Source organism: Rhinolophus sinicus, chromosome 16, assembly GCF_057876585.1.
Source record: "Rhinolophus sinicus isolate RSI-liver-muscle chromosome 16, RSI-T2T, whole genome shotgun sequence".
NCBI lineage: Eukaryota > Metazoa > Chordata > Mammalia > Chiroptera > Rhinolophidae > Rhinolophus > Rhinolophus sinicus.
Genome location: NC_142516.1, coordinates 65,596,745 through 65,732,917, shown reverse-complemented (window position 1 = coordinate 65,732,917; position 136,173 = coordinate 65,596,745). Strand labels below are relative to the sequence as shown.

Below are 136,173 nucleotides of genomic sequence, written 5' to 3'. Positions count from 1 at the left end.
CATTCCTTCACAGAATGCATAGTCTTAATTAGTGGAAAATACCTGTAATTTAACATTAGTTTCAATTGCTGGGTTCAAGCTTCAGTTGCCAGGCTATTCTGTGAATTTACTGAATTACTGCCAAGCATTCATGGACAGGAAAAGAGATGAATCAACTTCTCTTTTTCCTCTAACAGGAATTCATTTTTGAAATCATAGGGCATAGTTCACTGTATATACTGGTAATTCTTTCCCCTGATTTATGACTTCTACCTCTGATGATGGTACCTGCTGTTGTTTTGATGAGTGTTCTTTTGTAAGTAATCTTTTATCATTAGCTGCTGTTAAGAATTTTACTTTCTCTGGAATTCTGCGGTTTCATTACCATTTGTTTAGTGATTAATTTAATTTCTCCAGCCTGGAACTTATTCTGTTTCCTGAATCTCTAAGTATTTAAGGGTCTCTATAATTTTGGTAAACATTTTAGCCTTAATAATTTCCTCAAACATTACCTATCAACTCTCCATTCCCTCATTCTCTCTGTTCTTTTCATCTGGCACTTCTATTAGATTTTATGTTTGTTCTCCTATACTCCATTTCATTTAACATTTCTTGCATATTCACTCTCTTTCTTTCTCTGCCCACCCTCCTCTCTTATTCTGGGTATTTCTTCAGGTCTACTATCTGGTTGACCAACCTTCTCTTGTTGTGTTTACCTATTATTTAACTCTTCCAATGATTTTTATTTTTAATGGCTATAGTTTTCATTCTATAATTCTATGTTGTTTTCTAAAGTACATTTAAAACCACACATATATTTACTTTTTTTTTATCATGTTTTCATTTCCTTTGTCATCTTATACTTATTTGACAATTGGAGCTGATGTCTCTATTATCTCAAGTTCTTGGGAATTTAACCTGGCTATCTCTTCACCTGCTGATATTTGTTCATGCATTTTGAGTTTTGTATTTTGGAAAATGAGTTCATTTTAAGTGGGGCTTTACCTATAAAAAATCCTGTGTAGCCTGGGGGTTAGGCGAATCCCTCCAGAGTATTTTGCTTCTGTTTGTTTCTTTCAGGCCTCACAAGAATATTACCAGCCTATAATTAGTTGTTTCTTGGCTTGGAGGTACAGAGACCATAGAACTAAAACGAATACCAAACCAACTTGAAGGCAAATTTCTCACAAGATGATTCTCCTACCCAAAGCTATTTATGGCAGCAAGTGGCACAATCATATGCATTGCCATCTCCCTTTGCAATATTTTCTAGGACCTCCTCTGTCAGTTTATAGTTCTTCAAGAGATCTGATTCTGTGTGAGAACTTCAATTCTGATTTCTTGCTTTCTTAGTCTCAAGGTCTTCTCCATCAGTGAGTGGATATGACCCAAATATTGATCCCTAATATCCAAAACTCCCCCTCCCATCCTCTTACTGTTTTGTTTTTAGGTTCTATCTTGTTTTGGAGCCCTTGGAAATTCTTTCACTTTATTGAAATCACATATACACTTAACAGAATGTTTGCTACATTTTTTCCAGTACTTCTGATTTTCTGTGGTGAAAGATTTTCACATTTTTTTAGTCCTCCCTATTCTTGGAAAAGTCAGTGATTTTGTGGTGTGTATGTGTGTGTGTGTGTGTGTGTGTGTGTGTGTGTGTGTGTGTGTGTATGTAATTACAAATATTAATGGAAAATTTTGGGAAAAACATCACCAACCTAAACCAATATATTTTTGAAGGTATGTTGGCTATAATTTGTTGGCTTCTTTTCACTAAGGAATAATAATAATAAAAAAAAGCTCATGATATTAGCTCTAAGCAATTTTACATTTTCCTCCCAAAAAATGACAGATTCTGAACAACGTTGACCCTAATGATGTTCTAAGGAGGTTGAGACAATTATATGCTGAAAATATGGTGTTAAAAATCAGTCCTTCTTTCCAGACAAGATGGCAAAGGGCGAGACTGGAGTAACTCCGGGGCAGCTGCATCGGATCTCATCACCTTGGATGTTACCAAGTTGATGCCACTTTCACACGAAGTTATCAGCAGATGAGCCATAATTAATATAGGTACAATTGGTCATGTAGCTCATGGGAAATTCACAGTTGTAAAAACTATTTCTAAAGTTCACACTGTCAGGTTCAAAACTGAACTAGAAAGAAATATTGCCATCAAGCGTGGATATGCTAATGCTAAGCCTTATAAATTTGATGACTCAAGTTGTTCTCCTCCAGAATGCTATAGATCTTGTGGAAGTAGAACACACAATCAGTTTCCTACAGATATTCCAGGGACCAAAGGGAATCTCAAATTAGTCAGAGATGTCTCCTTTGCTCACTGCCCTGGCCTTGATGCACCTCTCCTTTTGATGGCTGGTAATGAGTCTTGTCCTCAGCCTCAGGCTTTGGAACACTTCACAGCTGCAGAAATCATGAAACTGAAGCATATTTTGATTCTATAACATAAAATTGATTTGGTAAAAGAAAGCCAGGCTAAAGAACAGTATAAACAGATTCTTGCATGTGTGCAAGGTATGGTAGCAAGAGCTCTTATTATTCCAATTTATACTCAGCTGAGATACAATATTGAAGTTGTCTGTGAGTACATAGTGAAGAAAATTCCAGTACCCCCAAGAGATTTTATTTCAGAACCCAGACTTATTCTTATTAGGTCCTTTGATGTCAACAAACCTGGCTGTGAAGTTGATGACCTTAAGCGGGGAATAGTTTGTGGCTGTATTCTAAGAGTAGTGTGAGAGGTGGGCCAGACTATAGAAGTCAGCCTGGTATTATTTCCAAAGATAGTGAAGGAAAACTCATGTGTAAATCAATCTTTTCCAAAATTGTGTCACTGTTTACAGAACAAAAAATCTTCAGTGTGCTGCTCCAGGTGGTCTTATTGAAGTAGGAACAAAAATTGACCCCACTTTGTGCCAGGCTGACAGACTTGGTACAGTTGGAGCTTTATCTGAGATCTTCACAGAGTTGGAAATCTCTCATTTCCTGCTTAGACAGCTGCTAGGTGGCAGGTGGACGCACTGAAGGTGATAAGAAAGCAGGAAATGTACAAAAGTTGTCTAAGGAGGAAGTGCTCATGGTGAATATAGGACCCCTGTGGAAAGGAGGAGGGGTTTGTGCAGTCGAGGCTGATTTGGGCCAAATCATTTTGACTAATCCTGTGTGCACAGTAGTAGAAAAGAATGCCCTTAGCCAAACAGTTGAGAAACACTGGTGTTTAATTGGTTGAGGTCAAATAAGAGGAATGACAATAAAACCAACAGTAGATGATGACTGAAGAATTTCAGTTCAATAATACATTTCGATAATGTCTGATTTTTTCTTAACAACCTAGGAGTTATATTTTCAAAGCAATCCTGGGGAATGAATTTCACAGCTCACTACATTAGTAATAGTTGTTATTCTCATTTTTTGGTGATGAAAATTTAACCTCTAGCACTAAAATAGGGTCTACAATAAATGCAAAAATTGGCGTAATGTTGTAGTGAATTACATTCTCCCAGAAATTAATCATTCCTAAATAACACCTAATTTATATATCAACGCAGGTTTGAAATGAAACTTTGCTACAACTAGCCTTTGCTATAGGACACATTCCACTGAACCTGTTTGAAATAAAGTTTTTCTTCTTATATTAATGATTCATCTTTGACTAGCTCCAGGCCTGAAAGGATTGCTACACCAGTAAAAACTTGAAGACACAAATTCTTGAAAACTAGTTTCCCTTTGCTTCTTTTTTTTTTAAATTTTTTTTTGGGGGTGGGGGAATATTGGGGAACAATGTGTTTTTCCATGAGCTCCAAGGCCAGTCGCAGTTTTCAGTCTAGTTGCAGGGGGCACAGCCCACCATCCCTTGCGGGAATCCAGCAGGCAACCTTGTTGTTAAGAGCCCGTGCTCTAACCAAGTGAGCTAACCAGCCACTCCCCTTTGCTTCATATTTTATGTTGCTTTATCTTTGCAATTTTGAGTGAAAAGAAATTAATACGTTCAAATGAAATTATCCTTTACAGCAAAAATTAAATCAATCCTTATTAATCAGCAGCAACAAACACCAAAACAATTTCTTGCATCATCAGATAACTCTTTCTGCCCTGAATTTTTTTCCCTTTCTCTGCTTCATCCTAGCTCTGATGTCTAATGTGTATTTTTTTATTTTTAGTGAGTCTGGATTGTTTGTTCATGCTGTTTAATAATTACCAAGGCCTGTCTGCATTTACTGGCAAACAAGTGACTCACACAGTGCCTGGGTTAATGAAGCAAGAGCAGTAGACAAGCGGTTTTGATGGAAATATGGAGAGAAGCCGAGAGTGCCCCGGGACAGAGGGCAGCTCTGGGAGCAGCTGAAAGGGACCTTCTTCTTTGGCCAGTGACTTTGCTCTGTATTTTCCCTCTCTTCTCCTTCTAGGAACATTTCTTTCTAATTCCACACATTATATTATTAGTAGAGGACATTTTAGACACTGGTTTAGGGTTGGCCTTGGTGATTCTTTTTGCAGTCTTAGGTTGTGTGTTTCAAGCTAACTTGTCCATAGAAGCCAAGGATCATCCTTTTGCAGCGAGCCTAAGCATGCCTCACCCATGCTTACTGGCAGCCATCCTCTAAATATATACTGTACTTGCACCTGCCTTCTGAAATAGCCTGCAACCGAAGTCATGTAACACAGCAGGCTCCACGCAATGCCACAGAAAGAAACCGGCAGTTACGGAATCCTCCTTCCTTACTCGCACTCAGGGAATACTCAGAAGACAACAGAGCCAATTTTGAGATGGTTATGCATGTAGTTGAATTAATCTTCCCAATAAATTCTAATAATTATTACAAGTTTCACTTCTTCATATATACCTGTCACGTTTGAGATTTATATTTTGGTGGAAATTTCAGTTTATATTCATATAGTGACAATTTCTTTGTAAAGCAAACAAACATCATGCGTTAATATTTATGTTCTTGACATAATCATTTGCTTTTTTAATTGATGAACTCAGTTTATTAAGAGCCCTAGGGATAATAGAAAGGATTAGCTATTCTATCCACTCCTCCAGGAATTCTGGATTCTACTCCTCCATCAAGTTAAATTGATCCAAGAATGCTTGATGTATTAAGAGCTTCTACTAAAAACAGTATATAAATGCAGGGTTATAATACATCATTGGATTGAGAATAGTTAGGTAAGTAAGTCAATATGGGCACAAGTAACTTCTTGTAACTCAATGTAATTTATTTTTTTTAAAATGAGAGAGGACATGCAATAGTATATTAGTTTCAGGTGTACAATATAGTGATTTGACATTTGTATTCCTTACAATGTAATCACCACAATGTTGAGTAACCACCTGTCACCATACAAAGTTATTATGATAATACTATTTTCCCTGTGCTGTAGATTATTATTTCTTTTATAACTGGAGGTTTGTACCACTTATTCCCCTTCACGCTTTTCACCCATCCCCCCAGTCACCTTCCCTCTGGCAACCATCAGTTTGTTCTCTGATGATTCTATTTCTATTTTGTTTTATTAGGTTCCACATATAAGTGAAATCATACAGTATTGGTCTTTCCCTGTCTGATTTATTTCACTTAGCATAATAACCCTCTAGGTCAATCCATGTTACAAATGGCAAAATTTCATTCTTTTTTATGGCTGAATAATACTGCATTGCATACCACCTCTTTATTTATCCAGTGATGGACACTTAGGTTGCTTCCATATCTTGGCTATTGTTAATAATGCTGCGATGAACATAGGAGTGCATATATCTTTTCTAATTAGTGTTTTTGTTTTCATGGGGAAATACCCAGAAGTGGAATTTCTGAGCCATATGGTAGTTACAAGTAACAATTTGCAACCTTAGTTTAAGCCCTTCCCAGGATTGACTTCATTGATCACACACAAACTCAGAGGTGGGTGATCTATATTGTCAGGACATTTATTATCTATTTTGGCTGCCCCACAGCAAAACCACTTTATGTCTGCAGAATTCCTAATCTTATAAATATAAACATCTGGTTTGTATAACAGGAACTAAAAATGCCAGACACTTAATTTCTCTTCCTGTTTTGCAGCTAAGGCACAGACATATGACCGAGGCTCTACCAATCAGAAGCTGCCGTAATAGGATTTGACACTGGCTACACTAGATCTGCACATGGAAGTGACAGTATCTTCAGCTCTGGAGGGAACAGTTCTTTCTCCAGACCAATTCTGAAACATCTTTCAGTGCGTTTTTCCCTAGCGGGTTAGCCTTGAGCCTGTACCTCTGTCCATCATTGTGGATTCCGTGAGCTATCCCAATATCTATGTAGTGAATTACTATTTTTGCTTACTCAGCTGCAGATGGCATCTGTTTCTTGCATGTAAGAATCCACACTGACAGCTATTTCTTGTATAATTTTTACTTAGGAATTTATTGTGGACTTAATATGTTGCCTCATTTCTACTAATGAGCACGGTATAACATTTGTCATACTTCCTCCTTTTTATTTTTCTTGGCAGCTAAAAATCTCAGAATCAAATTTGGAACTTGATCATAGTACAGAGTAACTCTTGCCACTAGTATAATTAGCTTATTTACCTTTGCTTTTTCCTCCCCCTCTGTTTTTTTTTTTTTAATTAATTTTACTTGTATTGTGATGCTATTGTTTGCAAGCATCCTATCAGAAAACTTCACAGGTCTTTCCAGGCCCACGTGGGTTCCCCAAATTCCCATTCCATCTGTGTGGCTGGCTCCTGGGTCTTGGTCTTCTTTCCTTGTTTTTGCAGCTGTGATTACCCTTTTATTTTCCTCCACACACCTAGCAAAGGGGGGCGGGGATGATGTAGTCTCCACGGCCACCCGATTTCATCTCTTTGACTCTTAAGAAAGGCTCCTTTAAGGATTTTATAGTTAATAACAATAGGAAAAGCTACAGCAAAATATAAGCAGCCAAAATTCTACCAATTTTTTGTGCCTGATGTGTGATTCTTTCTGAGATAGTCAAAGTGCTATTAGAACTCTGCCTTCCTTTTAATTTTCAAGCTTCACTAAACTTCCTCATACTCTGTTAAACTTAACATTGATTTTGTCGTGAAATAATACAAAATGTTTTAATAGCTCAACTGTCTAAAAAATTTTTTTTTATCAAATTTGCATTGGATGGTTTACCTTGAGGAAAACTAACGATTTTGTAACATTGAGTCTTTCTATCCATGAAGACCACTCCATTTATTTCAGCTTTATTTAGAGTCTTTCAATAAACTTTTGTATTTTCTCCACAAACCTATTATACATTTTTTCTTAGCTGTTTTCCTAGAGACCTTATTTTTGTTGTATTATAAATAGGATCTTTTAAAAGTATATCTCTAAATGTTCATTGATTTCCTATAAGGATACAATGGATTTTTATAGATTTTTACAATGGATTATATCCAGTAAACCTGCTGAACTCACATAGTAGTTATAATAATTTGTCCATAAATCTAATCTTGGATTTCCTATTTATACATTTCCCCTGTTAATAACAGTTTTTATTCTTTTTTTCAAATCCTTGTACCACTGACTGATTGCACTTGCAATTTTTTTTGTTTTCCTTCTTTCAAGCAGAAGCATTTAAAAGTTATAAATTTTCTTCTAGGTGTTAAGATTTAGCTGCATTTCATAGTTTGATATGTAATCAAGTTTTCCAATTATACTTTATTCGTTTACATATGAATTATTTAGAAATGTATTTTTAAACTTACAAATAATATTTATGATTTTTATTTTATTTTTATTAAATTTATTGCGGTTACCTTGGTTAGTAAAATTATAAGGTTTCAAGTGTACGATTCTATAATACATCATCTATATATTGCACTGTGTTCACCACCCAATGTCAATTCTCCTTCCATCACCATATATTTGACCCCCTTTACCTATCTCCTTTTCTCCTGTACCCTCTGGTAACCACTAAACTGTTATCTGTGTCTGTAAGTTTTTGCTTGTTTGTCTTGTTCATTTGCTATTTTCAGTTTTATATCCCACATATGAGTGAAGTCATATGGTTCTCGACTTTTTCTGTCTTTTTTTGCTTAGCTTGATAATCTCAAGATCCATCCATGTTGTTGCAAATGGCAGTATTTCATCTTTTCTTGTGGCTGAGTAGTAGAATGGAAACAACTGAAGTGTCCTTTGATAGATGATTGGATAAAGAAGATGTGGTACATATATACAATGGAATATTACTCAGCCATGATTTTTTTATTTTTATTGAACTTCACTTTTGTGGTTGGAGGGTAAAACCTCTGATAGTTATTTTAAAATTTCTTGAGACATGATTTGTGTACTAAAATGTCATCATTTCTTGTAAATATAACGTGTTTTTGAAAAGAATGTAACTTTTCTAATTGCCACATATAGGATATGTTTATTTAATCAAGTTTGATAATTATGTTGTTCAAATCTTCTATATCTAAATTAAAGTATCTCTTTTTTTGTCTGTTTGATGTATCAATTACTAGGAAAGAAAAAATAAAAATCTCTCACTTTGATTGCGGTTTTGTAAACTCCATGTAATTCTGTGTTGAATCTGTAGAGCAATTTGGGGAGTATTGCCATCTTAATAATATTAAGTCTTCTGATCTATAAGTATAGGATATTTTTTCATTTATTTAGATCATTAATTCCTTTCAAGCTACAATGTTTTGCAATTTTTAGAGTATGTATTTTTTCTTAATTGTGGTAAAACATATTCCATAAAATTGACCATCAACCATTTTTAAGTGTACAGTTTAGTAGTGTTAAGTATAGTCACATAATTGGGCTACAAATGGCTAGGACTTTTTCATTTTGCAAAGTTAAAACTCTATACCCATTAAACAACTCTCCATTTCCCCTCCCCCATTGCCCCTGGCAATCCCCATTCTATTTTCTGTTTCTATAATCTTGACTACTTTAGATACATCATATAAGTGGAATTATACAATATTTGCCTTTCTGCGATGGCTTATTTTACTTAGCATAATGTCCTCAAGTTTCTCCCATGTTGTAGCATGTGACAGTATTTCCTTCCTTTTTAAGGCTGAATAATAATAGTCCATTGTTTGTATGTCATAGTTTGTTTATCCATTCTTCTATTGATGGATATTTGTGTTCCATCCACCTCTTGGCTCTTGTGAATAAAGCTGCTATGAACATGGGTGTGTGAAAATCTCTTCAGGATCCTGCTTTCAATTCTTTCGCATATGTACTCAGAAGTGGGATTGCTGGATTACATGGAAATATTTGCTATTTTCTGTTTTTTGATAGTAGCCATCCTAATGGGTATGAGGTGATATCTCAGTATGATTTTGATTTGCATTTTTATAATGATTAATGATGTTGAGCATCTTTTCATTTGTCTGTTGACCATTTATATATTATGTTTGGAGAAAAGTCTATTCAAGTTCTTGCCCATATTTTAATCAGGTTATTTGTTTATTTGTTTTTGAGTTGTAGGAATTCTTTATATATTCTGGGTATTAACCCCTTATCAGATATGTGGTCTGTAAATATTTTCTCTCATTCCATCACTTACCCTTTCAGTCTATTGATTGTGTCCTTTGATGCACAGAACCATAAAAGTTTGATGTTGTCTATTTTTACTTTTGTTGCCTTTGCTTTGGTGTCATATGGAAGAAATCATTGCCAAATCCAATGTCTGAAGCTTCCCCCTATATTTTATTTTAGTTTTAGTGATTTAGGTCTTATGTTTAAATCTTTAATGCATTTGAGTAATTTTTGTATATGGTGTAAGGTAAGGATCCAACTTTATTCTTTTGCATGTGGATATACAGTTTTCCCAATACCATTTATCATTTTTCTTTTCCAATTATTTTTATTTCTGGCACCCTTGTTGAAGATCAGTTGACTGTATATGTGTTGATTTACTTTGGAGTTCCCTTTTCTGTTCTAGTGGTTTATACATCTGTCTTTATGCCAGTACCACACTGTTTTATTTACTATAGCTTTGTAATATATTTTGAAATTAGGAAGTATGATGTGTCTAGCTTTGTTCTATTTTCTCAAGATTATTTTGACTATTCTGTATCTTTTCTGGTTCTATATAAATTTTAGGATTTTTTTCCATTTCTGAATAAAATGCCACTGGGATTTTGATTGAGATTGCTTTAAATCTATAGATCAATTTAGGTAGTATGGAGATTTTCACAATCTTAATTCTTCCAATCCATGACCACAGGCTGTCTTTCCAATAATCTGTGTCTTTTTTAACGTCATTCATCTATGTTTTGAAGTTTTCATTACACAAGTCTTTCACCTGATTACTTAAGCTTATTCCTAAACATTTTATTCTTTTTGAAGCTACTACAAGTGGGATTGTTTTCTTTCCGTATTGTTTGTTATTAGTTATGGAAATGCAACTGATATTTGTATATTGATTTTGTATCCTACAGATTTACTGAATTCATTTATTATTTCTAACAGTTTTTTTTGAGTCCTTAGGGTTTTCTACAAATAAGATCATGTCATCTGCAAATAGAGACAGTTTTACTTCTTCCTTTCCAATTTAAATGCCTTTTATTTCTTGTCTAATTGCTGTGGCTAGGAATTCTAGTATTATGTCAAATAGAAATGGCAAGAATGGGCATCCTTGCCTTGTTTCTGATCTTAAAGGAAAAACTTTTAGTTTTTCACTATTTGGTATGATGTAGACTTTTCATATATGGCCTTTATAATGTTAAGATAATTTCTTTCTATACCTAGTTTGATGAAAGTTTTATCATGAAAGCACGTTGAATTTTGTCAAATGGTTTTTCTGCATTTATTGAAGTGATCATTGTGAGTTGTGTTTTGATTACTAATTTAATCTCCACTTTTTTGTTGCATTACAGATCCATTCAGATTGTCTATTTCTTCTTGAGTCAGTTTTGGAAGTTTGTGTATTTCTAGGACTTGCCATTTTATCTAGGTTATCTAATTTGATGGCATATAATTGTTCATAATATTCTTTTATCCTTTTTATTTTTATAAGATCAGTAGGAGTGTCCCCTCTTTCATGTATAATTCTAGTAATTTGTGTCCTATCTCTTTCATTTTGATTAATCAAGCTAAAAAGTTTTATCAATTTTGTTGATATTTTCAGAGAATCAGGTTTTTAAATTGATTTTTCTATTATTTTTTTATTCTCTATTTTATTATTTTGCACTTGAATCTACTATTTTTTTTCTTCTTTCTTTAGGTTTATTTTGCTTTTCTTTTTCTAGTATCTTAAAGTAGAAGGTACATTATTGATTTGAGATGTTTAAAAAAATAGAAAAATGTCTCTGTAAGGACTGCTTTTGCTGCATCTCCTGTTTTGGTACATGTCTTCATTTTTATCCATCTCAAAGGTTTTTTTTTAAGTTAGATTTGATTTCTTCTTTGATCCATTAGTTCTCTAGGAGTGTATTGTTTAATTTCCATATGTGAAGTTTAATTTCCATATGTGAAGTTTCCTATTTTCCTTGTTTTGATTTCTAGTGTTGGAAAACATACTTTGTATCATTTCTGTCCTTTTAATCTTATAATTATTTTTATCCTGCATACTTTATTAAAAACAATCTTTTAATTATTATCCTCTATACTTTAAATTCACTGGGGCTTCTTTTATGGCCTATGGTCTATGCCGAAAATGTCCCATGTACACTTGAGAATATTCTTCTTGTCTTGTTATGTGGAGTGTTCTATAAATGGTTGGGTTATAGTGTTGTCTAAGTCTTCTATTTCTTTGCTGGTCTTCTTGCTAGCGGTTCTATCCTATCCATTATTGGAAGTGGGGTATTGAAATCTCCAACTATTATTGTTGACTTGTCTATTTCTTCCTTCATTTGTCTTAGTTTTGCTTCATATATTTTCATGCTCTGTTATTAGGTGAATATATGTTTATAATTGTTATATTTTCCTCATGTGCTGACTCTTATCACTGTAAAATGTCCCTCTTTATCTCTAGCAATAATTTTTTCAGTGCCTAATTTTTTCTGATGTTAGTATAGCCACTCCAGCTTTCTTGTGGTTGCTCTTTGCATAATGTATCTTTTTCCATCCCTTTACTTTGAATCGATTTGTGTTTTTTTGTTGAGGTATAATTGACATGTAACATTATATTAGTTTTAGGTGTACAATATAATGATTTGATATTTGTATACATTTGAATATATTTGTAATTCGAATTTAAAATGTGTCTCCTGTAGACAGCATATAATTGGATCTTATTTTTTTAATCCAGTCTGATAATCTCTGTCATTTGATTGGATTGTTTAAGCCAATCACATTTAATGTTATTATTGATATAGTTGGATTTATTATCTGCCATTTTACTTTATGTTTTCTATGTGTCTCATGTCTTTTCTGTTCCTCTATTCCTCTTACTGCTCTTTTGCATCAAGTTAATGTTATCTAATGTGGATTTTCAATTCTTTAATAATTTTTGCACTATGTATTTTTTGAGTAACTTTCTAAGTGGTTGCTCTAGGGCTTACTTACTATGTATATTTTAATTTATCAGAATCAGCTTCAAACTTATATTAACTGAATTCCACTGAGATTTATAAACATTACACTTATATAACTTTCTGTTATTACTGTTATACATATTACATATATAAATATTTTAAACCCAACAATATATGGTTTTAATTATTACTTTATATATTGTTATGTCTTTCAGACTAGCTAAGAGAAGAAATAAGAACAAATATATGTTTATAGCTTTCGCTATATTAATCTTATTTATAATTTCTGGTTCTCTTAATTTATGTTTGCAGAGTCAAGTTACCATCTGGAGTTATTTCCTTAGCCCAATACAACTTTGCTCCCATGAACCTCCTTTGTGCTGTTATCAGGAAATATATTACATTTCTATATACTGTAAGTTCAAAAACATATTACATACATACTGTTTTATACAATTGCTTTTTAAATTGGGTATGAGGAGAAAAATATACATTTATGCCGTTTTATAATTACATAATTACCTTTACTAGTGTCTGGGTTTTTTTTCTCCCTAAGAATCGAATTACCATTTGGGGTCACTTACTCTCAGGCTAACTTCCTTTAGAATTTCTTGTAAGGAGGTCTGCTAGCAACAAATATTCTCTTTTTGTTTATCTGGGAGTACCTTTAACTTGTTTTTATTTTTTAAAGATATATTTGCAGAATATAGGATTATTGAGTAATACTTTCTTCGAGCAGTTTGAATGTTATCTCACTGGCTTCTAGTCTCCATTGTTTCTGCTAAAAAGTCAGATTTTAATATTATTGGGGTTCCCTTGTAAGTAATGTCATTTTTTTCATTTTTTTTTCTTGCTCATGTCAAGATTTTGTCCCTTGTAAGTAATGAGTCATTTCTTTCTTTTTTTCTTGCTCTCGTCAAGGTTTTTTTCCTTGTAAGTAATGAGTCATTTTTTCTTTTTCTTGCTCCTGTAGAGATTTTGTCTTTGGCTTTACACGGTTTTACTATCATGTTTCTATTCGTAGATCGCTATACTTATCCTACCTGTACCTGGAGTTTGTTGAGCTTCCTGGATGTATAATTACTGTTTTTCAATAAATCTGAGAAGTTTGTCAGCCATGATTTCTTCAAATATTGCTGCACTTAATAGTGTTCCACATTTCTCTGAAGCCCTATTCATTTTTCTTTATTTTTTTTCCTTCTTTGTTTTTCAGGCTGCATAATCACTACTGATCTTTCTTCAAATTTGCTAATTATTTCTTCTGCTAATTCAAATCTACTATTGAGCCCTTTCAATATATTTTCACTTCTTTTATTGTACTTTTCAACTCTAGGATTTTTATTTTTTATAATTTGTGTCTCTTTATTGATATTCTATTAGCTGCAACGTTTTCACCATACCTTTTCTAGTCTTTAATCATTGGTTCCCTTTTGTTCTTTGAACATATTTACAATGGCTACTCTGAAGACTTAAGTTTGACATCTAGTTGCTCTCACAGGCATTTTCTGTGGTTTGCTTTGTTCCCCCAGCCTATGTGTCATACTTTCCTGTTTCCTTGCATGACTAGTAACTTTTGGAAATTGGACAGTTGGAAACTGGACATTTTAGAAAATACAGTGTAGCAACTCTGGGTACTGGTGCCTCCCCTCTGGTGCTTGTTGTTATTTGCTAGTTTTTTTTTTTGCGGGGGAGGGTGTTGTTTAGTAACTGGCTGAATTATTTGAGTCGTCTGTTTCTCTTCTGCACTGGTAAGCTTCTGATATTACGTCTCAGGGAGTGTATCCTTGCGTTATGACCACAGTCACTGTCGTGCAGGACACCCTGCTTGATGCGCCATTTGTCGTGCAGGGTGACAGGCAGGGTCTCTGCTCCCGCTCCCCACAAGAGAACGCAGGATATGGTGAGGCCAAAAAGGAACACCCACGGAGCCACAAGTAGGGGAGTCATATCACTATATTCTTGCTGGCGGCATCCACCTCTCTGCAATCCGCTCTTGTTAGCTCAGCCGCCATCTTCTTGCTAGCCCCCATTTTTTGCTAGCGTAGCCACAGCAGTTATATTAGTGGCCAATGGCTCACTGGTTACAGCTGACCGCCAAGTAGCCACAGCTGATGGCCATCCAATCAGTTGATGGCCATTTACATCCTGAGCCAGCACCTGTCTGTGAGGCCGAGAGCCTGGAAACTACTTTCTGGGGCTCTGTCCCCACAGTCACCATGGGTTAACAGTGGTTTTCACAGGGTTCTCTAGCTATCTCTTTCCCTGATCACATCAAGCTGTTAAACTCGACTAATTGCTGGGTGCTTGCTTTATTGCTTTCAATAATCCCCTGGAGCATAAATTGTTCACCAATAAACCAGGGACGTTCAGACTCTTTTGAAAGGATAGTTCTGGAAGTCAGTTCTTGAGATTAGTTCTGATCCCAGATTAAGCTATGTTCTTCCCAGGTTCTCTCATGCAAACTAGCCAGTCTACAGTTTAGTTCCTATGTCCAATGATTCTACCAATATCATCCCAATTGCCTTTCACTACAGCCTCCACTGTGTTTGAGAGCACCCTGGGGCTCGAACTTCTCCACACTGTTACAAATGCAATCAGTTTGTGTTGGAAGAGAACAGGAGCTTTCTGGTTTATGGCCTCGGAGTCTCCACTCCAGGCAAAGTTTCTGAGTTACAGCTATGGAGGGGGGACAATGGCAAGCTTCTGAGTAACACTCCCAGTTTAGGACCTGAGTCCTCAGTGATGGTGGTGGTGGGGACTGCACCTTTAGCTCTTTTTTGCTTGACTCTCCCAGGATGGAATCACTGCCTAATCAGCCGGAAGAAAGGTCATTAGGGTCCCAATATCTTCAGCAGCACCACTCCTAAGGTAGACCTCCCTTGGTGGCTGGCAGAAAGAGTAACCCTACCTGTCGTCCACACTTACCCCAAACTTTGATTCAATAACAGATAAGTGGGGGCAGGATGAGAAATACTGACATCCTGCCTCTCCTGGGATGATAGCCCTCCAACTGGGAGCTGAAAGAGATGGGACCTTATGCTCTTGGCTGCACCACTTTGAGGTTTCCATCTTGCTGAATAGGAAGGGAAGGAAGAAGCATTCTCAGTTCAAATTCCAGTATCCCACTGTTTTTACCAAATTTTAGTTAAGTTTTCTTGAATGTTTCTTTAATTGCTGTATGTCCTTTGACCATAACAAGGTTTTAACTGTGTTTTTTTTTTTAAAACAATGTTCACTAGTTTTGCTGGTGAACGAGTCCAGAGTTCCTCATCTGTCATGCTGAAAGTCAGTTTCACCGCTCATTGTATTTTCCTTCTGGAATTATGTATTCTCTGATTTGTTAGAACTTCTGCTATTTTATGTTTTAAACTATCATAATTTCAATCTCTTTATTTCTTTCTACATCCTGGTCTTTTTCTTGAGTTCATAATCCAGCTCCCCAATTTTCTGTAATTTTAATGTTCTAAATAACTGTTTGTAATTTTATTGCCACTATTTTAAATTTTCATTTTCCGTTATTTTAAAACATTCTTCCTAGTATTTTAAGATAGTCTCATTAGTCTTATATTTTTTTCTTCCTGTGGTTTTGTTCCTAATCATTTCTCCAGTATGTATTTCATAGTATATATCTGATCCATTTTTAAACTCTAGGGAATATCGATTCCTTGTTTACTGTGTTAAAATGTATAAAATACACTGTGCATATTATTTTTAATTTTAATTCAAACAGGAATTTTGTCATCTTCATTTTCATGTGTTTAAATGGAGGTAACTGAATTGGAATGTAATTTTTTTTGCAACTCATACCAAATTAATGAATAGAGGCATTAAAAGCTGATAGCTGCTGATATCCAAGACATGAGACATTATGACGCTCCTAAAGGAAGACATACCATGCCTCCTCTGAAGTACTCTTGAAAAAAAAAATCTGTCTAGATTTGATTTATCACTTTAGAGGAAATACAGAGGATTATGTTGAACTGCACTATAGGGATCTGGATTACATGAAACTCTCCAGGACAAACTGTGTTTCCTCATCAAATAAACGAGAGAGGCCGGGGGGGGGGGGGGGGGACATGAAAGATAAGGAGAGGGCAGGAGAGTCAGCAGGAGAGTGAACATACAAAATACGTTATCAACCACTTGCAATGTGTGAACTTGCACTGGATCCTGATTCAAATAAAGTGTAAAAAATGGCATTTATGAGACATTTGAACTTTTGAATATTCACTGCATATTTGATGACATTAATCTTAAAAATACTTGTCCTATAGAAATATTGAAATATTTATGAAATTATGCACTATATTGAGAAATGCTTCAAAATAACATGGGAGGAGGGTAATGGGTGGGGGTTTAGAAGAAACAGATTGGCTGAGATAACTCTTGAAGCTGGGTGATGGATAAAGGTTCATTACTGCTCTTTGTACTTTTGCATATATTTGGAATTGGCTTTCATATTACTTAACAGCTTTAGCCTTGTAATCTTGATTCTTATGGGTGGATTTGTAAACTAAAGTGAGGGCAAAAAGAGCAGTTCACGAATGTGTCATCACATTCCCATGTGTAAACTTTTTATCCCTGAGTCAACCCTGAGGAGATAGTTTGAAAACACTGACAATTTCCTTTAAACCTTCCGTAAATGAAATCATCAAATACTTTTTTTTCTGAAAAAAGGTGCTCTGCAGCAAAATACCTATGAAATCGAACCCATTGTCTTTTCCAGTTGCCTAGTATACACTCTACGATGTACTGCGGCTAACCTGCAAAATATTTTTAGGTCTAAAATGCAATCCTACTATTCTAGCCTCTTCACTATTTTTTGGTTAATATTTTGCACATGAACTATTTTGGTTGTCTCATCCTCAAAAATCATGAAAAAACAATGCAAAACAAAAATACGCAGCTCATACTGCCCATAAAGACTTCTAAGATGCAAATGTACTAATCAGTAACTCAGCACTCTTCCAAGGGCCTAAATCACTAAGCTAGAATTTCCATTATTCCCATAATCCACTAGGGAAACTTCCAAAGGCTCAAAATGGTGTTCACTTAATTTCATAGTTAAAAAAAAAAAAAAAGTAGTTGTGTATCACAGAAGTGAAAAGTGCTCCAGGAAGAAACGGTCAGCAAAGTCCAAAAGAATGAGGTACAAGGAAAATGATACTGGTATATGGAATGAATGATGGGTAACAGAAAACTGGAGTATATTCCATTTGAGCAATCTGGAAATGAGGTTGCTAGAAAAGGCTACTGGATAAAGAAAAGTACACCTAAGTTGGGGAGAACTGGACTTCTGAAGACAGCAAGAAAAATGCCCACATGTTTTTGCCAAGACATTTTCAGACATCTAAGATAAGAATGAAAGAAAGAGAGGTATAGTATATATTACAGAGTAGTGAAAACAATCACAGGTTACAGAGCCAGAGAACCCTGGGTTCAGATCCACTGGTCCTTTGTGGATCTTTCATGTGCAACCAGAGTTGAAACCACTGCACCAGAGAATCCAAGGGTCATGATCACACGTAACCCAAATCGCTCAGTATTAATACTGGAGGGTAACTGGTTTATTTTATTATTTACAATTAGTAGATTATTATCTTGAAGGCAATCTCATAGACATAAACACACTGACTTTACAGACTCTTTCAATGAAAGATACATCATTAAAGAATCACAATGAAAAGATCACAGTGAAAGGAAAATAAAAAATTCTGAGGAAAAAAAAATTTTTGTTATACATTCCTATAAAATTAACAATAAAGCAAGCAAGCTGCCATTTTATTAAAAACAAAAACAAAAAACATCAACTTGTAAAATAATTCATCAACTCATAAAAAGTACAAACAAGTAAAATATTAATTTTAAAAATATCTGGCACAATATGTATGTATTCTCTTAATTTCAGACTCGCAGTTTCAAACACCCAGCTTTTCTGAAGAAGTTGCAAACCCAAGTATTGTTCTGACTATACAAGTCATTAATGATCCTCCTTTTTGTTTTTAAACAAAATAAAGATGGAACTCAAAACAGAACTCTTACTACTACAATCTTAAATTTTGTTTCATTATCAGGAAGTGTTTTCAAAAACCAGATCTTTCTAAGTCATTTTTTTCCAAAATAAATTTACTATTTGATTATATTCATTGTAGAAAAAAATGTAGACAGAAAAATATAAAGAAAATTAAAGTTATCCAGTATACCTCCAAGTAATATAACAAAAGGTTACATATTGCTTTCTAGTCTTTTTGTACATTTACATAGAATTTTAAAACAAAATTAGTACTGTAAAATGCGTACATATCCTTTTTTCATTTCATATTACCTATTCTTTAGGACATTAAATATGTCCTAAAGAGCAATCAATTCTTTAGGGCATTAAATATTCTGTAAAAACATCTTCAGTTGGCTGCTTCACAATCCAATGAGAGTGAAACCATAATTTATTTCAAAATTTTGGATATTCAGATTGTCTTGAATATTTGTTATAACTAACACTATATTAAACATCCTTCTTTGTACATAATTTTTAGTATGTATTTCTAATTTAAAAAAAAAGTTTATTAGGGTGACAATTGTTAGTAAACTTACATAGATTTCAGGTGTACAATTCTGTAATACATTGTATCTCACATTGTGTGTTCACCACCCAGAGACAGTTATCTTTCCATCACTATGTATTAGACCTCGTTTACTCTCTTCTAGAGACCTGTCCCCCTACACACTCTGGTAACCCCTAAACTATTGTCTGAGTTTTTGCTTCTTCATTTGTTTGTCGTGTTCTTTAGTTTTGTTTTATCTACCACATATCAGTGAAATCATATGGTTCTCTACTTTTTTCTGACCTATTTCGCTTAGCATTATAATCTCAAGATCCATCCATGTTGTCATAAATGGTCCTATTTCATCTTTTCTTACCGCCGAATACTATTCCATTGTGTATATATACCATAACTTCTTTATCCATTCATCAATTGAAGGACATTTTGGTTGTTTCCTTGTCTTGACCACTGTAAATAAAGCTGCAGTGAACATCTGAGCACATATCTCTATGGATAAATGTTTTCACATTTTTTGGATAGATACCAAGGAGAGGGACTGTTGGGTCATATGCCAATTCTATTCGTAATTTTTTGAGGAACTTCCACCCCACACTGTCTTCCATAGCGGCTGCACCAATCTACATTCCAACCAACAGCGTATAAGGGTTCCTTTTTCTCCACAGCCTCTCCAACACTTGTTACTATTTGTCTTGTTGATGATAGCCATTCTGATATATCTCATTGTGGTTTTTATTTGCATTTCTCTGATGATTAGTGATGTTGAGCATTTTTTCATGTCTATTTGCCATTTGTATGTCCTCTTTGGAGAAATGTATCTTCAGGTCCTATGCCCATATTTCAATTGGGTTGTTTTTTTGTTGTTGAGTTGGATGAGTTCCTTGTATATTTTGGATATTAGCCCCTTACCGGAGGCATGGTTTGCAAAAATCTTCTCCCAATCAGTTGGTTGCCTTGTTATTTTGTTGATGGTTTCTTTTGCTGTGCAGAAGCTTTTAAGTTTGATATAGTCCCATTTAGTATTTTTGGCTATTACTTCCCTTCCCTTTGGAGTCAAATTCATAAAATGCTCTTTGAACCCAAAATTCGTAAGATTAGTAAATATGTTTTTTTTCCATGCAGTTTATTGTTTCAGATCTTATGCTTAGGTCTTTGATCCATTTTGAATTAATTTTAGCACATGGTGACAGATAGGAGTCCAGTTTCACTGTTTTGCACATGGCTTTCCAATTCTCCCAGCACCATTTATTGAAGAGGCTGTCTTTTCTCCATTGTATGTTTTTTGCTTCTTTGTCAAAAATTATCTGTCATATTTATGTAGGTTTATTTCTGGGTTCTCATTCTATTCCATTGGTGTCTGTCTGCTCCCTGATTGGGGGGCATAAATATTGGTGACTGCTATGTCTTCTTGTTGTACAGTCCTCTTTACCGTTATGAAATGTCCATCTTTGTCTCGTTATCTTTTTTACCCTGAAATCTGTTTCATCTGATATCAGTATGGCTGCACCTGATTTTCTCCGGACACCATTAGCTTGGAGTATCAATTTCCACCCTTTCACTTTGAGTCTATGTCCTTGTAGGTGAGATGTGTCTCTTGGAGGCAGCCTATGGTTGGGTTTAGTTTTTTGACCAAACTGCTACTCTGCCTTTTTATTGGTGAGTTAAGTCCATTTACATTTAGGGTGATTACTGATATATGAAGATTGCCTACCATTCTAGCTTTGGTTTTCTGGTGAAGACTTTGTCTCCATTGTTTCTCTGCCTTTTTGTTTTTGTCTATTATTTCTGTGTGGTGGTATTCTATGATTTTTCCCTTTGTTTCTTCTTTTATTACATTATATATTTCAGTTCTGGATTTTTTTTTTTGAGTGGTTACCATTACGTTTGTTTTTGTAAAAGAAAGTTTCATATTTAGAGTATTCCAGCTTCTTCATGCTGCTTACTTTCTCCATTCCCATATTCCGGTTCAGGCCTTTACTCTCCCCCCTTTTATGTTTTGGTTATCACAAATCATCCCTATTTATGCTGGTCGAATAGCCTCCTTCAGTATTTCTTGTAGTGCCAGTCGTGTGTTAGAAAATTCCCTCAGCTTCTGTATGTCTGGAAAGGTCTTTATTCCTCCTTCATACCTAAAGGATATCTTTGCTGGATATATTATTCTTGGCACATAATTTCTCTCTTTCAATAGTTTGAATATTTGATTCCACTCCCTCCTGGCTTGTAGAGTTTCTGCTGAAAAATCATGATAATCTAATGGGCTTTCCTTTGTAGATTACCGTCTTCTTTTCCCTGGCTGTCTTGAGGAGTCTTTGTCATTAATTTTTGACAGCTTCAATACAATGTGCCTTGGAGAAGGCCTATTGGTATTGAGGTAATTAGGTGTTCTATTTGGATTCTTGGATTCAGGGATCCAGTTTTTTCCACAAGTTTGGGATGTTCTCGTTGACTATTTGTTCGAATATACTCTCCATTCCCTTTTCTCTTTCTTCTCCTTTTGGTATGCCCATTATTCTTATATTGCTCTTTCTGATGGAGTCAGAAAGTTCTTGTAGAGTTCTTTCATTTAAGTCTCAAGTCTCTTTTTCCATCTGTGTAATTTCCAGATTTCTATCTTCGATGTCACTGATTCTTTCCTCCATCTGGTCAACTCTACTACCTAAGCTGGCTATTTCATTCTTCATTTCTTTTACTGAATTCTTAATCTCCAGAAATTCCATTTGGTTCTTTTATAAAATTTCAATCTCTTTGGTAAAATGTTCATTTTGTTCTTTGTGTTTCTGAGTTCATTAAACTGCCTGTTTTCTTGCATCTCGTTGCGTTTTTTAAGAACTGCAATCTTGAATTCTGTCATTTAAGTCACTTATTTCTATGTCTTTAAGTTCATTTTCTGGAGACTTTTCATTTTCTTTCTGGGCTGTCTTGTTACCTTTGTTATTCATGGCAATTACTGATTTATTTCTCTTCCTAGACATCTACAGAAGTGGGTTCTGCAACAGGTTGATAGGAAGAGGTCCTTCTTTTGTTTTCTAGTATGTGTTGGTAGAATGTTTTATTTTCTCTCCAACTACAGCATTTTATTCTCTCTCACACGGTAGTGTTGTATTTTCTCTGCACTATTCTGGCTTCTCACACAATGGGGGGATTCCCTGGAAGGCGGGCTTCTTCTTTGTGAACAGTTTGCCTGGGTCATAGGGTACCGCCTCTGTGGGGGAATGTGGAGAGCTGGTGAAGTTCCAACGCTCTTCCTGCACCAGATTCAGAGCCCCAGCAGCTCTGTTTACCACTGCAGGGATCTGCCCAGATAGGTGGGGACGGGGCAGGGTGGGTTGTGAGAGGTGACCCAGAACAATGGCAGCAACCACCACCACTGCCAGTCCTGCTTCCATGGTTCCCTCCCCTTTGCCAGAACTAGTTTGGCTGCAAGTCTGTGTCTGCAGACCAGTTTTCAGAATTGCAAATACTCTGTTCTTTTGATGTGACACTGCTACTGTTCCGCTTCTAGCACTGGGAAGGAGGGGGCGGAGCGAGCTCTGGGAGGGTAGGGATGGGGCGGCTAGTCTCTGTGCCTAAGGCTTCCGTTCTCTGCTCTACAGTGAGGGCTTAAACCACTGTTTTCAGCCTTTTCCCTCAATCTTTTCTCTGAGGTCTCTGCCATGAGCGTTGGGTTCAGCCATGTTACATGCTGCCCCCTCAGCCCTGTGGGCCATAAGCGGAGCCCTAGCAGTCTGAGTTCTTCCCTCTCCTACAGCTGCGGTAGTTCCGGAATGCAGCAAGCTCGGACCACCGAGTTAGGTCTGTGTCCTGCGCCCCCGTTTCTGCAATTCTCCCTTCCCTCCTCCCCTGCTGGCGCAATTTGCCCACCTTTAGATGATTTCAGTAGTGTGCCCTTTAGTCTTGCCTGTCTGCTGTGCAGGGAGTACTTTGTGGAGTTATAGTTGTTTAAGTTATTGTAAATTCCAGGGGAGATTTCAAGAGGCTCATCTTACGCTGCCATTTTTATGATGTCCCTAATTTTTTAAAGATAAATTCCTAGGAGTAGAGTAACCTGAACAAAGGGTGTAAGTATTTTTAAGCCTTTTGATACATTTGCCCTCCAGAAAGATTGTACCAATTTACAGTGACACCAATAAATAGCCTAAGATTCCCATTTCGTCTTCATACTCCTTGGCAATATAGGAAGCTGGATGTTACCTCCCAACCTTTATTGTTAGGAATGTAATGAGGGAAGGGCAAATGGTATCTTGTCTTTTTTCTAAAGTGCAGGAATTTTTCCACATGCTTACTGCTCATTTGCCTTCCCTGTTTTCTGAAGCAGTCCATGTCTTTCAGAAGGTATCTTTCACCTTGGCAATGTCGTCTAACCACATGTTCTTCTTCTTTAGCAGGCAAGGAGGGCATGAAAGCTTTTCCATGTTTCTTCAAATTAAGTGAGAATTCCCCAAATGAGTACAATTGGAAAATTCTCTTGTCTTCTGAGAAGCCCTATGATTTTAATGTCTTGGTAATAAAACAGAAAACTGGGCCATATTCTGAAAAAAAAAAGGAAGTAGGCACAGATCACAATTAACTAAGATCTCACTGTAAGCAGTGACTTTCCTGCCTCATAATCATCTGCAATGCTGTTAAAAGCCGTTTTTGTTTTTTTTTGGTTTTATAGAGTGAGGACTTATGGTGCATCCACTTTTAATAAACTTAAAAGTAAATTCTCATGTGTACCAATGTAAAAATCACTAACTAGATATGGGATTTTCTGCATAACTCTTAACTCACTCTTCTTTCCTATAAAGTGAAGTTCATAATGCTTATCTCAGAGGACTGCTCTGATTCTCCCTTATCTCCACGCCCTTTTACATCCACTAGGACACTTTTTATACACCAACTCACTGCCCAAATTTTTGCTTATGCAACCTGCATTTTATACTTTATCCCGTTAAAAAAAATCATTGAACTTTTGATATGTTAGTATCTGCAAACAGAATAGGGTTTTCTTCATGGCAGCACGTCTTATGTATCTTTGCAAGTCTTATGTATCTCCGCTTGACATATAGTGGACACTCACTGTTTCTGAAATGAATTTTTGAGTGAATGAATGGTACACATTTCTGAGTGAATGAAGAATACACATTTCAGTGCTGAGATGACTGAAAAATACTACCCCAGAATAAGAATTATTGTAAGGTGTTCCTTAATGCTATGAAGGAAGGCCATGAGTCTCAATTTTGTCTAGAGCAGCAATTCTTCATTTTCTGTCTTTAGGTCATCTATCCCTTTGAGAATCTGATAAAAGCCACACATATTAACCCTTTTAAAAATGTATACATAGAAAACTACACAAATTTACACATACTTTCAGCAGCTTCAAAGAAGGAGAGGAGAACACTGATTTCTAACATCCAGCATTTTTACTTGAAAATGAAGCTGAAATAATAAATTTACTATTTGACAAACTATCTTCAAGAAACTATGATCAAAATGGGGTCAGCTGGGAAACCTAAAAAAACAACAACAAAAAGATCTAACCCATCATGTCTTGTCTTAAGGTAAAAGTAACCTTAGCAGCAGCAAAAGTATGAGTCACCAAGGGGGGCGATACAGCACAGAGGTTTGAGGGGCCACCATGGACTGTTTCGTGGTTTGTGCCCTGCACAGAACACCTCAAAAAGTATATAATGGGGGCTGAAACTCACTCCCTGCACTCTGGCTTGGGGCTGTGGGCTTTGCCCACTCAGAGGATACATCTTTTTCTAATTCTTGTTTATAAAGGCCCCTATGGCGGCCCCCACGCCTGGCAGTGTCACTGATGTGGGTTTAAATCCTGGGTCCTATGGGCCATGGGAACTGGCTATTTCCCTGAGCACCTGCTCCGACACACAGGTTCTAGGTCGCTGTGTGACCTCTGTAAGGCAAGGAAAATAAGCCTGCCCAACTAGACCTGGCTCAAAGTAGACACAGAATAAATGGTAGCTGTTAAAAAAAAAAAAGTATGAGTCACATTCCCCATCGAGTGTGTTTATTTAAAGAAGCTAAAGGTATGCCACTCTACTGCATTAATCTCATTACATTCAGCTGAATGTAGTCATTTCTAAAGTGACGTTCCCCCATTCTTAGCATTTATTTTCTGTTCCCCTTTTCTTCATAATGATAAGGACTTCCTGTATTTCAATTATGATGAAACGCTTCTTGAGAAAAGCGGGCTATTATTTATTCATTAAAGACCTATCTCATAGGTCTACAGGTTGAAACCAACAGATGTGTTTCTTGCTCCTTATGGACTTAAAAGTCTAGCAGGGAAGGTAGATTATGAATTCCCATATTTCCAACCCTCCCAGTTCTAAAGGCTGAGAGGCACCTTAGTTGGAGTGGCATGTGGGAGCCTGGTTTAAGCAGCCTGCAACAACCAACTATGTGTACCACATCCTAACTTACCAGTGGCTTTGTGTAGGCAGCTTGAAATCAGCCATGCTGGAGCATTTATACCATGTAAATTGGAAAACATAAATCCTGGCTCCTCTATGGGCAGGGGTTGTCAATCATTTACTATCAGATTTTGTCCTCATCAGACTAAAATTGTGGCCCTCATTCCAGGGCTCCTAGATGATAATTCGGGCAGGGAGGGCTTATATTAACCTTTCACACACTCTCAGCTACTGCCATAAGACCCAAGAGTATAGGCATGTCCTAGGTGAGACCTCAGAATATACTGGCTACCCTCATTGGACAGTGGGTGAATGTAGTATCTAATCAATTTGAGGCAACTCCATCCTAATACCAAGAGAGTTGCAAAATGCCCAAATAAAAATCATGCACCTCTGAGTGTGGCAGTCAGCTTAAGTTATATTCTTAAGTTATATTCTGGGAATTAATACTAGAGTTGAAAAGCTACCAATGTGCAACCCATCTGATGTTTGTCAATAATTACTGTCTTAGTTTGATGCGGCATTAACGGTAAGTAGATGTTCCCTGGCACCATTTTGGTGTTGCTGTGTCAGTTTTAGCTTTAAAGGCTGCCAACACTTTGCATGGATCTGCCAAAGAGAAAACAGCTTTGTCAGCAATATAGGCCACGTGCAGAACAAGCAAAAGCCATCTTCTGAAACAAGACTTAAGAGATACTCTGCAGAACAGAACAATGTCAAGAAGCTGGTAACTTAGATAATAAAACTCCCTACCTCAACTTCCACTGATCTTGCATTACCAGCCAGATAGGAGGACCCAATTTCACGTGATTACTATGGTAGTACATGGCACGAAATCTTGTAGGAAACATCTAGGCTAGTACAAAATGCATAAGGAGATGGACCAAAGGTGAAATCAAAGAGGAAAGGCAGCTGAGGATCTATGGAAGTGTCTGCCTGCAGATGGCTAAGCATACTTACCTTCAGGTTATGGAGGGTTTCTGACCATTCCATGGACCCTATCTGAGGTATGGTCGTGAGGAGTAAACTTTTGGCTTTATTGGCATTTTCTTTCAGGGTCTTTAAAACCCGGTCCACCGAAACCTAGAGAAACAACAGCACAGAATGTTACCAGCAATGAAAAACTCCACAGCTTTTCATGGAACATTTTCCTGAGCTCCTAGCTGATCTGTGGAGTCAGTTTACTCCAGCTTCAATCCCCTGGGCTCAAGTTCTACATTTATCAAGATGGTCTTGGCCCCAGGGGGTAGGTCTTGGAGAAACCCAATGACATCTCTGAGTAGCACCACTGACTTTCAACATGGTGTCTGAGAAACTATCTCAGATGTGTAATGTGTTCGAGTATGGTCTAGAAAGCTGTGGCTATTCTCCCCATGTCCATAGAATGGATTCCAGTCTGAAAACTACACTGGAAAACCAACCAGTCAGAAGACAAACACACTTCTCTTTAGAGAAATCTTCCAGCTAATAAATAAAGAAAAATGATGGAATCAAAGTTTCACCATTTTCTCTTTTCAGAGCTCCCAATGAATTAAGGGATGGGGCTGCTAACATCACAAAACAAAACACAACAACCCCAAACCAAATAAACAACCCACTTTCCTAATGGAAAAGCAAAACACTTCTTATGACACCTGAATCTGATCAAATCTCTAGATCCAGCTGCCAATTTACAGAAAATACAATACAAAGGACAGAGAACTACCCTGAGATGATTTCTGCAATGCAGACTGTGGGGAACTGTACAGTCAAATGACTTGGTTTCTTTTTAGAAAATGTGGAAGAAAAAAATCATTTGATATTGGAGATAATTAGAAAATGAAATTTGCTTGGGTATATTACGGAATTATTGTTGGAATGTGACAACGACAATGTGGTTATGTTAAAAATCGCCTAATGTTTCTGGATAAAGTTATGGATCAGAGAATAGATGAAATATAATGGCTGTACGTTGATATGATAATGGTTGAAGCTGGATGTTGGACTCACGGAAGTTCGTATTATTGTCTACTTTTGTATATAACTAAAATTGCTGTATAAAGAAAAGGTGGAAAAAGTTGTGAATATAAAACGGATGACCAGAGGTAGAGTACTTGTCATGCTTCACTATACTTAGAAGAAATCCAAGACTCCGGGACACAATGATTACACCTTTCATTCAATTTCCTGGACTATAAAGACCAGACCCCTCCCACAAACACCAAGATGTATTTAGAAAAAATTCTAAATACCGTAGCAGAGGGAGTCCCATTACTGTGGGAACACAAAACAGTGACCAGCCGGGTACATGCCAGATACAGGTACATTTTAAGCGAAGTCTTTGAATGTAGGGTCAAACATCCAAGAGATTTACCTTATATTTACTCTTTTCCTGTGCCTGATATTTCTATAGAGACTCTGACCTCTTGCTCTTCTCTTTGTTCCTGCTATTGGACTCTACCCAAATGCCTTTCTACTAACCTCACAATCAAATCTACCTCTGTTCAAGGTCCAGCTCAAACCTCAAAAGTTTCCTTCTTCACAAATTTTTTTTTTTTCATCTTTCCACCCAACTCTGTCATTTGTACCATTTGATGACCACCCTCCTACTAGGAGCTAGCACTACGTATGTCATTGGGCTTAATTCTCCCAGTCATCCAGCAATATCAGAAGTGTAACTGAACAACTCACACTGCTCACTCACCCGCAAGCCCTGGCTCCATCCTACAGAAGAGTAACTTGTTAAATAACATGCCCAGTAGCACAGGTAAACGGAGGAACAGAAACCTGAACGTGGGTTTGGCAACTCTAAAACGTTTTTATCACGCCAGGCTGCACATCTGGTGTGAAGCACAATGATACACACGGCTGGATGAGATGATTAATAATGACGTGGGAAGGGACATAGATATAACACAAAGCGGGCCATGGCGGATAACTGTGGAAAGCTAGGTAGTAAATAAATGGGGTTCATTATACTAGACTCTACTTATGCAGATGTCCGAAGTTTTCCACAATGAAAATATTTGTTTTGGAAGCCTGACCTCAGTACTCCAGTGTCCTCAAACACCAGCCATTCTCTGGCCTCTTTATTATACCTTTCTTGTGGCATCTACCATTGTCTTCATGCCTTACCACTTACACAGAACGTAGTTTCTTTACTTTTAACTGAAGTAGCTCCAACTGACTGATTTCAAAACCTCACATAGCCCACTAAAGGGAAGGACCGTTAGCTCTGCAGAGAAATGTAATGAAACTGAGCAGAAAGTCACAGGCAAGAAACAATCTGTTCTCACAAAGTGGCAGAGGCTGAGCTAGCTGTCCCTTAGGTGACCAAAGCTGCCAAGTCCGGGATTGTGTTATAACAGGATTTATAAATCTCTTACATGGAAAGCATCCTCATAGTTTATTACACTGAGGAGTCAAGGTAAGGCATTCATGCCAAACAAAGAACCTTGTTCATCTACGACCCAAACTCGTATACATGGATGCACTGACAGAAATGATATCCTACCCCTACACATTTTCCTTATTTCAAAATTCCTCCACTGTAGTTTCGTCCCTTTCTCTATTTTAAAATAGACAAATGATCTGGTTTCTTCAAGGAAAATATAAAGAATGAAGAGAGAGGGGGGGAATATGAGCTTAAAAGAGACTTAAGAAACACATTATTCAAATGCAATGGGTGAATTATAAGGGACCCTGATTTGAACAATTGAAAATGATGAGACAAAAGGGAAAATGTGAACAGTCTGAATATTTTGATTATGTAAAGGAATATCAATATTTTTTGATACAATAATGTTCTTGTGGTTTTTTTTATTATTTTATTTAAAAGAAAAAGAGGGCTTTTAGTAAAAATATTTACTTTAAAATAATGAGGGCCAGGGAGAGGGAAATGGGTAGGGGCATATATATGACACAAAGTTGGCCACGGCTGGTAACTGTGGAAGGCTGGATGATGGATGGGTAACTAGGGTTCATTATACTAGACCATATTTTTGCAGATATTCGAAGTTTTCCACAATGAAAGTACATGTTTTGGAAGCCTGACCTCAGTAGTCCAGCACCCTCAAATAGTAGTTGGACATTGCTGCCTAAAACTCCTCATTGACCTCCCATCTGTAATACTTACAGGGTCTCCAAGGCTCTGCCTCCTTCACTCCCTCCTCTGAAGCATGCCCATCTTTCCCATCACACTTAAGGCTTCCCAGACTATAAATATTCAGTTGGGTCAACTGGAAATGTACTCCTCACTACACTGTTTCTTTACAGTCCCGAGCTTTCTCACGTTGGTTTGCTTAATCTCAAACCCCCCCGCCCCCCCACCCCCGCCAAAGAACCCGGAATGTTGGCTCCTTACAAACTTGTCTGTCTGCTGTCATACTCCTACACCAAGCATGGTCTCCAGTCACAATGGGTTAAACAGACAGATGTGAATATAGAGTTCACTTACCAGGGAGAGGTAAGAAATATTAAGTTCTTCCCTTTGAAAAACACATAAACACTAACACAGCACAAGGAAATTATAACCAAAAGACACCTTTATCATTAAAATAAGGCCCAAGTCTCAACATGATTAGCAACACACCTATATGGCTACAATGTACTGTTCACTGATGATCCTTGGAAAAGTCTTTTCCTTTCCTGGGAAGATCTTGCTTCTATAGAAAATATCTGGTAATACCTAATGACAATGTAGTAAAAGCTGACTTTAAAACCTGGTAGAAAGGCACTTTCTGGAACGAATGCAATAGAAACAAATGGTTACGATCCTCTCTTAATGGTGCTCATGGCACCGGGAAACTCAGGCCATACAAGATCAGAAGAGAATTCCACCTACCGCTTCCTCGTGCTCCTTCCAGCAATCATAATCTGTTGCCATGGCGATACTTGCATAGCAAAGCCCAGCCTCTTTAGCAAGAACCACCTCTGGAATTGTGGTCATGTTGATAACATCTGCCCCCCAGGTGCGGAACATGATACTTTCTGACCGTGAACTAAAGCGAGGCCCTTCGATTGTGAGCATGGTTCCCTTTGAGTGGCACCGGAGTCCTAGCTTCTTAGCAGTCTCTATGAGGACCTAGAAAAGAAGGAACCATAAACTCAAAACATAGAAACCTAAGTACAGCTGACTATTTTATTTTTTTCCTGACGTTTAACAAGTTGATTAAAGATCTTTACTGTAAAAGCCTAGCAGTTGCAGGCTCGCGGAGAACCTGGGAGATCCCAGTTTCCCAGACCCAATTCCATACCGTTTCCCCACCCCCTGCACATACAGCTCACAGCTACAAGAGCAAACAGTGAGCTTTTGCCTAAGCACCAGGAATTGATTTACATGCTTTAAGCTCATTTACTTCTTAACAGCTTGAAGAGACTAAGTTGGGCTGGGAACACTGATCTGAGGCTTAACCTCCAAGGCTCAGCTGAGGTGCTGCTCCTCATTCACATCTCAGAGAGATGTGCTAAGAACTGTTTCCAAGCTCCTGAGAAATTCATTCTCGTTGCTCTTCTATACAAAATCTGAAGACTTTTATTCAAAGCTTTTTTTGGTTAGAAAGTGATTTCTTCATAATGTTTTCTACCTGTTGCCTCTCCAAGGACATACAGTAAAAACAGAATGGGGCCACACTGACTTTTTCTGTCCAGGGATAAACTTACCTTGGCATCCCTTTAGTGGCAAGGCCATGCGTGGGTTTTAGAAACCTTATTTAAAAGTTTGATCACTTTTTCCAGTATCTAATTAATAACGCACATTATTTATTAATTTCGTTTTTTCCTTAGCCTGTGCTTCAACATTTTTTTTTAATTAAAAAATTACTCTTTTAAACTTCACTGTTAACTTACTTAAGCATTGCTGAAAATTCACTTAACCTTTGTCTTAGTTTTCTCATCTGTAAAATGGGAATAATTGTATTACAGAATATTGAGAGGATTACATGAGCTAAGGATATACAGCATAAAACTGTGTCAGGCACATCATAAACACTATATAAGTGCTAAACTGGTCTTCTATCTATTATTCAATACAGCCGGTTCTCGAATAACAGTTCGTTATAAAATTGATGAGAAAACAATCAACTCCTGGTTAGGGTCACTGTCTGTGAGGAGTTTGCCTGTTCTCCACATGTCTGCATGGGTTTTCTCCGGGTACTCAGGTTTCTTCCCACATCTCAAAGATGGGACAATAGGTTGTATCTAAATTGTTGTATCTAAATTGTCCCAGTCTGAGTGACTGTGGGTGTGTATGAGTGTGCCCTGAGACGGAAGGGTGTCCTCCTGTCCAGCGTGACCAGAAATATGCCACAGGGTTCCAGCTTGGAGCCGTGAGCTGACCGGGTAAGCTCTGACCACCTATGACTCTGAACTGGAACAAGCAGGTTAGAAAATAATCATCTTCCTTGTTTTTATTCACCTTTCTTAAATGTATGTATAGCTCGCATTTATTTAAATGTTTAATAGAAGGGTTTTGGGTCTTTGTTTAGAAGTTTGGTGATGTTTTTGTGACCAGAAATATGCCACAGGAACTTTCTTCTTGTTTGTATCAGTCTATGATAAAATTTGTTTTGTTTTAGGTTGTTTCACATAAAATCAAAACTGCCAAGAATCTATCGATGAGGTCAAGTGAGGATTTATTTTACTGGCTGCTCCCTTGTAAGTAACTAGTCGTTTTTCTCTTGCTGCTTCTAGGAGTCTCTCTGTCTTCAACCTTTGCCATTTTAATTATGGTATGTCTTGGTGTGGGCCTCTTTGGGGTCATTTCCTTTGGAACTCTGCACTTCCTGGGCTTGTATGTCTATTTCCTTTGCCATGTTAGGAAATTTTCAGTTATTATTTCTTCAAATAGGTTCTCAACCCCTTGCTCTTTTCTTTTCTCCTTCTGGACTCCTATGATTCGATTGTTGTTATGCTTGACGTTGTCCCGCAGGTCCCTAAAACTATCTGTATTTTTTAATATTCCTTTTTCTTTCTGTTGTTCCAATTGGGAGTTTTCAACTACCTTCTGTTCTAAATCGCTAATTTGATCCTCTACTTCATCTAATTTGTTGATTCCTTCTGGTGTATTCTTCATTTCAGATATTGTATGTATTTTTGATTGGTTCTTTTTTTATGGTTTCTATGTCCTTCTTTATGCTTGCTATCCCCTTGTTGAAATTCTAAGTTCCTTAAGCATTCTTATAAACAGTGTTTTAAACTGTCCTTGGTAGGTTGGTTGCCACCATTTCATTTAGTTCAATTTCTGAGGTTTCTCCTGTTCTTTTGAGACATGTTTCTTTGTTTCCTCATTCTGGCTGCCTCTCTGTGTTGGCTTCTATGTATTAGGTAGATTTCCCGTGTCTCTCTGTCTTTGCTGGGTGGCCTTAGGCAGTGTGTGGCCTTAGGCATAGTCCAATGGCTCAGTCTCCCTAGTCTCCTGTGTGTTCCAGAAGTGTACCTTGAGTGTGCAGTGTGTGTTCTTCTGCTGTATGTGAGCCTTGATTGCTTTTAGCACATCAGTGGGTGGAGTTGGCACCCAGGCTGATTGGCTATGAGGATTGGCTATGCCCACAGTGTATGAGCTGTTGTGTGGGTATCACCCCTCAGAGGGGGATTTGTCCCTGTGGGCTCTTGTGCCTGTTTAGACCACCCTTTGGGTGTGCTGCTTGTGGGACTAACCGGGTTGTGCTCTAGTATGGTCTGAGGCTGGCCTCAGGGTGTGTTGTTCCTGGTGTCTCTTAGGAGAGTCTCCATACAGGCCAGTCTGCCTTGCCTGTGACCAGCCCATGGCTAGTGGCTAAAAGCCACAAAGCTGTATAATGGTTGGCTGCTGCCTGTGCTGGACCTGGAGGCATGTGGGGGTGGCCCTGCTGTGCACTGAGGCAGGATGCTACCAGTACTGGGCCTGAGGCAGCTTAGCAAAAGGCCCAGGGCGCCATAGGGCTACTGCCACTTCCTGGCTGCCTGTAAGGCTTAGCTGTTGAAATAGCCTCCTTAGGTGCAGGGGCTGGGCTACTTGACTTGGAATTCAGTGCCCTCAGTGATGCAGCCCTACATGGGAGGGGTGTGTCCCAGGGAGTCACGAGGCGTGGCTGATGGTTTTTACAAAGTTAATGCCGATTCAAGTCTTGCACCAGTGCCCAGCCTGTGACCACTTTGCAAAGCACTCCGAGAACACCACGGCCAGTCTTCCCTCTCCTTGAGGCACTGCCTGGCCTGTGACCACTCTGCCAATCGCCCTGAGAACACAGCAGCCAGCCACCACTCACCTCAGGCTCGCAAACTCTCAAGAGCTGCCCACGAGAGGCTGTAGTGCAGGTTCTGGGTCACTGCCCACCACCTGTTCCTGGGTTGTTGTGAGCTGTCTGCTGCTATAAAAGGCCTCCACAACTTGTGGGGGTGGTTCTGGCTGCTCAGCAGCTGAAGTGTCCCAAGTGATGTAACACCAGCTGTGCAGAATGAGGACCCAGGGCGTCACTAAGGTGGTGCATGTGCATGGATTTCACCAGACCAAGGTGGTCTCAGATTTGGTCCTTTGGAGGAGAGTTCAACGTAGAAAAGACAGCACCCTACTATAGGCTATACGTGAGTCAGGCTCCACACAGGGTTAATGGCTCCTATCCCTCTAGCTTTTGCCCCATAGCCACAGAACTCAGTCTTTTCCCTGTATGTCTCTCGCGCGCCCCGAGTTGCGGCTCCTCCACCAGAGACCAGGTGAGTGTTTGCAAGTGTGTCTGTGTGGGGCTCTTTAAGAGGGTGTTTGGGTTTCGCGCTGCCTTCCATCTCACTGGGACGGGCAGACAAAGACCTTACTGATTTTCACTGTGAGATGTTGTAGGAACTCCTCTTCCCAGCACAAGATCCCTGGGCTGGGGGGCCCCATGTGGTGGTGGGACCCCTCTCTCTGCTGGGGGGACCTCCACCACTGAGGTGTCCCTCCAGGTGTTGAACCACTATTTATGGGTTTGGGGTCAGCATGTTTCGCATCTCTATCCCTTCTACCCATCTTGATGTGGCCTCTTCCTTGTATCTTTAACGTACTTATAGGGGTTCTGTTCAGCTAGTGTTCAGATGATTCTTGAGGTTGATTGTTCTATAATTTACATGTAATTTTGGTGTAATCCTGGAATGTAGTAGGCACTGCTTTCCCCCATTATTATATTGCTCTTTCTGATGGAGTCAGATAGTTCTTTCATTTCTCTCAACTCTCAACTCTCTCTTTTCTCCCATCTGTGTCATTTCCAGATTCCACCTTCAATATCACTAACTCTTTCCTCCATCTGGTCAGCTCTATTTCCTAAGCTCACTATTTCATTCTTCATTTCTTTTATTTAGTTCTTCGGTGCCAAAATTTCTATTTGGTTATTTTTTAAAATTTCAGTTTCTGGTATTCATTTTGTTCACTGACTTTGTTTGAGTTCATTAAACTACCTACCTGAGTTTTTTTGTAACTCATTTTTTCAGAACTGCAATCTTGAATTCTGTCATTTAAGTCGCATATTTCCATGTCTTTAAGATTATTTTCTGGAGATTTTTCATTTTCTTTCTGAGCTGTTTTGTCACTTTAGTTATTCATGGTGATTGGTGAATTCCTTCTTTTCCTGGGCATCTACAGGAATGAATTCTGAAGCGGGTTGATATGATGAGGCCTTTCTTTTGCCTTCCAGTAGGTAGCACTAGAGCATTTTATTTTCTCTTTCCGTGTTCTGGCATCTTGCATGGTGGGAGATTTCCTGAGGAGGTGGGCTTCTCATCTGTGCCTAGGTCACCTGTCTCAGGGCACCATGCCCATGGCAGATGTGGTGGGTGATGGGGTTCTGAGCCCCTGAAATCCCAGTGCTGTCCCTGCAGCCAGATGCAGAGCTGTGTACCTTAGCAGCCCTGGTTGTCCCCAGTGGATCATCCGTGAAAGGTTGGGGGTGGCGTGGGCTAGGAGAGGCCACTGGTGTGTTTGTGGCTTTGTTCTCCTCCGAATAATGGCGACTGCCAGACCACAGCTGCCTTGCTCCTGTATCTCCTCCCGTGTTACTGGGATCAGCCACAGTGTTCATCTGCCCCTCAGGAACTGTCTCTTCGGTTCTCAGGGCTGTAGATATTCTGCTCTTTAATCTGAACTGCTACAGTTTTTTTCTGGGGCCTGCCACTAACACTGGGAGGGTGTGGGGGGAGGCAGCCAGGCTCCGTGCCTTTGTTTTCAGCCTGGCTGTGAGGGCTGTTAGACTGCAGTTGTAGCACTTCTACATTCGGGTCTTTGCCCAGGTGTCTGCCCCAATCAGCTGTATTATATGCTGTTCACTTATACGCTGAGCACTCACGCAGAACTGCTGGGGCCACAGAGTGCACCTGCACTCTCAGTCCTCCCCTCTACTGAGACAGCAGTGAGCTCTGGTCAGCGCCCTGTCTCTGTACTTCTCCCTCCCCTCCTCCCATTTACCCTGATTCACCCAGTCTCAGATGTTTCAATGCACAGATCTCTCAGGCGTGCTTGTGTGTTGCGTAGGGAATCTTTTGTTGAATTATAGCTGTTCGACTTGTTTTAACTTCAAGGGGAAAGATCAAGGCGGGACCCCTCACACTGCCATGTTTTGATGTCATTCCCCACTTTCTTAAAGTGCCTTCCCCAGAACTCTTAGGTTTTACTTGGGGATTCTTGGCTTGGCTAGACTAATAAGAGCTGGATTAATCTGGTCTTAAAGGAGGCCAAATTGTATTACTGGAAACTGTCACCTCATCACTACATATACATGTGCTCTGTATACATCACTAGTACTTCCTCCACCTCTGTCTACGCTTAATACTGTAAGTCACTACGTTTTGCCTGGGATAGGATCTTAAATTTCCTACCAACACGCATATGCTCTCCCTAGTCTGTTTCTTCCCAAGCTGCCCCCATTTTGAAATAGACAAGAATTTTACACACATCTAGTTTCCCCTGGAGAGCAAATTTATTACGTGGATATATCTGTGTTTCAGAGGAAAGATTAGCAATATTCTGATATAGTCTGCTGATAACTATATCCACAAGTAAAAAAGGCACTTTGACGGAAGTCAGAGGGGACGCACCTGCAGTGGTACATCTGAAAAGGCTTCCCGCAACCCCAGCTTTACATTGTAGATTTTTTTTGAGACCAGAATGAGGTTGAGGTGCCCTTGCTATGAACTGTAAGGAACTTAGTTTTACATGGTTATGCAGCGGTGAACATAAAAGCTAAGAATCTTCTGAATCCATATGCAGGTGTTAAAATTAGCTGAATCACCTAAAGATGACCTAACAATTAACATGTTTAGGTATTTGTAGCCTGTAAGTTAATTCATAAAGTAGATTTCACTAGGCAGTTCACCTCGAATGATGCCTCCAATCTTTGGGTTGCACCTGGAATTATATGAGAAGTACCATGTGTGGACCAAGAGATGGATTTTTTTGAGTTGTGGTAGCCATTTTTTATTCTCTGAGAGCTAAGGTTGTGATTCCTCACCCTATAGCACCATTGACCTTTGTGGGGCTGCGCTCTTAGTTCTGAGATTTTATGATAATCTTGGAGACGAAACTGGACAGTGATGACCAAACTCAGCTCAAAGGTTAATGATGCTAATCTGACAACTCAATAATAATTGATGTTCCAATAGAACATCAATAATAACAATTTAATTCACAAAAGCAGTTACCAGTTATTGGATGTTTCAATACTAACAGGCATTATTCAGAGGACTTTTAAGTATTAACTCTTGTAACCCTCACACAGTCCTACGAAGTATATGCAATCATTACCTTTGTTTTACAAATGAGAAAACTGAAACCCAGAGGTGTTAAGTTGTCCAATGACACACAACTATTAAGCTGAAAAGCAGAGATTTGATTTGATCCCATGTAATCTGATTCCAGACTATATAACTCTTGACTACTATGCTAGTCTGTAATAAATTATTTAAAAGGTATCCTGACAGCAACAATCAAAACTTATAAAAAAGGTAGGCTGCAACTATGAGTGATTCAGCTTATAAATGACAGAGTAGTGGAGGCAATATTAATTAGCAAAGGGAAACGCCTAATAAAACCTTCCATAAGAAGTAAACTTGAAACGAGAAGAGGGATTATATGCTTTGTATTAGCCCACTAATCTAAGTCTAGATGTCACCCCAAGCCTTTATGACTTATCTTCATGTACCTTCCAGAAAGATTACAAACCTCTCTCGTTTTGGGACAGAATGGCTCTGCCATTGGAATATGGCATACTCCTCTGGAACAGGAACGACTCCCATCATAGAATGTCTGAGGCCTTGTGGTGGTCCTACAAAATCAAGTGAAAAGGTTTTGTGTGTTTTGTTTTTTTTCAGCCATCTCTCCATTCTCTGGGGACTGGTGAAATCATGAAATCAATCGTATCTAGGTTTCCAACCTGGTCATCACTCCAGAATCAATAGCTCTATAAGCTGAAGGCAACTGTTATAAAAAGCAGTTTTGGGATGGTATTTGGCTTCTCTGGCTCTGAGTTGGTGGCAACATATTTTACAACGGAAAGTGTGTGTCTGTGGTCAGGTGGCTGTGATAGGATAACCACACTGGATGGCAGGTACAACTCAACTGTGTTCAGGAGGGCAGGAGAAACACTTAAAAAGTCAATACGAAATTTCCCAATCATTGTAGATACAGAAAACTACATAGTGATCCCCATTTATATCCATCACCTAGACTCAACAATTTCCAAAATTTTGTCAAATTTTCTTTATCTGTTAGCACTTCCATGACTGCAAATCCCAGACTGCCATTTCACCCCTGCTTCAGGTAGACCAAAATATGTGGACTATTTTCCACTGAAACATCGTTATCACATCTGATAAAAGTAACAATTCCTCAGTATCAGCCAATACACAGGCCATATGCAAATTTCCTTGATGTCCTCAAAAATGTCCTGTTTGGAAAAACAGGTGCTTTATCAGTTTCAGGTCTAAATAAGGTCTTCACCTTGCATTTGATTGACGTATTTTTAAATTTAGAGTAATTCCTCTCCTCCATCCCCAATCTTATTTTTCCATGCCTTTGACCCAAGAAGGCAGTGTTTTGTCCTGCTCCACATTTAGAAATCTCTCTCTCTGCTACCTTGTTGAGCTTGCTCCTCTACCTGCCATAATTAGTCCTGAAGTCTCTTAGTTCCACTTTTTGGTAAAACATTTTTGAATCTACAAAAAGCTAAAATTAACCCAGTGCCAAGTCACCCAGCAATTTCTCATCAGAAGTTTTAAGTTTTCAGAATAAACCACTTTCTGAGTCCGTTTTATTGTTCTACACTTGAACTCATGAGTAACACAGGAAAGAGAGTCCTCCTCTTTCCTTCAGAGAGAACAGGGGACAGACAGGGCAAGGGAAAGCCAACAGGGGGAGGCAGATCACTTAATGTCTACTTCCGGGAGCGGGAGGGTGGGGAACAGCATTAAGAAATAGTTTTCCCAGTACAGTTTCCATGGCTGGCATGCCTACCTACTTCCACCCTGTCACAGACTGAACAGTGACATTCAGTGGCACCAAAGCCACCTAGCTCAGAGATGAGGCCTCAGTGCTATGGAGAAATGAAAACCCTGCCCATGATCCTCTCAATCCATTGTCACGCGCATCTTCAAAGGAAAGGCTAACTTAACCCCGAAGCAATTCAAGACGGGGGTTGAAGAACAGGTCAAATGACTGTTCCAGCCCCAGAGGCTTTTCTTGTTTTGTAAAACTGACAAGCCGCGAACTCGCAGCTCTGGCTCTGGCGTGGTTTCAGCCTTCAGTGAGTCAAGTATTAGCAACATTACTATTTACCACCATGATTAAGTATGCAAACAGGGCACAAAAAACTTCAGCTGCTATACCCCAATAGCCATCCATGCGATAACACCCCCATCTTATCTATCTTTCTCCCTCTCTTCTATTTCCATCCGTTCTGTGCCTAATCACTCTTTTGTGCTGAACTTTTACCTTAATTATTATTTATGCTTTATGTTATGCTACAGATATGTGATACTTACTAACTACAGTTTTAGTTCTCTCAAGGGGCACATTTCACATTTTTCTCTTTAAACAAAGCTAAATACTAGCTATATGGCTTATAGCAAATTGCCACTGCTTTTTGAGTCTCCATTTTCCAAACATAATACATAGCATCCACCCACCCATTCATAAGGACGTTACGAGGATTAAGTCAATCACGAAGTTCAGATAGCCCACAGAAGCTCACAAACAAGGTCTGGCCTAGAGACAGAACTGGGAGCCAGTAGTAAAGGGAAGCTGTGGCTGAGGATGGGGGTCTCCGAATACCCAACTTTGTAAGGGCCAAGTGAAGCGGACAGCCTCAGGGAAGAAATGAGGGGGTTTAAAAAATCAATGCTTCTAAAGGATTCTAAACTATACTGTCAAGATCCTGGAAAGGAAGGTGAGGATGAGAAATACCTCTTCACATAATCTGCCCACTTATGTGTGGTGTTTTGTTTGCATAACTAACTTAAGTGTCAACAAATGCAATGAAATGTTTAACGATCTAAAGTTAAATCACTATAAATAGCAATACTCCTGTAAAGCATAAAATGATGAAGCACAATCGACGATAAATGAAAACTCAGATCAAGAGCAATGGTGTTTATAACCTCCAGTGAGTGAAGGAAACCACCCGAAGGAAATGCAAATGTCTGTACTTTAAGAGCTTCTAGCCTTTCTCTGAGGTTTTTAATTAGAAAAGTGAGAGCTTTTATAACGCAGCAAGACGCCAGGTATAATGCATCTGCCAGACAGTGGGGACAGTTATCTGACTGAGCCTGTACCGCCTGTTCACTGCCAATTTCCAGCCAAAACAGCTCTTTTATCACAATAGTAGTTCACCCTCATGCTGAATCGTCTCCGTGATATGGAGAAAATATAGGAAATGTAGTTTTGTATCTGGATTTTGTGACTGAAGTTTTGGGTGGTCTTGAACAAATTAGTTAACCTCCCTGAATACTTTCTTCATAACGCGAGTATTAGCAACATCTCCATTTATAGCCTTGTTTAAATATGAAAGCAGGGCCACAAAACTCTCCAATGATTACATCCCAATAGACTTTGAGGCAATAACATCCCTATTTTATAGAGATGTGCAAATGCATGCACTTGGGGATAAATAGTAACTGTTGCAAAGAGCTACTATTACTATTTCCTTGCGAAGACCCAACACATGGAACACACTCAAATCACATTCGAGATAGACGCAGGCGCCATAGAAGCATATGGAGAACAGGTCAATGGAAGAAGCCTGTAGATAATCTTTTTGTCATTCCTTTTTCTAAATTAAATTTATTGGGGGTGACAATGGTTAGTAAAATTATACAGGTTTCAAGTATACAACTCTATATAATATATCACCTATGTATTGCATTGTGTGTTCACCACCCAAAGTTAAATCTCCTTCTGTCACCATATAGTTGATGGAGATAGTTTCTTGAAGGAAGAAACTAGGTCTGCAACAGTGCCTGAGTGGGCACCTTTCCCTGATAAAGGGAACCTTAATGGAATCTGGTCTTCCTTCCATCAAGAGACAGAAATTGAAATCTATTCCCGGGCCCGTGAATAAAATTCGCCTCAGATGATGTCACTGGCTAGACCTGATGGGAAACTGTCCCAGCTTTGGCTGAGAAGAATGGGATGGCTCATACACCTCCTGGAAGCAACCTAGACCAAGGACAAGAAGGTTTTGGAGTGGCGGCTGTCCTACTGACTTGTGAAAGTGGCATGTAGTGGCAGGCAGAATGGCCCTCTCCCCCCAAACATAGCTACATCCTAATGCCCCGAACCTGTGAATATGTTTCTTTACGTGGCAAAGGGCAACTAAGGCTACTGATGGAATTAAGATTGCTAAGCAGCTCACAATAAAATGGAAAGATTATCTTGGATTAAATGGATGGGCTCACATGTGGGACAAGGGAGGCAGAAGGGTCAGTGTCAGAGTGATGAGATGTAAGGAGGACTCAGCCCACGATTGCTGGCTTTGAAGATGAAAAGGGCCAGGAGCCAAGGAATGCAGGTGGCAAAAAAGAGCAAGAAAACAGATCCTCCCCAGCCTCCAGAAAGGAATGCAGCCCCACTGACATCTTGATTTTAGCCAGCGAGACCCATGTTAGACTCCTACAGAATTACAGTAAGTTTGTATTGTTGAAGCCACTAAGTTTATGATAATTTGTTACAGCAGCAATAGGAAGCTAATACATACGTTTATGTGGTTTAAGATATAGTTAACCCAGTTATAGTTTCTGCAGTAATAAAAAAAGCTCCCGACTCTTGCTTTAATCAGTAAGCCCTCCCAGCTCGGCAAGACGACTGCTGATTTCACCTCCCCATCAGCTTGGGACATCCACTGAAGAAGAGACTGACGGATTTGACTTGCTTTACCACCCACTCACCAGCTCTGTGCCTCTGGAAAGTCACTCTCATCTCTCTATAAATACCTGTTTATATCAGCTTCTGCACATTTAAAATGGGGGATTAATACCAACCACCTTCTCCGGTCAACGTGAAGGCGGAATGAGAACACATGAAGGAAGAGCTCAGTACCAGCAACTACCAGTCACGGAAAATCTGCTCTGTATTTACTCCCTGGCAACCTCAGAGCACGATACATGTACGGGCTGAGTCAAGGGCACCCAAAACATTGCTCGAGGTTGTTCAACAGGAATGTGTGCTAAGAAAAATCAATGTACAAAGAAAAAATTGCCCACAGAAGAGTGAAGGAGACAAAATGAGGATGTGTACTGGCAAGAGGATGAGTTCAAGACAAAGGAGAGAACACGCACTTTCAGACAGAGGGGAAAGAATGCCCAGAGAAAGACAGACTGGTGGGTTGGTTCTGGATCAAGACTCTTGAATCGGCTCAGAGACAGCCATTTGTTAATATTTTTCATTTGAGGAAATTCTGAGTGGCAAATAAGTTGAGGGAAAAATGCTTGTCCCACAGCAGAAGCAAACAGGCACACACCTGGGAGGAGGTGCGGAACATGGCAAATGTCCACAGCAAGTCCCAGCAAGCAGGAGTGTGAGTCCATCACCTCACCAGCAAAGCAGGGCCAACGGCTGCTCATAAAGAGCGTGGTTTCGGGGAATCGATTCGACCATTGTCACTTTAAAGATATGCAAATAATAATGTGTATGGAAAGAGAAAAGTTCAGTTTTTGAAACCAAAATAAAATTTAAATAACCCTCCCAACTGCTCTTTTCACTAAAGCCTGAGCTCTCAGAGAAAGAGGAGGGGCTCTCAACAGCAAGTCTGCCATAACCACCTGGATGCGCAGTAGTTCTATTACTGGCAATTTAACTAACAGATATGGTCATACAAAGATAACAGGACACTAAAATGTGAACTGAAGTACGGTTAATATTAACAGGAAGCTGAAAACCACTAACTGGCCCACTTCTCCGGCGCTTAAATAAATTATACATCCAGCAATAGAACAGTGTGTAGCTGTTAGGAAGAACACGATGGGTGTCTCTTTTCTAGAACTCCTATAGAGTCACACAAACACATAGTTTTTCTTTGTGTTAAAAATATAAAAATAGCATACAATATGGATTGTTTCACAATGTGCTTGACTTAGTTAATGATGTAGCTTGGAGACTTTCCTATATCAGCACATATAAATCTACTTGATGTGTTTAAAGTGCTGCATGGAATGTGTCATGGATATGCCAGTATTTAGTGATTATACAGTAAATGGGTAATTAAAAATGTTACAGCCAGTACCTCTGCATGAGCTCCCTTGGGCATGCGTTTCTCAAGAAACCAAGAGAAGGAACTGTTTGAGTCAATGGCTACACACATCGTCAAGCTTGACAGATAGATCTCACCAAATTGCCCTTCAAAGGGCTGTAGCAAGGCGCATACCCACCAGAAACATAGGAGGGTTTTGCTTTTCACCATATGCCCTTCTATATTATTTACATTGTATTACAAACACACATTACTCGTAAATACTTTAAAACTCAGGTATGCATGTTGGATAACATTTTAGTTAGAACACCAAAGACAATTTTTATTTTTTAAGAAGTATATAAACGGGTCCAGCTGGCAACAAAATTTAAGGCCAAGTCACCAATTGGTTAGAACAAAAGGATATTTATCCTCTTGGCAATTTGCATAATTTCAATATTAACAGGATTAAGAATGAGCCTTCTGAATTTCTATGTGTATATTTATGTGCGTGTGCATACACGTATTTATGGACAGTGCCATCAAGAATATAAGGGTCAAATCCTAGAAGATTCAGGTCAGGGAGTCAGGGTACAAAAGGCATTTAGCCAGAGAATGAAAAAGAGTTTATAACTACAGTGGGAAAGTACAGGGAGTTTTGGTATGAATGGCAACAAATTTAGAAGTGGAATGAGTCTGTTCGATTAATCAGAAGAAATGGAAAGGTTATTAATTTAGACCAAATTTGGATCCTCCCACTCCCTGATTTAATGAATCCCCTAACTGCTTTGCATGTCACAGGGAAGGAGAAAAACCAAGAATGTTCATATTCCAATGAGGCAACACTGCTCAGTAGACAGGTAACCTAGTTTTCCCTTCATAATTTCTATTTTTCATCAAGTCTTGCTAAACAAAGCTCACAGAGCAACAGTACAAGACAAAAAATCCCGGCTCTCACCCAGGTGGTGAATAACAATCTCTTTGGGCCTCAGTCTTCTCACCTATAAAAGGTGATAATAAGGTATGTACAGGATGCCTCTTGCTGCTATGACAATTAGCAGCGCCAGGAACATAGCAAGGGCTATAAAAGACATTGAGACTAAGCAGCTCTGTTTTCACTGTAAAGTATGGACGCTGCTTCAGGTCACCACATTGGAGCTTTAACAAATCCTATTTACAGCTTCAAACCATCCCACAGGATGGTTGTTCAACCACTGCCTTAGGCTGCTCCCTCAGAAAACAGTATACAAGCAACCTGATACACTTGACTAGAAACATGAACGTTTGATACTTATCTCTTAGGATTGCAAAGTGCATATTTTAAACTTTTGCGAGTCAGGCTGCCTCCTAAAAGGGTTCTAACCATTACCAACAGCAAGAGTTGTGTGAATGTTAATTATCCAGGGCCTAACAGCATCTGACACGTGGGAAGAGCTCAATATTTTCTTACACTTCAGAATTATCCAGAAATAAAGACTTCATGTTCAGAAGACCCAGATAATAAACATTCATATTTCACTGGGTAGAGGGAAAAGAGCAGGGATACGACATATAAAAGCAATGCAAGAAACCACCACAAAGTTCACAAGATATTTTTAAGTACATAGCAAAGATCATCAGCATCAATGAGAAAAGGAACTAGGAAAAAGTTACGTTAGTAACCGGAAGAGCTGAGGTATTCTATATGGAGTCAGGGCACCCCCTACCCAAATGCATTGTCAATTCAGAAGTCTGGGTGTGTGCTGGGGCACAGCATTGCACAGTTACACCCGGAGAGTGAAATTCAGGGGAAAGCCCAGAGTGCTTGGTTTCCAGTCCTCGTCCGACTTTTTGTTTCTATTGTATTTTCAGGGAGTAACATGGAAACCGGCTTTGAGGGGAGCTGCGATGAAAAAGGAGTAAGACATGTCTCAAACAAGGGCAGTGGTGACAGAAAAGAGGGTGAGAATCAAGACATGTACAGGTGGGACTCAGAATGAATAAGTGGGGGCGCTGACACAAATCCACAGCAATGACTACTGTGTGGGTGGGAGTGCCAGGGCTACCAAATTAGCTATTTACCAAATGAAGAAGGGGGAGCTCAGGAGAGGAGGGAGTGTGCGGTTAGAAGGCAACCAATGGGGATAATTCAATCTTGAATACAAAGTGTGAGGTATCTTTGGGACTTTGTCCTGTAGCCAGTGTGGACCTTGATGGCAAGGGCAAAGCTGGAAGTCTGTGTGTGATGGGTGGCCGAGGTCAGACTTTGGAGATGAACCCGAATTCAAATCCCACAGGTCCCACTTAATAGCAAATGACCAGTATTTCTGAGCTGAAGTTTCTTCAATTGTAAACTAGGGAAGTTACCCTTCAATATGGTACACAGGATTAACTGATACGGGGCAATTAACTAGGAACTCAAACATTGGGCACTTACCACCATTTTTATTAAGTGAGGACGTAAGGCGAGCTGGTAACAAAACTAGGCTGCAGAGCAGAACACAAGAGTTAACCTCCTACAGGGAGTAGCCGTCCCTGCCCCCACTTCCGGGACAGCTATAGGCAGGAAGATGCCAGAGGACGACACAGGGATGAAAGTAACTGGTGAAGAAGGGAGTGTGAAGGAAGATGATGAGTTTATGCTTAATAGCTTCTGTTTTCTTGTAAAGAGGTGACTTTCTCAACCAAGAGTGCCGGAGATGGGCCGGATGCTGTGAGAACAGCAAGGGTTTAAAATAGCTGCTGACAGGAATGGGACAAATTCTGTGTAATTCTTAACCATAACCCGCCTCCGTCCCCCAGTTCTATTGATAAGAATCCATGCCCTGCCCAAGAGGCTGAAAGACTGATGATCTAACTGACACCAGGACACACCTGAACCTCCCAGGATGGTGCTTTACAGGGTGGGTAAGACGAGCTTCACACCATGACATCGTTGGGGAAGCCCAAGGCAGGGCTATGTCTTTGGGAGGGAGAAATAAACTGACATAATCCCTTTCCAGTGTGTTTACAGCGGGACTTTCCTGATGAGTAAGCATGCCTCACCAGCAAAAAGCTCACCCCAGCCCCCAACCCCACCCTATTCCAGAGAGACAATAATTCTCTCTAGAGGGGAGACATCTGAACTCTTTCGGATAAATCCAACACCCTCACTTAGTGGATGACAACACCAAGTGACAGAGGAATTGGAGGGAAGAGCCAGGATATTTGGGATGTTCTCACTTCCTAGGTGGGGCTTCTTCTACTGCATTCTTCAAGCAGAACCTAACCAGGGGCCTCAGGCACAACAGGTCAACATGTTGACAGCATTTTGCAGAAAACATTTGGCACTAAGACTCACACTCTTTTTTTCAATCTTAATTTTTTTCGTTGTATTTTTCTCTTCGTAAAAAAAACACACAAAAAAACCTTATGTGTAAAACATTCCTGATAACGGCCACTATTAAAAAGCAAAAATCTCATCCTATCCTGATTGATGTTTGCTAGCTTCACCTTGAGAGATTTTTGATGGTAACAGAAGCAATTTAAGAGGTCCTACTGCCTTGCATCTTTTTTTTTTTTTTAGACTTAATATAATGTGGGCACCTTTCCAAACAGTTTACAGATTTCTTTCCTTTTAATACATGCATAATAAATACGGTGAATTGGACTCCTTTCAATGATAATAATCATGATCGATGGCGAAGGGGAGAGAAACCATGTGTGGAAATTGCTGAAATCCTCTGCCCATGTGTGTCCTACCTGGCATGGACAGTTAGTAGTTTGGGGTGAAAAAAAAAAAAGGGCCATATAATGAATTTGGAGAAGTATCCAACAATCACTGGTTCAACAATTGGGGGAGGGGGTGTATCACAGAAAGAAAACAGGAAGAGACAACAAGATGTCTCATGCTTCGAAAAAAGCAGTTAGTGGGCAAAGTCTTCCCTTGCTCCAATGGCAAAAATCTCATTAGAATTTGCTTCTATGCTCTACTTTGTAATGCATCGTTAAAGTTAAGCTCTTAAAAGTGAGGGGGGTAGTGTTGATGCGAGACGGTCATGCTTTCCAGATGCAAGGCCTGACAAGCAAAAGCAAAACAAAAGCCACGTAAATGCATAGTCATGCTTTTAAATTTTAAGTCATGTCTTAGAATTTGATGAGGCCCTTGCCAGGTCACAGGCAGGCATGCTGCTTCAGAGCCCTTCGTAGAAAGAACAGTCACCACCAGGAGAGGTGCTAACAGCAGAACCAACCAGCAAGGCCTTGGCCCTCTCAGCTGCTCCCTGGACAGAGGCAAATAGTTAAGAAATGGAAGGTCAGAAGACACCAAGATGAAAGCAGGTGTAAAACCCAACAGAGAAATGATCTAAAAAGCCTTACTGGAACCCTAAGAGCAGCGGAGCTTTCAGAATGCTGTATTTCCCGTGGCAAAGCCAGGTTCTGGGGAGGGGAATTGATTTTGACTCCCTTATGAGGTCTTTTCCTTTCTCCAACTCAGTTCCCCACACGTGACACTGTGAGAGCCAGGTGAACCTTGCAGACAAGGGTTTGTACCACAGAAGAATCCCCAAATTATGCATCTTGGAGCTTCTCCCTTATGAGATACTTTTAAAGTAAAAATAGGACATCTTTCTCTTAGGATAGATGAAAGGTCAGGCATATTCTTTCCCCAGTTAAAATGGACTGCTTAATGACTGTCAAGAAATAGAACAAGTCCCACTCTTCACCATGTTTTATCCTAAATTGATTGTGGCTCTGACAATGGGGACCTCCGTCATGTAGGAGAAATGAATTAATCACACCCAGTAGGACGAGAGGCAGAAGGCACTGAGGAAACCTACTATGGACAAGCCTCCTACAAGTTCTTGGTATGAACTGCTATATTTCATTTTGGGTTCGTGAAGTACATATGGTCCATGGAGCCCAGGACCCAGGGCAATGAAGAGTGGAAAAAGAAGTGGAAAAATGATGAAAAACAACACATTCTTTTAGCATGTAAATTCTAGATCAAGATACATTTTGCTTTTTACGGCTGCCCTAAACACAAATGAAAGATTATTTTCACTTTAAAGATTAGCCCAGGCATTTCCTTTCATGTCAGAGAAACAGATATAAGACCTGACTGCACACACCCAGAAATACTTGGAACCGCTCCCCTCCCACCTGTTGTCCTGCTTTCACCAGGTCAGGCACACCCAGGATTCCCCTTTTCTCATGCTCAGACTTTCAACATTTCAAAGGCTGTTATGTAGCATGAGAGAGAGAAAAAAACGATTTTCAGAAGAGAATGACCTTATTTTCTTAAAAGAGCTTCTAGCCTGTCAGACTCCTTCAAGGGTATACTTCATTTTTAGAGTATAAATCTGAGTATAAATGTTTTTAAAAACCACCATAAAAATCATAGCCACCTGTCACTTTTAAATCTTAATGACCGCTAAGGTATGCACAACACGGCTGATACGCTGAGTTGGTTTCCCACCCCCTCCCACGCTGGGCACTGAGGCAGAGAAAGCGGCATGCTTTATGGTGCTATCATCTATGAAATAAAAATAGTCATACTTTCTGTTCTGATTCTTCCTTTATCACACATTTATGTTAGGGAGATTAAAACAATCTCTCCAGCCTCTGAAGACCACTTTAGGATGAGGGTATTTTTGCTAAGATGATGTGCTGGCAAAGTTATAGCAATAGGCCAACATGCGTGTTTCGAGATCAGTCCCTGGAGAAGAATTCATGGGCAGTGCAGGGAAAAGGAGCTAAGTGATGTTGGAGTTCAACCCTTGATTCTGAAGAGAGGACCAAGGGCCACACACAGGGACAGTGATTTGGCAGAGGCCCATCAGAGCCAAGGTGAAACCTCCTGACCCAGGGCTCCTGCCGCCCTGGCTGTAACCCACTGGGCAGCTGTGCAAAAGATTGCAATTCTGTCAAAAAAGTAGAAGCTGTGGGTATGGCTATGGGAACCTCAGGCTACAAACAGCACAGCGTCCATTCCGTGACAGACAACAGACAACAGCACCAAGTGGAGGTATCAGCCGCCTGCCTCAAGACACCAAGATTTACTTTGTTAAAAAGGTGTCCTATCACTACAACACCTGTAGGGCATTATTCACAAGGCAAAAAGCTCTGACTCTCCTCTCCTATGAGACATTCAAATATACGGTGAATCACATACATGCCCAAGCCTGCTGCACTGGAAACCACGTGGCTCAACCAGGGGCACTATCATTTACAAGATGCTGTCCAATAGTAACAAAAGTCACACAGGTAATGTCAAATTTTCTAGTGGTCACACTAAAAAAGTAAAATAGAAAATGGGTAAAATTAACTTTAATTATCTTACCTAAAAATATCCAAAATATTCTTACTACAACATACGAGGTGTGATAAAAAAAAATACGGTGAACGCTGCTACCGCAGACCATCCAACAAAAAGGCCGGGATCTTCAATTTGGAAAGTGGCACGTCAAAGTTTAGTAACTATGTGACAAGTTTCAACTTGTTTGGTGCAGTCAGTCGGGTTTGAGCTACAGTTGAAGGAAGGTGTGTTTTAAAGTGTGCCATAAATCACGGATCACGAATAGTGCATTAATGTGAAATTGTGTCATACATCGCTTCTGGTACAGCAATTTCTGTTAAATAAAAACATTACGGCGTGCCCTCATCCACCTTATTCACTGGATCTGGCACCATGCGACTTCTGGCTCTTCCCCAAAATCAAAATGACCATGAAAGGAAAATGTTTTGAATTGATTCAGGACCTCAAGGCAGCCACAACAGCACAACTAAAGACACTCACTAAAGAGGACTTCCAGAACTGCTTCAGAAAGTGGCAAGAACGATGGGATAAGTATTCAAAGTGAGCAGGGGTATTTTGAGGGGGATTAATGGCAATGTGTCTTTTACTGTAATAAATTTTTTTTCTTTTTTCCCCTTTCTTCTGCCTTCCTCCACCCGTCCCACTCCAGTTCAAGCCGTTGTTTCTCAGTCTAGTTGTGTAGGCCACAGCTTCCTGGCCCATGCTGGTGTTATGAGTTTTGCGCACCCCCCCCCCCCCCACCGCCCCGAGGTAGTCGGTCGCCAATCATCGGTCAGCCACTCACAGCAGCTCACAGCAGCTGTCGCCGGGAGCGGGCCGCTGGCCACTCACACTGGCTGCTGGTCACTCGCGCGGGCCATCTGCCACTTCTGGCAGCACACTGCACCTTATGCCAACCTCTGGCTGCCCAGCTCCAGGGAGAGCTGTTGTTCACAATCTTAGCGGTAGAGGGCGCAGCTCACTGGTCCATGTGGGAATCGAACCAGCGACCTCGGTGTTAGGAGAACGGCGCTGCAACCACCTGAGACACTGGGCCGGCCCAAATTTTTTTATTTAAACATTCACCGTATTTGTTGATCATACCTCATATAATCAATATAACATGTGAGATTTCATTCTAAATGATATTCCTTTAGTGATTCTTTTAACAGATCTTTTCTTCTGTCATTGCCAAATTATGTTAACCATGGACCCCGTGAGCCAACACGCTCAAACTCACAATAATGGCACCCAGGTATTGGCAGGTAAAATATGGTAGATCCCATACAAGGCACTTGTTAGAGACTTTAAACTTCCAACGTAAGACTAAGGAGATAGGTTATCCACATGGCACGTGAAAGGAAACAGACGTCAGAAGATTTTAACGTTACACAGCTAAGAAGTGCCAAAACAGAATGAAACCAGATCTGATGGCAATACCTGTTCTCTTTCTAGTCTCCATCTTTCTGCTTTAATTGCTTTCTTGAAAGAGCAAGTATGTGAAACATCTACATTATCTACGTGTGAGAAAAGACTTGGGAAACGTGACAGTATGCAGTTACACACTTCAGTAACAAATTAACCCAAGGCTTAGTACCCAAGTCACCCTTTTCTTTCTAGTGTTGTCTATGATACTTTACAAATCCAGACCATTGTGAATATTTTTGTACTCTGCTTTATAAACGACTATATTATAACCACTTTCTTAAGTTATTACCTCTAAACACATGGACTTTGACAGCCGTAGAGATTTTGACTAAGATGTCCCCTACACGTGACTTCCAGCCTCCCTCTCCCTTGGAATGATCACATTCATTCAGTCACTCAAAAAATACTGCCTGAGCAAGGCCGGGCCAGGCAGTGCTGTGGGCGTTAGGGATAGAGTGGCAAACAGGACAGATAGGATCTTTGCCTTCACATGGTTTACGTTCTAGATGGGAAGACACATAATACATATAGTGTCAGGTGCTAAAAAATGACGGGAAAAATGACAGGGGAGGGCAGGTCACGATTTTAGTCTATCTCTGTTATTTATTGGGTTGAACTACATGAAATTGCTGATCTTTGACCATTTCCAATTTACAAAACAGGCAACTTCATATGGTTCAATCTGATAGTTTCTTTTCATATGGAAAGAATAAAAAATGCTTCTGATGGACGAGACATTATAACAAATTCCTAAAAGGCCAAAGACACACAGAACTGTATTGAATAAACCTTCCTCTCATATCAGAAGAGGTAAGAGAGGTATTGGGTGTAGTAAGCTCAGAGATAACAGATGGGAAGGGCAAGATGACTGAGAGGTAGTCAGGGTGACTCGATGGGGAGACTCTGGCAGGAATCACCAAATGGCTTATATTCTGTGGCACTCTGGTTCAAGGTGCAGCGTGCACTCACCTGTCTCCATCCAGAGCACCCTGAGAGGTGGTTACTTCCACCAGGAATGGGGCGGGGGTGGGGAAGGCAGGATTTCCCCCCGCCACGCCCCCAACTTTCCCTTGTGATATCTTCTACTACTTCTAAAAGCATAAAGAGTCCAGGATCTTGGAAGCCTATTATTGTTTAATTTTTTGGATAAAGAAACATTATATATTACTTGTCTAATTAGATAACAAAAAATGCCTAGCTCCTACACCAACTATAGATCTTAGCATCATGAGAAGACAACCAGACATTCTGTGCCTCTTGATCTAATGCACAGGATTCTTGCCAAGAATTTGAACTTGGTTCTGATCAGGCCTCCAGAGCTAACCAGTGACTTATGGCAAAACACAGGAGACAGGGAACACACTAAGTGACACTTGAGGAAGCAATCAGTAAAATACAGCATGTGGGGAGACTACAGGACAAAAAATAGGGAAAAAAAGGGGATGGAAACTTCTGGACAAAAACTGATTAATGAGCTCATGTGTGTAATGAGTAGACCTCCTCTGGACCCTTATTTCAACAAACCAATTATTAATAAAAGGTTTGTAAGACAATAGGGAAAAGGACAGCATTGCCTAGAGACCTAATACTGAGGAATTATTAAGTAATTGGTGTTTTTTTTAAAGAACACTTCTCTTTTCAAGTTACAAACTGCAGTGAATTGCTAAATGCTGAAGCTGGGAATCAGGAACCTGAGAGTTCATGATTATTACTCTGTCTTGTATATGTGTAAGAACTCCCACAACGAAAGGCTTAAAACAAGTCTGTGGGCCTATTCCCCCATCTCTCCAGTCCCCACAAACTGTCCATTGAGCTGGGAAGGATCTTACAGGCGCCTAAAGCATCTTAGATGGCTGCTTACCTGTCGATGAACTGATCAATAATGACGATATCACCGGGCTGAATCTCTTCCCTCAAGGAACCACAAGCTGTGGTCACTATGACGTGTGTGCAACCCTCCTCTTTCAGAGCCCAAATGTTCGCCTGATAATTGACTTTTGATGGCATGATGGTATGCTGCCTCCCATGCCTATGGAAGAAGAGTAAACATGGTAGACGAGTGAGCAGCACATTTTAATACCATTAGAAAAGAGAACTAAGTTATAGCAGTGACTTCCAGTCCATCCCAAAGTGCTTTCATTGGCAGAGGAAGAATGAGGAGGCGGAGCAATCAGCTGCCAACTGTAAGGACAAACTATTTGATTTTAAAGTACAGGCAAGCTTTAAATTCTGTGTATTTATTTTCCTATCAAGAGCAAGTAATCAATTCCTTAGAATTCCCTCTCGAGGAAGATGTACTGTGTCTATTTTGTGGGTCCCCAAAACCCCAGAATCTGAGGCATCTGGTTTTATATGAACGATGACACGGAAAACAAGAGGTGCCAAATGAAGAAATGTTGCCACACAGCAGCCTACCCGTCTGTCTCCTCGTACCTGCCCCTAAAGAAAGGAGAGTCTGTGAGACGGATCCTTTCAGGAACTTTGCTTCACCTTTGTGCTTACACCTTATGTCTCCCTGTTTGGCCCCAGAAAGATGGCTGGCTAGTCAATGACCGGTAAGATTCCCCACGGGAGGGGAGGGCAACCCAAGCCAGACACAGCCGCGTGAGGACCATCTGGGGAACTCGTGGGGTCGATAGAGGTGGGCACCGCCCCCTCACTTTCCCCCGGCTAAGGAGAGCCTCTGCCTCTGTGGCTGCATTCCTTCCCACAACCTGCAGGGGAAGTGACTCAATGATGTGGTCTCCATTTATTTATATGCCTAAAGGTTTTGTCCCTTGGGGAAGTACATACATCCTGAGACTTACGGTTCCGCTGCCTGCAGGCAAGGGGACTGGCTTGAATCAGTCTCCTATTATAATGTATGAGAGTCACAGATCTTGAGATTGCCAAGCTTTACTGCCTTTACTTTCTCACCAAAGTAATAAAAGTTATGCGTAGGCCGATTCGGGGCTCAGTCCTTGAGGCTGGAGTCCCTTGGCCCCGCTTGCACTCTATTCTTGGCTACTGTCTTTCTTAACCCTGGCTGCCCTCCTCGCTCCCAACTCTCGTTGCACAGGACATGAGAAAGAAAAACACAAAATAGAAATAAATACCCAAGTTTACAGGTGAATTTCTCCATTCCTTTCTGCCTGGTCACTCAAGTACATTAATGAAATGTTTAAAATATTAGCATTCCCAGTTGTATATGGTGACATTAGCAAATTCTGTCTGAAAACTGATCCCCTCATGCATGATGACTGTTACGGGCTGAACTGTGTTGTGTCCCCTCCAAAATTCGTATGTTGAATTCCTAATCCCTAATACATCAGAATGTGACCATATTTGGAGATAGGGTATTTAATGAAGTAATTAAGTTAAAAGGAAGTCATTAAGGTGGGCCCTAATCCAGCATGAATGGTACCCTTGTAAGAAGAGAAGATCTGGATACAGACACACGGAGAGGGCAGAACATGAGGATACAGGGAGAAGATGGTCATCTACAAGCCAAAAGGAGAGGCCTAGAACAAAAGAAACCAATCCTGCTGACACCTTGCAGGTACGTGGATCTTAGAATTGCTTCCAACCAACAGCAAAGCACCGGGGCCACTCGCATGGTTAGGCTCCACCTGACACCACGCACTACAGAGACCCTCCCGCTAGCTTTAACGGAACAAGCCGCTACCATGGGAACTGCCCATGGCGAGGGCCACGTGGCAGGAAATGTAGATCGCCTCTGGGAGCTGGAGGCCTCAGTTCTATAACCACGAGGAACTGAATTCTGTCAGAGGAACTGAATTTTGTCAACAACAACATGAGCTTGGACGAGGACCTGGAACTCCAGGTGAAAATACGCCCGAGTCAACCTTGTGTGACCCCGACACAGGACCCAGCTAAGCTGTGCCCACAATGCTGACACCCAGAAACTGTGAGATCATGTGTGCTCTCTTAAGCTGCTAAATTTCTGGCCATTTGTTAGGCAGCAATAGAAAACTAACACATGTAGTTTAACTAATTTCTAATTATGTGATACAAATGATTTGCCCCCTCTGTAATATGGAACCACACTAGCCTTGTCAAGGACATAATGGTGTGGAAAACATAGGGAACCTACTTCAGGGACCATAAATCTAGAACCACAGTAATATTCCACAAGGGATCATGAATAAAGCAGATTTTGTTTATTTTGTTAATTCAAAGGGAAAAATAAAACACAGAAAAAACCATTTTGCAACTAGACTGAAGGAAACCAGAGTTTTAATTTTTGTCAAACTCATCTTATTTCTCATTGGCTTGTTCTAACCACTTTCTCAGCCTATGGGGGCGCAGGGTGGGGGAGGGGTGAGAGATCTAAGTCAGTATAACTTACCCCAAAACCCTAAATGGGAAATAAAGGTGACTAAGATGCTTTGGTTCCACCAACACATAAAACTCATACTTGCACCATTACTCTTTCCAGATTTTAAGTTAAATTTAAACTCTCCTTTAGCAGTAACATTCAAAAGGCTTAAAATACCTTACCTTGCAAGGAGGACGCAATCAACATTCTTTATCTTCCCCAAGATTAAGGCATCAGAAGGCTGCACATAATGAATAATGGTTATAACTCAGTGATTTGAAAATATAGATAAACAATTAAAAAGCTGCCATTTCAACTGTTCAACCACAAGAGGATTCATGGAAACTTGGGAGTCTGAAGATACACTTTAAAGAGTTAAAAGAGTCTAGATTTGATTGAGAATCAACAAATACGTACTGAGCCCTTCACAAGCACAGAGACTCACAGGACTCGGGAGGCTGCCTCAGATGTGTGGGTAGGCACATGTAGTGTGATCTATTTGTAGCAAGCGCATGAGGGGACTCTGATGGTAGACTGATCAAATACAGCTGTGCTGAGGTATTTCTGAGGTTCAAGAACAGGTGTGAGAGTGAAATGCAGAAAGGAAAGGAGGCCACTGTCATGGGAGTTAAGAACTCAGCACAGGAACTGGTTGTTGTGTTAACCAACTCTAAGAAGGCTATGGATGACCTGAGGTCATGGAGTGAAAGGTTCTGAGAAGCTCGGGGAATGAGAAAACATGAAGCTAAGAAGTACCAAGCTTATAGCAGGACTTGGAAGACATGAGGTCAATCTAAGGACTCGGCTGAAAACGTTTTTGGTTGGGATTGCCAGATGCAGAGGTCTTCACAGGAGAATCAAAGGAACTATAACATTTGCAAGTAGCACAGTGGAATTAGAAGGTAGACCCCTTACCCTAGCTGGGTGGTGACTCAGGGGCTGGGAGAACAAATAGCTGCTTTTTAATAGAAAAGCAGGAGTATCTTATTTCCAGTTCAGTTATACAATGGTCTTATGGATCCCCGAGAAATCCCCTTTGGGGACAGGGTTTACTTTGTATGACGTTTCCTCCCAGTGTGTCTCCTAAATTAGTATGGTATGACCTACCCACCCCAAATTAGAAGCTGATTTAAATGCAGAGACCTGAAGAGTCCAGTTTCTATGTCTGAAATAAGTATCTGGCTTCTAGGAATACAAATTGCAAAAACTATTTGCACATATTCAAAAGCCGTATTTTCAATACAGGGAAATCCTAGGCATCCATAGGGACACTGTCTCAGCTGGTGGGACCTAATGACAGGATTCCTGGCCCCTATCAGCCCTGGGCTGTCAAAACAAAAGCAATTTAAAAAAAAAAATTTTTTTAACATAAAAATGAAGCCAGCAAGGAGAAAGGAAAAGGCTAGTATGTCTCCATTAACTGAGTACTAACCTTGCCAAATGGAGTATCTACATATTTTTCAGTTCTTCCTTCTAAGATTTCTGGATCATCCAGGCCTGTTCCACCAATTATTCCAATCTAAGAGAGACAATAAAAAGATACCGTATGTGATCAGTTTTCATTAGAAACCAAGCCGCTATTTTAAGCAAATTTGCTTATTCTATATGCTCTTCTCCATTCCTGCTAAGCTCTAGTTATTTTTAAAAATCTGAAATTACTGAGAAACAATTATTCAACAGACATTTGAAAGTCTTCTATATTATAGGAACAACGAAAGCGTGAGTCACTTTCTTTGAACCATATCACATTTATTGCTGACAATTTTTGAATAGCAAAGTAGAACGGAAAGGTACTTCAATTAGCTCAAGCAGAAAACAAACCTAAAAATAGGCAAATGTGTTTGTACCGTGTTTCCCCGAAAATAAGACCTAGCCGGACCATCAGCTCTAATGCATCTTTTGGGGCAAAAATTAATATAAGACCTGGCCTTATCCAAAAGATGCATTAGAGCTGATGGTCCGGCTAGGTCTTATTTTGGGGGAAATGTGGTAGGAAGCACTTTCTAACCAATTTTACATTCTCTACTAAATGGGCTATAGAATAAAGAATATTCAAAAGACTGATGAGATAGAATATATTCTGTAGAGCCATTCTGTAATGATTTCTCATTACCCCATTTGATGAAGAAACAAGCAATTTTTCTTTCCTATGCCACTAAAATCACACAGCTATAAGGGATCACAAATAAAGGAGTCGGAAATAGCATGGATAGTTAGCCTCATGTATTCATATATCATGCAAATGTCATTCATATATACATACATATATATATAAACGTAAATAAATTAATTCAAAGGTAGTTCTAAATTACTTTAAGTTCCAGTGTTGTATTGCATTTTCCATGAAAACAAAACAAAACAGTTCTTGTCTTCCGGGACTAATCGGAGTTAAAGAAACTTGGTACTATCATCTAGACTTAATCTAATTTGATGACTAAGAAACACAAATGAGAACAATGACAAAGATAACGAAAACATTAACTAACCTGTTAACTAAAAATTAAATAACTGAAATTGTTAGAAAGGTTTCCCTGGGCTGATACTTGCTAAGGGAGAAATAGTATTTAAATGATCAGGGACAGGCAGCAGAGATGACACTTTACCAAGAAACCTAATGGAAAGTGACCTGAGCACTTTTTTTCAATGAAAAGCTTTCAATCTAGTGTCGCTTGAGTAAAATTTCCACTAAACGAAAGAAAGCAGTTCCTTGAGAAAAAATTCCAGAGTTAGGAATTAGCTGAACATCTGACTAAAATAATTTCCAGATCAGTTTAGCAAGTTGACTTATATTAGTATGTGGGAAAAGGGTTACTTCTCTGGCCCTAAGTTTTCTGGGGAAAAAAATCAAAACTGAAAATAAGGGCAAGTTAGTGAGCTTTAACTGAAGAACTGACCGTTAACATGATTTAGAACTTTAAAACGTGTCCCCACAACTTCCTCAAGTGGCTAAACCAGTTTTTGACGTTAGTGCCACCTTGTGGTATATTCTTGAAACAACAGCAGATTACATACTCTACCGCAACCCATTTCTCTCCTATCTTGTTACGACTTAACATCATAGGTAAAGATTAAGCAATATTAGTTTTCAAATCAACAGAAACGTTCACTTAAGTTAGAACATTTAAATCATGCCAGTTCAATAGAAATTTTTAAAAAGTCATACTGTCATATGCAATCCTAACTCTTCCTCTGCCTGACTTCTCCATTTTATCTTTCATTTCACATACTCTGAAGCACCACAGACCATAAGGGGCTAATAAACTGTGTGGCCCGGGTCATCACCCAAGACTACAGAACTGAAATGTTGATTCTGAAATTATTCTCAGCCTGTTCTAGAAATTCTGCCATTGATGAAAGATTCTTTTTCCCCCCTCTTATTACCATTTTTACTTGGCTGTTTCTAGGTGTTCCCTGGGCCATCGCATCTCACATGCTGGATTCAACACTGGATTGTCACACTCCTATACAGAACATGACTTCGTTTTGAAACCATGCTCTAGTTTAGCCCAGCATCACAGAAGTGGATAAGAAATGCTGACCAGGGATCCTGCTGAAGCTCTGTGCCCTTGAACCCACCTTCAGCAGCCCCAAGCTTCAGTCCACACCACCTGGCTGCATGATGACCCTGCATTCGGTAGCTGGTAACTCAGCCCTCAGCTACGAACATGTAATACAGGGCATGAAAGCAAGAGCTGCTACTGCTAGCCAGAAAAGCCAGGATGAGGTCTTGGCCCTGGAATTATCTGCAGTAGAGCCCATCCAGTCACCCAACTGGCTCTAGTTGTTTATGGAAACCTATATTTTGCAAGGGACACAAGACAAGTGTAGCAACTGAGCATTGTCACACCAGGGAGCTGAATTTCTTGCCATTTTCCTGTGGCGGCAGATGGAAGCCAGCAGTGCCAAGATAATGGCAATGTCGCCACCTGCTGGCTCCACAGCAAAGTATCACTAGGATGAAACTCCCAAGCAGTTCTTTTAGAGCCTTCGAATTCAACTCAAATCAGTACCTGCCTTGGTAATGCGATGGTAATAAAGTAACTGTGTCTGGGCACTTACATGTCACAGGCACTATGTTAGCTGCTTCAGCGGCCACACTTCATTTGACCTTCACAACTATCCTATATAGTATTACATAGGCCTTATATAGTATTACACCCATTTTACAAAATAGAAAAGAGAAAGCATAAAAATTATGAAATTTATCCAAGAGCAAATCATAATGAGAAAAGCTGGAATAGGAATCCAGGTCTTTCACACTCAACAACTATGATATATTACCAACCAATATCCCCTAGAGTTCTTTATAACATCCTATTAGAAAAGTCGTATTGTCTCCATGCTATGAGAAAACTGATGTGCAGAAAGGTCAAGTTCTGGACCAAGGTCACAGAGCAAGCATAGAAACAGTGACTCTTGGAGTCTAAGTGAACCACATCGGAGGAGCGGGCGGTGGGGAGTGGGGAGTGGGGAGGCTTTCTCTCCATCAGTTGACCTCATCTACACTCAGGAAGCAATGACAAAACCTTCCCAGGCTGCCTGGGCCAGAAGCATCAACCCTTAGTCCAGGCAATTCTACGCTGCTTAGAAAATATATTCGAACACTGAGATAGAATTTCTGAGTCAATTCTGCCCAGCCAGGACTTCTTTATTTTACAAGATAAAGTTCTGAATAGGGACCCCTGGTCAATCAAGGTCACTGCCAGATTTTAACAACTAGTAGTCCATCCCACGCTTTTCTTCTGACAGACCACCAACTCCATCTCTTTAAAAAGATGAGAGGGTTTGATCAGAAGGTCCAAGATGACGGATTAGGTAGACTCTGCCTACTGCATCCCAGGATCAAACCAAAATTATAAGTAAATTACAGAATAATCAACGTCAAGAATCATCTGAACACTAGCTGAACAGAACACCTATAACTAAGGACATAAAAGAGGCCACATCGAGACTGGTAGGAGGGGTGGAGACGTGAAACAGGCAGATCCCGAACCCACATAGTGGTCGAACACCAGGAGGGACACCTGGTGGTGATTTCCACGTGGCGGTGGACATCAGCAAGGACTGTGTCTGCCCATCCCAGTGGGGCACAGGGTGGCTGGAAACCCACACACCCTCTTACAGAGCCTGCACACAGACTCACTCGCTTGCAAACACTCACCTGGTCTCTGGTAAAGGGGCAGCAACTCGAGAGACCCCGAGATGTGTGGGGAAAGACTACGTTGTGTGGCTCTGAAGTGAGGGCTGGAGGGATAGGAGCCATTATTAAGCCTGGTGTAGATGGAGCTTGACACATGTGTAGCCTAAAGGAGGGCGCCATCTTTTCTGTGTGGAGCCCTTCCTCAAAGGGCCAAGTCTGGGATGGCATTGGTCTGACAGAATCTGCATATGCACACTGCCTAGGTGATGTCCCGGGGTCACCACCCCTGCAAAGCTGGTGCTGCATCACCTGGGATACTCTTGACTGCTGGGCTGCTGGCCCCGCCCCACAGGATGCAGAAATCTTTTTGCAGCGGCAGATGGCCTGGGATGGCCCAAGAAACATTTGGTGGTGGGCAGTGACCCAAGACCTGTGCCACAGCATCTCTTGGGGAAGTGCAGGCCTGAGACGAGAGGTGGATGGCCACAGTGTTCTCGGGGTGTTTTTGTGAGGTAATTACGGCCTGGTACTGGTGTGGGAGCCGAGACTGTGTAGCCTTATGCAGTATGTGTCCTGTATGGTCCAATGGCTCAGTCTCCCTAGTCTCCTGTGCGTGTGTTCTATGAAACACACCGCCCACAACCTTAGCTCCCTGGAACTTCACCCCTGCCCACCTAGAGCTGCATTGTCAGGGCACTCTTAGCACCTGGGTGGCCAGCCCCAACCACGAGTCACGGAAGCCTTTTATAGCAGCAGAAGGCCCATGACAGCCTGGGGAGCTCTCAATGGTGAACAGTGACCCAAAACTTACACCACAGCCACTCTTGGGCAGCTCTTAGGGATTTGAGAGCCTGAGGAAAGCAGTGGCTGAACTGCAATGTTCTAAGGGGATTTTGCAAAGTGGTCACAGGCCAGGCACGGCCCTGAGGCGAGCGGTGGCTGCCTGTAGTGTTACCAGGAGTCCATGCGAAGTGGTAACAGGCCAGGCACTGGCACAAGAATTGAATCTGCATTAACTTTGTGAAAAGCCAGCAGCCACAAGTCTTGAGCCCCGGGACTCCACCCCACCCAGCTAGTGCTGTGTCACCGAGGGTACTCAACATCAGGTCAACCAGCCCGGCCTGCAAACCTAGTGAGGCTCTTTCAAAGGCTGAGCCTTATGAGCAATCAGCGGATGGCAAATAGCCCTAGGGGGCGCAGGGCCTTTTGCTAAGCTGCCCCAGGCCCAATACTGGTGGCATCTGGCCTTGCTCACAGCAAGGCCACCCCCCACACCTCCAGGTCCAGCACAGGCACATATAGCTTTGTGGTTCTTAGCAGCTACCCATGGGCCAGGCACAGGCAAGGCTGAAACTGGACAGTATGGGAGGCTCTCCGAAGAGACTCCAGAAACAATGCACCCAGGGGCCAGCTTCACATCACACCAGAGCACTACATGGTTAGCCCCCCAAGCAGCACACCCAAAGGGGGGGGTCTCAACAGGCACAAGAGCCCACAGGGGCAAATCCTCCTCTGAGGCGTCAGCCCCCAGACAGCAGCTCATACATTATGGGTGTAGCCAATCCTCACGCCAGTCAGACTGGGAGGCAATCCTACCCACAGATGTGCCCAAAGTAATCAAGGCTCAACTACAACAGAAGAATACACACAACACACACAAGGGACACTCATAGAACACACGCACAGGAGACTAGGGAGACTGAGCCATTGGACCATACAGGACACATACTGCATAAGGCCACCCAGCAAAGACTGAGAGACACAGGAAATCTACCTAATACACAGAAGCCAACACAGAGAGGCAGCCAGAATGAGGAAACAAAGAAACATGTTCCAAATAAAAGAACAGGAGAAACCTCCAGAAATCAAACTAAATGAAATGGTGGCAACCAACCTACCAGAGACAGGCTTTAAAACACTGGTTATAAGAATGCTTTAGGAACTTAGTGAGAATTTCAACAAAGAGATAGTAAGTATAAAGAAAGACATAGAAACCATAAAAAAGAACAAGTCAGAAATAAAGAATACACTAGAAGGAATCAACAGCAGATTAGATGAAGCACAGAATCAAATCAGCAATTTAGAAAACAAGATAGCAGAAAACACCCAATCAGAACAACAAAAAGAAAGAATAAAAAAATACTACTAATAAAGATAGTTTAGGGGAAAAGAGTTTAACAACATTCACATCACAGGAGTATCAGAAGAAAAGAAAGAGCAAGGGATTGAGAACCTGTTTGAAAAAATAATGACTGAAAACTCTCCTAACCTGGGAAAGGAAATAGACATACAAGTCCAGGAAGCACAGAGAGTCCCAAACAAGATGAACCCAAACAGGCCCACACCAAGACACATCATAATTAAAAAGGCAAACGTTAAAGACAAACAGAGAATCCTAAAAGCAGAAAGAGAAAGACAACTAGTTACCTACAAGGGAACTCCTATAAGACTATCAGCTGATTTTTCAATGGAAATTTTGCAGGCAAGAATGTGGTGGCAGAAAATATTCAAAGTAATGAAAATAAGGGCCTACAACCAAGACTGCTCTACCCAGCAAGGCTATTATGTAAAATTGAAGGAGAGATAAAGAGCTTTCCAGACAAGGAAAAGCTAAAGGAACTCATTACCACACCAACCCAGTATTACAAGAAATGTTAAGAGGACTCCTTTAAGTAGAAGAAAGGAGAAAACAAACAAACAAATGAAGATCAAAAATATGAATAATAAAATGGCAATAGCTATGTACCTATCAATAATCACTTTAAATGTAAATGAATTAAATGCTCCAATGAAAAAACATAGGGTAGATGAATGGATAAGAAAATGAGATCAGTGCATATGCTGTCTAAAAAAGACCCACTCCAGATCGAAAAACACACACACTGAAAGTAAGGGGATGGAAAAATATATTTCACGCAAATGTAAATGAGAAAAAAAGCTGGAGTAGCAACACTTGTATCAGACAAAATAAAATTTTAAATGGAGACTATAATAAGAGGCAAAGAAGTACATTACATAATAATAAAGCAATCAATCCAACAAGATATCACCGTAGCAAATATTTATGCACCCAACATAGAAATACCTAAATATATAAAGCAAATATTGATTGACATAAAGGCAGAGATCAACAGTAATACAATCATAGTGGGGGACTTTAACACTGCACTGACATCAATAACAGATCTTCCAGACAGAAAATCAAAATGAAAACAGAGGGCTTAAAGGACACACTAGACCAAATGGATTTAATTGAAATTTTTAGAGCATTTCACCCCATTCTTTTCAAGTGCGCACAGAACATTTTCCAAGATAGTCCACATGTTAGGCCACAAAACAAGTCTCAATAAATTTAAGAAGACTGAATCACATCAAGTGTCTTCTCTGGTAACAATGGCATGAAACTAGAAATCAATTACAAGAAAAGAAACAAAAACACACAAACACATGGAGACTACCTAACATGCTACTAAATAATGAATGGATCAACAATGATATCAAGGAAGAAATCAAAAGATACCCTGACACAAACAAAAATGAAAACACAACAACCCCAAATCTATGGGACACAGCAAAAGCAGTCCTCAGAGGGAAATTCATAGCAATGCAGGCCTACCTAAAGAAACAAGAAAAATCTCAAACAAATAGTCTAACTTTACACGTAAGGGAACTGGGAAAAAAAAAAAAAGAAAACAAAGCCCAAAGTGAGTACAAAGAAGGAAATAATAAAGATCACAGTGGAAATAAACAAAATACTGACTAAAAAAAAAAAAAAAAAAAGAAAGAAAAACAGATCAATGAAACCAAGAGCTGGTTTCTCAAAAAGGTAAACAAAATTGACAAACCTTTAACCAGACTCATCAAAGAAAAAGAGAGGACCCAAATAAAATAATATCAGAAATGGAAAAAGAGTGACAATACACACTACACAAATACAAAAAATTTTAAGAAAATACTATGAACAACTATACGCCAACAAATTAGACAATCTGGAAGAAATGGAAAAATTCCTAGAAGCATACAATTTTCCAAGGCTGAATCAAGAAGAAACAGAAACTCTGTACAGACCAATTACTACTAATGAAATTGAATCAGTAATCAACAGGCTCCCAACAAACAAAAATCCTGGGCCAGATGGCTTCACAGTTGAATTTCACCAAACATTCAAAGAATTTACACCTATTCTCCTCTAACTATTCCAAGAAACCCAAAACAGAAAGTCTCATAGATACAGTGAACGGTTGCTAGATGGGAGGGGGGGATGAGTGAGAAAGGTGAAGGGATTAGGAAGTACAAACTGGTAGTCACAAAACAGTCACGGGATGTGAAATACAATATCGGGAATACAGTTAATAATGTTGTAAAGACTATGTAGGTTGTCAGATTGGTATAGGACTTATCAGGGGGATTACTTCATAGATTATATAAATGCCTAACCACTGCACTGTACACCTGAAACTAATACAAAATAAGATTGAATGTCAACTGTAATTTAAAAAATATATACCGGGGTGCCCAAAAATATGTATACACATTTTAAGAGATAGAGATGTTAACACTTTGGTCAACATTGCTCAAGCGGTTCGTCATAATCAGAAGTGTCTGGACGCTGATGGTAACCACTTTGAGCACCTCTTGGAATTTCAGAAGTCCAACATGACTTGTATTCATCATTTTTTATCAGTATATATTAATACAGTTTTTTCCTTTCTTAAAATGTGTATACATTTTTTTGGAATCCTCTGTATATATACTCGTATATATATATAGTCACAGGATGTAAAGTACAGTATAGTGAATATAGGCAGTGGTACTGTAATAGCTATGTATGGTGTCAGGTGGGTAGTAGACTTGTTGGGGTTATCACTTTGTGAGGGGTGTAAATGTCTAATCATTACGTTGTTTTGTACACCTCAAACTAATAAAAATAAAATTAAAAATCTCTTTAAAAAAAGATGAGGGTTTGAGTTTCTGAGGCTGTGAAATTATTTTATCTAAATGTTCGCATACCTGGGCAGAATGGTTACTTCCAGCAATGATGAATGGGCTCATACTAACCCCTACCCTGTCTATTTCTCCTGGTACCTGGACCCAGATTTCACATACCCCACTTGGTTTCAAGAACCACTCCTCATCACTTTGAGGCCTGGACACACTGCCCTAAGGAACTTAGCAAGCCACGATGGTGTTCTCAAAGCACCACAACCCCAAGCAGTTGAGACTCAGTCCTGCCAAGGAGATGAGCTGCCTCTGAGGGCTTCAAGCTCATGATGAGGAAAGAGCCAGAGCTCGAGCTGGCACAATCCCTGATCTGGGCATTTCAGTCCTTCAGCTCTGGCTGCTACTGACAAGTTTGGCAAACACAGCAGACAGAAGGTCTCATTAGGCTGCCCTAGCTTTGAGGACTCCCAGAGCCTTACAAAATCCCAGAAGTCCAATTGTATGGGGAGAGAGTGGCCAATTGTCTCAGTCTGGGAGGTCTGTTCCAAATCTGCAATATGGTCCATTAACCTAGCTGGTTGCTTCATCTCTGACAAGATATCCCCTCTGTAAGCTACCCTTGTGGGTGATGGTTATGGGCTCAACTGTGTCCCCCAAATCAGTATGCTGAAGTCCTAACTCCTAATACCTCACAATGTGACTATTTTTGGAAACAGGCTCTTTGAAGAGGTAAAGTTAAATGAGATCTTTGGCGGCAGTGGGGGTGGGGCAATGGGTTGGGATGGGGTAGGGGGTTATCCATTATGACTGGTGAGCTTATAAGGACTAGGACCGATATGCATAAGGAAGACCTTGTAAAGACACAGTTAGAGGACAGCCATCTTCAAGCCAAAGAGAGAGGCCTCAGATGAAATCAACCCTGCTGACACCTTCACCTTGGACTTCCAACCTCCAGAAATGTGAGGAAATAAATTTCTGCTGCTTGAGCCACCCAGTCTGTGGTCCTTTGTTCTGGCAGCCCTAGCAAACTAGTAAGGAACAACATATTTTGGTCAGAAATAACTGAGGGCTCAGAACATCCATGGTTTTTATTTAACCAACTTCCCCTTGCAAAGTCGAGATATTACCCTCTTGAAGATAGCAGTTTACCTCCTGAAATGGTCAATTCTTTTTTGAGGATTTTCCTCAAAACTTATTGTATTCTCTACAGCTCTCCTTCACTTGAGGAACAGCAGGATCCATCCTAGCGTGCTTCCTGGGTCAGCTGCTGGATAGGAGACTCACTCAGGGAGCTTTCAGTGTCAAAGCCCAGGTCCCAGACTCCAGAGATTCTAATGAACTGGGCAAGGCAGAGTTTGTTTACTTAAAGCTCCTCAGGTGGTAAGTTCTAATGTGCAGCCAGAACTGAGCACCCCCACTCTAGGACCTTGACCATGAAATTCTAAAAACTGGGCTAGCTGAGTGTCATAGGCTGAATAATGGATCCTGAATGAGGTCCTATCTTTGTCCTAATTCCCAGAACCTGTGACTGTTCCTTGCTGTGATTAAGGATTTGGGGATTATCCTGGATTATCTAGGCAAGCCCTAAATGTAATCACAATGGTCCTTAGAGATGATGAAATCAGGAAGAAGGTGATGGGATGATGGAAGCAGAGGGAGAAAAGGCTATGATGCAGGCTGTACGCCAAGGAATGTCGGCGACCTCTAGAAGCTGGAAAAGGTAAGGGCACAGAATCAGAATCTTCCTTAGATCCTCCAAGAGGACCTGCCCCGCCCTACTGACACCTTGATTTTAGCCCCATAGGACCCATTCTGGCCTTCTGACCTCCAGACTGTAAGAGAATTCATGTGTGTTTTGAGCCATCTAGTGTGTGGTAATCTTTACAGCAGCCACAGGCAACTTGTACGCTGACTCACATGAAAAGCTGTTAAAATGCAGACGCCCAGCCTTTTCAAAGCTCCCTGGGTCAATGGTTGTCACATGTCAGTGGACATCTAAATAGACTGAGGCTTCTTTAAACCCAGATTGATTCAGAAGGAATGGGGTGGGGCCCAAGAACTTGCATTTCTAGCAAATTCTCAGGTGGGCACAGAGGCATCCTATGCTTTGAGAACCACTGTTTTGGAGGCTTCCTAAGCACAGACTACAATACCATAATTATAATCACAGCTAAGGTTCTAGAGTCCACCGCACACAAAAATTTATAATATACCTGCTTCCTCATCTGTACTGGAAGGCATACCTCTTTTTTTTTTTTTTTAACAAATTGAAGGTAAGACCCTTCACCAGTGGTACCTGGGAGCAAACCCGTATTATCTCTGAGGTACACCTGTATAAGGTTAAGATTTCCCCTTAATCCATAGAATTATGAGACTCAAATGAAATAATGTATTAGTATCTGTTGTTGTTCCCCTACACCTTCTCACCGTCACAAAAGCAAACAAAATCAAAATATATAAACTTCCTCAAAGCAAGAACAACAAAAGCCCCCTTGCCTCCTGGTTTTTTTCTGTTGGTCAGGACACAAACCTGGCTCCTCCTTTATCTCCTCATCAGGCAGTCTGTTTCAGGGATTTGGGCCCAGGGTCCCTCAATCAACTGTGAACCAGCTCTCCTGGGGGTGTCTGGAAACCCACGGAGACATTTCTGGCTGCCACAATGACTGGAGGCAGTGCTACTGGTATTTCATGGGGAGGAGCCAAGGATACACTACATGAGTTCATCCTGCAATGCTCAGGACTGTCCTACAAAAGGAAGTGTCCTGCCCAAAATGTCATTGTATCCCCAGGCAAAAAATGCTTGTTGGTCATTTCCAATTGGGGCCTGTGGGTTGTCCCCCAGTTTCTGAGGGTCACTCAAGGAATTTTGGTCTGAAGGCCTTTGCCGGCTATACTCATACAGCCAGGAGAGCTTAAGAGGCCTATTCTCCATAGTCTAGACTCCATGAGACCCATTCCCCTTATACCATTCTGTTGATAGCCCACTACCCACCTACAGTGGGACCATATCCCCTCCCTGTCATAGCAACCATGGTTAACAGACTTATTTATTTCCCCCACAGCAAAAGCTGGGAAGCTGCCTGGGGGAGCCACAGCCCATTGAAGGAGGCCTCCACAACGCCCTGTCTGAATGCCAAAGACCTCTTTAGCCCTCTGTGCGGTTAAGCATACCACCTGCCCATGGCTGATGCGGAGGTCCTCCCAAACAACAGCTGTTATTAGTACCATAGGAATGTCCAGCAGGCACAGGGAGGTAGCCTGCTTTATGCACTCACTCCCCACTCCCTCTGCCTTAAGGCTGCACATGATCTCTTTACTCACATAATAAAACAGAGCACAGAAACCACATGTCAGATTCAGAAATGCCTCCTAACATCTAGCTGATGGATTGCCAGGCTCCAGGCCCAATTCTATCACCATCTAGGGCAAACTGTAATGCTGGACACCTCAGTTGACCTTTCTGGGACTCAGCTTTATGCCCACGAAATGGGGTTTGTGTGGCTATCTGGTCTTCAAGAACATTCCAGCTCTACATTCCATAATCTGGGGACAGGATATGGTTTATTAGCCAATTTTGCTGTGGATACTAGCACTTCGCGTTTTCCATGCAGGATGTTGCCTCTGCAGTTTGGGAAATTTGGTGTTGGCATCATGGATTCTCAACCGCAAAGATGTTACCTTTCTAACCTCAAACACAGAAAAGAGCAGGCAGGCCTAGCACTGTTTGTACTTCTTAATTTTATATCCAGCAGCTCACCAAGGCCAAAAATAAACATCCTTCAATATTTATATCAGGGCTCTAATCAGTGCCCATTGTGTACTTTAATGCACTGCATTAATTTTACAGGGAAAATGTTGCAGGAAGAATGTTGAACCAGATTAAAATTAGGATGCTTTAAATACTATTCCTCTCTGTTTTTAATATTTTAAGTGTATGCCTGTAAGGGAAAGGTGATAGCTTCCTGTTTGCCCACTGAAAGCCATGGCCTAATGATACCTATCGTCATAATTTAATTGTTGGAGAAAAAGATATTCAAAATTAATCACAGCTGCCCCACTTATAAGCACTACCATTTAATAAGTTTCAACCATGTGCTAGACAGACAATACAATTCTAAACGTCTCACAAACCATGCAGTAAAACCCCCACTTTATAGATGGGCACCTAAGGAACTCGTTCACTTTGCACAGCTTCATAAAAACTTCCTGCTGTGTTCTCCATGACTGGTAAGAGGCAGTCATTCTATAAATATTTTTGAAAGCAAGGTTCTTTTCAAAATGGCAAAAGGAGTTTCATACCTAAGTGTGATTGCAACACTCCCCACCCCACTCCCTTTCATAATTGTCTCATTAAAAGCTGCAAGGGCCTGGTTGATTACACGCTGACAGTAGAGATTTGCCTTTTCCCTGGAGAAATGAACACAAAGCAAGGAACCCAGAGTTACTTAGATAAGGCGGCGGGCCTCCCTATCCTAACGGGCCAAGAATTCGAAAGTCAAACAAGTTAACTGATTTCTTAGCCAATCATGAAGAGCCCAGAAGAGATCTTAAGTTTTATCAATTTTTCCTTATGCACTGTAATTCTACACTCTCCCGACACACCAACCAAGAAATAAGTGTTTAAAAGCCACGGGGAAACTCGCTGCACCCTTCACAACTCATGCTCTCTTCTGGCTAAAGATTCTACCGCATAATGACCTCTTGCACAGAGACTTCAGTAGCCCGAGAGCACATGGAAACTGATTTCTAACTTTCAAGGCTGCCAACAAATCACTTTTAAGGCCAGAGGCCCCAAACAGGGAGCTGCTCTGTACTTCATTTCAGTTTGCAAAAAAAGTCTCAGAACCTCCGAAGCACTGCGCTGCAAGGGAAAACTTCAGGGGAAGGCCTAGGTTTGGAAGAGGAAAAAAAAGCCGGAAGCTTGCAAAAGAACAAACACGCAGTTCTCCCACGTGGGCCGCGGTCAGTGAACCGAGTCAGAGCGGAAGCATGAGTCCCGCAGGTCACCCTGAGACGGTCTCACCAGCGGCAGGCACACCGCCGGATGCGTCTCCCCGGAAAAAAGTGGAGCTCCAGCTACCTGCGCAGCGCCGGCCCACTGCCCCTCTCAAAAGGGGCACATTGCCCACGCCACGCGCGGTGCGGATGCAGCAGAGACCAAAGGTGAAGCGCACGTTGGCCAGCGTTCCCTCTCCCCCTGCTCCCCGCCCCCGGGCGAACCTGCCTGGGTGCGGAGTCTTAGACTCATGCCGCCGCGGCGTGGGAGCACAAGCAGGGCGCTCAGCCCCGAGGCGCGGTCTCCCGGGACAGGAGCCAGAGAGCACTGTGCAGGGCTGACCGCAGCCGCCAGGACCGCTAATCTCACCTTCACGGCCGTGGGGGTGGCACCTGAAGCCATATCTGCGCTGGGAGAAGGCTGCAGAGGCTGACGCGCAGGATAAGAAGCAGAGCGGGTTCTAGCGCCAAGCGCGGGACGGAGCAGTGCGGTCTCGGGCGGCTCTGGCTCCTCCTCTTCCTCTTCGGGACAGCTGGATTGGCTGCTAGTGTGGAATCTCCCCCCACTACCCCCCTCCTCAATTCGAGGTTCCCGCGGCCCGCCCCTTTTGCAGACCTTTCCGGTTTTCCGTTTTTTGTTTTTCTCCACCCACAGCTGTAGCTAACGGGTTCATGATAATGATGACAATAACAATGAAAACCGTTTATTGAGCGCTTCGTATGGTTCTTAACTCTGTGCTTTGCACTTTAATCAGTTCCGTTAACTTTAACAAGAACCTTATAAGGAAGAGCAGCACGCCCGGCTCTGCCAAGTACTCGCTGCATCCACGGCCTCATCTGTAAAATCAGGCTGGTCTGCATTCCAGAAGTTCTCGCGGGAGGGAGAATCGTCACCAAAAGGGAACAAAACTATGGCTTACTCATCTTCAATTTGAGGGGAGGCTTTAAAGGGGATGAGACACTGCCTACCTCCCAGCCTGACTCAACGGGGCCAGGGCCATGTTTAACCCTTCCCACCCGGAGCAACATCCAATACATCTAGATTCAGAATCCAGACTCGTGTCTCCATCATTTCAACACTGGCTGGTCAGCCCCAACACACCACCACCACCACCACGACCACCACCATTGGCCCTCCCTCCACTGGGTAATCCCTTACTCTAAAAATCCCCATCCTTTCCCTACTGGGATAATCCAATTTAATCTCCCTTGATGTCCTGCTTAAGGTCTCCTAAACAAAATACTGTTCCGTATTCTGAGACACAGAAATGTTGCAAATTACTCAGGGTGGAAGGGTGGCTGTGGAAGGATATACTTTCCTCTTTCCCTGCAGCAGCAAAACACTGAAACAAGACACACTCATCATTTCAATCAAAGTATCGCTTTTCAGACACTGCCCATACAACCTGTTTACTTAAACAATAAAGGCTTTCACGCTTCCGTTATACTTAGCTTTAGGTCTAAATTTTACAAGTAAAGTTTTCTTTCTTCTAGAAGTTATAAAAATCACCCATTTCTTTTAAGTTTTAAAATGAAATGGTAGAAGAATAAAAGTAGTAGATCAGGATGCTCCTTTGAAAGGGCAGGAGGCTGCCATGGATGCGGTTTTCTAGGAACCTATCTGCTCATTGCTCTATGGAGGAGCAGAAGCCCATTACGGAAAGGGGATCCATTGCAGAGACACGGACACCCTGGGTTTCATGGCTGCTACATTATTAGAGGATCTTGACAATTTACGTGCTTTGATGTAATAATTAAATCCAGTTTCTACTCAGCACTGCTTCTTTTCCCAAAGTTAGACCCTGTTAACAAGTTAGATCCTGTAAGCGTTAAAGACTCAGAGAAGGAATTGGGAACTTGGAAGGAGCTAAATTGGACGTCTGGACTTTTCTACTGTAACTTGCAGGTCAGGGCTCAAGCATGTGCTCTCGGACATGTGATGCCGGTGAACGGAAAAGTTGGCCCAAGTCTGGTCTGTTTTTTGTTTGTTTTAGTTTTACATTTTTATTGTGAATAATTTCCATTCTTTATTTTCTTTAAGATTTTTATTAAAATGTAGCCAATATACAATATTATATTAGTTTCAGGGGTACAACAAAGTTATTCAACAGTACCCACATAGCACTAGCCGTAGTTATTACCACATTATTGATTACATTCCCTTTGCTGAAGAAGTGATCACCATGATAATCTAGCAACCATCTGACACTGTACCGTGCTATCACAATATTATTGACAATATTTCCCATGCTGTACATTACATCCCCAAGACTTATTTGTTTTATATCTGGAATGTTGAACCTCTTATTCCCCTTTATCTTTCCCCACTTTAAAACATTTTCAATTACTATTGACATTTAATATTATTTTCAGGTGTACAGCATAGTGGTTACACATTTATATAATTTATAAAGTGATCCCCCTGACGCACCCACCTGGAACAATAATTATTACCATAATCTTGATTATATTCCCTATACTTTACATCCCCAGGACAATTTTATAACTACCAATTTTTATTTCTTAATCCCTTCACATTTTTCACCCTACCCCCAATCCCTCTCCCATCTATCACCCTGATAAATCTAGTCCCCATCTGACACCATACAGTTATTACAGTATTATTGATTATATTCCTTATGCTATACTCTACATCCTTATGACTACTGTGTAACAACCAATTTGTACTTCTTAATCCCTTCCCCTTTTTTCACCTACCCCCAAACTCCCTCCTATCTAGCAACCATCAAAATTTTCTCTGTATCTATGAGTTTCTGTTTTATTTGTTTGTTAATTCTGTTCTTAAGATTCCACTTATAAGTGAAGTCATATGACATTTATCTTTTGCTGTCTGACTTACTCTATTCAACGTAATATCCTTTAGGTCCATCCATGTCACAGATAGCAAAATTTTATTCTTTTTTTTAACTGCTGAGTAATATTCCATTGTATATATGTACCACCTCTTGTTTATCCATTCATCCATTCAGGGACACCCAGGTTGCCTTTATATCTTGGCTATTGTAAATAATGCTGCAATGAGCACATGGATGAACATGTCCCCTCAAAGTAGCATTTTGGGTTTCTTCAGATAAATACCCCAAAGTGGGATTACTGGTCCTTCTTTGTCTCTTGTTATAGTCTTTGTTTTAAAGTCTATTTTGTCTGGTATGAGTATTGCTATTCCAGCGTTTTTTGTTTGTTTGTTTCCATTTTCATGAAATAGCCTTTCCCACCCTTTTACTTTCAGTCTGTGTGTGCCTTTCAAACTGCAGCGAGTCTCTTATAGGCAGCAATATAAGGGTCTTGTTTTCTTATCCATTCAGCCACCCTATCTTTTGATTGGAGCGTTTAATCCATTTACACTGAAAGTAATTATTGATAGGGATGTAGGCATTGCCATTTTGTTATTCATATGTATATATTTTTTTCATCTTAAAGAAGTCCCTCTAAGATTCCTTGTAATACTGGTTTGGTGGTGATGAACTTTAGCTTTTTCTTGTCTGGGAAGCTCTTTATCTGTCCTTCAATTCTAAATGATAGCTTTGCTGGGTAGAGTAATCTTGGTTGTAGGTCCTTGCTTTTCATCACTTTGAGTATTTTGTGCCAATCCCTCTGGCCTGCAAAGTTTCTGTTAAGAAATCAGTTGACAGTCTTATGGGCACCCCCTTGTAGGTAACTAACTGCTTTTCTCTTGCTGCTTTTAGGATTCTCTCTTTGTCTTTAACCTTTGGTATTTTAATTATGATGTATCTTGGTGTTGGCCTATTTGGATTCATCTTGTTTGGGATTCTCTGCAGTTCCTGGACTTATATATCTCTTTCCTTTACCAGGTTAGGGAAGTTTTCCATTATTATTTCTTCAAATAGTTTTTCAATTTCTTGCTTTCTCTCTTCTCCTTCTGGTACCCCTATAATGCGAATTTTTGTATGCTTGATATTGTCCCAGAGGCCCCTTAAACTCTCATTTTTTTTTTTTTTTGATTCTTTTCTCGTTTTGCTGTTTTGATTGGGGATTTTCTGCTACCTTCTCTTCTGAATCTCTGATTCAGTCCTCTGCTTTATCTAGTCTACTGTTGATTCCCTGCAATGTATTCTTCATTTACAATATTGTATTCTTTATTTCTGACTGGTTCTTTTTTGTTTTCTATCTCCATTTTTATGCTTCCTATCTCTTTGTTGAAGTTCTCCCTGAGATCACTGAGCATCCTTTTAACTAGTGTTTGGAACTCTGGTCTGGTAGACTGCTTGTCTCTATTTTGTTTAGTTCTTTTTCTGGAGCTTTGATTTTTTTCTTTTATTTGGGACATGTTTTTTGTTTCTCCTTTTTGGCTGCCTCCCTATGTTTGTTTCTATGTAGTCGGTAGGGCTGCTATGTCTTCTGGTCTTAGTAGAGTGGCCTTATGTAGTAGGTGTGCTGTGGGGCTCAGTGGTGCAGTCTTCCTGGTCACCTGAGCTGCACACTCCAGGTGTGTCACTTTTGTGGGTTTTGTGTGCCCTCCTGTTGTACTTGAGCCTTGCTCACTGTTTGCACATCAGTAGGAGGGATTGACTCTTGGGCACATGGTTTGTGGGGACTGGCCGTGACTACAGTGGAGAAGTTGTGGTGCAGGGGCTGACTCTACAGAGTGGGATATGCCTCAGCAGGGCTCTGGTTCCTGCTCCACCCCTTGGGTGTGTCATCCTTGGAAGTGGCTGGGTGATGCTCCAGCTTATTTTGAAGATGGCCACTCGGTGCGCCAGCCCCAGGGCCACCTGGGAGGGGACCCGCTGCAGGTCAAATTCAGCCCCAGCCTGTGCCCCACCTGGGGCCAACCAGCAAGAGACACAAAGCAATCTGCAGATGGTTGCCACCCATGCCATACTTGGAAGTACCTCAAGAAGCCAAGCTGCAAACCAAGGCCGGCTGCTGCTAGCGCCAGGGTTAGGGCTGCTCAGCCAGAGATACAGGACAGAATCAAGCCAGATGCTGCTTGTCTGGATCCAATGAACCTTTGAGTGACTTTAGGAAAGTCTGCAGCATGAGCCAAAGTAGGCAGTTTTATGAAAAAGTCACTGGAAGTGGTTTGGGTATGCCCAAATGTGGGTGGGGTAGGGTCTCAGAATCACCAGGGCATGGTGTTAGCCAGCTTGATGGAGACTCAGATATGGCGGCTGCCTGCGTCTGCATGCTGGGAAGGGGGAAGTCTCAACAAAGGAACAATGGCTTCTGCCAGCTCCTCCGTCCAGGAGAAAGCTGTCCCTCCAGCCCTTGTTCTGAAACCAGACAACTCAGTTCACCTCCTGTATGTTCCTGTCATCTCTCCAGCTGCTGCCCCAGTGCTGGAGCTTAGAGTCAGTGATTTCATTGGTGAGTAAGTCCATGCACATTTCCTTTAAGAGGAGTACCTGGGAGTACAGCCGCCCTCTGTCTCACTCAGCTACAATCTCTGCTGGTTTTCACAACCAGAAATTATGGGGGTCTTCTCTCCCTGGCACTGGAACCCTGGGCTGGGAGCCTGGTGTGGTGCTAGGATCCCTTGCTCCTTTGGAGGGAACCTCCACAGCTGAGATATCCCTCCCAATTTTTAATGGTCACATGTGGGTGTGGGGCTAGCCCTTTCAGTATCTCTGCCCCTCCTATCAATCTCGAGGTGGCTTCTACTGTATGTCCATAGTTGTAGGACTTGAATTCAGCAAGACTTCAAGCAATTCTCAATGATGGTTGTTTTGTAGTTTAGTTATTATTTTGATGTGGTCCTGACAAAAGGTAAGCACAGCGTTTACCTACTCTGCTATCTTAACCATAACTCTGGTCTGTTTTTTTGAGTGATGTAATTCACAAGCCATTTCTGGGAAGAAATTAACATGTATACATAAAATTTACATTTATACATAAAATTAACATTTATGCATAAAATTTAAAATATAACCTCTTCTAAGAAACCAGGCACCCACTGACCAGCTGATTTTCACGCACTATTGTTATTTGTATGGGGCATGTAGTTCAAGGCAAATCAATCCACCTCCCACAGGGACTGTAACAGTTTTAATCATGCATTATGAGAAAAAAGCATACAAATACTTACATGCATGGGACTGGCCAATTATGGGTGAATTGAACTCACAATAGCCACTACAGCATTCTCTGAATAAAAGAATCCATTTTAGAAGAATATGTCAAAATAAGTTTTCAGGAAGTTAAAAATGTAATATTCAAACAACTATATAGTTGGCTTGTATATATAGTAAAGAATCAACAGAATGGCAAAGCATATTCAAAGCGGGATATAAGAAGCTGAAACAGCAGAAAAGAGAATGCTAGAAAAAGAGAAAAATTAGATACAAAAGTGATTTATGTTTTAAAGGCAATAAAACTGTAAACTTTGGGTTATCTTTTCCATGAACAGATACCATTTTCATCTTTAACTCTGTGGGAGGGAGCTATAACAAGCCTGAACCCTTATCAGTAGGAAATAATAAAACAAAGTCACAGTCCTTAGGTAGCAAACATTGCCTTCTAAGGGGCAAAATTTAAGGCATGGATGAAGGTTGAAAGCATAGACAATATCTAATTGAATGAGCATGACTGTATTCTAATACGACTTTACAGACACTAAAATTTTAATTTCGCATACTTTTCACATGTGACAAAAAATTATTCTTTTTAAGATTTTTTTCACCTGGTCAATTAAGAGTATAAAAACCATTCTTAGTTCGCAGCTATGCAGAACCAGGGGGAGAACTTGTTTGGTTCAGGGCGTGGGCCATTTCTGCCACCACTTTCCTTCCAGAGGCAGATGACCATTGGGCAGACTTGTTGGACAATGCTTTAATGTGTCTTTTAAAAGACAGACAGTAATTTTTTTGGTTTATTTCCAAGTTTTGGATAATTTTTTTCTTAACAAGCCCTAGAATAGAATAAAGGCAACATTTCTAGCAGTCAGTATTTTTCCCTTTTTGATTGGTATGAGGAATCCTCAATGAGATGATAGGAATCTCAAGAATCTGAAAGTAGCATCTTGTCCTACCCTTCTGTTCTTGCCCTATGAATTACCTTTGTTCACCCAGACTCTTGTTTTTCTAAAGGAAATTCTAAAGAAGTACCTAGGCCACCTTACAACAATTGTAATCGTGAAACTGTATGGCTAGTTTAACAGCTTCTTTTTTCATATAATCCCTCATACATACCTCACCAACTTCCAGCTCCTAGCCAACAAGGTACTGAGCTGGTGTTTCCAACAGCTATCCATACCAGGTCTTTAGCAATGGTTCTTCAGTGTTCTGTGGTTCCCTTGAGAAGAGAATATATAACTTTAAACATGACTAAGTTACATGCTAATTTTGAAGACTTCTCCAAATCTTTCCAGGATCATCAAGTATTCAAGAGGAAATAGTCACACAAATTCATGACATGTATCATCTCAGACAACTATACCAGCTTTCCCACTGAATGGTCCCATCTCTGCTCCTGAGGGTGTCAGTTCTAGGTGGGTACTACAAAATAGACTCAAGCTGGTTGGTAATCCCAAGTTAAAGTTGTCAAGATGTCATGGCTGAAGCAACTCACATAACTCCCCACCACCTTCTAGAAATTTGGGCAAAAATAAAAATTCTAAACAATCTGAAAGTATTCTTGCAATTCTGTGCGACTCAGATTTTTATTACAATACTCCTGTATCACAGATACAAAGCATAGGGACATTTGAGCCACTACTTTGTCAGTCTATTAGAGTCTGACATTGGAAATTTAGGGGAAAAACTAAAAGTTCTGTTAGCAAGTAGCCACTCCGGATATAGCAGAACATTGTCAAAAACAAACAAAAACCCCCAAAAAACAACAACAAAAAAAGTAAGAGGACAGTAAGAAAATTAATAGTAATACTAATAAATTTTTAAAGTTATTGCCTCTCCAAATGCCAGGCAGGCATAAAGTCTTCAGAAGTGTCTCAATTGGTGTAGATTCAGGTTCAAAAACCTCGATGTCATCAGCGACTAGTAGATTTACAATGCAGAGATAGGGGAGTTGGACAAGTAGGACTTGGTCAGAGAAAAGGGGTGCCAGATGTTTTCCTGAGTCTGTCTTAGTGTCATTGGCTCCAAGGGGAAAAAGGGTTTTGTAGGTTCAAGATGCCCAGATATAAGCAATAAATTAATGACTGAATCATTTGATCACTTTATTTCAGATATGGTAATTTACAATTCAAATGGCAAGGCTCCACAGTTTTTATAAAACATTTACAGAGTGATTGACATAAACATTTGGTTTTCTGTCATGGTATTTGATTGTCCTTTGTGTTCGGGCCACCCTGGAGCTGCTGTATTAAAGTGGTTGAGTGCCCTAACTCATCAGTGGTGACCATCCTATTTTTGACAACACTTATCAGATAATCAGATTTCCTAAGAAATAATCTCAGGTAGGATTATCAATGATCTATATTCTGCTTTGGAGAAACTTAAAGAATGCCATATGAATCTTTGTGATTAGCTGGTTATAAATTAAGGGATAGCTCAGTGGTTCTTGCAACTATTCGTGGACCAAAGTAGTCATTTTTCTGATGGGATGGATATGTACACTTAGGGAATATCTGAGTGTAAAAGCAGCTGCTGTTATTGAAGTCCTTTCATTCCCTTTCTGACAAGCAATAGTAAGCTGTGGCTAAAAAACATCATTTGCTATATTTCTGAGTAATATAGATAATTCTGTAAGTATATAAATAATTCTATTTTTAAAATATTTGGGTTCTGGGAAACATTTTGCTACTAGGCGGTGTAGATTTGTTCTGTCAGGAATTTGAAATGCTTAACAATCGAAAATATGTTAAAAATTTGAGAAATGCTTAAAATATTTAATTGAATATAATTATAAAAGAGGACTGAAGTACTTTATTCTTTTCAATATAGATATATTAATCCAATAATCAATCAAAGAGTGATATTTTTATCATACCCAATTTAGAAATAGAATAGCAAAGTTTGTAAGTTGAACATAAATATTTAAGGAAGACTTGTTTTTTATTTTGTGACCCTAATAAATTGCATGTTAATTTTAAAACCAAATAGCTTTTAAACACTTCTTTATACATACAGAGCCCTCAACTCCAGAATACTAAACATTGAAACAAAATGCTCACATTGATTATCCCAAGAGCAGAAACTCTGGCCAGAATGAAGAGCGAGAGGGACAGTCTGGAGGTGAGGAAAAGAGATAGCAGATACCTCCTTCATAAAGCTTGGATAAAGAAGGAGACATTGGAACATGATAAGAAAAGGATAGGAAGTCAATGTTTCCCCCCTCCCTGCACCACTTAATTATAGGGGAGTTTTTAATACATTTGTAAGCAAAGAGGGAGAAGTTCACACAGAAGGAAAACTGGAAGATACTGGAAGAGGGATGGCTAATGGGACAAGAGCTCAGAGAATCCTAGAGGATGGCAGAAATTTTCTTCTACCCTTCTAGCTTCTTTTGGCTGGTCTAATAATTACATCTACATTAGAGATATTAACAAGAGAAAATAACCAAATTTAATTCCGTGTTTACTTATAGGAATCCTGCATACATGAGAGAATCAGAGACCCCACATACATGAGAGGTTCAGAGACAGAAAGGTAAAATAAGGTATATGTGACATCCTGAGCTAAGGAATGTGGTAAGAGGCTTGGGGTGTTAGAGGGTAGGAGGATAATTCATAGATTGGTAAGAAGAGCAGATGTTCAGTAGTTAAATGTTTGCCCTGCCATCAAGTCACAGATGTTCGCAAAGAGAACGCCATTTGCACACAGACATAGATAGATTATAAAAAGTTATCTCCAATAATAACTTATTATGGCCCAGGTTCCTAGTAATTTAAATTTTCTAGATAGTTAAGGTGGGGGCAAAAGTTTCTCTTGAGCCCACAGGGTCTCTCTTGCCTTCAGCTCAAAATAAGCCGCATGTCAAAGCAGCACATCTTGGAGAGGCCTATCCTGAATCCCTTCACAGTTTTCCCTGATATGCCTCTATTGGCTTTGTAGATAGGGGCTCAAGGAATGAAAGTGTTGGGGAGGTGAGTTCACATTATCAACCATGGGAGTCCAGCCTTATAGGGAAAAAGGAGCCAGGAAGGAGCTGAGTTTTGGGTGAAAGTGAAGAATTACGGAACTGGAAGTTTCAAGGAAATCTAAGAGCAGTGGTGGTAGTATGAAGGGGTGTGAAAGATGGAAGGAGGGAAGGTCCTGGAGGGAGATAGTGAAGCTCAGTTTTAGAACAATAGTAACCCCAGGTTATGGCAAGATACAGGAAGTGAACAACTGATTCATATAATTAGATAGGGTGGAAGCTGGGTTTTGTGTGTGTATTGTCTGTGTTCATACTCCATCTCCTGGGACTATGACAGGACTTGGGACGGTGAGCCAAGATCCAGTTGCTGGAGGGGCTGGCAAACCAAAGCCACAAGGATGGTCAGAGATGCCACAAAGATGGCAGAGACCTCACAATAGTCATAGTTTTATAGAGGTCCTCGAAGCAAAGCAATTGGAATTGGCAGCGAGGAACCAGGAGAATGCCACCTTTCACCATGGTCCCATGGTATGTAGGGAGGTATATCAACCTCTCCACCAGAAAGCTGTGGAGGGAAATGGTGACTAGGTTTCAGTAGAGGCAAGGAAGAAGAAAAGGTGATCTGGAAGGAGGTTGAGATTGTAGAGGAGCTTCTTAATCATTAAACAACCATTTCACAGAGTGCAATGGAAAATGTATTTATCAAATGCTGAGGGAAAATGGAAGAGGGGAGTTTTTCATCAGATTAGTAGCTTGGGAAGATTCAGGAAAAACTTCCCAGAGGAGGTGATATGTGACTGGGGTTCTGAAAGACAGTTCCTAGCCAGCTAGGTAAAGGGAGGAGGGGGAGGAAGGAGAGGTAAATGGCCAAGGTTTAAGCCACGGGATAGTGTTTCTTGGATATAAGGCATCTCTGTGGTATCACCACATGTTCCAAGTGACTGGACTGAAGAGTACGTATGGAGTATTAGCAATCACTGAGGCAGCTTCTGGTCAAACTGAAAATACCTCTTGCAGGCTGAAAGGAGCAGAGGTAAGAGAAAGTAAGCGTGGTGTTGCTGAGAGTTTCACAGGCCTTCCCAGAGATCTTGTACCAGATGCAAAGTTTTATTCTAGACCATGTGACAATTGCCAGAATTATGTTAAAACATTAGATACAAATCTTGCTCCAAAAGGAACATACTCCTGTTGAACTCATTTAGCTCTTTATTTAAAGTTTTATGCTTATAATGAACTTAAAATAGAGATGAAGCCACCAGTTTTTTTTTCCGTGCTGCCACGACTGGATTCCATTGTGTTCACTACGCCTGTCCACCCCTTCTCCCTCCTTCTCCTTGCTTGTTCTCCCCTTCTATTCCCTCTCTTTCTCAGACTATTATTAAGCCCAGGCATCACAGATTTGGTACAACCGAACTGGTGGATTATGATGATACTTTAAAACATTTTCATGTAATTTTGCCTTGAAAGTCTTCATTTTTCTTTTCTTGTCACATTGATCACTTTTGTGTCCCAGTCATATTGCATAGAACATGGTTCATAGGTGGATAGTATGGCTTATGTTAATTAACTGAATGAAGAAACACATGAGTTAATTATTATGGTTTTATAAACCGATTATTATGATTTTATAAACATATGAATTATTCTCTTTTCAGCAGGAGAATGAAAACTCAGACATGCTAAGACACTGAACAGCAGGGGGCAGCAAAGGTTTGCTTTTTTTTTTTTTTTTTTTTTTTAAACATGCAATTCAACATTAGCTAATGCTTGAGTCATGGTGGCTTCACATCAGAAAGAAGAGAGAGGAAGAGAGAGAGAGGGAGGATGTTATAATTAAAAGGTCAATTCTAAAGTGGCAAGTGTACTCTACTGTAATTTATTATCACTTCAGTAACTTCTAGAACAATGCGTGTGGTTTTTCATTCGTTCTTTCCTCAAGGACCCCAAAGTGTTCTTACAGAGTTATATATCACTGACCAGCAGATGGCAGCATTTTTCAAGGTCAGGAACATAGAACAAGATTTTGGGGGGAAAACAAAGCATATTTAGGCATGAAATCTTTATTTAAAAAATCGACAGAGTAAAATCAATATTAAGCAGAAGGTTAAGCTTCCTAGGTCTTAAATATCATGATGAAAGGAAGGTAGAATTTTAACCACAGGTACATTGTTCATTTCGAAGGAAGGTGATAACTAAAATGTTTTAAAATGTCAAGTTTGAGCCTTACAAAAGGTGAGCTGTAATTGATGGAAATCACTGGACTTTACTGTGTACTTTTTAAGAATGTTCCTTCCTCAGATTTTTCAATGATCAAGTCACAGATGTTAGCCAAGAGAAAGATATTTGCACACAGACACAATGCCTTTAGATTACTGATTAATAGCACTAAATGACTTCCTGCGTTGTCCTTGGCTACATTATTTAATTGTCAACAGAGTAACTCAGCGTCTCTTACGTATTATCAGGTCTTCACCTTTTCTAAACATTTAACTACTTTGGTTGAATATTTATAATCAGATTAAAAACAGGAACAACGTCTGTAGCTTCAGTACTTTAAGGCAAAGGAAAATGCGTACCCACTCCACTAGTTTTTCAGAGCGACAGCACTTGCCCTGAACCTTCACACAGGCCTGTGAAACTTCCATCTGGGTGAAGGAGCAGAGGCCAGTCTAGCACTTCGTTTCTTTTGAGATCTTCCATTCCTTAGCCATGCAGATAAATAATAACTGCCTGAATTGAAATAAAACGCGTTTTGTTGCATGTCTGTGTATAATGAAAAGTCCCCGTGTCTTTGGCTCTTTGGTTTCCCACACGAAGCCCAACTTGGATTTTACTATTTACAATAACAAAGAACACTAGAAGAAAACAGAAGTGCATATTTGCTTAAATTGCTGTTTGCACCAAAAGAAAACTCCTTAATGAGGTTATCACTGGGTCAGGCTGAACTCTGTTTTTCACCAAGACTGAGTTAAGGGCTGATGAATTCAGAAGGCCAGGTGCATTTAGGTTTTTTGAACCCCCGTTTTTAAATAAAGTTTTGGTTTCTTGGCAAAACAGTCTCTGAGCCTTTCTGTTTTACTAGCAACTAGAAGATACATAAGAAAGGGGTTAGAAATACCGAAGAGTAGTCAACTATTAGGAAATTATCCTTAGCTTTAATTTTATCTCCAAAAAATCATGTCACTGACCCTTATGGATCAGCGACCCCAAAATAAGGTCCTTTTGCCCAGTGTTGCTCACACCAGTAGAACGAGACTGTATTATGTAAAGCAGAGACTTTATTCTTTGATTAAAGAATGGAGAAGGACAAACTTATGCTCTAAAGATACCTCCTCCCCAGTTTGAGGAAATCAGAAAAGTCTTAAAGGATTGGTGGGAAATAGGCATGTTCAGGGGTGGGGATTTCCAAGAAAAGGACGGAGAGTTCTTTGAATTGAGGTGGAGCAAGTACAGTTCCTAAACCTGCTTGGCCATACATTGCATGTCTCATTTTAATGTTAAGTCTCCACTCTTGGATGGGATTTTTAGCATACTAATGAAGGTCACTTGGGAAGGTGTTTCAAGTGCCATCTTGGATCGTTACAGTGCAAACCGGTTTCTTAGCTGTGGTCCTTAGGTTTCTCAATCTGGTTTTTGCCAGGAGGCTTAGCTTGTTCTGGAATTTCCACCCTTTCCTGATGAGTCCAGCCTGTTTCATCAGGATATACATTGGAGAATGAAAGAAGACAAGCAAGTTAATAGAAGTTTCTGTGGGGGCACAACCTGGTGACAATAACACTGCTTCCTATGGGAGGAAATGTGGTCTCAGAGCATGGTCGCTGACTCAGATTATTTGGTATTGAATCTTGGCACACTCTGCTTTAGTTTTCTTCATCTGTAAAATAAGGGTGAGAGGTAGGGCTGATGTGAGAGTTCAAGTTAATATTTGTAAAGCACTACGACCACAATAGGTATTATATGTGTTAAATGATGATGATGATGATGGTGAATCAGGCACTGCACTACGTGCAGAGAGTACAGAGATGATGAGATACCGTCCCTGCCTTTGGGGAACTTAGAGTCTTTTAAAAGGAGTCAGGTAGATAAAAAAGAAGAAAATATTGCAGGTGTAATAAGGAAGTTATACAGAGTTTGGAGAGAGGGGTACAAGGGATAGTGTGGTGAGTATGGCTTGGGGAGGGGTGAGAGATGCCTTGAGGAAAGGCCCTTGAGCTGAATCATGAAATATGACTATGTGTTTGCAGGTAAGAAAAAGAGTGGGGGTAGGGCAAGAAGGGGCTTGGAAACACGTGACTTGAAGGTGGGGCTGGGGAGCAAGTGACTGAAGGCATGGAAGTGATACCCAGTGTTATGCATTGACACAGCCACCATTATCAGACTATGAATAGAGCACAAAGCATGTGCTCAAAGGGCAGAGTTAGTGGGGAAGTCCTACAGGTGGACAAACGTCAGTGTCCAGCATTGCAAAGAGGGGTCTGTGAACTGAATTTGGAAATTAGATGGGTTTTGTTCAGCTCATTCAGTATTTTTTAAAAATAAAGTGTCTACAGTGAAAATATAGGACCTTTCATGTGCAAAAATATGGATGTCCAGGCCTTCTAGAAAATTTCTAGGAAAATGTAGATGGTCTGGCAATACTGTTCTAATTTCAGTACAGCACAATGGATGACACGTGCCCTGCCCAGTTTGTCCAAGACCTCTCCCCCTCCAGTTTACTCATTAACTTTACCTCCAGTTCATCAGCATTTGTATCTCTCTATATAAAATGCTAAGGAGTTCTTATTTTATTTTATAGGGCATACCGAGCATTGAAGTGTCTTAAGCAGGAGATTCTACTGTAACCTAAATTGCATTTTCGTGTAGATAATGGATTGAAGCACAAGATGCAAAATTGTTTTGAGCTTTTAACAAAAGTTTTATCAGAAGTGACTGGACAGACACCAGGGCAATTAAATGTCATTGGCTTTTACCGTAAGATTTTATTAGAAAATAGAATCCATTTTTTGAAAATTGTGACCTTTAATTTTGTTATGGAGGAGTGATCAATCTTTCAGTCACCTTTGTGTTTATTTCTATTTTTAAACGTATGCAAGATGTCTAGGATTTTAAAAGAAGAACTCAATCTAGTTTGGCAGCTCCTTTAAGGATCAATAGATGGCCTCCTTAGAATTGATAATGAAATAAAATCAGATCTTAATACATCTGGAAAGGGCTAAAGGGAATGCATACATTTCAACAGAGGAGGAGCCTGACAAAACAAAAGTTACTGAGAAGCAGCAAAGTATTTCCAGTGGAGTAGCTTTTGGTATCTAAAACCTGCTCTTACTAGTAGAGCCAACCCCTCATCTTTAGATAATCCATGACTTTCTGGGGTAAAGACACGTGACTTAAACTGGGGTGGTACAAATAAACCCAGGGCTTTCCTGGCTTGTGGTTCAAACCCTTGGGAGGTTAAGCAGAGGCAGAGTAGAAGCAGCTGTGCTGGGTTCAGAGTACAAAGTGATATAGATGTTCGCAAAGCATCTCAGATCCACTTCCCTTTGGTCCAGAGAGTGGGGTCAGGGGAGCTAATCACAAAAGCATGAATCAATCATATATTCATGCTCTGGCTTCCTGTAAAAGCACCGGTTGGTTCCTAGCAGGACAGCTGTGCCGGCAGACAGTAGGCTGGAGATCCAGGGGAGAGTTGATGTTACAGTCTTGAGTCTGAAGGCAGTCTTCCTTCTTTCCTGAGGCAGAATTCCTTCTTTCTCAGGAAATCTCAGTTTTTCTCTTAAACCTTCAACTAATTAGATGAGGCCCATCCACACTATGGAAAGTCATTTGCTTTTTCCATTCTGCTCATTTCAAGGTTAATGACATGTAAAAACAAACAAACAAAAAACCTTTAGCTGAACATCTAGATCAGTGTTTGACTAAACAACTGGGCTCCATAGCCTAGCTAAGTGGATACATAAAGCTCACTATCACATTAGAACACTGGAAGGAGAGAGGGGTCATGGGCTGGAGAGAGGAAAGAGACTCTGCTACTGAGCTATGTTCCAGCTCTAAGAAACCAAGTTTCAACTTCTGAGTTACATCTAATATTCATTGCACAAACGTAGAAAAACTGCTATGTGCAATGTTCTTGCCAATTCTTCTTTGCTTTTAGAGGGTCTATTGCTATTTTAAATATTTGTAGAAATGGTACACTTGAATGAATAAGACACAGATTTTGGCCTTCGAGGAGCTTATTGTCTAGCGGAGGAAATCAATCGGCAATCAAATAACTTGTAATTCAGAGCAGAGTGACACCAGATTGTCCTTGAGGGGCTGAGTGGGGACCTCACAGCCCAGCGAAGCAATGAACTCTGATTTGTGGGGGGATTGAAACAATTAGTCTTTGGAAAGAAGCAAATGAGAATATATCCCCCCCACACCAATTTCTGTGAGTATGCCCTAGAAATAATTTCTGGAAAAGAGACACTAATAGAATCTTACAGTCAGATGTGACCAACTAGAGGTGAATATGTCTGACAATTAAGTTCACAAACTCACCCTACAAAAAGGGTTACATACCTCATTGCTGAGTATCACTATGGTCACCTTTGAAGTACTCCCCTTGGGAAGCTATGCACCGACACTAGCGCCTAGTCCACCCTTCAAGGCAATTTTGAACTCTTTTTCTGGAATGACCATCAGAGCTGTATTACCCTTGATGTCCTGAATGTCATAAAAATGTCTTCCTTTCAATATTTCTTTTATCTTTGGTAAAGAGAGAAGTCATTAGGTGTGACATCAGGTGAGTAGGGAGGGTGTTCCTATACAGTTATTTGTTTACTGGCTAAAAACTCCCTCACAGACAGTGCCATGTGAGCTGGTGCATTGTCGTGATGTAAGAGCTCCTTCGGGACCATTTTTGCACACACCTTTCTCATACCAAGATTTTCAGTTAAGATTTTCCTGTTTCTTTATCGATGTTTACTTGGTCTGCTATGATTCGTACAGTCTGCCGATGATTTTGATGCACACTTTGATGAATTTTTGCACTGTTTTTGTCAGTTCTGCTTGTTACTGGCCACCTTGACCTCTCTTCATCAGTGATGCCTTCTCTCCCCTCAGAAAAACATTTAATCCATTTGTACACTGCCATTTTCTTCATGGCATTATCCCCATAAACTTGGACTAACATGCCCCTGATTTCACTTCCACTCTTGCCAAGTTTAACAAGAAATTTAATGTTTGTTCATTGCTCTAATTCAAGCTCAGATATTCTCACAACGACACACAAAAACACACAACAATAATGAATGTCATTCAGCAAGACACTGCCACATGTTGACACAAATGCAGCTATGAGACACTGATATACCAAAGTTATGAAACCTTACAGAGCTGTTTATACAGTGCTGCCAATGTAAGTGCACGGTGGCAAGTTCGCGAACTTAATTGTCAGAACTTCGTATATTCTAACCTTCATCTTTACAAAGAAATTAATTCTTAACAAAAGTCCCATATCTTTAAAGAAGTAAATTCCCATTTCCATGCCAGGGAGCAGACTCATTCATATCACTTCATGGTTACTTTAAGGAAAACTAAGAACACTGACTGAAAAACACTGACTTTAAGCTGTTTAAATTGAGGTCTGTGAAATTCTTTGTTCAAATTGTATTATGAATTTTACACTGAATCATACTTTATTTACAAAATATCCTCCACTTCAATTAAACTTTCTTTTTGCCCTTTCTAGGTAGACTCTCTTAAAAATAAACTTAAGAAACTATGTTCTTTTTTTAAGAGAAGTCTCAACTGGCATCAAATAATATGTGTCATGTATATTATATATAAATTTTCTCCCACAATGTAGCAATGCCTCTTTAAATGTATTAACTTTATTATACCATGCAAGGTGTGACCAAAAAATATGGTGAATGTTCAAATAAAAAAATTATTACAGTAAAAGACACATTGCCATGAATCCCCCTCAAAATACTCCCCCTCGCTTCGAACACAATTATCCCATCATTCTTGCCACTTTCTGAAGCAGTTCTGGAAGTCCTCTTTCACGAGTATCTTTAGTTGCGCTGTCACGGCTGCCTCGATGTCCAGAATCAATTCAAGACGTTTTCCTTTCATGGTCATTTTGACTTTGAGGAGGAGCCAGAAGTCACACAGTGCCAGATTTCGTGAATAAGGTGGATGAGGACACACCATAATGTTTTTATTTGACGGAAATTGTCATATACCAGAAGCGATGTGTGACACAGAGTGTTGTCATGATGGAGGATAAAGTAAAGACACTCATGAAAGAGGACTTCCAGAACTGCTTCAGAAAGTGGCAAAAATGATGGGATAAGTCTGTTCAAAGTGAGGGGGAGTATTTTGAGGGGGATTAATGGCAATGTGTCTTTTACTGTAATAAATTTTTTTTATTTGAATATTCACTGTACCTTTTGATCACACCTCATATATTATACATATTTATACCATGTTTTCCCAAAAATAAGACTGAGCCAGACAATCAGCTCTAATGTGTCTTTTGGAGCAAAAATTAATATAAGACCCAGTATTATATTACATTATATTATATTATATTATATTATATTATATTATATTATAGACCCGGTCTTATATTATAGTAAAATAAGACTGAATCTTATGTTAATTTTTGCTCCAAAAGATGCATTAGAGCTGATTGTCTAGCTAGGTCTTATTTTAGGGGAAACACCAGTATATAAAAATACCCCTTCACCATAGCATTAAATATAGTGTAATTTTCTGTTTTGCACTTTGTAGGGGGAAAAAGTTGCCATTAGAAATCTTAAAATGTTTTACGAATGTGCCATGGCATAGATTTTAATCATTGTCCTTTCCTTATCTGGCCACTAAAGAGAAAACAAGACTGATAGTTGAAGTAACCTATGCAATGTTGAGAAGCATGCACAGGGGTTAGCCCTGACTCTGGTTGCTGACATCATGCTGTTCCAGAAGCCACATCGTCTAACTGCTGGTCAGTGTGTAAAAGTCATTTCTGGAGCCTCACCTCTAAGTGGATTTGCTTGGTAGTTAGTAAAGCAGGGAGGATAAATTAGTGCCTTCCTCCTACCTACTGAATAATTGGCTGAACATCTTGTACACTATCCAGTTCACCTAGATACAAATCTAAGTGGAAAAAAAATCAGCAAAGTCCAAATAGTCACAAATATTCCCAGAGAATAAAAGCATTTTCTAACCCAAAAGTAGTTCAACAGAGCTTGTTTTAGCTGAAAATTTGTTTCCTCCTTCTGTCTCAGGTCTCTCTCATTATTGCTGAAGACCTGTAGGAAAAGCCCCCGAAATATTTAAATCTTAATATATTAAAAATAAAAACCAGAATATTGATTCTTAGGAATGAGCTAGAGAAAAAGACAGTTTGGGGTGATGAATCAGTATTTTGGGCCTGCTGAAAATGTCAACACAATTTGGTAGTCTCATGCTATGCAAGAGAAACGGGTGGATTAGTCCTCTAGCAGAAATCTAAACTGGGTGTGTGTGGGGATGACACTGAGGTGTTACTTTGTTGTTGAATGAAAGCAAAAAGAATGCTAAGTCATCTGGCAAAAATGCTCAAGGTAGAATTTCCTGCAGGCTTTTATTTATGAGAGGCAAAATATATATACAATTGTTGTAACACATTTTCTTCTAGCCTGTGCCCCTGCATTTATTCATACAGGAAACACAATTTTCTATTATTTAATTGTCCAGTAGTCCCCTCTTTTATAAATTTTATTTTGTTTTCATTTATAGTTGACATGTAGTATTATTTTATATTAGTTTTAGGTACATAACATATATATATACCTGGAGCATATACATATATATGTTATATACCTATAACAATGTGGTTAGACATTTATATAATTTATGAAGTGATGCCCTTGATAAGTCTCGTACCCACCTAATACCACACATAGTTATTACAATATTATTTACCATATTTCCTACACTGTACTTTACATCCCCATGACTATTTTTTCCTTTATTTTTTTAAAAATTAAATGTGTTGGGGTGACATTGGTTAATAAAATTTTATAGGCTTCAATTGTACAATTCCACAATACATCATCTGGATGTTGCATTCTGTGTTCACCACCCAAAGTCAAATCTCCTTCTGTTATCATATATTTGACCCCTTTAACCTTTCTACTTTCCCCTCCCCACTTACCCTCTGGTAACCACTATACTGTTGTCTGTATCTATGAGTTTTTGTTTGCTTGTCTTGTTCACTTGTTGCTTTCAACAGTAGCCCCCTCTTATCCACAGTTTCACTTTCCATGGTTTCAGTTACCCACAGTCAACCGAGGTCCAAAAATATTAAATGGAAAATTCCAGAAATAAGCAATTCATGTTTTAAATCACCATGTTTCTGCGTAGCATGATGAAATCTCATGCTGTCCCTTGCGAAAGGTGAGCCATCCCTTTGTGCAGTGTCTCCATGCTGTAGATGTTTTGTACCTGTAGGCACTTAGTAGCACCTTGGTTATCAGATTGACTCTTGTATCGCAGTGCTTGTGTTCAAGTAACTTTTATTTTACTTAATAATGACTCTAAAGCACAAGAGTGGTGATGTTGGCATTCAGAGATGCCAAAGGGGAGCCATCAAGTGCTTCCTTTAAGTGAAAAGGTGAGTACAGTACACTAAGATTTTGAGAGAAAAAAACCATGTTCATGTAACTTTTATTACAGTATATTGTTCTATTTTATTATTAGTTATTGTTAATTTCTTACTGTGCCTAATTTATAAATTAAATTTATCACAAGGATGTTATGTATAGGAACAAACATAATATAAATAGAGTTTGGTACTATCCATGTTTTTAGGTATTCACTGGGGGTCTTGGAACTGCCGCCTGCCCCTGCAGGTAAGGAAGGACTACTGTAGTTCTTTCTCCAGCATGGAAGCATTCACCTGCAGTAGAGTGCAGAGTTCACCAGAGTGCCATGTAAACGAGAACGCAAAAACATAATCTTTATCCCAGAATGCAAGATAGAGCTGATTGTCCTGGAGAGCCAGCTGTATTAACTCTCCCTGAATCAAGTTATAGTGGAGACTGGTTTATTAAGAATGCTAGCAGGGATGCAGTGTTAATCTTTGTTTCCCCAGCTTTTAAAAATCAAATAATTATTAAAGAGTTAGAGAAATCCTCATGGAATTTGGCAAAGAAATAAAGAGACCAATTTTCTATATCTTTAAGTAATATCTCAACCATAGTCTAGGACAGCTTGAAAAAAAAGAATAATTCATAGTACTGTCATCATGAAGCCAGGTTGCCACAGATTGGATTCAGTGGGTGGGATTGACTGTCAGGCTGATTGGCGGTGAGATTTGGCCATATCCACAGCTTATAGGCTGCTGTGCAGGGGGCTTACCCCACTGAGTGGGATTTGCCTCAATGGGCTCTGGTGAGTATTGAGACCACCCTTTGGGTGTGCCATATGTGGGGCTAATTTTGTGGTGCTCGCTGTGGTCTGAAGCCAACCTCCAAGTATGTTGGTTCTGGGGCCTCTTGTAAGGGGCTCCAGTGAAGGCCCAGGTCACCCACTGCCTGTGACCGGCCAGGGACCACCTGGTAGGAGCTACAAAGTGATCCACAGTTGTTCACTGCCTGTGCTAACCCTGGAGGTGGGTGGGAAAGACCATGCTGCAAAATAAAGACAGCTACCACCAGGCCTGGGGTAGCTCTGCAAAAGCCAGGACACCCTGAGGCCTGCTGCCACCTGCCGGCTCCCTTAAGGTTCAGCTCTTGATAAAGCCTCATGTGGTACACGAGTTGGGTGAGGCAGGGCCTCAGGGAGTCCCTAGAGTGGGAAGAACTGTGGTCAACAGGTTAATGTAGACTCTGGTTTGGTGCCAGTGCTGAGGCTGGAGCTATTCAGCAAAAGTCTCAGAGCATACTGAGGCCAGCTGCCCCCCGCCTGGATCCTGTGGACTCTGATAGTTTTTCAAGAAGAGTGCAATGTGGGCAAGGCTGGTTGCTCTCAGAGAAAGTGCCTCAGGTGTCAGGTGAGTTGGGTGGTGCAGGGTCTCAGTGAGTCAGTAGGCCAATGGAGCTCATCAGGCCAATCAGATTCAGATTTGGCCTGTGGGGGCGGGCTTAACATAGGCAAGATGGCACCTGCCTGCTGGCTGCACAGAAGGAAGACCCCACACAGGGGAAATGGCGACTGTACTCCAGCTCTCACTTTGAAGGCACATACCTCAGCCTGTCTTCCATATGCCTCCGACACCCCCGAGTTACTGTCCAGACGCTGGAGCCCAAGGTGAGTGCTTGCGAGTGTGTGAGTCTGTGTGCGGGCCGTTTAAGAGGATGTCTGTGTTTCTCCACAGCCTTCCATCCCACCTGGATGGTTGGAATCCCTGCTGTTTTTCACAGCCAGATGTTGTGGGGGCCTCCTTTTCCCAGCACCAGTACTCTGGACTGGGGCGGCCAGTGTGGGGCTGGGGTGTCTCACTCCTCAGGTGGGAACCTCCATGGCCACGATATCCCTCCTAGTTCTCTGCACCACATGGAGGTTTGGGGCGAGCCTGTTTCACATCTCTACCTCTCTTGCCAATCTTGATGTGGGTTCTTTTTAATATCCTTAGTAATAAAACTTCTGTTCAGCCAGACTTCAGATGGTTCTCCAGGTTGATTGTTCTATAATTTAGTTGTAATTTTAATTTGTTCATGGAAGAAAGCAGGCACAGTGTTTACCTACTCTGCCATCTTAGATCTCTCCAAAAGACTATTTCAATATAGCTTTCCAAAATGGTTGCCCTGAATGACAATATCACAAATATTGTGTAAATATTTTGCACCATATGCTTACTGGCATTTGGATTGTTATTAGTCCAGTCTGGTTCATTTGATAAGTGTAAATTAATACTTTGGTTATTTGTTATTTTGTGTTTATTTTCTTTACAATTTGTGTCTCTTTTTGTGTGAAGTTGTTCCTATCCTTTGACCACTTAACTATTGGGGTTATTTTTCTTATATTCTTGAACATGGATATTAACCCCTTTTCACCTTTGATGAAAATATTTTTTCTCTCAATTGTTTTGTGATTTACTTATTTGTGATTTTACAAATCTTTGTATATTTGAATATTTTCCTCTGACTCTTTATTTATTGCCTCTGGGTTTCATCCAGATAGGACTATCTTGTTTTTCTATATTTCTTCTTTTATTTTTCCTTAAATAAATTCTTAACTTTGGGGTTGACTTTGATATACAGCATAAGAAAATTTAAAAAATAATAATATTTTAGCAAACTATCATATTGGATTAAATACCATTTATTTGGTTTTTTGACATACATTATTATGAATAAAAGAAACAGAACAGGATTCTACACGAAGCTGAACAGGCGGAGAGCAGACAACAGATTCTTTGAGTAGAGAGTCTCTTTGCTTTTGCTTTGTGTTACATGGCCCCAACTCCAAACGACAAACACCAAAGAAAGGGAAAAACCTGTGCCCTTAATAGAGCAAAAAGTTTTCAACTAAAGATAATGTTAAGATCTCATTGCTAGCTGATTGAATTTATCTTTTCTTTTCAGGAAATTAATCGTAAACATACACACTATCACGCTTTTGAATTAAGGTATGCTTAATGTACTTAGTACAAGCTAGAAATATTGATTTCTTAATGTAACACTTAACACATATATTATGGCACCAATCCCTGGTAGAAACTATTTTAAGTTGCTTCTTTTAACGAGTAAAAAGTAAAAGTGCTATTTGTGGTTAGAAATATAAGTGTACTTAGCAATAGGTCTAGCCCGGTAAGTTTACAATCCAGAATTTCTAACAAAATATTGTGTTTCACTTGATTACTTCACTCTAGACACAATAAAACCTTGTCTTTGGCTTTTTAAGCACCTCCATTTCAGTACATCAAACATTTATTAAGCACCTCCTTTATATCAGTATTGTGCTAGTTGCTGGGGTAAAAAGATAAATAAAATGATTCTGTTGGGACAACTTGAAGCCTATTTGTAGATAGGCACGTAAATAGATAATTTCAGTATAATTTGATCAGCCTTGAGGTTCAGATCGTTTGACTGCTTGTGTCAAAGATTTTAACAGAGGCCCACACTTTACTCCCCATAGGACTATCCTCCTACTCTTTGACACTGTCCTTGGTCCAACTTAAAAGAACCTCAGAGTCTCACAAGCTTCCTTCCCACCACCCCACCTACCCAGTTCTTCCACCTGCTTCATCATCACATACTACCTAAGCATCTTATCCCAAGAAGGAAGCTATACTTAGAAATAATTTTCCACCTTTTCCTAAGAGGCCATGAGACTATTCATGTCTCACAATCTCATTGGCCTCAGTCACCACCAGAAGTCCACGCCTCTTAGAGCAAAACAGGAACTCTCATCCATATGTTTCTGTATATTCCTTTATCTGACTCATTCTCCTATCCCTTCCAAAGCTGCAGTCCCTTCCAATGTGGTCATTGGAATTCAGAGGTTGAATAACATAATCTCTTTTAATTTCAAACTCTTCTCTGGAAAGACTGTCATCTTCTTCCTCTAAGTCCTGGCTCTCCCCCTCTGCATCCTGCTTACTAGCTGCCCTTTCAAAGGGTAGCTGTTTGTTTGCTTCCACACTCCACATTTCCAGACTCTGAAGGTGAGCGTAGGAAAAGAGACATTCTTCTTGTCTCTCATCTTTGCTTCTCTTTCAGAAACCTCAGTTCCTTTGAGATTATATTAGACTGCTTTCATTTCTTACCCACCCAGTCATTCTGCTTTAGGCTTGGAAGATTTTAGCAACCAACTCACTGCATTGCCTTTTCCACTACTCTTGACATCATTTTTGGTGACTTAAACATCAAGTCACCAAACATCAAGGTTGGTACAAAAGTAATTGCAGTTTAAAAGGTTAAAAATAATTGCAAAAACCGCAATTACTTTTGCACCAGCCTAATATACATGTCATTGGTTCTCAAATTTAGCTGCATATTTTAATCACCTAGAGTTGTTTTTACACATGACCTGTGCTCACACCCTCCCCAAGTCTCATGGATACTGATTTAATTTGTCAAGATAGGATTCAGGCATTAGATTTTTTTTTTTTTTTTTTTTTAACTCCTAGGTTGATCTGAACATGCAGGCAGGATTCAGAACCACTTACTTAGATCAATTCTAGTTCCTTGACCTCCTCACTCCACCACTTCTTCCTCTTCTTCCTGCCCCACCATGTTTACCTACTCCCACAGTTATAGCCTAGATCTTGTCATTATCAGTAACCCCCAAAATCTTGCTTTCCATCATCCTACTTTCTGATATCCATAGCATCTTTTCCTGCCTCCTCACTCAAGAGCACCACCAGTCCAATAATTCATGGATCCACCCAATGACCTCTTCTCTGTCCAATATTCGCTTCTTGTCCTGACTTCTTTCTTTACCTGGCTTAGATTCTATAGATTGTCACCATAACTCCCTTGCATGCACCCTGAACCCTTTTGTCCTTTTCTATCTCCATTGTATTTCCCTGAGAAAACCCAAAACCTAGTTGTATTCAACTCGGCCCACTCCACATCTGCATTCAAACCACTAAGTAGGATGGGAGAAAAACACACTTGCTTTATGTATATGGCCACAAGTCTCAAATGGTTCTCAGCACTGTTGAATAATTCTACTAGAATTCTCTGGTCAGTTTCCTGTCCACTTTTTCAGATGTCTGTTTTATACCTTTTTCCAAACTTCTAACACTCTCAGCTGATAACCTTAATTGTTAGAATTTGACTAAGAAAATAGAAGCAAGCAGAATAGAACTACTTCCATTCCCCTTTTCCAAATCTACTGACCTTGTTCATACATTTCATGCTTTGTCTTCCCTTCAGTCACAAAGGATGAGCAGCTCCTGCTCTTCTGAAAGACAATCCCTGTACTCGGGTCTTACTTCCTGCACAGCCACTTTTCACTCTTACTAGGTCATTATCATCAGCCTATGAATAGACCTATCATATCAATAAAACAAAAAACAAACCTTTCCTAGACTTCTGGTCACACCAGTTGCATTCCCGGGCTGCTCTTTTTAGCAAGACTTACTGAGTTTTTTGTACTCACTGTCACAGTTTCTCACCTTTGTCTCTTTGACGTACTTCAACTGGAATTTTGTTCTCACGACTCCCCCGAGATTGCTCTGTGAAAATTACCAACAATCTCCATATTGCCTAAAGCAGTGGTCAGTTTTCAATCTTCATTTTATGTAAGCTCCCAGCAAATTTGGCACAATCATCATCCAGTCTGAAGCATTTTGTTCTCAGCACTCCTGCATGCCACACTTTCCCGGTTGTCTTCTTATCTCACAGCTGTTGCTTCCTGGTTTCTTCTGCAACTTCCTCCTTTTCTCCAGAGCTCTCAATGTTAGAGCACTCCAGCTTCAAGTTTTGGTCCTACCCTTCTCACCGTCCTCACTCCCTAGGTGATCTCATCCAGTCACATGACTCTAAATAACATCTTCAGGACGATGATGATAATCCCTCTCCATCCTCTCTCCTAAACTCCAGATTTGAATATCTAACTATCTACTGGATACTTCCACTTGTATGTCTAAAAAGCATAACTAAAATTATTAATAATTTATTAATTATTAGAATTATTTATAATTGTAAAAAGCAAAATTACTAATTTTTTCTTCTCAAATTTGCATTTTACATAGCCTCTCTTTTTTAGTATATGGCATCACCACTGCCTGAATTCATTGCACAATCTAGGCATCATCCTTTAGTCTTTCAAACTTACACTTTCTTCTGTCAGCAAGTCTTGTCAGCTGTACTTTCAAAACATACCTTGAATCTGACAATTCTCACCATATTCAGCTCTACCATTTTGGTCCAAGTTATTATCATATCTGGATGTGGCATTAAATCCCTAACTTGTCCTCCGATTTTTGTTCCTGCATTCTTCCAATCAGTCCTCTACACAGCAGCAGATTATGTTTCAAAATATAAATTTGTTCAGTAAATGGGCTTAAAACCCTCCCGTGGCTTGCTCTTACACTTTGAATCAGGTAAATCCTTACCAAAGCTTACAAGGCCCTCTGCCATCTGGCCCTTGAATCACCTTCCTGACATCATCCTTACCAGCTCCCTTGCTCAGTCTGCTTAAGACAAGCCAACTGATTTTGCTTCCTGGAATTCACCAAGCTTGCTCTCTCTTTCAGATTTTTGTACTTGTTCATTCTGCTGAGAACGCTGCTCCCCTTGATCTTCACGTGACTCATTCCTTTATTTCATAGAAGGGTTACCTTCTATGAAAAGAGATAACCAGACCTTCCTATGTAAAATGAAGCCAACGCTGTCCAGTCATATTCTATTTCCTTACTTTCCTTTATTTACTCCATATTACTCATCAATAACTGAACTTAGATATTTACTCATTTACTTTTTAATTGTTTGTTTCTCTCGCTAGAATGTAAGCTTCCTGAGGTTAGAACTTCTTTCAAATTTAATTTTTTAAATAATTAAACATTTTTTCAATACAGTTGACATGCAATATTGTATTAGTTTCAGGTATACAACATAGTGATTAAACATTTATAAAACTTAATGATGTGATCATCTTGTAAGTCTGGTACCCATCTGACACCATACATAATTATTGCAATATTATTGACTATAGTCCCTATTCTGTACTTTACATCCCCATCACTACTTTTATAATTGGCAACTTGTACACTTTAATCCTTTTTCACCCAGCCCCACACCCCCACTCCTGAGGGTAGAACTTTTACGTCTTTTGTTTATAGTGGCATCCCCAATGCTCAAAAAGGATCTAGGAGATTATCAACAAATATTTGTTCAATGAGTTAATGAAAGGTGTAAATTATCACTAAACTGACTTAAGTATTCGTGCAAAGAGTTTACCTTACTGATATTATTTTATTACTCATTAGGAATCAACATGTATTCATGTACCACCTGAAAGCATCTTGTCTACCTTGGAATAATATCATTCCAGCTACTACACTTTGATTAGCACTATTCTGAACCCTGTGAATATATGATCTCTGCTGACCTTGATGGTTCAAACAGGGGTGGGCACCTGGCCAAAGGACCATCAATCTCTTGTTTGATAACTGACCAGACAGTTGGCTTTGTTTGAAAATCTGGCCAAAGGGGCATTACCACTTACTTAGGTTGAAGCCTGCTTCTGGGAAGGATGCAGTAAATGGCAGCAGTCCATCTTTACTATCTTGTTGATGATATTAGAAAATTGCAAATACCTTGAACATCCAACATTAGAGGATTGGGAAAATACGTAGTATAGAATATTATACAGCCATTGAAATGATGAAAATAAAGAACTTTGAAGGATATGCTTACTATATAATGTGTATTGTCAAGTGAAAGACGCAGAGAGCAAAATTGTTTATGCAGTATGACTTCAATTGTGTTAATTCTCTCTATCTGTATATCTCTTCACACATACACAAAAGCAATTTACCAAAAATTTAATAAGACTTCTTTCCCAGATGGTGCTAATGAGGTTTGTAGGAATATCCCCATTATACGTGATTTTATTTTTTCCTTATAGTTTTATGAATTTTGTCAAATGAAATTAATTTAATTAGAATAAAAACTATATTACTTAGAAACCTTTCCACAAAAAACCAATAAGATTTTATGCATTATTAAAAACTATAATTGTACTTTTGCATTTGATGTGCATTATATATAAAATTATATACATAAAATATTATATATAGTTGTTACATATATATTTATATCAAGTAATGGATTAGAATATAGTGTATGTGTTATTTATACAAACACACACACATGTGCACACATGCACACACACATAACTTCATAGATTAGTGAATTCCTTGGCAGCCCTAGCTACTTTAGTTCAAATTCTGAAGTGTGATTTTATGGTAATCCCTTTAAGTGATTGCCAAATATTTGCTTTTCATTCTAAAAAAAGTACAATAAAGATAAATAGTCTAAGTGCAATTATATCATTTTATGAGAATTTAAAAGTTAAAAGTACAGTTGTTTAAAGATCAAACTGTGTTATAATGAGAGCTTCAATTTAATATTGTTATTCATCTTATAAATTCAAATATATCCCTGGTTAGATTATAATAACTTCTTCTTTAGTCCCTAAATGCTGCATGCATACAAAGTAGAGAATTGAGCTATTACAAGTAAATCTCAAAAAGTAGTTTATTATAATTCAAATAGTAAGGCCTAAGACTGAAAATTATTTGTAATACCAGCTTAAAGATGAAATGAAAGAGAGTAATAAATATGCATTTTGAGTTGAGAAATAAAATTAATGGGCTTAGTTTGGTTTTCATTAGGAAGTCCTTCAATTTGTTTAAAATTTGGGTTTAGTTATTAATTCTTTTATTTACTTTTTTGACACAATTTATAGGACTTCTGCTGTGCCAAGAATTCAGTGGCGAGAAAGAGATGAACCTATCTTCTTGAAATAGACTGTGTGTTAGTTGATTGATTACATAATTTGTCAGTAAATTGTACTTATCAGGAAGTTGAAGTGCAGTCAAATGTTAAGTTGGAGGCAGATTATAGGATCTCAAGGGACCCTTCTTGTTTTTTACTTTTCAATTATAGTTGACATTCAATATTATTTTATATTAGTTTCAGGTCTGCAGCATAGTGATTAGACATTTATATAATTTATGAAGTGATCCCCCGATAAGTCTAGTACCCACCTGGCACTACACGTAGTTATTCCGATATTATTGAATGTATTCTATGTGCTGTACTTTACATCCCCATGACTATTTTGTAACTACCAATTTGTACATCTTAATCCCTTCACCTTTTTCACCCAGCCCCACAAGCCCCTTCTCATCTGGTAACCATCAGTTTGTTCTCTGTATCTATGAGTCTGTTTTTTATTTTGGTCGTTTATTTATTCTTTAGATTCCATGTGTAAGTGAGATCATATGGTATTAGTCTGTCTCACTTATTTCACTTAGCATAGTACCCTCTGGGTCCATCCATGTTGTTGCAAAAGGTAACATTTCATTTTTTTTGTATGGCTGAGTAACATTCCATTGTATATATGTACCACATCTTCTTTATCCAATTGTCTATTGATGGACACATATTACTTCCATATCTTGGCTATTGTGACTAGCACCGCAATAAACATAGGGGTACATATATCTTTTCAAATTAGTGTTTTGTATTTCTTTGTATAAATACCCAGAAGTGAAATTGTTGGGTCATAAGATAGTTCTATTTTTAGTTTTTTAAGGGACCTCCAAACTATTTTCCATAGTGGTTGCACCAATTTGCAATCCCACCAACAGTGCACAAGGGTTCCCTTTTCTTCACATCCTCACGCACAGCTGTTTCTTGATTTATTGATGATGGCCATTCTGACAGGTGTGAGGTGATATCTCATTGTGGTTTTTATTTGCATTTCTTGGGTAATTAGTGACCATGAGCATCTTTTCATGAGTCTATTGGCCATTTGTATGTTCTCTTTGGAGAAATGCCTATTCAGGTCCTCTGCCCATTTTTTTTTTTAATTAGATCATTTGTTTTTTTGGTATTGAGTTGTATGAGTTTTTTAATAAATTTTAGATATTAACCCCTGATCAGATGTATCATTGGCAAATATCTTCTCTCATGCAGTAGATTGTCTTTTTGTTTTGTTGATGGTTTCCTTTGCTGTGCGAAAACTTTTTAGTTTGATGTCCCATTTGTTTATTTTTCCTTCTGTTTCCCTTGCCTGAGGGGACATATTAGAAAAAATATACTAAGAGCAATGTCAGAGAGTTTACTGCTTATGTTTTCTTCTAGGAGTTTTATGGTTTGGGGTCTTACATTTAAGTCTTTAATCCATTTTGAGTTTATTCTTGTATATGGAGTAAGAAAGTGGTCCAGTTTCATTTTTTTTGCATGTATCTGTTTAGTTTTCTCAACACTATTTATTGAACAGACTGTCTTTACCACACTGTATATTCTTGCCTCCTTTGTCATAGATTAAATGACCATATAGGTGTGAGTTTATGTCTGGGCTCTCTATTCTGTGCCATTGATCTATGTTGTTGTTATGCCAGTGCCATGCTGTTTTGATTACTGTGAACTTATAGTATAATTTGATATCAGGTAGTATGATTCCTCCAACTTTATTTATTTATTTTTCTCAAGATTGCTGTGGCTATTCAGGGTCTTTTAAGGTTCCTTATAAATTTTAGGATTATTTGTTCTAGTTCTATGAAAAATGCCATTGGTATTTTGATAGAGATTGTGTTGAATCTATAGATTGCTTTGTGTAGTATGGACAATTTAACAATGTTACTTCTTCCTAGGTATCCATGAGCAATGTACGTGCTTCATTTATTTGCATTTTCTTCAATTCTTTCTTTAATGTCTTATAATTTCCTGAGTACAGATCTTTTACCTCCTTGATTAAATTTATCCCTAGGCATATTTTTTTACGCAATTGTACATAGGATTGTTTTCTTAATTTCTCTTTCTGATAGTTTATTATTGGTGTATAAAAATGCAACCGATTTCTGAATATTAATTTTGCATGCTGCTACTTTACTAAATTCATTGATCAGTTTTAATAGTTATTTTTTGTGGAATTTTGGGGATTCTTTTTATATACTATCATGTCATCTGCAAATAAGGACAATTTTACTTTTTCCTTTCCCGTTTGGATGCCTTTTATTTCTTTTTTCTTGTCTGATTGCTGTGCTCAGACTTCCAATACTATGTTGAATAAAAGTGGTGAAAGTGGACATCCTTATCTTGTTCCTGATCTTAAGGAAAATGCTTTTAGCTTTTCACCATTGAGTATGATATTAGCTGTGGGTTTGTTATATATGGCCTTTATTTGAGGTATTTTACTTCTTAATCCCACTTTGCTAAGAGTTTTTATTATAAATTGATGCTGGATTTTGTCAAATGATTTTTCTGCATCTACTAATATGATCATATGATTTTTATCTTTCATTTTGTTTACCTTGTGTATCACATTAATTGATTTACAGATATAGAACCAACCTTGCATCCCAGGAATAAATCCTACTTTTTCATGGTGTATGATGTTTTTAATATTTTGCTGAATTTGGTTTGCTAATATTTTGTTGAGAATTTTTGCGTCTGTATTCATCAGGGATATCAGCCTATAGTTTTCTTTTTTTGTAATGTCTCTGTCTGGTTTTGGAATCAGGGTAATGGTGACCTCGTAAAATGGGCTTGTGAGCCTTCCCTCCTCTTAAATTTTTTGAATAGTTTGAGAAGAACAGGTATTAATTCTTCTTTGAATGTTTGGTAAAATTTACCTGTGAAGCCATTCAGTCCAGGACTTTCATTTGTTGGGAGTTTGTTGTTTTTTATTACTGATTTGATTTCATTAGTGGTAATCAATTGATTCAGATTTTTTATTTCTTCTTGATTCAGTCTTGGAAGATTATTTGTTTCTAAGAGTTTATCCATTTCTTCCAGGTTGTCCAATTTGTTGGCATATAATTGCTCATAATATTTTCTTATAACCCTTTGTATTTCTGTGGTGTTCATTGTCACTGCTCCTCTTTCATTTCTTATTTTATTTATTCAGTTTTTCTCTCATTTTTCTCGATGAGTCTTGTTAAAGGTTTATCAATTTTGTTTGTCTTTTCAAAAAAACCAGCTCTTGATTTCATTGATATTTTGTTTTGTTTTTTAATTTATTTTGTTTATTTCTGCTCTGATCTTTATTATTCCCTTCCTTCTGCTCACTTTGGGCTTTTTGCTGTTCTTTGTCTAGTTCCTTTAAGTATAAGTTTAGATAGTGTATTTGAGATTTTTCTTGTTTCTTTAGGTAGGCCTGTATTGCTACGAATTTCCACAAATCCTTTCTTATAAAGGAATATTTAAATCTTTTAAACCCTTGTGACCTAGAGCACCCTGGCAGAGGGTGAGATCTGTTTTTCTTTGTAGGCTTGTTAAAAACTGGTTGTACCATTAGACACTGACATGCTTGGAATTACACACTTATACTTCCCTCGAGACATATCGCAGGAATGAGAATAAAGCCAGGGATTTGCCGACCTGTGAGAAAGTTCTCCAGGTGGTGTGCTCCTGAAACGCCCCAATGTCATGGCCTCAAATTGTTATTTGTCCACTGACAAATTGTCAAAATGGACAGATGGTCAGATGTCCATTGACCATCCTAAATACACAAATTTCTGCGGTAGATGCTGGATGAATGGACCGAGAAAAGGTGAGAAACTAAGGACAAATTATAAGAAATTCAGTTCCCATTTTTTGGACCCCTATTATTTACCCAAAGTATTCTATGTGTTATGTCTAATCCTTGCTAGAACTCTGCAGCACAGTTATCATAATTTAAAGATGATGAAAGTTAGGCCAAGAAACTCAGAAAGACTCAGTCAGAGTTACTTAGCAAATGCATTATAGGTATGCAATTAAGATTCAGGTCTTTCAAACTTCAGAGCTAACACTATTTTTAAATCCTTCAGTGCAAATAGCAGAATATCCCCACAGGGGGAAATGGGAGTATAACTGTGAAAGAAGGTGTGATTGTATTGTAATTGTGCTAAACATGCAAGAATTAAGGATGCTAGATAGTAAAACCATCTAATGTTATCTAAATGTATAACTGCTTAATTTGATTTATTGCTGGGAACTCATTGCTATTGCTCTTCTAACTGCAGTTTGCTTGCTTTCTTTTCTTTTCTTTTTTTTAACCCTCCTCTATTCCAATCATGCCAGGAATTGGTTCACATATCCTATGGATATTGGCCATTGTGGTAACTGAATTTTTGGTTTCAACTCTTCATTCTCTCATAAAAGATTTATATCAGTCCCTCCTTTGCCTTGCTCTCATATGAGTGAAGTGTATTTTTCCTACTCTTCGATTTTGGGCTTGGATATATAATTTGCTTTGGTAGTGGGATGTTGGTGACATAAGCATAGACCAGAAATGTGTCTGAATGGTTCTGCTTGCCCTTGATGCCCCACCAAGGAAAGAACATGGATCGCTATTTCCCATCAGCCTAGTCCCAGAACAAACACTTGGAACAGACTTGAACTGAATTTACAGTCAGAAGCAAGGCCAGCCCACCCACACCCTGGAAAAGCTAGATTAGCTAAACCAAATCACATACAGATCCACAAGTGTAAGAATAAATGTTTATTGCTGTAAACCACTGAGTTTTGGGGATCATTTGTTATGCAGCAATAATGTGCCTCATATTGCTATGACGTGCACACAACATTACTGGAGATTAATTAGAAAGGAAATATTCTTCCTGATTTTCAGTCTGAGTCATCCAAAACAGAATGTCAGAAATAAGGGGCCACGAGTAAGGGACTTGAATACATGACCTGAGCACAGGTGAGAGAACTGTTCCTGAGTCTTTATTTGTGTGATCAAGGGAGAGTTGGAAGCTGCGAGGTGGAGGAAAGCCCCACCAGTGTGGAATCTCTTCCCTGGTCAGACTCCTGAGCTCAGCCCTAGGAGCCAACGCTGCCTGTCAGTGCATAGAAATAGTATAAGGAACAAAGAATTAAGGCAATTTTTGTCTTGGCTCTCTGCTCTTGTAGCCTTACAAATGAAATTAATAAATTGCTAAACATAGTTTTTATGTTACTAGCTGGCTTCATAATAGTAACCACATTTTATTTCCCTAGAGAATGGTATTTTAAGCCGCATAAGGCTTAGGCCTCATTAGATATATCGGTGTATACTTTGCTCATGAAGTAAGCTGTAGATTAAAGTCACTGGAACAAAGTACTGAAAATGAAGATGCTTCAGGCGATTTTAGTCTCAAATACAGATCATTGCGTGGTGAAGGATTTACCACAGAAATATATTATTCAGACTTATGCAGGTGAGGATTTACTGTAATATTTAATAAAAACACGAATGGGGCTTATCATGAAATATGCTCATGTGATGTGTCTGACACCCCTAAGGAATTTGGCACGAACACTAAAGCTCTGCTACATGATGCCAGAGACACGAATATGAGGTGGTTTACTTCAAGAGATACAACTATTTGATTGCTACAGCAGACAACAGAAAATAGCACTTTAGCTCAGTTAAACACATTCAGGGACTGTTCCCAGTTTTAAGCCATTTTCTGATAGAGTTAAACCATTTTGTAATGGATTTCTTTGCTTGGCTAACTCCTTTTTATTGACTTCTTTCTAGTTCTCTGACTTCTTACATGGAAAATTGTACTAAACTGGGAGGTTGCTTTTGCCACTTGAGTTATGTGACATATTCATCTTATAATTATGAGATGAAGAACGCTTTACAAAAAAATTCTTTTATTAGGCCAATTTTTCAGTTTTTAAACCCATATATTCTATGACTATAAGTGCAGTCAACCAGTGCTTCCCATCCATTTTTGGGGAGGGGTGGCAGAAATTAAAATGTCATTAAAGAAAACAAGATACACCTTATTGTTTTCTTCATAGTCCAAACTATGAGACTGTCTTGTCTTATAACAAAGTATTTTACACTTTATTTATTTTGACATTCAATATTATTTTACATTAATTTCAGGTTTACAGCATAGTGGTTAGACATTTAGATTATTTACAAAGTGATCCCCCTGACTAGTCTAGTACTTACCTGGCACTATATATAGTTATTATCATATCATTGACTATATTCCCTATACTTTACATCCCAGTGACTATTTTGTAAATACCAGTTTGTACTTCTTAATCCCTTTATCTTTTTCACCCTGCCTCCGAAGCCCCCTCCAATCTAGACTCAAATGAGTCTAGTACCCATCTGACACCATACATACTTTTTACAATATTGTTGATGATATTCCTTATGCTATACCCTACATTCCCTTAACTACTTTGTAACAACCAAATTTGTATTTCTTAACCCCTTCCCATTTTCACCCCTCCAACCTCCCTCCCATCTAGCAACCATCAAAATGCCTTCTGTATCTATGAGTTTGTTTCTGTTTTATTTGTTTGTATATTTTGTTCTTCAGATTTCACATATAAGCTAAATCACATTGCATCTGTCTTTCTCTGTCTGACATACTCCACTCAGCACAATACCCTCCAGGTCCATCACGCCGCTGCAGATGGCGAGAACCCATTCCCTTCCATGGCTGAGCAATATTCCATTGCATATACGTACCGCTTACTCTTTATCCATTCAACCATTAACTGACACCCAGGTTGCCTCCACATCTTGGCCATTGTCAACAATACTGCAGTGAACATATGGATGCACATGTCCCCTCAAAGTAGCATTTAGGTTTCTTCAGGTAATTACTCAGAAGTGGGATTTCTGGGTCCTTTTTCTCTTGTTGGAACCTTTGTTTTAAAGTCTATTTTGTCTGGTATAAGTATTGCTACCCCAGATTTTTGTTTGTGTCTTTCCATTTCCATGAAATATCTCTTTTCAATCCCTTTACTTTCAGTCTGTGTGTGCCTTTCGACCTGAAGTGAGTCTCTTGTAGTTAGCAATGTAAGAGTCTTGTTTTCTTATCCATTCAGCCACTCTATCTTTTGATTGGAGCATTTAATTCATTTACATGTAAAGTAATTGTTGATAAATATTTAGTTACTGCCATTTATTATTCATAATTTTTTATATTCTTTGTTGTCCTCTTCTTTTTAAAGAAGTCCCTCTAACATTTCTTGTAATACTAGTTTGGTGGTGATGAACTACTTTGGCTTTTTCTTGTCTGGGAAGTTCTTTATCTGTCCCTTCAATTCTAAATGATAGCTTTGCTGAATAGAGTGATCTTGGTTGTAGGTCCTTACCTTTCATCACTTTGAATATTTTGTGCCAATCCCTTCTGGCCTGCAAAGTTTCTGTTGAGAAATAAGCAAACGGTCTTACGGGAATTCCCTTGTAGGTAACTAACTGCTTTTCTCTTGCTGCGTTTAAGATTCTCTATTTAACCTTTAGTATTTTATTTATGATGTATCTTGGTGTGGGCCTCTTTGGGTTCATTTTGTTTGGGACTCTGCAGTTCCTGGGTGAAGGATTTACCACAGGTTAGTCCTCTGCCAGGTTAGGAAAGTTTTTAGTCATTATCTCTTCAAAAAAGTTTTCAGTTCCTTGCTGTCTCTCTTCTCCTTCTGGTACCCTTATAATGCGAGTGTTGGTATACTTGATGTTGTCGAAGAGGCCCCTTAAACTCTCCTCAGCTTTTTGGATTCTGTTTTCTTTTTGTTATGCTGATTGTGTGTTTTCTGCTACTTCATTTTCTAAATCTCTGATTCAGTCCCCTGCTTCATCTAATCTACTGTTGATTCCTTGTAATGTATTATTCTTTATTTCAGTTATTGTATTCTTTATTTCTAACTGGTTCTTTTTAATGTTTTTGTTTAGTTCTTATCTGAAGCTTTGTTCTACTTTTTATTTACTTTTTTATTTTCTTTGTTTCCCCATTTTGGTTACCTCCCTGTGTTTGTTCCTGTATTAAGTAGGGCTGCTTTGCCTCCCTGTCTTAGTAGAGTGATCTTATGTAGTAGGTATCCTGTGGGGCCTAATGGTGCAGTCTCCCTGGTCACAAGAGACAGGTGCTCTAGGTATGTCTCTTGTATGGGTTATGTGTGCCCTCCTGTTGTAGTTGAGCCTTGGTTGCTGTTTGCACATCAAGGGGAAGGATTGACCTTTAGGCTGATTGTTTGTGAGAATTGGTTATGACTATAGTGGAGGAGCTTGGTGCAGGAGCCGTACAGAGCCCTGATGCCTTGCCAGTCTGCCCTTTGGGTGTGTCACCCTTGGAGATAACTTGGTGATGCTCCAGCTGGGTCTGAAGCTGGCCACCAGGTGTGCTAGCCCTGGGGCCTCCTGGGAGGGAACCCACTGCAGGCCAAGTTCAGCCACTGCCTGTGCTCTGACCAGGGCCACCTGGTATGAGCCACAAAGTAATCTGCACATGGCTGCCTCCTGCAGTGGGCTAAGAGGTGCCCCAGGAGGCCAATCTACAAAATGAAGCTGGCGGTCACTAGTGCCAAGCTTAGGGCTGCTCAGCTAGAGGTATGGGACATGACAAAGCCAGATGCTGCTTGTTTGGGTTTTGTGAACCTTTGAGAGAGTTTATGAAAATCCACATTGTGAGCTAAGATAGGTTGCTTGTATGGAAAAACCACTGGAAGTGGCTTGGTTATACCTGAAAGTTGGGTGTGGTAGGGTCTCTGGGAACCACTAGGATGGAACAGATGAAGGTGTGATAGCCAGTATGATGGAGACTCAGATACGGCCTCTGCCTTCGTCTTCGTGCAGGGAGGGGGAGGGCTCAACAAAGAAACAATGGCTTCCACCAGCTCCTCCATCTGGGGGAAAGCTGCTCTTCCAGCCCTTACCCTGACGTCAGACAAGTCACTTCCTCCCTGTGTGTCCCTGGTGTTTTTTGAGCTGCTGTCCCAGTGCTGGAGGTCAGAGTGAGTGAGTCTGTCAGCAAATAATTCCATGTGCAGTCCCTTTAATAGGAGCGCCAAGGACTCTAGCCGCCCTCTATCTCACTCAGCCACAATCTTTGCTGGTTCTCACAACCAGGATTTATGGAGACTTCTCTCTCTGGCACAGGAACCCTGGGCTGCAGAGCCTGGTATGAGGCTGAGACGCCTCTGGGGGGATACCTCTGCAGCCAAAATGTCCTTCCCAATTTTAATGGTCACTCACGAGTGTGGGACCAGCCTGTTCTGTGTCTCTACCCTCCTACCAATCTCAAGGTACTTCTTTTGTATGTACTTAGTTGTAGGGCTTCAGGTGATTTTCAATGATTGATGTTCTGTAGTTTAGTTGTAATCAATGTGGTCCTGAGAGGAGGTGAGCAGAACATTTACCTGCTCCACCATTTTGACTAGAAATTATAACGAAGTATTTCTATATTGAGGTAATTAACTCCCCTTAGCCGGGACTCAAAATTTCTCATAAAAAATTCTGGGGAATAATAGTACCTCTCTGTGTTAGTTTCCTATTGATGCTGTGACAAATTCTCACAAACATATGCATAGTTGCTTGAAACAAATTTATCTTTTAGTTTTGTAAAGACTACTTTTAGTCTCACTTGACTAAAATCAAATTTTTGCCAGGCTGCATTCCTTCTGGAGACCCTAAGGGACTAACTATTTCTTGTCTTTTCCAGCTTCTAGAGGGTGTCCACCTTCTTTGGCTTTTGGTCCTCTTCTGTCTTCAAAGCCAGCAAGAGCCAGTTGAGTCTTTTTCACATTGCATCACTTTAGCATTGACTCTTCTGCCTCTCTCTTCCATGTTTCAGAATTATCGTGATTTCTTTGAGCCCACTCAGATAATCCAGATAATCTCTCTATTTTCAGGTCAGCCGATTAGCAACTTTCATTTTACCGGCTACCTTATTTCTTTTTTGCATTGTAACATAACATATTCATAGGTTTGGAGGACTAGGATGTGGACATCTTTTGGAGACCATTATTCTGCCTACCACACTTCCCTTCTTTGGTTGCTGTGAAGAGTAAATGAGACAATATACATATAAATCTAGCCCATAGCAAATACTCAATAAGTCCTAGTTGACATTATTATTACGTTGTAAAGGCATGGTTTCAGGTGTGTTACCTCCAACTAAATGCTCAACAATGACAAATATTATCACCCATCACATTCAGGTAAATATTCATGATGAGTGGATTTTGAAAACTCCAAAATCTCAAACAGGCTCTGTTGCTAGGCATTTGAGATTTCAATATCTTCCTGGTGCACAAAGGATGGAATCAGGTCATTGGGAAATGCTATGATTTTCAGGATATGACCTTTACTGATATAATGTTCATCGTAGACATGCATAGTAGTCCATTTTTCAATGCCCTGAGGACCAATAAATAAACTGGTACTCAATCTAAGTTGGGATTTGATAGCCATGGGAGATAGAGTAATTTTCCAAGTGTGGCTCCAAGTGGCCTGTTTGGTTTGAATCAGAGCCACTACTAGCAGATAAATAGCATAGTGTCCACTCATATTAAAAGGTATCTTGATGACTGGACTCCAGCCAAGGGCAGCCCCAGGACTAAATGGATAAATGGAATACAATACAGGATAATAACGTACAAGTTCAGTATTAAACCATAGAGCAAATAGGCCGATTGCTGAGCAAAGAAAGCAGCCGGATGGGATCATCTTGCTATACTGAGTACTCTGTTTAGGAGAACAAGTTGTGGACTGAATTAGTAGATGAGACTGAAGCTACAAATACTTAACTGCTTTGGCCAGATTTGGCTCAGAGCATGGGCAGGGGTTGCTTGTTGGTTGCAGGCCACAGTGACCAAACCTGGGGAATGACAGTGAATGACATGTTACTAGATTCATATAATAGTTTGACATTCGTCATTAATTTAGCAAATAGTTATTGAGTTCTGTGTATGTATATACATACATATGTTTGAGGAGGTCTAAGGATAAAGTGGTGGAAAGAGTACAGGTTTCACTTATAGACAAAATTGTATATAAATTCTGCTTCTAAACGTTGTAAGATTTATGACCTGAAGCTAGTTACAAACCTCTGTGAGCCTTAGGCTCTTCACCTGTTAAATTATATACAAGGTTGTGTAGATTAAAAGTGTAGAAGTGCCCAGAAAGGCCTAGCACATAGTAGAAACTCAGTGAACGATAAATGTATACCAATTTGACAACTGAGGATAAAGTGGGGTTTTTGTTTTTGTTTTGTTTTTTTCTTTCCAACTACTGTAACCAGGAACCAAGAACTTTGTCCTTATGGAGAGGAGAGCACTCTTTGTAGAGCTATTGACAAGCTCTGTGAAGTGAGCCTCCAACTTCAAGCATTACCTGAGCCTCTTTAAAGCAAACTCAAAATACAATATTTAGATTTATTATGTTTGGATTCACTGAACTTCTTGGATCTTTGGATTATAGCTTTCAATCAGATTTAGAAAAAAATTTTGGCTAATATGTTTGTACAGGTATATACTTTTCTTTCAATTAAAGTTTATTGGGGTGACAATTGTTAGTAAAGTTACATAGATTTCAAGTGTACAATTCTGTAATACATCATCTATGTATCACATTGTGTGTTCACCACACAGTGTCAGTTCCCCTTCCATTACTATATACACTTTTTAAAAACTCATTGTCCTCTTTTTTGCTGGAATTCTAATTACACACATGTCAGATTGCTTTTACTGTCCTACAGATCATTGAAGCTTTGTTAATTTTTTGAGGCCTCCTTTTCTGTGATTTCATTTTTTCTGGGAGTGAAATCCTTAATTTGACTCCTCAGGCTAATAATAACAGGGTAGATTTTGTTTTAGTTTTAGTTTTTGTTTTTGTTTTTCAGTTCTATATTCAAACACCACACCGACCAAAGAGGCCCTCAAGGGGAAAAAACTATATAAACCTGATGCGATTCCCTAATTTCAAGGGTCACGTCATCTCCAGTTTCTGCCTCCTTTTGGTCAATCTCCAGGGCCTTTAAATTGTTGCTCTTTTAATATTTTGTGCAGAGTTTATAATTGTTTTCTGAGGAAAAGTTACTCTGATATGAGATGTTCTGTCATTGTCAAGCTAGAAGTCTCTGAGATACTAGCATTTGAAATTCCATAAAACCTTTCAAAGAAAGAATTAAAGCTCTATACTGAAAGAAGCACTGGCAACGTGATGAAAGAGTTTAGACAGAGTGTGACCTGGTCTGATCTGTGTTTAAGATAGATTTCTCTGGTAGAGTGATGTGGATGATGGATTTGAAAGAAAAGTAAGAACTTGAGTCAGGGAATCTAGTTAGAAGTACATTGTAATAATTCAGGTAAGAGACATCAAGGGCTAGAGGTGGTTCTAGAGAATGAAAGATGGGTTTGAGTAATGTTTAGGAAATACAATTGGCTGAAATCAGAGACTGGGTAGATGTCAGGGCGAAGGTCTAGCATACTTTCCTGGTTTTAATTTTGGTGCCTAGTAGCAAGAACAAACCATCACGGAGACAGGGAACATAGGAGGGTAAACAGATTGAGGGGCAAAGAAATTGATTAGTTTGTTATTTTTGTGCATATCCAGTTTAGGCTTCCCAACACATCACTCATTGTAGGTACACTATAAATCTTTTTTTAGGAAAAACAAACAAACAAATTGGATAGCTCAGTATTTCAAAATGATATATTGATTACTAGGACTTCAAATTCATTATGTTCCCCTCTAGTAGTGGTGGGTTTCTAAAATATATTCTCAGCATATTGATACTGAGCAGGACAGAATTCCAATAGTTATTTTCAGTATTTTTATTTTACTTAATTTTCTATAACATTCATTACATATTCCTCTGATAGGAACTGTTGGTATATGGCTGCTTTCCAGTATCTTTTTCTCATCAATAATTTCTATAGATGTAGAACATGTATTTTTAAAAGAATCACATGTAAATACTGACAATTCCCCATGTGATGAATAGATTAATATTCTGTATTCTTTTAGTAATTTTAAAGAATGAATCTAACTATGGGAATCTTAAGATTTTGATTGTTTCAATTGTTTACATAAAGCATATCTTAATTCTTCTTATCTCTTAGAGAATACAAGATATCATATAGAAAACATTCTTTATTGCTGTGTAATTTAAGCTATTTTTCACTCAAAAGTTTTCCAAACTGTCCTTTCTCAAATTATGCTGAGCAGATCCCTATTTACGTACAGATTTTTTTATAGTGTTGAACGTGTGAACATTGGAGTTTTCTTACCTGTGGGGTGGCTAATTGAAGTCTGAATGAAGATGGTTGTTTCACAGGTAGTACTGTGGATGACTTGAAAAATTAAATTGCCTCTTGCCACCGAATGATCAGGAGACACTTGTGAAACAATTGAAGAAGAAAGACTCTGACTCAACTTAAACCATTTTTTCGTTTTCATTCTTTGATGAAAATAGAGCTCTATGCTTACGTTCCTGGAATCATATTTTTGAGCTCCGTAATAGACTCACTTTCAAGCTATTTTCTTGACTTTTTAGTATCCATTTCTCATCTTCCTTTTCTTTCTTCTTTCTCTTCCCTTCCAATCTCTTTGACTTTCTAAACATCTCCTGACTCCATCCATTTCTCTCTTCCCTCTGCCACCACCCTAGTCCAAGTCACTACTTTTATTCACAGCCTCCTACACCCTAACTTGCCCCTAAACTATTGGGCATATTGTTGCCAGTGACCTTTTTTCTAAAACAAGAAGCCCTTCAATGGCTTCCTATTTTCCTTAGGGGGGAAAAATTCCTTAATGTGGGTTGCAATTTTCTTCTCAATCTCATCCTTAGGTTTCTGTTTCATCTTGTGCCATTGTACCCTCTCCCTTTGAATTCCAGCCATTCTGAATTTCTGTCAATTCCATGTTTTCACTATGCTTTCGTTTGCACAACCAAATGAATGCTTTGGTTACTGTTTTAAATATTTTCTTCTACCTCTACTTTTCCTAACTCTAACTCACCCACTCATCAGGTACCTTGCTAGGTGGCATTTTTTCCAGAATGTCTTTTCTTGACTGTACCTTGACGCCAGAGTATCCTGAATTTCTTCTGTCATAAAACACATCAAACTTTGTCATAACTTCTTATTTAATTAGCCTCCTTGATTCTGTACTGCCAGGGGTCATGGGAACTAGGATAGTGTCTTACTGGTTCTAGTTGCCCAGCATATAGCAGATTCTCAATAAATATTTATTCAAAAATTGTCTTATCTGTTCTAAATCCTCTTAAAGAATATAAACTATTTATTATTCTACTTGATTTAAAGCGTCAATGTCAGGAGTTAGGTTCTTTGGTGATGGCTGACAGACAACTTGATCACAGGCAATTATCCCTCTGAATCTACCTGGAGATGACATCCTAGCCTCACCTACCTGGAGTGCAAACAAATTTCTTCCAGAGCTGGAGACTAGTGAAGAAGGCAGTCCTCAGGCTAGAAATGAATGTACTCTGTCAGCTTGTTATATTTAGGGAGTGTTTGTTCTACTTTCTTGTTTTCAGCAGATTTCCTTTTACCTCAGCATCTGTTTATTTTGACAGGGAATGGCTGAAACATGTGAATTAATGGGAGAGAAACTGCTCACCTTTATGTTAGAGTGAGCTTTTAAAAATTTATTTATTCATTGTTTCTTTTTAAGTTTTTAAGTTTTTTTAATTAAAGTTTATTGGGGTGACAATTGTTAGTAAAGTTACATAGATTTCAGGTGTACAATTCTGTAATACATCATCTACTATACATCACATTTTGTGTTCACCACCCAGAGTCAGTTCTCTTTCCATCACTATATATTTGATCCTCTTTACCCTCATCTATGATGCCCTCCCCCCCTTACCCTCTGGTAACCACTAAACTATTAAAAAAAAGTAAAGAATCATATGATTTCACTGATATGTGGTATATAAAACTGAAAACAACAAAAAACAAGACAAACAAATGAAGAAACAAAAACTCATAGACACAGACAATAGTTTAATTTTTAAAAATTTTTGACAACTAAAAATTGTTTATATTTAAAGTGTACAATATATCTCACATACAAATACACACACACACACACACACACACACACACACACACACAGGAGCAATGATTGGCTATGGATTTGGGGGTGGATAAGCTAGAATTCCATTGGGATGGGGCAGGGGAACTGTGGGTATTTCAAATTACACTCATACCCTGGAAATTTCCACCCCATAGGAGAGAAACATTTCCCACTACCTCTCATCCTGCCACTCCGTTCTCATATGGAATCCCATTCAGCTGCTAGTATTACTAATAGGATCATGCCGGATCCCAGGGGTACTGAAGTGCAAAGAAGGTTGAGGGACACTGAAGTAAGAAGATGTACAAATTGCTATGAACACTGAGGGGATCCTGGAGGACTTCATTGAGAAGGTAGCATTTTGCTGCATAAGAAGATCGTCAGTTCAAAGAAAGATATTCAGGGCAAAGCATACAATGTGCAAAGGTGTGGAAACAGGAAAGAGGGAATTTGTTCTGTTTAGGAAGCCTCAAGGATTTGTATAAATGCAGCATAGGTGTGTGCATGTGTGTGTGTGTGTGTGTGTGTGTGTGTGTCAATAGGCTGGACATGGTTGATAATACAGTTTGGATCTATATTTCAATGAGTGGGGTGTACTCTACTGGAAAAGTTTTCATCCTGATTTTTTAGAGAATGGGCATAAATTGTCTCCACAATCAATGCCTTTTCCACAGTCAAATTCAAATTAAGGAATAGCCTGGCTTAGAATTAGAACTACATCTCTCTGGCCTCTCTCCTGCCCTATCTGTTCTTTTCTAGACATCTGACTTTGTAGATTTGATATGAACCAGTGGCTAAAAAAAATTCCCTCTGTCAACTGGTTTATCTAGTTACTGACATGAATAATCAAATTCAATTGGGTTAAACAAACTGTAACACACTGTCAAAAGCCATTAGTAATATAAGAGCCTTCATCCATAAATAACTCTTTTTGTATATCTTAGAGTTTTCCTCATGAAAGAGAAAACTCAAACTACAGGAAACAATGTGTTTCATTTACAAGCTCTGAGTCCTCTAGGGTCTTCTCATCAGGTCCATGGTTTAATTTTGTTTTTTCTTTTATTTCCCTCAGATATTAGTCGTAGTGCTGTCTTTTTGATAATTTCAAACGTATAATATTTTCTTGGTAGGATTAAAAACGCGGATATATCAAAGTCTGCAAATTGTCCAGATTTTCAAAAGAGAAAAAAAAAGTTGTAATCAAAACCAAGGCTGAGGAAACTGATACCCCTTTCTGCCTTTTGAAAGAATATTTTACTAATACCCACTTCCTGGAGCCACTGTTGTATTTTCCATGACCCAATGGCACCATACCGCTCCTAAATTCACATGCCTGCCAATTCCCTACCTAGAGATATGCAAGGAGAGAGGTTGGCTACTGTAGTTGACAAGATGACAAGGACTGTCCGAAATGGAAAACACTGACAGAGCTACATAGAAACTTAAATGAGCTGCAAATGGACTGTCTTTAAACAATCCTAGTTCTACTTTCAATTGATCATTTTCCTTTAAAGAAAATACCATTGCAGGCAAAAGCAGTATCTAATGCCTTCTATTTTATAATTTTATTAAAACTGCCTGATGCATTTTCGAATACACACACTGTCCCTACTGAAATGATTGATCAAGGTGGATATATACAAGATGAAATGGAAACCCACACCATTTCCCTTCTCTTTTGGACCCAATCATCTCAGTCATGTGATGATCCTGGGTCGAAGTAAATAAAATGAAAGCAGACAGGGAAAAAAAAATGGAGGGAGTTTTAATGCCTCCTGTAGATTCAGTTTCACAAAGTGCTAGAGGGCAATATTGTAAGTAGCATTTGTGCATCAGGCACCCTTGCTCCCCACTGCCTGGGACAGATTTTATCTCTTTTGAAGTTTAGGCAGGAGATGAACTCCAGTCTTAAATGAATCTTCTTGTATTAGAGATTTACCTAAATCCTTTAAGCTTAATCTTGACCTTTGTTTAGAAAATAAATGGTTGCTCTCCAATGGCAAGCTCTGAGAGTTCAGTTTGCACTGCCAAGGATCCTTAAACGCTACTCATGTATGTCTTGTGAGAAACTGCATTAAGGCATTACTTGAAGTACAGGGAAAATAGGTGGCTTGGTAGGCCTCATTATTCCAAGCTGTGTCATGGGAGCAGAACCAGAAGACCTGCTAAGGACTGTGTGGGTGTATATACAGACGGAAGAAGACCTGCTGAGAGGGATCTATTATCTTCCTTGTCCTATTGGGCTCCAGAATCTTAAATGCAATGGTCAGTTGGGATTCCCCTGACCTGGTTTCCCAACTTCAATACATGGAGGGGCCTTTTATCTCTAGACTTTATGAAAAAATAAAGAATTAGTTGAAATAATTGAAACTATACTTTGAAATGGAAACAACATAGAGTTTACAGTACATTCACTTAAGTACAATTACTTATACTTTCTTTCTAAGAATAAGCCAGTAGGTGTTGGCTGACTGTCTCTGGTTGGGTCTCATGTGGATTTCTTTTTTTTTTTTTTTTTTTTAAATTTTATTTTATTAAATTTATTGGGGTGACAATTGTTAGTAAAATTACATAGATTTCAGGTGTACAATTCTGTATTACATCATCTATAAATCCCATTGTGTGTTCATCACCCAGAGTCAGTTCTCCTTCCATCACCATATATTCGATCCCCCTTACCCTCATCTCCCACCCCCCACCCCCCGCCCCCCTTACCCTCTGGGATTTCTTTTCTTTTGTTATCCAGATCCTGTTTATTCTCATCTGTGTGATCCTGGCTGACCTTACTAAAATGGTCATTTCTTAGTATGTCAGTGTTTATTAGTAATAGCAAAAAATTCTTGGTCATTGAATTATTTCGTTTATGGTCTTCATTAAGTATACTGATATAAGGTGCTGTTTCCCCACACTGCTGGCCTCTGGGCATCCCTTTGAAAGGATTTCTCTTTCTATTTGCCTGGGTCTACCACTTTCTGCTGTTTTGGGGCTCTGATTGCTATCTCTCATTCAGTCTGCTCCCTCCACTTTCTCCTTCATAGGAGAACTGAAGGGAATTGTTCAATTTTGCTTCCTTCAGAAAGAATACATCCAGGGTCGGCCCGGTGGCTCAGGCGGTTAGAGCTCCATGCTCCTAACTCCGAAGGCTGCCGGTTCGATTCCCACGTGGGCCAGTGGGCTCTCAACCACAAGGTTGCCAGTTCGATTCCTCGACTCCCGCAAGGGATGGTGGGCAGCGCCCCCTGCAACCGGCAACAGCAACTGGAGCTGGAGCTGAGCTGCGCCCTCCACAGCTAAGACTGAAAGGACAACAACTTGACTTGGAAAAAAGAAGTCCTGGAAGTACACACTGTTCCCCAATAAAAGTTCTGTTCCCCTTCCCCAATAAAATCTTTAAAAAAAAAAAAGAAAAAAGAAAAAAGAAAGAATACATCCAGAGTTTGGATTGAAAATGGATCCTCCATTTGGTAGTAAGATGAATTCTATGACATTTCCTATGTAAACATTATTGAATTTTCCCCTTGGCTACAGAGGTTCAGGGGTATTAGTACTTAAAAATTATTCTCAGCTTTATATGTGATATTCCACAGTGACACAATTGGTTTAAGGAATATCCTAAAATACTTCCCAGGTGTCTTAAAACATAGAAAAGCATTTATTAGATATCTTCTGATACTTCAGGAAGAAATAGAGCATGAAATCAAATGAATTTCAATAATCAATCAGCAAATAAGCATTTGTCAAACATCTATGTCACACCTCTGTTGACTTGTCCACATTTTATTAGCACTGATGGATAATGTACTAAGCATATTATTTTTGCTGTCTTATATTGTTTGTGATATAAGGCAACTTTCATGTAATTATAAAACACATTTTAAAAATGCTTATTGTGTAGATTCTGTCAAATGATGGAATAGAGGAAGCATTGTGAATACTGATAGCATAGCCTATATTTTGAAGATAAATTATATGCTAGTATGTGTGGGTGTATACATATTGCCCCAAATAGTTTTCTGTTTCCTTCAGCATGACTAAACTTTTGATAGGCTTCCTCCTGATTCGAAGCTCTGACTTCTCTTTTCTTAGAGCATTTGCGTAAGAAAACTTGTCATTGTAAATTTTTCCCCTGCCCCTTTGTAAATCTTTTTAATTATTGCTGCTCCATAGTCTGAGCTGAACTCAGGGAGTGTGACACCTCCAGCGTTGTTCTTTTTTCTCAGGATTGCTTTGGCTATTTGGGATCTTTTGTGGTTTCATACAAATATTACATAAGCCTATGTAACTTCATTAACAATGGTAACCCCAATAAACTTAATTTAAAAAAAAAAAGAAATCTTTTAAAAAGTCTCTTGCCAGTTTTACACCCAGGACTGTCTTCTCAATGGCTTGAGAGACAACACTTTGAAATGTAATCATCCAGAAAGCTAGGCCTCCCAAGCTCTGAGGTAGGTGGGACCCTCAGGGCAGTAAATAGCAAACACAGATAGCCTATCACAGAGAAGAACATGGTATTCTGTTATAGCCACCCATTATTATTTCCCCGAATCTTCCTGTAGCAGACACGGACATGTACTCTTCAGATATTCTTCCAAGAAGGGACTTACTGCCTATGAGGAATTCCACTAGCTGAAGGCACAGTCCGTCTCAGCTTTCAGACTGAGGGCATGCTTTCCTTGGCGTGCTCTGGAAAATGCCTAAGCCATGTGGTGGTAGCTGTTATGTGATTCTCAGGATAGCTCTGACCAATAATTAATCAAAGCGATCTACAAGGGCCCTGCCCATTTCACCAAGTTCATGGTGATGAGAATGAGCAAATCTTGATCTGGAGCTCTCCTGTGGCCTGGTGGAGACCTTGACAATCTGAAGGCTAGACCTGCCCAATCCTGACCTTTTTCCTATTTCACCACCAAGAAACCATTCACATTCTTCACTACATCTCAGGGTCTCCTTCCCAGGGAAACCAACCCCAACGCTTCCCCCAAACAAACATATATATCAACAGATATTAAAACTATAAGGGCAAAACTTTAAAACAGAGAGGAGTAAATGCTGCTGGCAAGCAGAAACTCCTCATAACATTTCTAATACAAATAAAGAGACTGTGATCAAATGATTTTCACTGCACAAAAGGGCCAACCACAAATTCTTACTAAATTCAAGAATGTATTCAAATTACTTTACCCCAAAAATTAATTTTAAAAAATGTAGAAAATGTGACTACTGAGAACATTTAAATTTCCCTTCAGCATGATTTACATAATAATAATCACAATTACTGTTTTCTCTGAGTATTTACTCTGTGCCAGGTACTGTTATCACTTTACATATACTTTTTTTCCTCGATATGTCATTTTATTTCCGGTTTCTTGAGATATGATATTCTTATTTAATCTTCACAGTAATTCTGTTATTGTCTTGGTGAAAATGAGGAAACCAAGGTTTAGAAACTAAGTAAATTGCCAAAGATCCCAGAGAGACAGGATTCAGATTCAGGTAAAAACAGGACACTTAGGTTGTTTGCCACTACTCTGCAATAGCAGCTCACATATGCCAATGCCACAGGTGCCAGCCTGAATACTATACATGCACTATTTTATTTAATCCTCACATTAGCCTCTTAAGGCAGGTACAATTGTTACCCACATTTTACAGATAAAATAATGGAGGCCAGGTGAGTTTGTGTGATTCAAAAAGACTAAGCCTCATAGGTAGAAGAGTTGGGATTTAGATCAAAGCAATCAGATGTCAGAGCTTATCACTATACTGTGATGCTTCCATTAGGTTGACCCATAGTTATGAAATTTACAGAAATCCACAGAAAAAGCATTGCCAGTTATATGCAAGTTAAAGTCATCACAGGAAATTGGAGGTCTATCCAGTGCCAGTTTTGCTAAAAGACATACTGTACTTCTTAAACTTTAGTCTCTACTTAGCGTTGACATGGCGAAATCCCATCAATCAATGTTATTTGCCTATTAAACCAACCCTCTGCTTTTATAGAAATTGAAGTTGACTATGTGGTAAGCCCCAGAAAGTGGTGCACACTTTGATGTGCTTAGAGACCTTCCAGGTGTTCAAATGAGAAGTGACAGAATGGTCTTAGTGTCCCACTGAAATGTTTAATGAGAACTGTTTCTGGATCTAAGCCTTTCCTCTTTGAGACGTGACAGAGAAAAGAGTAGACAGAATGTCATTCATTCAAACACCACTTTCTTGCCTCTGGGCCATTCCTCAAGCTGTTTCTCCAACTAGAATTCTCTTAATTTCCTTCACTATCTGCCCAGAGCCTTTTAATCTTTAAGATCTGGCTCAAATCTCACTTTTTCCTTGAAAACTCCCCAACCCTTTTCCTCTGTACAATCACCGACTCTATTCTTTAAGAGAATAAGTGACTTCTGTGCTTCCACTTTTTTATACCTTTATTCTAGGACCTTCTATCATGTATATGGCATATGCACATCCTGTGGTATATGATATTGCACATATATATGCACACCCTCGATTTTTCTTTGAAGGCAAGGATCATACATTTTAATTATTCTTGAATTTGCTGTGCCAACCATGGTGTCTGGCACATCTAAATTCTCAGGTTGTTAGACTGATATTTAAGAATCTAAAAATATTTACAAGCGTAAGAGAGGTTTTACTTATCTAATCAGATTCTATAGGAATGAAATGTCTAGTACATGTGTCAGGAACATTCACTAATCCATAAATCCATGAATAACCTTGTCTGGGACAGTGTGAGGGCATGGACGATGTTTATCTTATTTCACAAAAGCATGTCTGGCACATAGCATGTCTGAGGCATAGTAAGGGGTCTGCTCATTACACAGTTGCTGAACCAACCTTGTGAGACCATTATTCACACAAGCCTGCCATGGAGACACAATGTGCACTCCTACCTGTATATTATTACCATGAAAATGCTCTTTAAAAAAAAAAAATGTATTCCCATGCCAAAAAAGGGAAGTAAGCCTTAGTCAAAATAGGGACTGGGTGACCTGCTCCATCATGTACTTATAAATTTCCTCTTTCAGGTGCTCTATGATATAATTTAGCAACAATCAAGATTCCTGTGACTTTCCCACCATTTTCTGGCTTGTATTACAACTAATGGTAAAATAGGGTTGTGATAAATCATGTCTTTATATGAGCACTGAAGAACAGCCGATGAGCTAATAGGCCAGGTGTACTGCAACTGATTCAAATGCCTCTCATTTTCTGGCAGAGCTTCAACCACTGCATTTCCATTTAACATGATTTGGCCAGCCTTTCCACACCTGGGGAGACCTTAAATGCTTCTGAACAGAAATACAACCCTTCACACCCACACCCACCCACTCACTCTCTTTTTGTCTTTTCCCAGCCCGAGCTTCATAATGGACCTGATGCTATGTTTACAATGACACATTCGTTCTCCACTGAGGGTCCTAGTATATTCTTCAGTAAACTCAGAGCCCATTGATGGTGAATCAGCCTGTGAGAGTGAATGATGATAGCTTGTTTAAAATAAGAATGATGGGAGGGACTGAGAGAAAAAGAGAAAGGTGGAAATTTGTCAGCAACCAACTCAAGGAAATTGCGAGTTTTTGTCACTATGTCCATTTTGAACGGTTTTAGCACCAACAAAATACAAGGTTTTCCCTTTATAAATTTTCTTCATGAATGTTTATAGTTGCATTATTCATAATAGCCCCAAAGTAGGAAAAAACCAAATGTCCATCAACTGATTAACGGATAAACAAAATGTAGTATATCCATATAATGAAGCATCATTTGGCCAGAACAAGGAGTGCTACACGCTACAATGATAAATCTTGAAAACATGGTAAGTAAAAGAACAAGTCAAAAAACACCACACATTACACGATTCCATTTATATGAAATTTCCAGAATAGGCAACTCTACAGAGACAGAAAATAGATTAGTACTATTAGTACTAGGGGGATGGGGTGAGAGGGTGTTGAGAGCTAAGAGATACAGGTTTTCTTTTTGAGGTGATGAAGTGATGAAAATGTTCTAAAAGTCGCTGTGATGATGGTTGCATATATTGGTGAATACATTAAAATCACTTGAGTTGGACACTTATAAGTAGGTGACTTGTATGGTATATTAACTTGCTAGGACTAACATAACAAAGGACCACAGACTTAGTGGATTATACCACAGAAATTTATGTCCTCACAATTCTGAAGTCTAGAACTCTGAGATCAAGGTGTTTTAGGGTTATTTTTTCACAGGTCATGAGGGAGGGACCTGTTCTAAGCTGCTGTCTTTGATTTGTAGATAACTGTCTTCTCTGTGTCATCACATGTACTCTCTGTACGTGTTTGTGTCTGCATTTCTCTTTTAACACCTACCAGTCATGTTAGATTAGAGTCCATTCTAATGACCTCATTTTAATTTACTCACTTTGATAAAGCCCCTATCTCCAAAATATGGTCACATTCTGGACCATATGTTAGGTTAGGGGGTTAAGACTTCAACACACTGTATTTTGCCATGTATAATGCGCACCCATGTTTTTGGCCCAAACTTCCAGGGAAAATAAAATATTTTGTTGTAATTTTTTAATTCAAATTTTTATTTGTTTACATTTAAGTACTTGTTTTTTGTATTATAAAGGACTTTTAGCATTTATTTTTTAACATATTATGATACAAGAAATTTTATGTACTGGTAACAAATTTATGATATTTATGCATCATAGAAGGCCAAGAACTCTTCATAGTTGCAAATTCCTCGTAAGCTCAACAAAACTGATTATCGTATTCCAGGGTATTATTTTGCATAAGGATATTGTTATTGATTTCTAGAGTTACACTTTTAACTCATAAGCATAGATAAAAGAATTAAAAACATTTATATAGATATAGAATTTGTACTACCCATGTAAAACGCATATCCTTATTTTTGCCTCACAAATTTGGGCATAAAAGTGTGCATTATACACGGCAAAATACGGTATATATTTTGAGAGGGCACAACTCAGCCTATAACATATGGTATGTGAATTATATTTCAATAAAAGTGTTATAAAAAGATTTCACCCTGTCATTGAGCCTGCTTCTTAGGTAGGGTTGACCTACCATGTTTCCCCAAAAATAAGACCTAGCCAGACAATCAGCTTATTTTACTATAATATAATAGTATAGTAAATTACTATAGTATTATAAAATATAATATAATATAATATAATATAATATAATATAATATAATATAATAATACCAGGTCTTATATTACTTTTTGCTCCAAAAGACGCATTAGAGCTGATGGTCCATCTAGGTCTTATTTTTGGGGAAACACGGTAGGTAAGAGGAAATTAAGTAAGAAACACACTTGTTTTCCACAGAGCAGTCCTTTGCTGCTTCTGTGATTGGTCTGGGCTCACTCTACCCCTAAGTCCATAAGTATGCAACTACAAGCATACAGTAGGAGTAAACCAAAATTCATAAAATAGGGCTCATAATTTGAATCCAGTGACTGACATGTTTTATTTAATTTGCACAGTGTTTTCAATTTTTAAATCTGAATCTTTGAATTCAAGGCATGCCGGCATGCTACAGTTTGCTATAGTCTTCACCATCCCCTATTGTCTTACACATGGCATGCTGCACTCATTTTTTATTTTTTATTTTATTGGGGAATATTGGGGAACAGCGTGTTTCTCCAGGGCCCATCAGCTCCAAGTCATTGTCCTTCAATCTAGTTGTGGAGGGCACAGCCCAGCTCCAAGTCCAGTCGCCATTTTCAATCTTTAGTTGCAGGGGGCACAGCCCACTATCCCATAGCAGGAATTGAACTGGCAACCTTGTTGTTGAGAGCTCGCACTCTAACCAACTGAGCTATCCTGCCTCCCCTCTGGAAGCTCAGCGGTAGCTCGTTGTCTTCAATCTAGTTGTGGAGAGCACAGCTATCTGGCCCATGTGGGAATTGAACTGGCAACCCTGTTGTTCAGAGCTGGTGCTCTAACCAACTGAGCCATCCGGCCGCCCCTGCACTAATTTTTAACTGCTTAAACATTTAAGTCTGAGACATTGGGGAAAAACACACTGACAGGCCATGACATCTGTTGGAACATCTAAAACAGCATTATTATAAAAAATAGCTGTTTCATGACTTCCTGATTAAAAGTCTCAGTGCAGAGGAACACTTACATGAGAGTTTGGATTGAAACTTACTGTGTAGGCTATGTTTTGCTGGACTGTGTACAGAAGTTATAAATATAGGCAAGATCTAAATCTGTAATGAATTCTATTATCAAAGAAGGATTGGATAGGAGAGGTTTCAGACACAAGCAAATAATTTTCATCTGAAAGTTAAATCAAAAGGTCCTTAAAATCAGAAACTAACATATATTCATGACATTTTCCTTTTTATTTTAATAAATCATATATCTAGGCAAATAGTCTAGGACTATTACGTATAGTTACATATATTTAGATATACCACAAGTTCCATTATTTTTCTCCAGTAGAGAACTTTCCTATGATGAAGACTCGTGTATCAGGATTAGCTTACACCAGTGGTTATTTTTACACCAGCGCTTTTTTTTTAAGGCTAAGCATGCATCAATATTATCTGGAAGGCTTGTTAAGACAGATTCCTTGACTCCATCTCTATGACTCCTGATTCAGTAAGTTTGTAGTGAGGCCCAGAATTTGCATTTTTAATACGTTTCCAGATTATGATGCTGGTCCAGGGCCCACATTTTGAGAATTATTGGCCTATGCAATGAGTGTGAGCCCTGTCTTTCCATTTCACCTTAAACATGGCCTCATCCTAATTTTTTAAACTTTTGAAAAATTCTGGGGAAGGAATATAACTGACTAGTTTATAAGTGCCTGACCCTTCAATCAATGAGGTTGTGGGATCTATTTTAAGAAAGATGCAGGGAAAGCATGCTGAGTAGACTAAAACAATGCCCACCATACCCTTTCTTTTAGAGGTGTAGAATGAAATTTTTAAAGAAACTTTCTTTTTAGAATTATAGAATCATCTGCTTACTTTCTTTATGATATTGTATTTTGAGATTGTCAAATTCAAGGGCTTGACGAAATGATTAGTGGTCACTAGACTTTTGCATTTGGAATCATGAACTAGCAAGTAAAATAGGACACACAGCTCATGTTTGTGAAACATATGATGCCCTGCATAGACCATAAAAATGGGGGAAGGGAACAGGAGATAAAGAATAATGGTCATTCATTTGTTCTTCAAAGCCAGGCCTTATTTTATGATAAAGTACATTTTTATCAACTTGGGCTAATCTCAAAATTGTCTTTCTATTGTCTGTGTCTATGAGTTTTTGTTTCTCATTTGTTTGTCTTGTTCTTTTGTTGTTTTTGGTTTATATACCACATATCAGTGAAATCATATGGTTCTCTGCTTTTCATGTCTGACTTATTTCGCTTAGCACCATACTCTCAAGATCCATCCATGTTGTCACAAATGTTCCTATATCATCTTTTCTTACCGCCGAATAGTATTCCATTGTGTATATATACCACAACTTCTTTATCCATTCATCTATCGAAGGACATTTTGGTTGTTTCCATGTGGTTTCCAGAGGGTAAGTGGGGTGGGGGGTGGGAGATGAGGGTAACAGGGATCAAATATATGGTGATGGAAGGAGAACTGACTCTGGGTGATGAACACACAATGGGATTTATAGATGGTGTAATACAGAATTGTACACCTGAAATCTATGTAATTTTACTAACAATTGTCACCCCAATAAATTAAAAAAAAATTGTCTTTCTTCAAAATTGTGGCCATGTCCACTGAGGTTTTGTTTCTATATTTACTGAAAATGCTGATAGCAATATTTTTCCTTTTAAATCCATATTTTTTACATAGCTGTTTTATTTCTATTTAAATTAAAGTTATTGCTATAACACTGGTTAATAAAATTATATAAGTTTCAGGTGTCAACTTTATAATACATCATCCGTATATTCCATTGGGTGCTCACCACCCAGAGTCTAGTCTCCTTCTGAAACCATATATTTGACCTTCTTTACCCCCTTCATCCTCCCTATACCCCCTTCCCCTCTGGTAACCACCATACTGTAGTCTGTGTCTAAGAGTTTGTTTGTTTGTTGCTTTGTGTTTTATATTCCACACATGAGTGAAATCTTATGGTTCTTGTCCTTTTCCATCTGACTTATTTCATTTAGCATAATACCCTCTAGGTTCATCCATGTTGTCACAAATGGTAAGAGTTTATTCTTTTCTATGGCTGAGTAATATTCCATTGTATATATGTACCACATCTTCTTTATCCAATCATTGTTCAAAAGACACTTTTGTTTCCATGTCTTGGCCATTGTGAATAATACTGCACTGAACATAGGGATAGATATATCTTTATGAATAAGTGCTTTCAAATTTTGGGGATAGATACCCAGAGGAGGGATTACTGAGTCATTTTGTAACTCTATTCTTTATTTTTGGAGAACCTCCATGCTATTTTCCATAGTGGCTGCAGCAATTTATATTCCCACCAGCAGTGAACCAAGGGTTCAGTTTTCTACACATCCTCTCCAACACTTATATTTTCTTGTCTTGATAGCAGCTATTCTAACGTGTGAGGTGGTATCTCATTGTGGTTTGATTTTAATTTCCCTTATAGCTCGTGAAGTTGAGCATTACATAGGTGTTTTATACATGTTAATTAATTTAAGCCTTATAATAGCCCTATGTTATCATTTAGTAATAATATCCATTATTATCTTTTACAGAAATTGAGGCTTAGGGTGTTTTAATCACTTTCCCATGGTCCTATTTCTCCACTCTGATTTGCCATGGGGCCTACGTGCTTGGGTTTTTTCCACTTTCAAAACTTCTTCCACATAAGTTCAAAAGCAATGCACTAGATATTCATAGCAAGAAACTGATTAGGGCATGAGACTAGTAAAGCAAAATGGTGATGCCTGAGGTGCCTGAGGTTCCCAGAGGTTTGTACTACCTTGAAAGTCAAATGACATATTAGGATTGTTTTTGGAAAGTGTGACCTAATGGTTCAAAAAAAAAATGAGAGAGATAACATAATTTATATATTTTTAATTTTTTTCCAAATTTTTTAAACTATTTTTTTTGTTTTGTTTTGTGTTTGTTGCCTTACCCAAAGTTTGAGGGCAAAAATGTGCTAAGAACTATGGGGAAGAAAGAAAAATACATTTTGAAAGAAAAGATATTATGACTAAAATTTTATACCAGGATAAACTATGGTATTAATTCTTCAACATTAGAGTATCCTGTTACATCATTTCATTTATGCTCATGCGTCCAAGTTTGCACTTTCTCTTTCATAGCTCCTGATTTTAGATTATGTAGAAGCCTACATTACTTTTTTACAGCTCAGAAAAACTCAGTGGCATTCTCTCTGCAAGGCTCAACCACAGGCTGACTGAGGGTGATGTCAACTCCCAATTAACGAGACAGGAATAGTATTGACTGTTATGAAACTTAAATGTGTACAGACCATATCCTGTGCTTTAAATGACACACCCCAGTAGTCCATTCATGCCGATTTATGAAAAACATAAGAAAATAGCCACACATTAGCTTCCTTTTGCATGTGGACATAAACACATATGTCCATCTTGGTTTCTCTGCGAGGTGATTTTACATGCCCATTAGGGTCTGGCCTTGCAGACGCTCAGTCCCAAAACACTGGGATCCCTCTTGACTCCTCTTGTTCTCTCCCACTCCACGTTCTATCCATCAGCAATTCCTGTCAGCTTTAGCTGCAAAATAAATTCTAAATCTGACCATTCCTCACCATTCCCTCTGCTTTTACCAGGGTCCAAGCCACCATCATCTCTTATTTGGATCATTGCAATGACCTCCTGGCTGGACTCTCTGCTTCCACCTTTGCTCTTCTGCAGTCAGTTCCAACAAAGCAGGCAGTGTGATTCTAACAGAGTGGTAGTACCAACATGTATTTTAAAAAGAGCCATTGCTGTGCTCAAAATCCTCTAACGCTTTCTCATGACTACACAGAATAAAGGCCACAGTGGCTGGCAGTGTCCTGCACTATGGCTCCTCTTCACTCTGAGCTCATCTCTGCTCCTGTCACACTGGATTCCCCTGATCTCCATGTGGCCTTGCCCTCACCTTCTTTAGATCCTTATTCAAATGTTGACTTCTCTTCTGTAGCATCCTCCTTGACTACCTTATTTAAAACTGATTCCCACCTACTTCCCTGACACCGCTCTTTCTACTTTATTTCTCTCTATTACTCTTACCATTATTTTCCATACTTCATACATTTCACATAATTATTTTTTGATGTCCTCTCCTTCCTCTGGAATATAGGCTTCAGTTTTTTGTTTGTATATGTTTATCATTGTATCTACAGTGCCTAGAATAGTGCTGGACATGTAGTAGGTTCTCAACAAATACTTGGGAAATGGAATGCTTTCCAGACACACGTTACTTCTGACTGCAGTTTAGTTACCTCCAGTGAAGATTTATTTTGGAGCAAAGCCAGAGATTAAAATTACCTTCCTCCGCTCTCTCCTAGACTAGCTAGGAAATTTGACAGGATGTGATATGGTGTGGTAAAGTCCACTATGGCATGCCATGTTTCAGAGCAGGAGAACAAACACTTGGGGTTAATTTCTGGAAGAATTGTGCTAGTGCCACTGCACCCTTTTGCCCCATCTCTGCAATTTTCTTGGAAGTTGGATAGTTGGGTTCGTGACTTTAATTAGGATCATGAAAGACTATGAGTTTAAAATTTAAAAGGACCGAACCATAGCCCTGCCTTCGGAGAACTGTTTTTTTCACTAAGAAAATCAATTGGTCACTGATACCATTGAGATTTCTAGGTGGTGTTAAACACTGGGTATCTAATTCAGATCTAAAGGAGCCAAGAAGGAACTATCTCCAAGAAGGCACTCACATGTGACTAAAGTAGAACTATGATTTCCCTAAGTAGAGGTTTGCTTGTTAGTTTTATGGGACAACACGACTGTGAGGTCTCCACCCCCACCCACCAAGGTCCTGAGCTGCCAGCTGTGGCCAATGACTGCTGCTAGCCCTCTTCATCATGTAAGTTGTCACAATCACTAAATAGGCTCTTTTCTCTTCTAAAAGAGACCTGAGCTTTTGTACCTCATAAACCCTAACAAATGTGCCAAGCGGCTTAAGAAATTATGCTGAATCAGATGCAATACAGGCTGCTAATTCACACTTGTCAAACATTTCTTAGCACCACTCAAAGTTTGCTTTGACTACCAAAGCCTATGATGGTAGGTCTGAGTTCCTAGCAAGTCAGCAATGAAGGATCTGGCAGAAAGTTTTATGTATTTTTTCCTTGACAAATTTCCCCCTACCTTTTCCTGACTCTCTTGATACCCATTAAGTCATGCTTCATCATGTTAGGCCAAGCAGTATCCCAGAACGTGGTGGAAAACAATTTTAAGGAAACGAGAGTATTAGGTGTCTATGTAGAGCTTGTTCTAAAGCCTCAAATAAATAGCTCCTGGGTACAGTGGGTATGGTTACAGGTGCTTACACCTAAGACTTCTGTAGTGGTCACTCTATAGCATTATTAGTCTAGCACTGAAGCCAGGCATTGAGTCAAATTGGTATAATATTGATGGAAATACAGCTAGAACTATGGGAAAGAAAAGCAGAGTTTAGACAGAATCATGTGTATATATATCTGCATGGAAGAGTGGCAGACCCAATGAAAAGTCCTTAATATAAATACATTTTCAAAAGGCGAGGTTTTCATAGATTTTTTTAAAAATACTTAACCTTCTTTAATTTCTTCTGCTAATTGTAAAAACAACTCTATAAAGTTTTTGAAATGAAGAAAGTAATAATCCCAGTTTTCGGTGATTGGCCTTTGTTAAGTGTCTCATCGATCCTCCCTGTCCGCTCATCTCCATTATCCACCCGCTCTGCCCTGCTCTGCACCTGTGTCCCTTGCCAAGAGAATACTCTGGTGGGTGCAATAGTTGATACTAAGAGTAGCCTCAGGAAACAGACCTTCTGGAGGGGATTCTGAAACAAGCGCTGCTCATGTATTTTACGATCAGATGAATGACTTCCTTGCCAGGTAGAAATTGAACCCTAGTAATGAGGGGCATGTAGTGGTGTCATGATTTCTCAGATTATCACTGGTGATGGTGTCCATTGACGAGCTACCAGAGAGCAAGGTTTTGAGTGACCAGGAAGAGGTTATATCCGATTGTTATGCAACAATGCAACAACATGATTAACAGATTATAGATTGTGTTAACTGCATCTGATTGTGGTAGAGAGCTTATAAAAAAGAAAACAGTAAGTTTAGGCCTTGAACTCCCAACTCAAAGCAGGAGTGAAGAACCAGATAACTTTTCCAATGGCAGGACTATGGCTACGTATGAAGCCAACACCATGGAATTCACACCACCAGGGCTGATCTGGCTACAGCCATTGCTACAGTACAGAAGCCCACCATGAGCCCCTGATGTATCATTATTCATAGGGAAAATAGCTAGCCACCTGGAGAAGGCAGAGATATGTCCTCATGGAATAGATAACGGATTTCAGATTCAAATTTGCTTTCCATGCAGTACTTTTGCCTCGACTAGCATTCCTGGATTATAGGGTACCTTATTCACTGCTATGGTGTTCTTCTCAATACAGCCTCCATACAAAGAACTTATCTTATGCATAGAACTTACTGCTATTAATACAAACTGCATCATCCATAGGCAAACCAAGGTGGAAGGAGATGGATGTGGTGGGAGTGATCCACCTGAGGTGCAGGGACTAGGGGGATGCATTGCCTGTTTAAAATTTAAAAAGATAACAAAACTGACCAAAAGTCAAGGTGCTCTTTCCTTTTTTATTTTTTTTTTATTTTTATAAATTTTATTGGGGAATATTGGGGGACAGTGTGTTTCTCCTGGGCCCATCAGCTCCAAGTCGTTGTCCTTCATTCTAGTTGTGGAGGGCGCAGCTCAGCTCCAAATCCAGTCGCTGCTTTCAATCTTTAGTTGCAGGGGGCTCAGCCCACCATCCCATGTGGGAATTGAACCAGCAACCTTGTTGTTGAGAGCTCGCGCTCTAACCAACTGAGACATCTGGCCACCCAAGTCAATGTGCTTTTTATATAATCACCATCTGCTGGCAAATCTGAACACCAGTGATCAAATTCTCCGCAGGGTGGCTGTTTCCTTTATCTGTCTTTGGTTCTTTATTGAGTACTAATTAAAATAGTATTGAAGTTCCCAAAGTATTCTTTACAGAAAACATCAGGCCACTATCTGGGGCAGGGGTTTTCAAAAAGATTTTTTTCTGTGGAGTCTCCCTCCCTTCATGGACTGACTAGTCCTACATTCTGAAGTAGAAAGCTTTACATCTGTATCTGAACATTGCACTTTTAAGAGAATCAATTAGAGTACAAGCATGATCTTATAAAATGGATCTCAGCATCTTTTGAATTGGATTCATTAAATAAGAGAGAGAACAACTCAAGGCTAAAATATGGGAAACAGTTGTTGAGTAAGAACCAATCAGAAAATAAGACAGGCGAATATGAAATTATAACAATAAAAATAGGTGACTCATTTAAAAATGTTGTTTCTTTCATTTTACCAGATAGGATGCTAAAACACTCATCTGCTTTGTTTAATTCCAGAGAACTAGCAGCTTCTTCAGGTGTACCACATGCCACAAAACAATTCTCAGAAAGTCTTGGGCTAAAGGAGGAAAGCAGAAGATAAAGATGGGATTAGGTTGAGTGAGAATTATCACTCGACTGGCCTGTGATATGCCAGAAACCATCTACATGTCAGGGCTTATCACATCCTTCAGGTGCTCCAAGCATATGCTTGTGATCTTTTCAATGCCTGTTGCACTGGACACTGTCCTGCCCAGATGACCCCCTCCGCAATCTCTTTCACCGGTACTGTGCTCCTGTCCCCTAGCATCTGTATGTTTTTTGGCTAAAGGCTCCACTGTCTCTGTCAGAGGACTGCCCTTGGGCACATAAGCTGCCTCACCAGTAAAAGAAGTGCCTGGGAATATTCTTATCCACCGGCTGTCTGCCGATGACTGACTGATGTGAAGGTACAAAAGCCCAAGCTCCTTTGTCTCAAAAGGTAGGACAAACCCTGCTATGTCATGTATACTCCAGAGTTCCCCAAGGATTACGCTGAGGCTGGGACTCTCTGAAATCACACCCCTGCTTGGCTTCTTCCTCTTCCCTGTCTTGTGCCCACCCACTTCTCCCAACTCCTGGAATCACTTCTCTAATAAACCACCTGTTTATGAATTCTCATCTCAGGTTCTGTTCCTAGGGAACGGCCCAAGACAACTAATAAAAATATTTGAGAGCTAAAAATAAATTGACAGCCAAACAAGAAAACTACCAAACTGGAATAAATAAATATACAATTATATATTCATATACAATATATACATAAACACATAAATAAATAAAACTATCCAATGAAATAAATTCCTACAAAATATGACAGTATATCAACTAGTCTGTTGCAACTGAAATTCGCTGATTAATTACAGATGATATATTTCATCTACAATGTGATATATTAATCATGATGAGGGATATCATCCTCAAAGGCAACAGGGCTGTAGCAGCCCTGCCTGATTCCAGAAGCTATGAAGGAAGGATACTGCCCTCTTACCTACATCATTTACAGCATGGATTCTGCTCAAGAAGTAGGGGCCCATCTGGAGGGGGGAGGGCCCACAAATTTTTCTTGAAGAAAAATCCCTCTCCTCTCACATGACAGTACTTGCAGTTGTCTGAAGCCTACTGAACAGGAAGAAAAGCCTTCCATTCTACAATCATAGGCCAAAGGCAGAGAGTAGAGATGCAAATACTCCTCTAGTAGTATATAGACTGACAGTCTTCCTAAAGTACAGTTGGCTAATCCATCATCTTGGGTAGATAACTAATGTCAGATCCTTCCCATTTTTATTGGAGTTGAGTCCAAGACTGGCAGACGCACTGAAGGAAATTGAGTCCGTGAAGAAGGGTGATGGTAAGGAGCATAGCAAAAAAGCAGTCACAAGGGAGGCTGTTGTGCGCAAGATAATTAATTATGTTCAAGCACAATGTAGGCTTTTCTCAATCGAGTGGTGACAAAGGAACTGTATTTTGCAACCTAACTCCAAGGAGATTCAACATTACTGCTGAAGTAGTTTAGTAAGATGAGCAATAACTACAGCTTTCTCCTGTTTCCTAATTTAGGTCTTATTTTGTCAGAAGAATGATATTACTAGGTTAGTTTCTAGAGATCTTTTCAGCAGGGTGCACAATCAGAAGCTGAATTGAATATTAACATTAGTAAGATTCACCCAGTTAATACCAGAACTGCTTCAGGCATCTCAGCTTGTGTGAGCTTTCTCTAGGGAATAGCACTCAATCTGTGGTTTTTCAAATGTGGTCTACAAATTCTTTTCTTTGGTCTTTGGACTTGAAAAGACTGAGACCCAGTATTGATTGCCAGTATTACAAAGTATACACGAATGCTGATGATTTGCTAGAGATTTTCTTTTCTCGCAAAGAACAGGAACACATGGGATACATTGTACTGATCACTGATGTGGGCTTTTTTTTAAGATTATGAAAAAATTTCTTTTCAGATTTTCTTGAAAGAGCTATTCTCCAACAAAACCTTTTTACGTCGCAATTTGAGCATAATACCTCCCTTGCTATGTCTTCTCCTCATCCTGTAGATCGCACTGCTGTAGGGCTTCTCACTTCTTGAAACAATGGGTTTCAGTGCTTCAGGGGAAAAGTGTCAGAACAGTCCCCAATAGAACACAGGAAGTCTACTCAGCTTTGTCAAATTAGATTTTGGTTTGTGTCTACAACTTGGAAATAAGCTCAAAATATAGGCTTTGTTGAGGAAAAAAAATCATCATAAATCTTAAGCATATCCAGGCTCTGGTCGGGTGAACCCATTTCTTCCACAGTACAGAGAGGATGCCCCTTCCATCTAGGATTCTAGGCATAACGCTTCCTGCATAGAAAGTGCTATGATGGGGAGCAGGGCCTCTCAAACTATCTATGAGGAAGGACCACTTTTTAAAAGTTCCAATACATCTTGCACCTATGATTTTATAAAATGTAACAAAAATGAATTATGAAAAAATCACATAGAAAAATAAACACATATAAAATAAAAGCCCTGAATTTTTATTATATTTAACAGATATAAAATGACTCTAAGTGTACAAGTTGCTCTAAGTGTATCAAAAAATTGTACTCTCAATTTCTGTGCGTATCTTGTTGTGGGCCAGTAACAGTCCATGGATTGGCATCAGTTAGAGTAGCACTGCTGCAGAGGAATTGGAAAGCCAGACATCTGTACCCTCCAGCCCCAGAGATTTTAGAGAAGAGGAGAGAGAAGCAGAGCAAGAAGACAGGGCTCTTTCCTTCTTTCCACACCTCCATGCCCCACATTCTCTTTGTTGAATTCTGCTCCAGTGTCATCTACTTCCATCACGACAGAAGGCAATGGCATATCTCATTGGAAGAAGGTAACAAAGGAGGCAATTGAGGAACTCAGGGGTGCCGGCCTGTCCCTTGGCAGATGGTGAAGATAGCTGAATTGTGGGCAGTGAGTCTACCATGGGTACCTGAGGCAAGGCATCAAGTAACTGTGACAGAGGCTGTGGGCTGAGTAGCCCAGGCCAAGACACAGATGAAGAAGATGCCAGAGTCTCACGGGGGTCTGCAGTACCAGTGTGATCCACGGTAAGACCAAATCACTCAGGGAGAGTAGGATGTGACAAAACTGAGAGCCACTACAAGCTATACCAATTGCAAACTTTAGCAGCAGTTGCCTGCAAGCTCAGGGATGGAACCAGTCACACCTAGTGGTTCCTGAAAGTCACCAGGCAGCAGCCCAGAGCAGCCACTTCTCAGCAAAGAAAGGAGAGGACAACACAAAGTGTGCATCCAGGGCCTTCAGAGAGAGGGGCTGAGTACGGGCAGAACCTGCAGGACTGAGCCTTTTACCTAAAACAGGTTAAGCATTTACCCCAATAGACCATCTATTGGATGAGACTAAATTTATGAGATTGAACTGAAGCCTCCCCTTTTCTAGGCATTAAGGAAAATTCAATAGGTTTCCCTATTGAAAGTAAAGAAAGTGTATTTTCTCTGCACATCTGGGCTGTAATGTTTAAAACTGCAACCACCACTCCTGAGAATGTGCATACCTGTGGTCAGGAGGACTGAGACCCTGGAAATCAAACACCCTGTGCCTACCCTGACATCGTCCTTTAAAGAAATGTAGAGACAATAACTTACAGTTGTATCATTTCTGGGATACGCGTGGTCAGCAGAAACAGTTCCAATTTCCTAACCTTGCCATTATTCATTTTCTTTAAGAATGTCTGAAAATGACTGTAAATATGCATTGCCTGCCTTCCAGGCAAGTTATTTGGCCTTTCCTCATGCTGTTCACTCAGAGCTTCCCTACAAGTGAAAGTACATTAGCAAAAGGTAGAAAAGGATGATTCAAATTCCCAAGGTCTTGTAGGCTCTTAAA

At 39.5% G+C, this 136,173-nt stretch overlaps 1 protein-coding gene and 1 pseudogene across 1 annotated transcript; one reads left to right on the top strand and one right to left on the bottom strand.

Annotated features, from left to right (window-relative positions):
• Positions 1–1,929: 1,929 nt before the first annotated feature.
• LOC109436475 (eukaryotic translation initiation factor 2 subunit 3 pseudogene) lies at positions 1,930–4,039 on the top strand (annotated as a pseudogene).
• A 16,731-nt stretch (positions 4,040–20,770) lies between these two features.
• MTAP (methylthioadenosine phosphorylase) lies at positions 20,771–70,720 on the bottom strand. The gene is made up of 8 exons (XM_019715068.3): positions 70,511–70,720; positions 56,497–56,583; positions 55,247–55,305; positions 52,608–52,775; positions 37,566–37,668; positions 30,246–30,485; positions 26,384–26,506; positions 20,771–23,536 (listed from the first exon to the last, which is right to left on the bottom strand). The coding sequence occupies exons 1-8, from the start codon at positions 70,541–70,543 to the stop codon at positions 23,498–23,500; spliced, it is 852 nt and encodes a 283-aa protein (XP_019570627.1). The 5' UTR covers positions 70,544–70,720; the 3' UTR covers positions 20,771–23,497.
• Positions 70,721–136,173: the final 65,453 nt, after the last annotated feature.

Excerpts from the sequence above, each read along its gene's own strand:
- MTAP (XM_019715068.3), bottom strand. The coding sequence starts at position 70,543 with ATGGCTTCAGGTGCCACCCCCACGGCCGTGAAG. Across the intron at positions 26,507-30,245 it reads GGAAGGAGCACGAGGAAGCG|GTTTCGGTGGACCGGGTTTT; the intron begins GTAGGTGGAATT and ends TTGTTTCTCTAG. Across the intron at positions 23,537-26,383 it reads AAACCCTCCATAACCTGAAG|AATATGGCCCAGTTTTCTGT; the intron begins GTAAGTATGCTT and ends TTTTTTTTTCAG.